Genomic DNA, 108,017 nt, shown 5'->3' on the forward strand with positions numbered 1-108,017 from the left:
TTTCGTTGCACCATTGTGGCGGCATCAAAGACAAAAAATGCGTTCAACAATTATGGGTCATAATGCAAAATTTTTTTTTTGTAAAATTGCGCGACTTTAGCAGTTCACTAAACATATTTTCTTTTCTGCAATGCTGGAAATATTCTGTCCATTTTTTCATGTGGCCTCATTTTAGAAAATGCAGTTACATCAGTTTCATGCCGCCTGTGCACCAATTTGCACAAGCTTTAATTGGTTCTGGTATATTTTTTATTTTTAAATAAATACAACGTCTCGCTTAAAACGCTAAACGTCCCTGCCAAATAGAAATGCTAAACAACTTTTCAAAGCGAAGAAAAACAATTCATTAAAGGATATCAAAAAACAAAACATATTACTCAAATTAAACAGTTATCCGCAATATATTTAGAGCATTTTTCATGTCCAAAAATAGGCCGTCCTCTTTCGAGATTCGTGTACCTGAAATAAAAATAAAATAAGTCAATCCTTTTTTGAGTCATACTTAGAGATCGGTTTGTGGCTTACAAAGTTGATGTTCTAAATGACGATAACAAACCAAACTATGTTTTACAAAAATAATTTATTTTGAAATGACTGAAGTTTAAGTCAAGTCTCAATAAAATAAGTCAAGTCCCAGTTCAAATTGTCAGTTGCCCAAGTCAAGTCCCAGTTAACTCATTATTATAGCAAGTTAACTTAAGTCATGTTGTGAGTTAAACGTTAAACTGTTAAATTATGAGCAATATCACAACTAAAAAACAATAAAATATGGAAAGCAAATTATTTTATTTGCATTTGAAATAAATAACCTAATTTTATTTGAAATGTGCAACAAAAACACTTATTTCCAAGTCAAGCCATTTGCTTAAATGACTTAAGTTAATATTTACTTAAAAACCTGCACCACCCAAAATTCAATAAAGTGGGATTAAAAATATTATCAAATGCGCAGTTGAAATAGCGTTTAAAAATCACTTTATTTTCCTTTATTTCTTTGCTGCCTGCGGCTCCAGCAGAATCGACCATTTCGCTGAAGGTTCCGGTTTTGCTGCTCAGTAAAATGGGCGGCGAGTTCAGTTCGTCTATTTTTCCGTCGCTTAATACCTGAATGAAAAAAAATCATAGAACACTGTCATCACAAACAAAAGACTTAATTTGTATTTATATTTTTTTTAAGTTTGTCGTAAAACGCTAATTTAAAATCACGGAAATAACTTTTAGGTTTCCGCATAAATTTCGTTCGATTTAATTTTTGAATAAACAAGTTTGTAATATACACCGGAAGGCATCACAGAATAATCAAATCTGTCGATCAATTATGTGAGCATACCAGAAAAAAGAAACTGCAAGGCAGGCTAAAAAACAACCTATACAGTGAAGTTGGAAATCACGACCTAGAAGCCCGTGTCGCTCAGTTGGTAGAGCGATGGTCCCGGTATGACCGAGGTCGTGAGTTCGAACCTCACCACATGTTAGTTTTGCAAACAGAATGCGGCTGGCAACGGGACTATGTTTGTTTTTTGACTATCTCCCCTCTGAGCCTGTGTATCTCAGTTGGAGAGTGACGGTCCCGGTATGGCCGGTGGTCGTTACACTTTCCCAATGGGTAAATTTTAGATTGAAGACTTGTATTTTGCTTGAAGAATACTAAACACTGACACCATAACGCGGTCGCAATCGATGATGGTTTCGATCCGATGAGCAACTGTCAACACGGTGCAGTCCCTAAATGTTTCGCGGATCGTTTTGTGGATAAGCGCATCGGTTCTAAAAACGAAATCCCGAAATTTTATAGAAGAGTTCTAGTTATCCAGGTGCTAGCAAAAGCAAAACCTCAAACAAAATTCCGAGGGCGCAAATTAGTGGAAATGTCACGACGATTTCTAGTTCTAATCAGCGAAACCACAACGATGGGAAAGATTTCCAAAACGATATAAAGTTGTAGTTTCGAAAAGTAAAGCTTAACAAGGAATTTGAACAGAAAGGCATATAGAAATTTAGGTATCATTTTGCGAAAGTTTAGAATAAAAATGTAGGGGCCTATGGGCTTTTACTATTTCCACTATTTTGGATATGTTTTAGTAGAAGTTTCGTTGGAGGTTATTACACTTACAGTGCCAATCAACGTTTCTTCTTTCCTTTGAGCCCTAAGGTATAAAATAACCAAGGCGTTATTAAACACGTTTTACCCAAAATCTACGGCACCTTGTTTCTCCTCAGCACAGCTCGGCCGAGGCAGATCAGCTGACGCTGGCCCACGCTCAAGTTTAATCCGGCCTCGGAAAGTTCCATCTCAAGCTTGGACGGAAAACTCTCCGCCACTTGTTTCATTTCAACCTGAAACGGAGGGATTTGGCAAAAAGTCTCTCGGCCATGAAGTGGTTTTATATAAAGGTTTACTTGAAAGGCATAATAAAGGCAAACAAATATCTAAAGCGAAAAAATCTCATAATATGTGCTATCAAGGCCAGCATGATAAATGCGCAGTAGTAAGTACAACGGGATTATATTTAAACTTTTCGAAACCCTGTTTTAGCATAGGACTTTTTGTCGTTGTGTTAGATTAGGAGTTGGTAGGGATTAGAAAACAGTAGGGATTAGAATATGGGTTAGTGTTGGAATTCTTAGGGAAGTTAGTGATGAAGGTATAGGCGTGAAGTTAGGGTTAGATAAAAGGTTGTATAGATATTAATCTGGGGGTTTAGGTTTAACTAAAAATAGTTATTGTTTAGTTGTCGTCCTAAAATTTAGTTGTCGTCCGAATTTGTTTCTAGTCAAATTTGACTTTATTCTGATATTATCATTTTGGTCGCAGGCTATTGCTGGAAAATGGTAAAAATAGGGTATGACAAAATAATTTTAAAGTTTTATTGTTTGTTTGATGCCTACCGTTTGGAGAATGTTGCTATTTAATGGCGTTAGGCTGACTTTTTACCAATCTTTTTTACCACGTTTCGTAGCATTCAACACAAGATAAAGTTGGAAAAAAAAGTTTTATTTGCGCCATTATCGTTTGCCAGAAACCAGCATTTCTTAGATTCATCCTTAGGCTACATAGTTTGTTGAAGCTAAATGCAATATTTATGTAGTTTACCTTTTCGAGAGCATTCCAAATTTCTTCGTCGCGGTGTAAACCAAAAACGGATCCCGGTTTTTTCGAAGGCTTTCCGCAAAAAACTGGATTCTAGGATTAAAACGAATCAAGTTCGTGTTTAATCATAATTCGAAATTATCCTGAAAATGAAGAATAAAAGTTGTTTCAGGTTTTACAAAAAGTAGAATAAAGTCCGTTGAATGATCGTCTCGCGCGGGTTGAAACAAACCACACTGACATTTCAGTTATTTGGTTCGTTGATTGGAAATTTATTTACTTATTATATTTAGACAAACGAATGGCTGTTTCTCAACAGCAAGTCTGCAGCGGGTGCCAGATTGCAACGATCTTTCTGAAAATATGATTGTGTAAAGAAAAAACAGCTTATCAGTCGGTCTGGGGCGACGATGGAGACACTTTACTCCAACCATGCATTGCCGCAATGCAACGGACTGCGTGAATTGCGACAAAGTACCGTGCAACCCAGAAGTTCGTTTCACATCCATCTTTTCACCGTTTATTTTTGTACCTTTCGTTTGAATACTTATCTACGTAGAGGGTGTTAAAATTGCTAACTCAACGCACAAAAAGTCTGAATCTGCTAATACATATTTATGTTTTGCTTATTACCAGTGTCGTAATGACGTGCAAGTTACTGTTTTCATATGACTTTACTTGACTATAGTATTTTGGGCAAAGTTGCTTGACGGACGAAGGAATTGGGTTAAAAGTGTTTTCACAAAGCATTTTTGTTAATTGAGTTATTTCTTTTAATTTTTGCACATAAAACAATTTTTTTATATGTTGTGTTTACATTATTTTTTATTTGAGTTATTGCTCATAATTGTACAAGTTTATCAGTTTTTTAAATGGTTTAAAGTTTATTTTTATGACAAGGACTTGGACCTGACTTGTTATTTATTTTTAAAGAACTTGACATGCAAATCATAATTGTCATGGTATTTTGCTCCAAATTAACGGTATTATGAACCTCTTGCTTGCTCCACATTGATATACAGATGATGTCCCTGACCCTGACTTAAGAAATTAAAAACCTCTTTTTTGTGCAGAAACCATGATGTGGACATTGCAATTAATCAAATGTAAGATCCCTATTATGCTAATGCTGTACTGCTAAACAACAATTAATTTAAATTAAGTGTGTTTTGTTCGATGTTTTTGTAAATAAATACATATTTTCCTCAAATATGTTAGAAATGACTTATTAATATTAGACCTTAAACGAGTGGGGGGAAAACAAATTATTTTAACATGACTCCCTGTAAAGTTTTTTATGAAAGACCAGCCAAGTGCTTTGGAATAATAAATACGTACAAAACTTTTAAAAATGGTTAATAGTTTTCATTGTGATCAATAGTTTGCACAACAAACACAAAAGCGGAAACAAACAGCACATTAACATTTAATAAGTGGCTACCCAATTTAACTATAATGTATCCTCATTCCTCAACTTTAGTCAAGTCGTTTGTGTAAAAATCTTTAGTCAATTAATTTGTCCCAATGACGCAAGTTAGGTCCTTTACCCAAAAGACTGAAGTCAAGAGAAGCCATTGAAAAATAGTGACACAAGTCATTGGCTATGTGATTATAACACTGGAGTGTAAAGTTTTAAACAGACACTTAAAAGTATTTTCGAATTAGTCCTCAATATAGAAAGAAAGCCATTTTTGATAACCATTTGACAATTTCCTCCCCATGAGGCATCAGTTAAAAAAAAACATAAAAAAATGTTTGGGGGATGGTCTCTTTTTTTACATAAAATAAATAATCTTGTTATCAATGAATTATATCTTCAATAACAAAGTAATTTTTCTATAAAATGCTTGATATAAGATATTTGAATATTTTAACCTAATTTTCTCTGATTGTTTTGAAAATCTTTAGTAAGAAATTTTAGATTATCATTTCCAAACTGGAAGTGTGGATAGTGTTTTTGTCCTGTGTATGAAGAATTATAACATTGAACTCTAGGGTTTGTGAATGGGCGTAAAATAATAAATTGTACCACTAACCATCATCCCAGTCCAATAAAATTCAATCATAGATTGAAGTGTAAGAAAGCTTCTTTAGAATCACTTTCTAAAAATCAAACAGTTTTATCAAGATATGAACTTTAATTTAGTTGCAACATGCCAGACCATTTTCGATCTCACCTCAACATTTTAGATGGTGACACTTTCTTTGTTAAGACGGTGACAAAGTTTTGTGTACAGGAGTGTAATGTAATCAGTGCTGATAAGTGCGAAATAATTGGTTGCTTAAAGTTATTAATAAAATACCAAGTCTTTACTTATTAAAATGATTTTCATAAATTGGGGCTAGCAATGTTTCTAAAAATGTGATAATATCTTAAAAAGATCATTAGAATTGAATTATTTCTTCTTAGCATTGCCATTATCAAAGTTATTGGGAATTCATTTGAATAATTTTCTCCACTTGTTTTTTTATCGGATTTTTTATAAATAATATATTTAAAAGTTGTATTGTTTGTATGATGACTGAGTTTCATTAAGTGTTAAAAAAAGTCCAAAAATAATTATTAAAAGTCGCTTTGTAAAGGCGCCGGTTAACGAAAAACATTGACCTCTAGTTTGATAGCACAGCGTTATCAGTTTAACGTCTTGCAGCGCCACGAAGAATCACACACAATAAACCGACACTCCTGCTCGCACTAAGAGGAATTTAAAGCTAGCTAGACACACCCCCGTCTGACGTCACGTAGATCTACAATGTAGTAAAGTGTTCAACCAAGCGGAAAGACCACAGAGTGACTTCTGCAAAACATCGGCTAAGTTACGCTAATCTAAGTCGTCAGTCGTCTTGCAAGCATTTCAATTCCAACCAACAGCCCAACACTACAGCAACATGTCTGAATGCAACGAAAAACAAGAGTTGTCCATCGTCGAAAAAAAGGTACTAATTTTTTATGTTTTTTAATAGCTAATAAACTTCTGACCAAACGTATAAGAGTTTGTTTTTTCTTCGGTGTGTTGTGTTGCGTCACGATGACGTCAGATAGCAACGATAGCGTCATAGTGATTATGATCTGCGACGTTGTGTTGTCGTGGATCGTATGTATATTATACAGTTAACACTAGGGATGGTGGATACTTGACATTTCATTCCGATACCTGATATGCTGGACAAACCGTACCGCGATTCGATTCCAAAATGACGTCATTACTATGCTCAAATAAGTAAAAATAAAAATAGAGCATACAAAGGCAATTTTTATTTGGTTATTGCGCCTTTGGTTATTTTGCTAAAGAGTTAGGAAGCTTAGTTACCTCAAGTTGATAACCTACTTTTTTTTATTTTAGACTGTTAGTTTAGAAGCCTTCGACTAGGTTTTATTTTCCTAAAATTATTTGGGTTAGGGTGTGAGTTTGGGTGGGTCAAGTATTAGTATTAAATTTATTCTTCCATATTAATTTATTTATTGCAACTTCAATTCTGACAACACGTTTCATTGCTTTAAATAAAAAATTGGTAGGATTCTAGATCAGTGCCAAACTTAGTTTTCAATGTGAAAATTTCTGGTTTGGATAGCAAATCACGGTGTAATATTCATTTTTTTCTAGTAAAATTTTAGTCTGTTGAAAAGTGTGCTATGCATTTAATGGCGATGGTGTACAGACAAGATCTTGGCATGACATAAAATTTAGACTTGTATAGTGGTATATTGGCTTGTAGTTAATAAGGGCTAAAAAGGCTTTGCCTAATGTTTCCAACAAAGGTGAAAAAAATGGAAGAAAACTTCCACTTGACAGATGAACAACTTACTTCAATCATGAATCAAATGATTCAGGACATGAAAAATGGCCTTGGAAAAGGCACAAAAGAAATATCAAGCCTGAAAATGATCCCATCATTTGTCAAACACCTTCCTGATGGCACAGGTATTTTTAAGTTAAATTGATTTTAAAAGATGTGTGCATTTGCACATAGATTGAAAGTATTACTGAGAGAAAACACTAAAAAATATACATGCGTACAACAATTATTTTTCGATTTTATAAATGTGAAATGTGTAACTACCCATATGCTTGAAACCAATAAAATATTATTGTAAATATATTGCCATTTTTGTCCTTATTAGTATCACTGTAATTGGTAGGTAACATATCTTTGCCTGTAAATTTTGTACTGGACGCAAAATATCCTGGCCTAAAATGCCATGAAATTTCATTTGTCTAGCCAGAATTAATTTTGCATTGATGTCCTTTTTTATAGAAAGGGGGTCTTTTCTGGCTCTTGATCTTGGAGGTAGCAATTTTCGAGTTTTGCTTGTCACCATCAGAGAAGATGATAAAATGGCAGGACAACACAAAATCGACATGGACAGCCAGGTTTGCAAAATGCCGGAAGACATCATTACTGGAGAGGGGGAAAAGGTTTGCAATTAACTAAAAGTGTGTTGAACTTTTCTAATGTTTATCACTGTACTTTTCTTTTTATTATTTATAGCTGTTTGATCATATCGCTTCCTGTATGGCAGACTTTCTGAAAAGACTTGGGATGCTCGACCAAAGGTTACCAGTCGGTTTTACATTTTCCTTTCCGGTAAAACAAGAAAGCCTAGACAATGTAAGTAGGAGAAAAAATGCTTTAAAACCATGACCAATGATATTGGATTGCAGCCAATACCAAGTGGTAGTATTGGTACTTGTCAGATAGTAGGGTTGTAACAGTGTCAATCGATACAAATTTAATCTATGAATTTCCACCATGATTTATAATCCAATGCTGCAATTTTTTTCTTGAAAAGTCAACTTATCAAAAATAGTCTGGTAACACCTGGAACTATTTAGCTCATCTTTTACGCTGAACCAAATTGTGGTTTATAACCTATAAAAAATACCATAAATCAATTAACTAATTGGCTTGTTTAAGGCTTTAAGTATAGTAATAATGCCATGAGGTATTATATTGTGTTGCTAATTTTTTTAAAAAATTGGTATCGTTTGAAAAAAAAATGTGGATATCAATGACGTACCTGAGGGGGGGGTGTTGTGTTTTGCAAATAACTTACTGGGATTTGGAATTTCAGTCAAAAAAATTGTAAAATGACAAATTTTATTCAGGCGCTGCCATCGCATGTACCGACCTGTGTGTGGGACTAATTTTTATAAAATTGGTATCGCTAATTTGTCAAAATTAGAAGCCAGTGTAAAAAACAAATTTTTGTTGTTCTTTTGCATACAGGGAACTCTAATGGCTTGGGATAAGGGGTTTACTGCATCTGGTGTCATAGGAAAAGATATTGTCACCATGCTAAGAGAAGCCATTGAAAGGCGTGGTGTAAGATTTATTCATATTTTTAATTTTTTTATATGACTTAAAATATCAAAGTCATGCACCAATTCATATATTGATAAAAAAAATAACATTGCTCTAAAAATATTTTGATAATTATTATATCAAGTGTTTTTCAACGTATTTCAAAATAAGTAATTATGAACTTACCTTATATTTCTGTATGTTGTGCAAAGGGTATTCTGCACGATTATATTTTTCATGTTGTTCTACGAATTTGATCCTCGAAGGACTTTAAATGTGACATTTTGTCTGTTGTCAATGACACTGTTGGTACTTTGATGTCGTGTGCACATTCTCACCCCCAATGCAAAATTGGACTAATCGTTGGTAGGAAATTAGAAATGTGACATTGCTGCTATCAATGTTTTTTACACCGGTACTTTGCATGTCAGATTATAGACAATAAAATAATGATTTTTTTTATGCTTTTTGTTTATCAGGTTTGCCACAAAGTCTTTTAATTTATTTGCACATTGCAAAGTCCTGAAAAAGTTTTTTTTTTTTTTCAAAACATTGGTTTTGGGTTAACTATGGGTTTGCATTTAAAGTGAATTATTTTTCATATCATGTTTAAAACAAGTTGAGTGATTTTGAGCAGTGAAAATATATAAAAAATATATAAAGTTTTTTAATTTATTTCATCAAAACACGTGGCAACCCTGAATATAATATATATTTTGTTTCCTTTGTTTTTGTACGCTCCTTGGACATTGCATTTCAGATCCATTGCAAAGGAATGCTTAGAATAGCTTTTATAACCTGCTTTTACTAACAACTTGCTGAAGACTACAGTGAACAATATTTTTGTTATGAACGAACAGTGAATAGATGGATGGCCAGCATACTTTCTGTCAAACTTGAGTTTGAGTAGCTTGTCGGTAAATAGTTTAAAGATTAACTTCTGTAAACATGCAGTTTAGTTTTGAACATTGCATGTTAATCCCTGCATCACACATATGCCTAATCATTTCTGTAGCATTAACATTGCACCCTGCATGTATTAATTTTTGTTTTATTTTGATTGATAGTTTAATCTTGCTTGCTTATTACTTAAAGTCAAAAACAACTGTTTTTTGTAACCTGGTGAAACATTTTTTACAGGACTGACAATTTTTCACAGTCTTAACCCAACCTTTTATTAACAGAATATACATATATACATATTAGCACAGTAATTTACTTGTAGGTACTGGCTGTAATGCATGTTATATGGAAGAACTGTTGAACATTGAATCAGTTCCAGAAGACAAGGGTTCCATGTGCATTAACATGGAGTGGGGTGCGTTCGGTGATAACGGCACCCTGGAAAAGTACAGAAACGAGTATGATGTCTATGTCGATGAGCACTCCTCAAACCAAGGACACCAACTGTAAGTTAAAACATCACCATATGATGGGATACGGAGCCAGTTAAAAATAACCCTAATCCAACTCCTGAGTGCAACTCTAGCCAATAAAATAAACCCGAGTCAGGCTAATTTGCGATTCTAAAATCTCAGCCCGCATTTCACCGATTTACAACTTACTTAAGGTGGATTTTCAACAATCCCCTCATAATATTGTCATATAATTCATCCACTCACAGCACATGTTTGGCAAACATTCACCATTTGGTTTTCCACCTTTAAAATTTGGTACACAGTTTTAAAATTTGGTACTGCACACATCGGACTTGGGACTCTGGTAGTTTTAAAAACTAACCGATTCAGTCGAGTCCCGATTCTGACTTCAACTCCACAGCCCTGCTGATGACAAACGGACACAAATATTACATGGGAATTGTTTCACAAATGTAGTTAGTCTGTTATTAAAAGCTGTACTTTATGGTGCTTTAAACAACTTCCAGATATGCTTTTGCTTCGCACTTTTTTAGACTTGTTTATGTTAATTTCGTTTCAGGATTTTTATTTTTTTTATTTTATTTTTTATTTTGTTTAGTTTGTTGTGTTTTCATATATTGCACATGCTCTAGTTGGGTTTAAACATATTTAGTATTCACCTTTTAAATCTAAACTAACTTTACCAGTTTTTAATTTTGTACTTAACGGTAGTTTAATCGTAATTCCTTGATATACAGGCAAGATCATTTGATTTTACCATTTCCATTCAGGCAGATTCATTTCTTCAGAAGAAAAAATTGTTTTAATGCTTGTAGACGCAATTTGCCACTCTCTCGTAGGTATGAGAAAATGATAGGCGGGATGTACTTGGGGGAGCTTGTTAGACTGGCGCTCTGCCAGCTCACCAAAAATGGGGCGATCTTCAGCGGGACCGATTCGAAAGCCCTCTTTATCCCCGAAAACTTCGAAAGTGCTTACGTTTCGCAGATTGAAAGGTAAGCTCGAATACAAGCATCTTGAATTTTTTTCGTATTTGTTGTGATATTTTTTCGTCTCTAACTATTTTGGTTTTGTACTTCCATGCCCTAAATCTGCTTTTAGTTAGCAATGACTGAAACTTTCTATTATATTTCTCCACTGATATCTGGAATTTTAGGCCAAAAGTATATGGCCGTTGGTCATGCGATGCGATCCACACAACGGTATTACTATGTTGAAATAATCAGTATTGGCAAATAAAAACGCGCAAAGGTAATGTTTTTTCGGGATTATTTGACCGAAATTTGATTCGACGCTGAAAAACCTGTTTGTTGTTAATATGCGATTTTGGAAATCAATACCTTCTATAGCAGGGGTCGGCAACCTTTTAACAATACCACCCTACCTAGCATCACACGACTACCGATATTACCATTTGTTTTGGGGTATGGAGCCCTATCCATAGCGTTGGGATATCTCTACTTTTAATTATTAGGACTTCATAATAAAAAAAACTATTTGGGTACACTATGCACGGATCTGTAATGTAACTTGATAATAAATTGCAAAGCCAAAAAGGTAGATCGACATCATCTTGATTAAGACGTTTCGATACGAGCTTTTCAGTTGATGTGAAAAAAACTGCTTTTCAGTGTTTGACCGATGAACGAAAACACATATATTACATTTTCACTTATTCGTTCTTAATCTATAACCTTTTAAAACCATCGTTTTTTTTGCTACAGCGCCGAATCCGGTGACACGAATGCCATTCAGAACATCCTCAGCTCTCTTGACATCTCTGCTTTAAAAGGCGACTGCGAAGTGGTGATAAAAACGTGCCAGGCTGTTTCCAGGAGAGCTTCTCACCTTTGTGCAGCAGGTTTGCTACTCTTCTATACGTTAAATCGGGGATCACCGAACTTTTTTCGTAAAGGCCCAGATAACTGTTATGCCTGACGATCGAGAGCCGGATAAAATAGTTATGTCGTAGTTTGTTAACTCATCAACAATAAAACTCAAGGTTTAAAGACCAGAGTAAAAGCAGGATCAGACATTTTTTAAAGGAATATATATTTCGCCTATGCTGGCATCGTCAGTTCCCATGAGTAAAGTAAAATACTAGATAGAGCAAAGTAAAAAAATAAAAATTGATATAAAAAGTCAAAAACATATGAAATCACTAGAGATTAAGTAAAAAGTTTAAAAACAAAACATTATACTGTCAGAATAAAACTATCTGATGCAATGCAACACCGCGCGTACAAGGCAACATACGCGATAGGAATATTGCTAACTCATAATTTTCGTTAAATGAAGCAAAACCATCAATAACGACAGTAAGTTTTATAAAATTGTCGTCCAATTTAATTTTCGTTGAAATTTAGTGTTGAGTTGAATCCGACAAATTTCCGGCTGTATTTTATTTTCCTTATTAAAAACCTGTCGCTTTGATAAGCTGGAAATTTTCTTCGAAAAGTCAGTCCACTAAACGCGAGTCATGTAAGGCGCGCATTTGGCCTGAGGTGCAAACAGCAGTGTGAACATGTAAACAATTTCGACTGTGTAAATGCAACTTAACACGTCGTTAAGTGGGATACTCTTCCGCTCGAAACCTCAACCAGTTTTGCACTAACACGTCAAATTGCTGCGCCCACTTCGTTTCTGTAACCAAACTTTTTTGTATTACATCTAATTGGTTAGCACTAATGGTTATCTCCTGAGTGGACTTATATATTGGTATCAGCAGGTATTGGCCCAATATTTTATTATAAACATAGTATATAGCCCTTTTCCAAAACAAGTAAATTTCCTATTTTTTATTTCGGCAATTTGTCACTTTTTCTTTTCCCAAAACAAAGAGTTGTATAATAAAATATGTAGAGAAACTGAATTTTATTTGTATGTTTAATCGATTTAAATTATTACCATATCCCGGATATACAAAAAAACTATATAGTCTTAATGTTGTTAAAGAGCTAAATTTGTCACTTTTCCTTCTTCAGTTTTCGCTTTAAAAACCTACAATGTCCTGCCTTTCTCATAGATAATATTATTTTCTATTGGTATATTTACATAAAACAGAAAATATTCAAAAAAGGGATTTTTTAGAATTTTATCAAATATTAAGGCTTTATTATTTGTATTAAAATTACTAAGAAACCCATTGAATTGTGTTATAAATATTTTTACATAGTTTGGATAAAATCGTTTCGCGGCCCAAAATATCGAGTATCTATAGCGAAATATGAGTGATCGGTTTCTACAAGCTACTTTAAGGCTTCTCATATCAACTACATCTAGAAATATCTACGAAAATCAAAATAAGTACACATATTTGTGAAAAAGTTAAAATTGCTTCGGCTACAAAAGGCGTTGTTAAGTACGGTAAGACTAGGGATAAATTGACACGTTGTCGTTCTATCCCTAATCTAACGGCGAGCCCTTATTTTGACTTATAGTTTGGATAAAATAGGTTCGCGGCCCAAAATGTCGGGTATCTGTACAGCAGCAAATGATCAGTGATCGGACATACAAAATCTAACGACGAGCACCCTTACTTTCTTTCCCTGGCACCAGGTATAGCAGCGGTGGCGCGCAAGATCAAGGCCAACCACCCGGAGCTGGACAACATGCGACTGACCGTCGGGGTGGACGGGACAGTGTACAAGAAGCACCCGACCTTCAGCAAGCTAATGGCCGACAAAGTGCGTGTGCTGTGCGCCGGCGCTGGCGTCGAGGTCGATTTCGCGCTTTCTTATGATGGTAGCGGCAAAGGAGCGGCCCTGATCACTGCGGCTGCCGACAGGGCCCGGGCGACCGATGTGGTGAGTTTTGAGATCGTTTTTTTTAATTTCGTTGGCATATTTTTAATACAGAGGCACAAACTGCATGCGTAACGTCGATTTTTGAGTTTTTAACCTTATATTAACGTTTTTGTTTGAATTCTTCAAGACCAGCGGCCCAATTCAAAAAAATAATATTTTCATATTTTTTTTTTAAATCTCAAGAATACTTTTTAAAGGATTATTTCAGTCGAGCGAGCCAAACACAAATTCGAAAATTTTGACCTTCAGCTTTTCAGTCGAACGTCAAACCAAAAAGATCTTAAATAAATTTTTTGACTTTTCAATTGGGATTGCCCTTTGGACAAAACAAAATATCTTTGTTCTTATACAGTAATATATAACCTTTAAGCAGGTCTGCATGCCAGAAGCACTGATAATTTAAAAAATTTAATTTTACCTAAAGCAGGCCGCTAGTAAAAAAAGGGTCAAAGTTGGCCGCGCGGTAAAAAACGAATTCAGAAGCACTGATTTATAGGAACTTTGTCCGCAAACCGAATTGAACCATCCTTTTTAGCGACTTCAAATAATTTCTCTCAATCTGGTGAATTTTTTCACCGAAGCCTTCTAATTGGACTAATTTGTTTAGATGGTCAACGGCACTTGCTGACGCTCTCTATACAGCAGCCATGACGTCACGTGCCCGCAGAATATGACGTCATGATTTTCAATCCGCCCAAATCACAGCGAAGGTGTTTCTTCTTGCAGTCGATTGGTGGATTCTTGTATATTTTCTTTGTTTTTGTGGCTTACTTTTGTTGGTTTTTAGATGCTCTTTTACACAAAGTTCCGTTTTTCTTTACCATGCTAAAGTTCCCATATTGCCAAATTCAACATTGCATAATGTAGGCGTTTGTAATATTGCTTAGTAGTGTGGCTTTGACTTTTGTCTCAGAAATTAGGGCCTTTTACGTATTTTTGTCTTTTGACTGAGTTATGTTTGACTAAAGTGATATATTATCGTGATGTTTGAGGTATAAATTTTCCTATTTAAGCGTCCATGTTGCTTTACACAACTTGTTTTATGTGCAAAATTTGTGAAAATATTTTGTCAGGGCCAATGACTTGACTTCAACAAATAACTATGAACGATTATGATTTTCGTTTTATAACAAGTATTTTAAGCTTGTTTGCTTCCACTTGAGTTATTTTAAGATGTATTGTTCGCAATAGCCATGGCAGCCTTTTGTTGTTCGACCTTCCATCGCGTATATACTTGGCTTTTGGGCCCTGTTTTATACTTGACAGTAGGGATGTTCGAAAATATTGGAGCGGAACCAATGCCTGATCCTATGTGATAATTTCGATAAAAATGTTGATTTTTTTTTTCAAATATTTAAATATTGAACTGCTTGTTTTTCATTACGTCACGAATCTTAGATTAAATATACACCGATACTGAATTTTAAATAGAAGATAAATAGGCTTCCTAGCGCAAAAGCAAATTTCGACGTATTACCCTGGAGATCATTACCACTGCACTTTGCAATTTATTTTATTTTGCCTATTTGACCACAGTAAAGGCGTTACTCGCAATACTTCATGCTCAAAATGTCGTGTATCCGTGTTGAAATAAAATATCAGGTATCGGGTATCCCTACCTGAATTACTAGTTAACTGCAGTAAATTACTAATTAATTTGTTGCTGCGCCTTTTGTCTTCGACGGTTCTGGCATAAAATAAAAGCCAGCATATATTTCCAAAAGTTACATTGTCAGTTTTTTATTTCAATCGGCATTGGTAAAATGTAAAGATTATTTGCACTCACCCGCAGTCATTATCGTCATTTATTTTTAAATGACCGAGGCGGTATAGCTTAATGAAAGAGTTCACTGCTGTATATTTTCGTTTTTCAAATGTCCGCAACACTGAACAGAGAATACTACTCTTGATGTTTTGCCTGAATTTCTGAGTCAAACCCACCGCGTAGCTTTTGTAAGCCTATAGTTATAAATCCACATGTATCCAGGCTGTAGCGATAAAAAGCGTGGGAAACATTATATAGCACTATGAGTTGAAACATATTAATTATTATAGATGTTTAAGGATCACTAAAGATTTATTAATATAACAGTAGGCGATGTGGTAGGTTGGCACACAAAAATTCCAATTGTAATCAGCAACGTCCGACAGTTTCGGATCAATATCGGTACGTGACGACCCGAAACTAAATTAATTTTCATTTTAACCAGACTATGCAATCAGGTTTTCTAAATTACATTAGAATTAGATCAATTTAGTTTTCTTAAATTAGATTAGAATTAGCGAATTCTCGAAAAACAGAATTTAAGCTAGAATTTCACACATTTATCATTCACAGTAAAGTCTAGTTTTAATCAAAATTTATTAATGGTAAATATTTGTGTTCTATTTTTTATACGTTCTAGCAACATCTTATACTTTTAAGATTGTTAAACTCACCTAAAGTGGTTTTTACCAAAGTGTAGTAATTTAATTTTTTTGTTTCCACTGAGAGATTATGAATGCCATTGTACGAAGCAGGGCTGCCGAGTCGGTTAAAAAGAACCTGAGTCCGACTCCGGTTAAATGTGCGATTTTGTCGAGTCCCGAGTCCGGCCCGGACTCTACAGCTTGTATTTCACCAATTTACGTAACTAAAATATCGTAGATTTTAAGCAATCCACTTATAGGGGTATCGTAGCATTCATTCACTCACAACACATGGTTGAAAAAATTCCGCCATATAAAATTCCACCTTTACAATTTCCATTTGGCGGCCATATCAGTTTTAAAATTGGGTACAGCGCATGCGCATGTCGGACTCGGGACTCGGGTAGTTTTACGTGGTATTACTTGAGTCCCGAGTCCGACTCCGGCCAAAAAAATAAACCCGAGTCCGGCTCAGGCTCTACAGCCTGTATTCCCCCAACTTGCGTAACGAAATAAGGTTGATATTCAGTAATCCACTTCTAGGGGTGTCATATAATTCAGTCCCTCACAATACATGGTTGGAAAATATCCACCATATGCTATTCCGCATTCAAAATTTACAGTTCGCGGCCATATCAGTTTCAAAATTTAAAACTGTGCATGCGCACGTCGGACTCGGGACTCGTTTTTTAGGTGGTCCTACTCAAGTCCCGAGTCCCGATCAAAAACAAACCGACTCCGTCGAGTCCCGAGTCCGACTTCGCAGCCCTGGTACAAAGTGGCATTTTTGGTCAAGTTCGAATAAGATTAGAACTCGAATTAGCTGAATTTTGCTCTAATTCATTAAATAAAAAAAAACAGAATTATCTTGTTGTCCAAGTCTGATTTCAGCCTTAGTTTGTTCAAAGGCCAACAAAGAAAATCTTGAGCCGAATCAGTGTTACAAAAGCTATCCGATTTTGTCTAGAACGCCGTTTGAGAACCTGTATTAACTAGTGGTTTCCTTTTTTTGAAATGAATTGTCACCAGACGTCGCTACAGAGAGGTTTTTTGTCTATACTTTAAAAGTTTTGAAAATGTGACCATTTGCTTTTGTCAATTTCTTATTTTTAATTGCTATTTCAATTGCCGAAACATATGATTTTGCCGTTATATGTTTTTTCATAAGTCAATAACCTTTTATGGAATTTTACGTACGGTATTATATGCTTTTTTCTAAGAACTACAATGTGGTTATATGTTATACCATATTTTCATATGCTGAACTTTGGATCAAAAGGAACACTGTTGCTTCAAATGCACGTACAGCACCTAACCGGAGTACATATATATATATTATAAATTAATTACATTTTTTTTTATAAATTAAATGTATAAAAAGTTATTTTTTTATTTTTTAATGGATGCATGCAAATATGTATTGTTTGTATGTAAGAATATAAATTAGTCACACTGGTTGGCCCAGTAATTTGCGTAAACCTGTGACAAAGACACAAGTCATTTGAAAATGACTAGTTTTCTTTGCAAAATGACTAGTTAACGACGCACCAAATACTCGTTTCATATGCCAAGCATGGCCAATTCACACCGTTTCAATGTTCTCTCAAATCACGAGTGACCAACCTACGGCGCATGCGACAACAGTGACGCACTTTATCCCAGCGATAATATATAAAGAGCACACCTGAACATTAAAGAAGAAATTTCTGATTCATAAAAGTATACAACAGGAATTTAGGTAACCTAAATATAGCAATGAGTTTTATTGTTGTTTTTTCCGTATGCACTATTATTAAAATAATATAAACATTGGCGGAATAGGACAAAAAATAATTGCCCGGTCCTGGCTTAAGTGAATAGTGCTTCACTAGACGGTACAAAGTGTGCATGAAAACAGGGTTGTATTGTACTTACGTTAAATTTTTTAAGGATTTTTTTTTTAATTTTTTTTTTTTTTAAGGCCGTTCTTTTGAATGCGGGGCAAAGTCTAATAGTTGAACTGGGTTCCGTATTAACAGACATTCTGGGTAATTCTCAACCCGTCTGAGAATGCACTTAGCAAACAAAAACGGCCGAGTAAAACAATGGTCCAAAGTCCCGCTGTTTGACAAACAGGTGGCTGTATTTGCCTAGTTAAGGCGTTATTGTTTGAACTGAATAGTAAACGTTATTGTTGTTTTGACGCCCTAAAAGCGCAAAATATTGACAAAAGAGCACGGTAAACACGAACCTCGTTTAATGTGCTCACATTGACTGGTTGTCATAAAACTAGGGTTCAAAGTAGAAAACATTTGCTATCAAAAAGAAAAAAAAAATACATGTTTACAACACTGATTTTCAGATATGACGTCACTAAGTTACGCCATAAAACGACCGAACTAACGAAACCTATTGCGTATCGTTCGAATGCAACACTCTTATATCGGAATGCGGATTCGGACCGTCCCGACTTATTTTACCACTGCATAAAATTTTACCACGTTTATTCAAATGAAACAAATCCTTGCCCGAGTACAAATAAGGCAACAACAAGTTACTATAGCAGTGAAAAACGTGTAGCCTACAATTGTAGTTAGTCGCTGGTTAAATAGTTTTGCGCGTGTCAATTGTCACACATTTCTTTCCACAGTTCAACAATGGGTGTTAACCAGTGGTGGGATTCAATTTTTTTGTCAGCCGGTTCTATCACAAAAGTCATATATTTCAGCCGGTTCTGTTACAAAAAGTCATATTTTTCGAGAAATAAGTATTTGAAAGAACAGGATGCAACCCAAGGTTCCAGCGAAAGGTTGGAATCGGCTGAATCTTATCACTACTAACAGGCAGCCACACTAAAAGCAGCAGTCGTCTCATTACTTGTACTTATGACGCAACAATTAAATTTTCAAATAATCACAAAAGGAAAAGTACTACAAATATAAAAATTAACACAATGTATGATTGTTACGTGCGACCTTGACCAATGTACATTTTGAAAAAACAAACACGTGAGCTACTTGGATCTAAAAAATCAATGTATGGAATAAGATGCAAAAATCCATTGACAGTAACCAGTAATGCTAACCGGTTCGCTGATCTCATAAAATTCCGCGAGACGGTTCCATAGAACCGGTGCGAACCGGCTGAATCCCACCACTGGTGTTATGGACTTCGATACATGACAACACTCTGGTGAAACGAAGCCTGGAAATCGCACGTGCGTCTGGACTATTCTGTCGTTTGACGTCATCAGAATGTTGACGTAACGTGTTACTTAGGTGACGGCCGTTCGCTTGGTCACGAGCCAAGCATCATTGTGTCCTTTCAACCTTAGACAGCTAATGTAAACAACTCGTCGGGTCCAAGTCTCAGTGGAAACTATCTATTTCGGGATCAAAGCGGCCACAAATGCGGGGAAACGACCGCACCCCAAAGGACAAGTGTCTCCATATCAGTAAACGTTGAAGCACGTATACCCTATTTTTCATTGAGTTTTTTTTTTACGTTTGGCTTATAAAAACAAACGTCTTGTAGTTGTAGTAATACGTTTGTAAAGATTGAATTGGCCATTTTTAGTCATTATTATTCGGTTGTTCAAACTACAAATAAGAGGTGAAATGCAGCCAATAAGATCAAGCTTATTAACAACGGTAATTACTACAAGTTTCGAAGTGATTAAAAACAATGATTATAAGGTGTTGGTACGCAAAGAACAATCATCACTATGAAATTGAATATGAATCAAATATTTTCAAGCATTTTAACGACAAATGTTACAAACTTCGCTCGAAACTGAAACAAGATTGTGCAATAAGTCCAACTTTGCTGCGGTTCATCGCTAGTAATCTTGTCCTCAAATGATGCACAGAGAACAGCGCCAATTGAAAATTAAAAAGTATCAAACTTTATATTACCCTTTTTATCACTTTTTCCTAAATAAAGTTTAAACATGCACACAGAAGAGAACCAATAAACCGTATCAAACTTCATTACTAGGTTATTGCGATCAGGTTACTTCTAGTTAAAGTTCGTATACAGGCCACACACAATTGAAAAGTGGCTTGCGTGCCAAACGCATGTCAGATATTTTAAGCTTTAAAATTGTAGGTGTCGCGATTCCGAAAATATCGCCAGTAATCGCTTGCTTCAAAGAGGGGCCTGCATATTTCGCACGGAAAGCAAATCCCGCTTTTTGTTGGAAGTCAGAAGACTGGAAAGTTTTGTCCATCGGGAGAAAATACCCAGCTACTACGTTATTAGCCTTCTTTCACTGAATACGTGCGCCCAAAGACCTGCTGCCAAACGAAAACAGCAGTTCTCAGTGGCGTGACGAAGGCGTTTCCAACGAAGCCCGACCCGTTTGCGTCACAGGAAAAGTAACGGCGACGACCGCATTGCTTAAGCATAGAACATCACCTGTCTTGTGGTGCGAGCTACAAGAAAGCTGCTGGACATTCAAACCTCTGCCCAGCTAGCCACCTTACAACACACTTTCAGTCGTACGCACAAAACATGCTATTTTGAGAAGGCGAAGTGTAAAACTAGAACATTGTCTTACAAGGTAACGTTAGAAGATGGGGTTGTTTGTTTAGGCATATTGAGGCTTAATACTTTTGTTGATTCAGGGTAACAACATTTTTCTCTGTTTTCTTTCTGCTGTGGGGGACGTGACAGGAAACAGCAGTCCTGAAATCTTCTAATGTGTAGGCCCTTTATTATTTTCTTCCGAGTTTTATTTTGTTGAAAAAATTGTCATGCGCTTGTTTAACATTAACAAATTAAATTGTTGTTTTTCTGTTTATGGCGGTTGGAGCTCGGTAATAGGTTCAGGTTGTATAGGTATTAATTCGATTATATTCAGAACTATGTTTTATTCCGACGTTGATGTTGTTCTTATTTCTGTCAAATCAGAGCGAGCAAAACGACACTTTCATTTAGTAATGTTAGCTTAGCGCAAGAAAGGGGACTTTTTAACCCGTAACCGATGGCTTCCGGTCCGGTGTACTATTAAACGTAAGTCGTTATCGTTGGCCAACAAGCGAATGCATAAGGGCTAGATCACTGTTGTGGTACAGTACACATATGTGTAGCCTATAAATCTTTTATTGAACTTCAGCGTTAGCCCTTTTCGCTTTAATCAGTAGTTGCACGCGTACGTAAAAACAACGAGAACCAACGGAATAAAATACTGTGACCAACGTTGACACACCTTCTCTGACGTCACGCGTTAGTATAAATACGATGCGGGGAGGCAAGGTTGTTCATACGCTAAGCTACAGCTACTACTGTATTTACTACTTCAGCAAACAAACTTATTCATCTTATTGAAAACTATGTCTGGATACTGCGAAGAACAAGTCATTCCTGAAAGTGTCGAGAAGAGAGTAAGTTTTTTTAATTAATTATTACTAAGTTTCTTCATCGTACTGTAAGTAAACACAATTTTTAACAAGGCAGCAGTTGATAATAAGTCGTTACTTTAGTAACGATAATTTACGGGCTAGACATAACTTTAAAAATATTACTTTTAGAATTCAAGCTTCAATTTTACAGGTGAAAGAAGTTGAAGAAAAACTCAACTTGTCAGATGCGCAGTTGACTGCAATTATGGACAAGTTGCTGGCAGACATGGAAAAAGGACTCAGAAAAGACACAAACGAAGAAGCCAGAGTCAAAATGATCCCTTCATTTGTCAAAGCCCTCCCCGACGGAACAGGTATTTCAAAGCGTCTTGTATGTACACAAGAAATACTATTTCCTACACTTTGCCATGTTATTTTAACTTGAGTTTAAGTATGTATGCTGTTATTGGCCTGAAGTTTCAGTTTAATTTTCTTTTTACAGAACGCGGGTCATTTCTTGCCCTTGATCTCGGAGGCACCAACTTTCGAGTGTTGCTCGTCAACATCCAAGAAGCGGGAAAAGACGGGGAACCGAAAATCAACATGGACAGCCAGATTTACAAAATGCCAGAGGATGTTATTACGGGAGACGGGGAAAAGGTGCGCAAAGTGTTTGTTTACTAAACATCTAAAGATTTTTTGGGGGAAGGTTGAGTTTAAACTAAAGTTTTTGTGTTTAGCTTTTCGATCACATCGCTTTTTGCATGGCTGACTTCCTCAAAAGACTGGACAAGCTCGATGAAAAACTACCGGTCGGTTTCACATTTTCTTTTCCCTGCAAGCAAAAATCCCTCGACCAGGTATTGCATATTATTCATACATATTTGTCTAAATAAACTTTTAGCTTGAAACGAAAAATATTTATTTTTTCTTTAAAGGGAACTCTCATCACATGGACAAAGGGTTTCACTGCCTCCGGCGTCGTAGGCCAAGACATTGTCACAATGCTGAGAGAAGCGATAGACAGGCGTGGAGTAAGTTTAACATAATGCATTTATCTAACTTACTTGTGTCAACAATGATCCACCTGGTTATTATGCACTGTTTTCACTCAATAAAGTAGTGTTTTACTATGTGTTTAAATATATTTTTATAATAAAAACTATTTTATGAAGAGAAACAGGGCAGATTTTACACCCTTCCTCTCGGTAAAGTTAATGCTATCTTTTAAATGTATTTGCATCAGTGTATCTTGTCCATCTATAAAACTCTTTTCTTGGTCTATCCTTAGGATTTTCAGTGCGACATTGTGGCTGTTGTAAATGATACTGTGGGAACTTTGATGTCGTGTGCACACTCTTACCCAAATTGCAAAGTTGGACTCATTGTCGGTATGAAGCTAGGGACAGTAGTGTCACTAGAAAAGCTTTTAGCTGGCAAATGGTGTGGTGATTTTGAAGCCATTTTTCTTTTACAGTATTTTTACAGCACGCAACAAAGTTCTTCTTTTCTCTTTCTTGTCATCTAGAAGCTTGGGTGTAGAATCTGCCTTGTATTTGTTTTCTTCGCTTATTAACCTATCATGCGATTTAACCACTAACCTAACTTGCAGGACATAAATGTCGACATTATTGCTATCGTCAATGACACGGTTGGCACCATGATGTCTTGCTCGTTCGACCATGACAAGTGCTTGGTTGGGTTGATTGTTGGTAAATTCTTGTTTTTTTTTTGTTTTTTCAAAATCATTACTCAATGCACGCCTAAATTTAAATATTTGCTTGGTGTGATAATATATGCATGCAATAGCTGTAGAAATATTAAAAAAATTGTAAAGACCTGCTGAAAAACCGGTAAAAGCAGAAATCATTTTTTAGGATTAAATCAGTTGAGAAACTGGCAATGTTTCTTTTAAAATAGTAAAATGTCTAAACTTACTTAATTTAAATAAAAAGATGATTTCTGCTGTTTCTGGGTTTTTTAACAAATTTAGAGATTCAAATTTGAAACACAAATTGATCTTTCACACTCATGCTTTAATTAGAATAGTGGTGAAGCTAACATTTAAAAATAAAACAAAATTAAAACTAGTAGTCACATGGATATAATTCTACAAGCTGTTTATGAAAATAACCGAAAAACAAAACAAAAATTTTTTTTTTTCTTAAGGCACTGGCTCCAACGCCTGCTACATGGAAAAGCTCTCCAACATCGAGTTGGTTCCAGAAAACGAAGGCAACATGTGCATCAACATGGAATGGGGTGCTTTCGGTGACGATGGCTCGCTTGACTTGTTCAGAAACGAATACGACACACACGTCGACGTGAACTCTTTAAACCGCGGAAAACAGCTGTAAGTGTAAATGGCACATTTAAAAACTTGTTAAACTAAAAACATATTTTTTTAAATTTTTTTACTGTTTTTAGATATGAGAAAATGATCAGTGGCATGTACATGGGCGAAATAGTTCGACTTGTGCTCTGCCAGCTTACCAAAGACAACGTCATCTTCCACGGCAAAGGATCGGACGCCCTCTTCACAACCGGAAAATTTGAGAGCTCCTACGTTTCGCAAATCGAAAGGTGAGCTGAAAAGCGATCAAGGAACTTAGCCTTAAATCTACCGATGAATGTTGTTGTGTGTAGTTTGTTTCATTTCCACCAAATCACTGTTTACATGGTGCGATGATTCATACTTTTTACATGTTCTAAAATCTAAATGCATGCCAATAAAACTGTCCCTCATTAAGCGTTTGTGTCTTGCCCTTTTTCCAAACTTGCCAGTAATCGTGTCCCTTTTTTTCTTTTTCCGCCTAGTTTTGCCAAAGCTGACGCCAAAAAAGCCCAACAGCAGTAAGTTGAATATTTTTTCACTGGTGCACAAATAGTCTTAAGCATGCCACAAACCATTAACCCTATATCAATGCATGAAACACTAACTGTACGATTTTATATGCCAATATTTTACCAAGCAATCTTGGTTAAATAGTTTACTTTGTTAATCACAGGAGCAACAAACTTCTAGTAAGAAATAAGTTGTGGGCATTTAAGTAAACTTTATCCACTTTTTTCTCAGTGCTGCCCCTGGTGGTATGACTGCTGTGCAAAACATCCTGGCTTCGCTTGACATTGGTGCCATGAAGGCGGACTGTGAAGTTGTCATCCGTGTGTGCGAAGCTGTTTCAAGGAGAGCTTCTCATCTCTGTGCAGCAGGTTTGTGGCTGTTTTCTTTTCTTTTAAATGTATGCTTAAAACAAAGTCAGAAGGGTATTAAACGAGAAATTATATTTCACAATTTTTTTGAAAGCTTCTGGAGCATGCTGGTAGGTTTTGGGTAACGTTTTTAAATGAATAAGGTTTGTGAAACGAACAAATAATATTACCTACTTCTGTACATGGGGCTTAATATTCTTATCATGTTAAAAGCATTTTGTACTAAATTACGTAATTTTAAAGCTAATTTATTTTTGAATTGAGCAAAACTACCCAAATCACTCTAGAACCACTCATTCACTTCTAGAACTAATGTCATTTCCACAAAGAGGTCAGTCATTCTTCTTTGAAATCGCCGATCGTTTTAATTAGTTGGAAAACCAGTAGATCCGGTTTCCAATTGTTTAGGAATGTGGCATGAAAGCGTTTCGCGGTTTAGCATAATGTAAATCAATTTCGCTCTCCGGCATGAATTTTAGATGCGTCTGGTTCAGTCGTGGGCGTGTCCACGTACGTTCTCGCTCGCCATTGGCCGAGAGAAACACACCTACCGACGGAACCAGTCGAACTGGTAACGTGGTGCTTTTAAACAGCTCGTACCACCAGTTTTTCAGCTCCCTTGTAATTAGTCTTTGCCTATACTGGAATTCCGAAGCTTAAAGAGCCGTCACGAAATTCAGCGCGTGCCTTGCCTTAATAAACTGGATACAGTTTGCTGTTTTGAAGTTTGTCCCATGTAAAGCTTTAAAGACGGTCAACATTTTTTTAAACAAGAATTCCAAATGATAGATTTGTAATTTTCATAGCTAAAGAATTTCATCCTGGCTAACTTTTATTTTTTTACAATAGCTAGATATAGCTTCTTCAAAAAGAAACTAAATCTAGCTTTTCATTAGAACGCTGCTTAAATTTAGCGAAGTAAATGCGCAGATTGACTTCGTCCTTTTAAACAAAATCGACAACTTTTATGCGATTTGTCAAAGTCAAAATAACAAAAAGGCTTGTTTCGTGTTTCAAAAATACAAGTTGTTAGTGACCACCAACACTGTGTGTATCATACGTGCTGTCAGGCCGCTCAGGTATGCCTTGTACTAATATCCGGATTAAAACCACACGAATATAACGCGGCCTCACAGCGATGACTCAAGGGATTTCGTAAAACTCTTAGACGTTTCCTCCTTTGGCTGAAACCGGCCCAGCCCCTTTTTGCCGCGTTCCTATTGGTCGGCGTCGCTCTACGCCCCCTTCGCCCTTCCGAAACCACTCGATTGGTTCGCCGGAATTTTCCACTAAAAGCGCTTTTCGTAACGCCCCTTGAATGAATGGATGACGTAACAAAGCAAACATCAAGCGAAAATCAGAAAGGAGGGCAGCTAACCCTAGAACGTATTATTGTAGTTTTGGCCGCCCAATGCTGTTTTAATCACGGTCATTTTTTTAAATTAGTGTTATTTCCAAATGATTGAAAAATGGTTTAACATCGCTTTTGTTATGTTAAAAATATGATCGTGTCAGTTATTGTAATACAGCCATGTCCGTAGCTAATAATACATCCATTTCACCGCTTAAAACGTGGTATTATATAATATAAACGTATTTTTTTAGTCGGCAAAAACAAGTAAAACTAATGCTATTTTACTCGTCGAAAAAACTGGGGTTGTAAACGTTTACTTGTTTGTATATGCGAATGGTGATCGACAAGCAAAAACCTGCTGGTCTCAAAAGTATATATACCCTTCAATATATTTTTCCAAAGTTTGGGCATCATAAATCATAAAAAAGTGTCACTGTGTTAGACATACACTATCGGTCTAACAAATCGCTTTATCGCGTCTTACGTAATGTGGAAACTTCTAGAACCGGCTGCGCACTTTGCTCTCGCAAGCTCTCCTAGAGCCACACCGCGCATTCCTTTCGGCTATAAACTGCGTCGTCGTTACGTCACACCAGACAGCGTCGCGTGACGCGCTCTGACGTCACGTGTTTGCCACGTTCAAGGTCGCGCAAGGCTATGAGGCGGGTTGGCGTGATTGTGGCAGTTTACCTGCCCTCAGGGGAATTCAACGAACGGTCGTCGCGGTGCTTTAGTTTAAACTTGGGCACGTGGCAAGTTTGAAACCAGACACTATAACGTTTTTCCCTTTTGGCGCATTGTTGGGTTTGGTGGCGGAATTTATATTGTCAATGCAAAGTGGGTTAACTGGATGAACGACTGTTAATCTTACTTTGCACACGACGCATACATTTAGTCGAGGCTTTTTTTATCAAATTAAGGCGTTTTCAAATTAAAAGAAAAAATACTAAATAATTTTATTAAAAAACTAAACTCTCTGTTTTCCTCTGGTTTAATTAAGATATAAGTCGTTGACATGTTTGAAAATCACCGCACACCCAAAACTGAATTGGTTTCGATTCGCCTGGAATCAAAGGCATTTCGCAGCAATTAAAAGGCGCCCGTAAAGCCAATATGGCGCCGCCTTCGTTTGCCGTTAAAGGAAACAAAGCAATCCTGTGATACGCCGTAAACCAATGTATGTAAAAACAACAGTCGTCGTTAGCATTTCGAGCCTGGCCAAATGACTTTTATTTCAAAGGCTGAACAAAGAGCAGCAGGTTTTGTTTAAAACTAAACAGAATCCCGTAAGTTTTACACCTTTTTTCTCTCAGACGCACCAAAATGCACGAGCCACCAATTCAAATTTTAAGGCTAAGCAGTCAAACTCGATGTAACCCAATTTAAAAGAGATCTCAAGCTATTCCGCCGAATAACCAACATTTTATTCAATCCTTCCAGGTATCGCAGCGGTGGCGCGCAAGATCAAGGCCAACCACCCAGAGCTGGACAACATGCGACTGACCGTCGGGGTGGACGGGACAGTGTACAAGAAGCACCCGACCTTCAGCAAGCTAATGGCCGACAAAGTGCGTGTGCTGTGCGCCGGCGCTGGCGTCGAGGTCGATTTCGCGCTTTCTTTCGACGGTAGCGGTAAAGGAGCGGCCCTGATCACTGCCGTAGCTCACAGACTCCAAAATGTGGTAAGAATCGTCTGATATTTGTGTTTCGCAGGTTTTTTCACTTCGATTTGGGCCGAGACTCAGAAGGCAGTGTAAACTGCATACGCGTAGAGCGACAAAACGTTACGTGCAAATGTCTTTACCTTGAATTGCAGTGATAGATACATAAGCCTCGAACTATCAAAATAGTGTCTGTACAGTTTACAACTAGATTATTTTAGATTTTTTAATTTAGATTGGAATTTGAAATAGGCCTATTAGCGTTTTCAGAATTCAAACATTTTAGTTTTCTCAAATGAGATCAGAATTACAATTACCGAATTCTCGAAACCAGAATTAAAAAAACTGGAATTATCTAGTTATCCAAGTCTGCTGACACGAACAAACATGTTTATCGATATTCTTCTACCTTTCAGACGTCAAACGGCGTTTGCTGATAGCGGACCGACCCACGCACCAATACCGTCTCCACTTCTGCTGCGCAAAGTTCTCCAAATGAACGCCGCGATTTTCCCGAACCAGAGAAAACGAACTTGTCCGTCGGTGTTTCGCGTCGTTCGCTGTTAGTCATATTTATTCTTTTTGCATTTCCTTTTCTTTTGTCAGTTTATTGCTGTTTATAACCTGTGCTTTTGCCGCGCACTTTGTTTTTGCTTGTTTGTTAGGCATTTCACGAAAAATCGGCACATAAAAATGTTACATTTTTTAATTTTCTGAAGCAAATTGAAAATAAAATGGATTCAATTCATCAGTTGAAATCATCGAGAAACGTTCCATAAACATTCTCGAGTAACATAAATTGTACCCTTGTTTTGTACAATTATATCGAAAGGTCGCAACACGATTTCCACTGTTGGAAAATACTCTCACAGTATATACCTATAGATTCAAATGCGAGCCGTTCTTTTTTCTAGCGCCTTACCTCAACGGAGCAAAGGTATTTTGCTCCTTAAAACTCTTTCGGTACTGTCCGTAGCGTTTCGCCTGTTTAGCATACGTTTTTTCAATAGATGTGATAGCTAGCCACTTCGAACGTACCAATGAACGTCGTACATTGGCTTCGACCGCTTGCTTGTATCTTGATGTTATTTATGCGCGTATTTATACATTTTGTCACAGAGCTCTATATACAAATAAAAGCACTGGGCCACTGCAAAGTTGTGAGATTTCAATTAAAAAGATGATCAATCCAAAGCTAGGCGCTGCTATGATCTGTTTTTTAGCTTGCTTTTTAACTGAGCCTGTATTATTTAGTTAGAATAGGTAAAGACACAGACTTCTAGTGAAACCCCGATTGAATTTTACTGCATACCAGCTTTTAAGGTTTACATCATGTCACGGTTAGTTTTAACGGACCCTGTTAGGGGGAAGGTGAAATGCAAACCCAAGTAAGTCTATTCATTTCTTGCCTTAAGTTTGTTCGCATTTTCGCCGTTATAACATTGGCCGGTAGGATTTCATTTCATGCTTTAGTTCACAATCAGGGAAAGTACTCATAGTGAAAAGGGCGGGTCTTCCTAAACGGGGGCGTACCGCCATTATATAACACGAACAGTTTAAGAATAGGTTTCTCTTACAGCAGAACAATGAACAAATATCTCACCTACATGGCGTAAGAAATATTGTGTACAGTCGCGTATTATTTATAACCCCAAGGCGGCTATTTCAATACACGTCGTTCCAAGACAAACACGGCGTTTTTCGGGTGTGTTTTGAAACCTGATTATTGAGCGGCCAACGCGTTGTATACAGTTTTCCTGCGTTCCTAGTATAGTGACAAAGGGAGTAGCGTGGGTGTAGGCTACAAACCGCACAATTGCAACTAGCCAAGAAAGAAAAAATATACTATATAATTTTTCTTTTGAAACAAGTAGGTTATTGTTAACTAAAATAATTCCCCATAACATATCAGAGAACATAGCCAATAAAAACCTGTTAGCAATTTAAAAAATGTAAAGTCATTGTGGCAACTTACCAAATCAGTTTGACGCAGATTTTCCCTAGCTTGTCTTCATTTAAACTTTGTGAGTTTTTGTTTGCAAGGGTTTTATCAAAATGGATACAAGTCTCAAAAAACATCAGTTTACTAATGTCTGGCTAAAAACAGTAACATACTCAACCACACGGCAACTCTATTAATAGCTTTGGTTTGCAGAAGGTACGGCGTTTTCTAGGCGTGTTTTGAAACTTGATAATCCAGTACGGCCAACGGGCTGAAAGCGTCTGTTCAATGAACTGCCGTAGAAGCACAACAAAAGGCCCAAACGTAGGCGTCCAATATACTGTTAAATCAGACTTGCATTCTTTCTGATAACAACAATAATTACAAGTTTTGAACGGGTTTATGCGCCCTATCATTGCATAAAAGATGCACTTTGATACTGTCCAGAAATAGATGGCTGGACGTACCATTTCAAGTAGGCTACCTTAGTTTTGCAAGTTCAAAAACGGTTTCTTTGTTAAAATTTTTAAAAGAGTTGGTTTAGCACAACATAATCTAAAAATATGATTCGTTTATGATAAGTATATGGCTTCCTATTTGGATCTGGCCAAAATAAAGCAATTCGCACGACTCACTAGATACTATCTTAACAATAGTAAGAAATAGTTATTCTAATAATAGCTTTGTTGAAAGCGAGCTTAGTACGCACGGAGAAGTATTTTTGGCCTAAAACGGCTGATATTTCCGCGGCATTGACTTCAAGACCTACAATATTAATAGAAGAGCTTGGTTGAGGTTTTGACCAATTCAAAATTGCTGATCTGTCTGGCAGCAATTTCACACATAAAATCAAACCAATTGGCTCGCTGTCATTATTGAATGCAAATTTGGAACGCAAGTTAGGCTACCTAGTAAAGAAGCGAAATACGAACACGGAAAGGGGTAAAGTGTAATTTAAAATACGTCTCAAAAGTCCTAGTACCAGTCTAAGTCATCAGTTGCCTAAGTGTCACAGTCAAATCATAATTACAAGTCAACTTCAACTTATTGCCATAAAAATTAAACGTTACACTATTAACATTTTTAAAGTTTAATATGAGCAACTAATTACGACTAACAAAACGCAAAAGCAAAGAAAACTGTTTTAAATGCAAAAATTAGGATGAATAATGCGATTTTTTTAAATGTCCAATTATAACACCTAATTTTAACTCTAATCATTTGTAACTAAAATGGACTTCGAGTCCGCAGTACTGGTTACCAAAAACAACACATCGGCAAATATTATTATACTGTAATGAATACCACTATCGTTTGGACTAAACTGGTGAGAAACACGTTTTTTAATATGTTATTATAATTGCAAGTAAAACAGGCGTGTCTTCACATAACGGGTGGGTCACGAGCAAGCCGAAAAAAATGGGAAAGAAATGGTTCCTCTTACAGCAGGACAATGGGAGTATTTCGCACGCAGCGCAAATATTCTTGGCACAAAGACGCATCTTATTTATATCCTCAAGGCGGCTACTTCCATACATTACGTTTCGAGACAAACATGGCGTTTTCCGGGTGTGTTCAAATACCTGATAATAGAGCGGCCAACGGGTCGTGAAGCTTTTTCCGGTGTTCCTAGTAGGGGACACAGGTGGGTCGGGGCAAGGGGAGCGGCGTTTCCTTACATAACTAAAACAGTGGAGTAATGTGGGCGTGTACAGCAGTGATTCTCAAGTGTATCACGAAATTTTTTACGATGGTGGAAAATAATGGATTGCGTGAAGACATGTAGGAGTTTAAAACAACTGTAAGCGTTCAAGACTTAAATCCACACTATCCATTAGGCCGGAGTTCCCAAATGGGGGTCCCGCAACGCCAATAGGCCTACAACAAATTCACACAAAGTGTTACATCTATGTAAAATCTTTGAAGCATAATGGTTAAAAAAAAGAATAAAGAGTTATTCGAAACGTTAGATTGCATACCTCTTACTACATGGGTTTTGTTAGTCTTACTATGTAATAAATGCCTTCTGACATTCTGTCAGGATCTGTTTTAGATTTAAAGGTCTTGTTTTAAACGCCAATCGTCAAGAATTTAAATCGTGGTTCTTGATAATTTTCGGAAGCGGACAACGTACCACATGGTTCCAAAATATACTATTTTTCCTTAATTTGAAGGTTGGCATTTAAAGCTCCCTACATTATATTAGGTACACGTTATCCACCTATACGATTTGATTGATTTCTTGAAAAATGATCCAAATATTTATCGAAATACCACTTTAAAGAAAGGTAACCTAGTTTAGGAGCCCACAAATCCAGTCAGCTTCAATACTGGTTATAGTAGTTATTAAATAGATAAAAGCAAATTTCGTGGTGTTCAAAGCAGAGGTTCCCAACGTGGGCGGTACCGCCCCCTTGTGGGTGTTGGCGAGTTACAAGGGGGCGTTTTGGGTCTTTTTCTTATTTGGGTACGGGCGAAAAATTTTCGCGCTTCGCGCCATAATCTTTCTACGTCAAGTTTGTTTACGTTTTGATGGTGTTAGTGACTAGATCAGCGCTACTTTACATTTGCGCCATGGAAGGCTGCCAAGTGCGTCGCGGACAAACGAAACACGTATTCAAAAATATTAGGCATCTATTTTTTAACATTTTTTTAATTTTTTTTCGGCAATGTTATAAAAACTAGCAGGAAATTTAAAAGAAATGCTGGTATACCCCCAAAAAATCGCGCTCGCTTCGCACGCCAGGTGCGCTCGGACCTCAAAACATTAACAAACACTGAATTACACTATCTATTAAGGCAGTGGTCGGCAAACTGTGGGCCGCAGAGCCATTTTTAGTGGGCCGCGAGTTACTTTTGAGTAGCTGATTGTTATCATGTAGTTGTGGGCCGCGTGATAGCGGTACATTCATTGCACTTTATTGTAAATGTTGGTGTGGCATAGACTTTTTGATTTGGCTCAGTTTGAAAAGACCCACGTGCCCAATGTGGTCCTAAATGCCTGTCGAAATATATTTTTTGTCAACTTTAACTATGTGTAATTCAAAATTTTTTCGCGCTTCGCGCGTATATTCTCCGTTGTATAGTATGTTTTATAATATGGTATGACACAGTTTTGGGCATAAAGGCGCCGTTTAATATTTCACCTAAAAATCAAATATTCTGAATCCAACACTGCTTCGTAGTGGTTTCAGTAGGCCTACAATAGCGCTGAAAAAATTACTTTAAGCCGCGACAAGAAAAGTTTGCCGACCACTGTATTAAGGTTAACTTATCGCGTTTCCTAAAAGTAGCTTTATTACACTTTTCATTAGTAGCATAGATGAAAAAACTAACACTTAAATAACTCAATTTGTTCTAACATTGTAATAACACAACTCTTAGTTAACATTTTGTGCGGCCCACAGAGACCTTTCTGAGTTTGTTTGGTGCCCGCGACTAGAAAAGGTTGCCGGCCCCTGATTTAAATCTTGGTGCAGAGAGTATGACATAACGTGGTGAAATAATGTATGTAATAATTCCTACAGAGAATGTACGTCAGACAACCTAAAACATGACTGACAGCTTATCGAAACGAAAGTTAAGACAATATGGTGTTAGACAACGATTAATATAATACTTTACTGTAAAGCAAGATGAGGGGCGATATGAAATATTATTGAACCCAAGAGGGCACTAGTGTAAAAAAGGTTGGGAAACACTGGTTTGAAGGGAATGAAATTCGTAAATTTTAACTGGGTCCTTCACAATCTTTAAAGACGATGAACTTGAGATTTTATGGTCAACAACACTTTACTATATTTCATCAGATTTTCCTTTCTTTTTACTTATAGCTCATGATTCGAAGACGGGAAATATGGCAAAATTATGATGCTTTGGGATTTTCCAATTGTGCAAACTCCAACCTATTTTCGACGATTTTAACAAAGAAAAGACTCGAAACGTTGTCAAATTTTTTCACCAATCGTGAACGAACACGACCAAATGTTACCTTTTTGTATTAAAATATTAAAAAATTCTGAGCGAGGCGGGAAACAAAAAAAGGTCAGGTAATATAGATCACGAGCGCCCTCTAGACGTCATCGAATTTTCTGCTGTCCTGCCGCTGGGTGTCGGTGAAAGTAGAGCTTCTTCAGCAATGGTTTCGACACGCGGAGTTCCTGTCGCAAAAAAAACGTACGAATAAAATGTATTTCGCAACAAAATTACAACAGATTTCGAAACAAAATTACAGCGGTATTTATTTCAGGTTATAAATTCCGGCCAACATGCTGTTCAAATTTTGTTAACCCTGAATAGCTATACTTCGCTGTAGAAATAGGTTAGATGTATATTCGAAACAAAGGTATAGTGATAAAGGTAATTAGGGTTCTAAACTAAATTCAACATGCCGTTAAAATTTTCACAACACTGATTATTACTTGTCTGCGTAAATAGGTTACATGTATACTGCAAACAAAGGTATAGTGGAAAAATTAATTAAACTCTTCTCAGCATGCTGTTTGAATTTTCGCAACACTGAATAGCTATACTTGGCTGTATAAATAGGTGATTTATATATTGGAAACAAAGCTATAGTGATAAAGCTAATTAAGGTTGTAAATTCTGGTCAACAAGCTGTTCAAACTTTCTCAACCCTGAATATCTACTTGGCTGTATAAATAGGTTATATGTACATTGGAAATAAAGGTATACTCGTAAAGTTAATTACGGTTCTAAATTCTGGCTAACATAATGTTTAAATTTTCGCAACACTGAATAGTTACTTTTCTGTATAAAAAGGTTATATGTATATTGGAAGCCTAGGTATAGGAGTGAAGTTACTTAAGCTTCTAAATTTCGGTCAACATGCTGTTAAGATTTTCGCAGCACTGAATAGTCTATGTAAATAGGTTATATGTATAATATATTGTATATTGTTTATATTTTCTGTTGTTTTGAGGATCATATTCCCTGTTTTTTACATTGTTTACAATTACATGTTTCATTGCAAAACTGAAATCATATAAATTCGTGAGAGACTGACCTCTAGTGGAAGGTCTTCCGACAATAGGGGTCAAGGTTATACTTGGAGGTCGTTGCTGGGAAGAACGTGGACGACTCTCTGTAAAAATGCATGGAGACTTGGTGTTCAAACAAAATAAATACATAGATTTTGATTTTCTAAAAACACACAGATTTTATTTTTTTAATTACTTGTAAAAAAAAATTAAAACTACGGTTTCATTAAAATTTCTTATTTAATTTAGGTATATCGATACTTGACAGATTGGGTAAGCCGTGATTCAAAATTGCTCACTCTGTTGAATAAATTCACAACTTGGCTCAAACATGAAAATTAGAAAACTGGACACTTTGTACAAAAAAATGGCGAAAGTTTGATTTTTTTAATTTTAGAAGTGCGCTACCAATTTCTTAACAAAATCCATCCTTTGATAACTGTCGAGACCATGATTTCGAACGGACATGTTTGGGTGTAGATCAATGGTTCTTAAACTTTTTTTACCGCGGACCACCAATATTTTTTGCTGCAGGTGGACCATGGTAGGCAAGAAAAGTTCAGAGATGACGTCATAAATTGAACCGTTTTATTTTTCATTAAACTCTTTTCTTTGAAAATTTATTACTTTTCAAATATGTAATATAATTTCAATTAGGCCTTCATAGACCCCCTAAAACCAGTTCACGGACACCCAAGGGGTCCATTGACCTTAGTTTAAGAACACCTGGTGTAGATCTATTCGGCCGATTGCGAGCGTAGCAAGAAGTAATCGGCTTTAATGAGACGCTTTGGGACCGAAAGTCCGTAAACTGTGACCCTCGTACAAATATTGAACCCTGTCGACGGGACAAAGCAGATGGGGCCAGTTCACAGTAAAAAAAAGAAGTGGATAATCGCCGTTCGGGCGCCTTAATGCAGGCCTTTTCAGAGGACTTAAGCTACTGAGCTACAATGTCCAGGCGGGACAATGTTCTATGCATTTAGTTTGTTTTGTCCACCTGGCGTCTTTGACTGTCTCAGCGCGTCCGCGATTTCCGGTTCCACGTCATCGTCGTTGCTTTCGTCATCGGAAGTTACGTCATCGATCAGATCGCCGATGTACTGCGCCTGGTCGACAGCAAAATCAGTAAAGAGGTACGCTCAGTTTAAAACAAAACTTGGAACAAATATATAGTCGCTAAATCTAGCAGTTATTAGGCAAAAATAATTCACCAGCGGGATTTCTCTAAAATTACATACAAATATAACTGAGGGAAGATAAAGGAAAATAGCAATAAGTCTTTCCCTGGTAATTATTGTTACTTGTTTCAGTATTGTGTTTTTATCGATTTTTATCTGCACTTCATATTTACACCAACGAGGGTTGGAGCTATTACCAAAGCTCAAAAACCAGAGAAATATGTCGATTTTATTTAACGTTAAGGTTGGATGACATTTTGAGTACGGTTTTCCGATCCGATAGCAAACGACGCCATTACTATGGTCAATTAAGTAAAGTTCCCCCCAAAACGGCCAAAGTTAAGTTAACTATATGTTTAAAATAGATATATATCGATTTCTTAAAAATTTTCTATAGTTTAACTTCAACTGCTAGAAAAAGACGTATATCGAGCAGTTATCGAAACTGAATAAAAAACGAAGTTTTGTGCATTCCTATATATAACGCCCACAACTGCACAGGAGCCATAGGCTGTAGAGCAGGGGTACCCAACTCAAACAGGCCGGTGTGCCATTTTTTATCTTATAACTTCTTCTCGTGCCAAAGTTTCGCAACTAATTCTTTTCAATCTTAAAAGCGCTTTTTACAAAAAATAAAAACATTTATTAAAAATGCGTATAACTGTCCGTCGGTGAGCTAACTTTTTTTTCTTCACACCAAGCTATATAATATTATGTGAATGCTAGGCTCCACTAGAGTATAATGTTATAATATCAAAAGTAATTGTTGGTTGTCGTGATTGTTTTATATTATTGTGAATAAACAATGGCAATTGGCTGTATAACAAATTTAGCATGTTTTGACAATTGGCTAAATAACAATTTTAGTATTTCGGGGGGACTTGCGTGTCATTTTTTATCGCGTGAAGTGTTTCCTCTAAGAATATTTTCTACAGCGCAAATATTTAGTGTAGTGCGCAAGAATATTTTAAGGCTGCGTTGGCAGGGGCCCGCGGCGGATCAATGTTTTTGTATTGGGGCGAGGCGTGAAAATTTTAAAGATGACTTCACAAAGCGTGACGTAATAAAACAAATATTCTCAACAAACTTGTACTAGCAACTGCAATCCAGTTAAATATGTTCAAGGATATTGCAACGAAGCGGTCGCGAGGAAAAATATTCGAATATTTGGGTTAAATTGACAAAATGTATAATTTGAAAAAATAGAAATTGTGATGCCTTTAGCGCACAATCAAGAATCGCGAACTATTCGCTCATTCGCATTTATCAAGATGATTTTGTCAATTTGTGAGGGCCATTATTGACCTCACAGCTGTATCTGCACAGAAATCACATAAAAATGGCAATTGTGTTAAAAATGTAACTGAATTATTGTCAAACACCCCACTGCTGTGTTCGGCACTGTTCTAAACTTATTTTTTTCTTTAGACATTTAATTCTACAATCGAAAATGCGGATTTGATTTGTTTACTTGCTTTTAGCTACAAACATCAACGAAAAATGGCCAACGCGAAAAGCTCAAACTTTTGTGGCAAAAAATTGAAAATATTTTAGCTTTTACTTTGAGAATGATGAAAGTGCGCAAAAGCAAATTTTACTGCGCAATTTGTCAGGCGTGGCTGCGCAACGCAGTTGCGCACTTTATTAGAGAGAACACCGGTCGCGTGCCACATTTGGCGACACCCCTGCTGTAAAGTTACCTTTTTCTCGAACTTGTCCAGTTCCCGCTCGTACATGATCACCTTGGCAGCCACCACGCTCTTCTTGCAAAGCCTCCGCACCTCCGACTTGATCTGACGGATCATCTCCATGTTGTCCTCCGGCCCGCTCATGCCGAACGCGCTCAGCGTCATGCCCACCTGCCTGCGCGACGTCACAAACGGTCGTGGTGACGCAACAGTTACGTTTGTTGTTGGTGGTTTTAAAAAATACACATTGTGCGTTAGTGGACCTATTAAATCAGGGGTTCTTAAACTTTTTTATCTCGGATCACTAATTTTTTTTGGCTTAGCGTGTACCACGGTAGGCGAGCACTTATTTGGAGATGACATCATAAATTGCCGAAATAATACAAATATACTTCATAAATCTGCTAATTTCAGTCCAAAAAATGTGAAAGTCTATTGGAGTCTACATTCAGTGTAAAACCGTTTTGTTTTTAAGTAAAGATTATACACTAATATTTACATTAGGCCTTCAATCCTTCATGGACCCCCTAAAACTGGTTAACAGACCTCCAAGGGGTACATACATCTCAGTGTAAAAAAACCCTGTATTAAATGGTTAAAGGTCGCTTTGTGTCTCTTGTATATAGGGTTGCGAAAATTCGCAGGAAATTTAATTTGGCTTTAAGCGAAACATGTTATTTTAAACTTATAATTTTACGAAAAAAGTCGGATAATTCGATTGAATTCCCAGTCGACCAGTGCTAGTCATGAGTGTGTTGTGTACTTTTTACATATTTAAAAAAGGAAAAATAGTTTTTTGGGGGGAAATAGAAGTTGCAACCTTATACAGAAGCACTGTTCGGTTTTGTTTACATACCGCTTTCGCAAAAGACTATTATTATTTGCTTTTGATTATTTTGCCATTGGTTGCAACATACGGCTATTATAGGCCTTGAAATTCATTCGCAGTAAAATATTTGCTAAAAATTTAAAGAGAATGTTGAAAGAGGGCGTTAATATGGAAAAAATAGTAAAAGTTAGCTTAAAGGTTAAACAAAACGGTAAAAGTTGGCTTTAAAAAGTTGTTAAAAAGAGTTAAACAGTTAATAAAATTTGGCCTCCTAGGTCAAAAAAAATTGTAAATGTGAGCAAGGTGAAAGACGTTGTTGATGGTTGACTGCAGCAAAGTTAACAAATTGGTAAAAGTGAGCTACAAGGTAAAACAAATTGATAAAAGTTAGTATCACCGTTAAAAAGTTGTTAAAAGTTGGCCTAAATGTTAAAAGGTATAAGGTTAGAAAGCACCGCAACAGACAGAATTTTGTCAATGTTAAGGTTAACAGCAAAAGCGCATTATGCAAGTGCTTTATGACCTATTTATTGTGTAAAAGCATTCTATTACTTAACGTGGAGCCTTGAAATTATAGTTGTCCTTGCGGCAGTTGGTGTGTTTAGCTTGTGGCGGTAGGAGCACATATTGTGAGTTACCTGTAAGTGGTTGGGGATGATGTTTAACTGACACGAATGCTGTTTCTGTCTCAATAATCCACTTGTGTACGCCTTTGTGTTATTAATAAATTCCCGTACACTGATAAAGACTTCAGTATCGGATCGGATCCATTAGTTTTCAGTTACAAAGAAAACTCACTCCTTGACTGTCGCATCCGGCTCAACGAGGACTCGATCTTGGAGGACTCCGACCACCTCCGGCGAGTTGCAGTCCAGCTTCCAAAGAGCGACGCAAGCCTCCAGGCGGACTCCGGCCTCATCTTCGAACCGAAGTGCCCACACGATGGCGCCCTGCACCTTGTCGTCTGTCATTCCGATCTCGCCGAGGGCTGCGCGATAGTGTGGCTTTGGAAGTAAAAGTAGGCGACGAGTTCTGGAGGTTGCGAGTTCGTATCCCACCACAGGTAGATTTAATTTCTTTTTAAATTGCTGCTGGCATTTGAGAGGTTTTAATTGTTTGCTACGATTTTAATGTGAGCATTGGGAGTAAAAGTAGGCGACGACTTCTGGAGATTGCGAGTTCGAATCCCGCCTCGGGTGGATTTATTTTTTAGTTGCCCGCTGGCATTTGGCAGGTTTAATTGTTTGCTAATATATTAATGTACTGCTTAGCAATCAAAGTGGACCCAGTCTGTAATTAACAATGTTATAATGACTTTGGTCGTACGCGAGGACCTTAGTCACTGTTTGTAAATGACTTGGCTTTGTTCAAGTATTTCGGGTAAAGCGGGTACAAAATTCGGGTAAAAACGGAATAGACCACCACATTCTTTTGGACAAATATCTTGCCTTGAGCTCAAGCCATGTGCATATAGGGTTAAAGATATGTGCTTTACTTAACTACATACTTACGTTAATTATTTTTAGTTTTTTTAATACTTAACGTGATATGGCAATTGGCAATGAGTAGCAATTAAACATGATTTCTTCTTAGTTGAAATGACTTGACTCGGACTCAAATGACTTGATTTCAACACATTTGATTGACGTTTGTATAGCGTTTCAATTGAAGTGAATAATGTCCAACAGTTAACGTGTGAATTGAAATAAAAACAAAAAAACACATGTATATTGTAACAGATAAAACGTGTATACTCTAGAATACATCTAGAGCAAAAGTGGCAAATTCAAGCCTTACTGAGGGTCACGTGATATATTTTAAAAGCGTCAAGGGGCCGAGAAAACATGAATAAGAAGATTATACTGACTTATTATATTCAATTATATTTATTGTATCTACGTTATACTTAATTTACAGCTTACTGCAAAATATACCCCTGACAAGAGTTAAACTAAATAGGAACAAACAACCACCCAAAATATCTCAAAGTTGAGTCGAGGTTCGCGCCACTTCGGTTCAAATCTTACCCTTGATTGCGTAGGCTTTGATTTTCCAGGCAGGGTCGAATTGGGTGAGTCGCACGAGCTGCTTTACCACAGTAGGGTCGCCGATTCTCAGCTTGGTCGCGGTCCTACAAGCTTCCAGTCGAACAGAAACGTACTCGGCACTGTAACGATTAAGCCGGAAATCGTTTTTAGCTCTTTGGCGTGTTCAATTGTTCAACATCATACCAGCATAGAATAATTTATGGCTAGCGAAATGTGTCATTTAGCCAGAAAACAAAAAAAAATGCGGAATTCTTTAATTTTTTAACTTTAACGCACGTTACAGAACGATCACCCTCCAAAAATGAAATGTGTTTTAAAAAGTCATTTTGGAGTCACACAATGGAACTAATATGATAGTTATATGAAAGAGAAAAAAACAAATTATTTAGTAAAAGATAACGGAAATGTTTATCTTCAGGTTGTAATTCTTCCAAATGTTTATTCCTTTCAATTCTCGAATCCCTTACCCCTAAAAAGCTTTGTAAAAATCCTAATACAAATCCATCGAACGACCTTATTTGGCACAAAAAGCTCTTAATAAGAGAATGCATTAAAGTCGAGGTATCTCCTGCTTAGTTCAACTAAAGCAGTGCTTCCCAAACAGTGGGTCGCGAAGCATTTTTATATGTTACAGTTTTCTATTAGATCGGGAAATTAGAATTATTATTACGTAACATTTATGCAACAGTATGACAAAGACGAAACAATTAGATGTGTTGTGTCGCATTAACTGTCTCAGTACATACGCCAGTAGTCAACAGGGTTTATGTAACTTTATGTGTTTGGGTCGCGAACTGAAAAAGATTCAGAAGCACTGAACTAAGGCATATGCTTACCTGAAGCACTTGAGGTATTCTGGCAGCAGGGTTGCGGTCATAATGCCAAGGTGCGATATCTTCCGAAGGACGTCGGTTCGAACCCGCGCGTTTCCCCTGGTCAGTTTTTCGCGCAGGTCAAAGTGGACATCCCGCCCGTGACCGGTCCGGCCTAACGCCCTGGACGCCGCCTTACGGACCTAAATAAAAAAAAAACTGCGTGTGATTTAAAAATGTGTGTTATCGTGCTTGAAAATGCGTTTTGTATTGTCGCCTTCATAAGGGTTGTACAGCTTTTACACTATAAGTTTTACGCCTTTAGTCAACTTTAAAGTTTTTTATATATATATATTAAATATTGTCAAGTGCTTTGGCTAACCAAAGTCATGCAACATAGTTTACGTACTAGGCAATGCCCGAAATTGTGTTTATGAGATACGAATTTACGACCTTCTAGACTGGGGCGGTCGCTTAACCAGCGGATTTACGCAGATTTAGTTCAACCACAGGTTAAGAAATCAATCACTCCTGTCACATTATGTCTGGCATCCAACTTTAAGGAAAAACAAAAAATTCTCGTGAAATGCCATTACGAAACACCATCAATAGTTAATGAAAGATGGATCAAACAGCTTGGGTATTCAGTAGGAATATGAAATAAATACATTAATTGCTGCTAATGCCTGTTTTTATCACTTAATGGATTTAGTATTATTCAAAAAAAAAGTTTGCATGCAAATTTAATGCATGTTGTTATCAAAAAAACGACAAAAAATTCATCATACAAAACAAACGAAGATTCTGTACTGCACATACGGCATTGTAAAGGGCAGGGTTGTCCAAGACAACCAGCTTATGGAGTCACAATATCATTGCGTATTGTTTCACAATAAGCTATAAAATTCCAAGGTCAAATGTGTTTTATTTGTTTCGTAACTTTAATTGTATATGTTTTGTTTTGAAAATACGTTGCACGCATTTTACAAAACATCAATATGCAACATGACTAAAAAATGTTTGGGAATTTTTGAAACAAATACAAACTTGCCACAAAAATTAAACTGCGAGCCACATGTGGCGAGTTTGGGCTTGGACCAGGTCTGCGGAGTCGGGGTCGGTTTGTTCTACTGGAGTCAAACTCGGGACTCGGGACTTGAGTAAGACGACCCTACCCAAGTTCCGAGTGCGACGTGCATAGTACCAAACTCGAAAGTAATAAGGACGCATACTGGGAATTCTAAAGGTGGAATAGAATAAAGTGGGATATTTTTCAAACATGTTTTGTGGGGAAATGAAATATATAACATCCGTATGAGTGGATTGCTGAATATCCACCTTTATTAAGTTACGTAAATAGCTAAAATACAGAATGTAGAGCCAGATTTGGCCGGAGTCGAACTTGTGTTATTTTCAACCGACTCCGCAGCACTGGTTTGGACTACCCTGGAACAGGGCAACAAACAACCCCCTCAATCAACTAAAAAGGAGGATTACGCCAGTGGTTCTCAACCGGTGCCGCGGCGCCCAGGTGTGCCATTTCTAATGCTCAAGGGTGCCGATAGGTATTTGAAAATTTTTAAGAATCTTATTTTTGATAAGATTTGGTAAGCTTCTTGACAAAGCTTTTGTGTACGTTTAGAGGCCATTATATCAAATAACACTTTCCTACATGTTTTAAGTTGATTCGAATGTTCCAGACTTTCTATTAATAGTTTTTCTATTAAACATTTCAGGAAAATTCCAGTCGGGGTTCTGAAAATCTTATTAATATTTTTGAGGGGTGCCGTAAGCCATAAAAGGCTGAGAATCACTGGATATACGCAATAAACGTTAACAGATAACAACTTATTGGTGAGTGGTCGTAAATCGCAGGCAAAAAAATCGACCCTACAAAAAGACGCACCTCAGAGTTCCAGTCTTCCCACATGAGGTTGGAGAGTTTGTGAACGAGGTCGCGATTAATGTTGCCCGAGAGAAGCGAAAGCACGTTACAGGTGGCCACCTTGTCCTTCCAGTTGCAGCTGTTGAGCTGCTCGGCCAGAAGAGAATGAACCAAACGCTGCAAATGAAAAAAATGCGGTAAGTTAAAACCAATTATGCGGCAAGTTAAAATAAAAAATTAACTCCGGCCTTTTTTACTTGTATTTTTGCCAGGCTAGTGTTTGTAGTCTTATACCATTTCCAGTCGGTTTATGCTTTTTAATAGTCTAAACTCTAGTTATATAAGCTTGGCGGAAACAAAATAAAAAGTGCACTAAACTTGTTCGAAAATCGCGCTTTATCCATAAGACCTAAAACGAACATCAAAGTCGGAATAAAACACAGATGGAAATAAGCCAAAATAGGACTAATACCTAATAGTCTTAATATCGTCTAAATCAGAATAAGTCCTAAATTCGTCGGAATAAGACCTAAATTCCAAAACGTCGACACGTAAACGGCCGAAGCCAGACCGACGCTCCGCACGGTCGTCCAATTTACCCGAACATTTTCAGGCGTTATTTTGGTCGTTTAGGCCTTATTCTGATGAATTTAGGGCGTGTTCCGACAGGTTTATGTCTTATTTTGACGATTTAGATCTTGTTCTGCCGTGGATATTAATGTGTATTTGGCATTATTATGACGTTGCTGTTAATCTGGTATCATAGATTATTCTGCTGTAGATATTGTTGCCTTGTAGGTCTTATTGTGTGTTCCCGAAAATGCTTTGCGACGTTTACTCTAAAGAAATCGTCTTGTTATGTTTTGTGCATACAACGGTCATATTAAAGCAAAACGAGATTTTCTTAATGGCAAATTCCTTTACGAAAACTTTTTGCCTATCACTATCAACCTACAGGATTGGTCGCAGCCCAAAAACCAAGAAACGCGTTATTCGAAAGTTAATAATTGGAAACTAAAAGAGTTTGGAAAAGGCCAGAAAGTACGACTAAAAAGGGTCGAGGACTGAGTACATTAATAAGTTTTCTGTTCAGTAGACCGAAGGAAAAAAAATATAATCGCAAAATGAACTAGTCCTTAAAGCAAATGCACTTACAACAAAGTGGTTGAAGATAGCAAAAAGTATAACTTTTTTTAGCTGATGAAAGACACACACAAACATATGTGTTTAATAACATCTGTGATCAGCCCCTCGGAAGTTGCTTTATGACCAACGATTACGGCTTCCGTATCAATAGTACACCGAAAAGCCATCGCAGACTCGCCGAATCTGTCGATCTATGATGCAAGCAGAGCAAGCCAGAAAAACAACTGGCCTGCAGTGAGGTTCGAACTCACGACCTCCGGTCAAGCCGGGACCGTCGCTCTACCAACTGAGCTATGCAGGCTCAGAGAGGAGCGAATCGAGAAACAACCATGCGCCAATACTTGCACATTTTGTTAGTACAAGCAACTCCACACTGGGGGATCAGTCCGTATCAATCAATGAAATTTTTTTTAGCCGGTTGGGGTTTTGGGGGTTGTACGTCAAGACAGGTCATGCGACGGGGCCAAGACAAAAAGAGAAATTAAAAAAAGTACATTGTTTATGAATCCTTGCAAACCTCACCGTGTGTTTACTGACGTGAGTCAACAGGGCGGTGGCCTGTACGGTCTGGTCTTTCTCAAGCAGCATCTTGATGAGCAGCTGAATCACTTTGGCGTCGGTGCTGCCGTTCAGTGCCAGGCATTGCGCACAAGCCATTCTGTCAGTCGGTCTGCCTGCAAGTTGCACAACGTGCTGCGTCAGGCGATCAGATAGACTAAAATCGAAGTGGAAAACGCTCAGTTGGTATATGTGTAAGAAGACTGAAATGCCTAAATTAATTTGCTATTGATTCGGCACCGAACTCTGGTATTGGCGAAGGACCACTAATACCACTGGGCTTAAGTATATCCGATCACTACCTCACTTGTAGCTTGGAATGTCCGATAATATCGGATCGGAACGATATCCGGTATATAGGAATTTGAGCAGCCATTTACGGCCAAAGGCAGCGATTTATTCCTTAAATGAAGAAAAATAGCAGGTTAATAATAGCCCAACTGTAACCTTCTTAACTGTAGAGCAAATTTTGGCCTATTAACGGTAAAACTTTTCTTTGAACCTTTTTATCGTATCTATATGACATTTGTGAGCTTAGTTGTGACGTCACTTGGTATCGGATCGAATCGCGATACTTTTTGTCCAGGTATCGGCATCGGAATAAAATGTCAGGTATCGGACATCACTACTTGTAACTATACATACTGTGTATTCTGTAACTGGGATTACACAATTCGGGAATGATAAAAAAAAAACTCCTGACGAAAGGTTAATGTGATTTTTAGGGGAAACATTAGAAGTTAGGGGCAGCGGCGCGATGCTTGTTTCTCAAGCTTTTTGCTAAATATGTACAATAGCTAGCCGAAATGGATAAATCAATATAAGAATTTCTGTCATATGAGTTACGATCCAGCGTGGGAATTTTTTATCTTGAAACGTATTTTTTTTAAATGATAGGTTAAAAACTTAAGTAACTAAACCTCTTAACGCTAAAGCCAATTTTAGTACGAATAACTTAATTTAATCTATTTGGATTGTTGAAGCACAATAATGACGTCATTGGGTATCGGATAGCCGTAATTTTGGCCAACAATATTGGTTGTTGGTATGGGAAAAAATGATCAAATATAGGACATCGCTACTTATTACGTAAAGTTGTATACTTTCACTCACATTTTTTCGCAATAATTGCATTATCGGTCTTAGCTTAAACCTAAAAAACGTTTTTATACTTGTTCGTCTCATTTCAACGAATCGAATAACTCTTTATTACACGTTCAAAATGATACCAACTTCTGTACGGGCTTTGATATTCTTATTACTACTTACTGCCCAACCCGCGGCCCGCCTGATATTTACGTGAGGCCCACCACTTATTCTCACTTTTAGTAGATTTCATTTAGCACAATTGTTTCGACTATCATCAAAACGTGTCGAACGCTCAGTGCTTGATAGAGGCCTAATCTTATATATTTTCTGAGAATATAATCGAGTCTAATGTCGCATTTTCAATATCCATCGAACGCTTGTGCACCCATCTTTGTTAAACAATATGTGTGCTTTTGACCGTTGTTTTGCTAAATGTGCGTTTTTGCGGACAGTTTTGAGGAAATATATCAACCCAAAGGTGTACTGTCGTACCATGGCATGATGCGGCATAAAAAGCTTAGCGCGAAAAGTCCAAAATTTGCTTCCATATCTACGACACTAGTTCACTCTCGAAAAGCGTAATCTTTTTGATTTTATAGATTTTGCGGCCTATCCATTTTTTTAAAGCGGCAATGTGGCCCATTCTGCTAAAAGTTGGCCATCCCTGTAGTACCAATTCCAACCATTATGTTCCAAAGTAATTTTACTGTTAATCCTACTCAGTACTCACCGCTTTCGAGTTTGTCCTCGAGTATTTCCAGCACGTCCGAGTTGCACTCGTTCAGCGAGTAGAGGCACATGGCGGCGGCGAGTCGAACCCGCGAGTTGCGGTCGGCCAGTTTGTCCCGGACCTTGTCCCTTACGGCACCGGGAAGATGGCCCATGTCGGGGCCGCTGGCCAGGGCGGCCGCAGTGTCAATTGTTGGAAGAACGGCTGGCGGGAGGTAATAAAGGTTAGTGCTTTCCACGAGGTTACTGCAGGTCACATTACTTCGCAAACTCTACAGGTGAAGCGAACTTGCTACAAGACACAACTGTTCTGCTTAAGTTTATTTGGTTTGCGTTTACTATGGTCGGCATACATTTTTTCAGCCATGATGTCACAAAACAAGCAGCCTTGAGAAACCTGATATTTTTAGTCGAACTCGTGCGCAAATAAAACAAGCGAAACGAAGTAAAAATACATTTAGGGAGAAGATGCTAAACCTTTTTTATACTACCTCTTCTTTTTTCGAGACAAACAAAATTTCAATTACACTTTCATGTAACCCTCAAAACTAATCCACGGCATCAGTTGGAACGCCTGTTTGACCAGTATTTTGGTGCGCAAAATAATCAGAAGACAGGTTCTCAATACAATCCTTGCCTTTAGGCGTCATATTCCAGGTAAAGCGTGCTAACCTAGCGTGGTAAGATCTGTGATCGGAATGCGGTGAAGTGCCGCCATTGAACAAGCCGCCACCGCCCCGAGTCGCACGTGGTCGTGGATGTTGTCAAGGTCAATCATGATGTCCGCCAAGGTCACTTCCTGCCAACGTCCGGCTATAAAAGGCGCACAAAGCAATCCCTTTACTAAACTTTTTGTGGGCGAACAAAGTTTACACATGAGCATAAATAAGTATGTATTTAATTAATGTTAGCCAACTCATCATACGCTTTCGCAAATTTTACCTAAACAAATCAAACGGCGGCACAATTTTCGTCGCGACCCATAGGATGAAAAAAAAATGATCTAAATCATGGCTTCTTAGCAATAATTTAACTTCAACCAATTTTACAAACTATCTATATCGCTGTCGACTGAGAAGTTTAGAACGAGTCGCCAGCTTGTACCTAAGTTACCACTTTAACCGACCCTTATATACTTACCTAAGACACACTTTTACAAGTTATTCTAAGCTTAGGCCAACGTTCACTCATTTTTAGCTAGCGCTATAGTTTTACAAGCCCTATTGCACTTTCAGGTAAGCTTTTATAACATATTTTGCCAGTTTAGAAACAGAATACACGCAACTGGAAATAGTATGATTTAAAGAAGCTTTGATCAACAATTCAATAAAACTTTGTTTGGTAAAAAAACATCTGCCTAAATGAAAGCCAAGGCAAAAAACAAGAGATTCTGGTTGAACATCAAAGTGGTTGAGATTACCCAAGCGGAAATTTCAAAACTAAAAAACTACTCATATAAACTTATTCTACACCTATAATAGCATCATCATTATCAACAAACACAACAAAATTAAAGCGAGTAATATTGTTTATCAACCACCCGATCCGTCAGAAATTAGTGCAGTTCTAAGCAAAATGGTCAATTTAGTGCATCCAAAGGATCAAAAAGTCCGACTTTTATACTTATAGGTCTTGGACAATGCACTAATTTGACAAAATCTGCATAAAAACATTTAGTTTAATAATACTTAACCAAAGTACCCTAATTAATCCAAATAATGTGCGTTGATTTAATAATGGCATAAACGCGTTAACAATACATCAATTTGCGACGTAACAATCCTATTTACCCTGGACCGAGAAATTATCTCATGCCCACCCGAGTTTGAGATTTTTCCCCAGCGTTCAAATAGTTATTAAATTAACGCACATTATTTGGGTTAGGTTTAGCGTTTGGGTTCAGGTGGGTCAAGTGTTATTAATTCTATCTCACATTTTTTTTTCAATTTATCTAAGCCGGGAGTTTACCTAAAGGTACAATTAGTGCATTGCCACAACCTCAAGATCTAAAAGTCTAGACTTTCTGCCATTGGAGCCCCTAATTGTCGTAGACCTTTTTGCTTAGAACTGCACGAAATTCTGACGGATCGGGAGTTATCAACCCATTAGATTAAATTCCCATATAACAAAAATGATAGAACATACCAAGTTTCCACTTGGAGCGCCACTCCTCAATGATGTGAATCATGGGAGCGTTGTCCAGCATTGTCGAACCCGTTGTGACGTCATACTCCTCCACCTTGACCAACTCGCTTTTTGGGGGGTTCAGGCCCCGTTCCGAGGTGAAGTCGGCAGGTTGGGGAAGTTCCCGCCACCGTTGTAGGCCACGTGTTATTTTACCTTAACAAGAGAGGGTTTGCTATTTACATTTTAAATTCGGCAGATACCAAGGGTTCTTAAATTTTTTTTACCGCGGATCCCCAATTTTTTGTGGCCTCGCGTGGACCACGGTATGCAAAAATTTCAATATGACGTAATAAATTTATGTCACAATACAAACAGACTTCTTCATAAATCTGCTGATTTCGGTCGAAAAATGTGAAAGTGACATGGAGTCTTAATCCATTCAGTGCAAAACCGTTTTATTATTTTTTTCCTTGATAAATATATTACTTCTTAAATGTACACTAATATTTCAATTGGCCTTTCATGAACCCCTATAACTAGTTCACGGAGCCCCACGGACCCCAGTTTATGAAGCCCTGACATATACTGAACTGTTAAAAATGTGCAAAAACTGTTAAAATGTGCAAGAAGATATTTGTCTGTTCCTTTGTTTTTTCATTTAAATAATTTCAGTTATAGATTTTTTCAAAATCTAAACTAAAAGTATTACCAGCCCAGGATAATTTAAACAAAAACTTTTGCTAAAATTTGCTTTAGAATTTAGTTATACCTTCAGCCATGGGGCTACTACTTTTTCAAATAAATATGATTCTTTAGTTTACCTTTTAAAATAAATGTGCTGCATTTTATTGAAAACCAAGGCTCAAAATGCTATATATTAATTAGGTATTGGAACGGCACCGATAGCACCTTAGTATCGGACAAGTATTGATCCTAACGCTTGGCATCGGGTATCTGCTTTTGTCCGATACAATCGGATATTCTTAAATGCCTGCCTAAATGTAAAGTCTTAAATTTTTTTTTCAAATCACCAATCAAATAACAAAAGCAAGCTTGCTGATTTACTGCATCCAATCTGAAGTTTAAACAATATTGTATTTAAATGTGGTTTGGGTTATACCTGGACGGATGTTTGGTTTCTTAATTTTCTTTTTGTGTTCATCTGCCCAATCTCGGTTGGACAGCGGATACACCGTTTGTGTATTGCTTCGATATTCTGAGAAGTCGTCCATTATGATTCGACTCTTGTCACCATTTCTTTGAAATACTGGTTTAGCTTGGTCTGTTAAGAAAAAAATAACCTTCAAGGATAGTGTAATTTTAAATACATATACACCAATGTAATTGGCATCCTTTAAAAAATATATTGTGATGAGTGTTTTAAGTATATAAAATATTATATAAATAAAATATTATGAATTATTCAACTTGAATTTATAAATTTGCTTCGCTTCATAATTGAATGATTTTACAGGCACTTATTTAAACAATTTTGTATGTAAGAACTTTCCCGCAAACTATAAGATGTAAAACAAATAATACTGACACCAATATAAGCAGGGCTAGGAAGCTGAAGGTGGAGCTCCGGAGCCAAGCAGTTTAGCTGGAGCCAGACCTAGAGCTAAAGCCTTTTTAATTAATTTGAGACTTAAGCTATGAAATTTTTATCTGTTTTAACTCAAAAGAAAAATAAATTGCTTGAGTAAAACTATTAAACAGTTTTGTGTGTCAAATTTAACTTCATTTAGCCTCGGCTGAAGCAACTTAAAAAAGATTAGCTACACGGCAAAAGCTAAAGCTGGAGTCTGTGCATATGTATTTACTGACACCGAAGCCATTGGATATGTGCTTGATGGCTCCAGAGCTGGAGCCAGAGCTAATGGTGTTTTATTGTTATTTTCCAGCCCTGATTATAAGTTAACTGGCATTACTTGTGTAAAGTTGCTGTTCGAAAGCATTCTCGGTGGCGTTGATGTATTTTCCTGCGGCAGGGTTGAGAAAGTCCTGCATTGAGGGTGGGGGAGGTGGTTCCATGTGCTTCACCTGAAGGTTCTGTGCTGTTTGATTCACCTTATCTGGAATGTGCAAAGTATTAAAACACCATCTCTTCTTTGATTTGTACATGTTTACAAAGCTTAAGACATAAATTATATATGGCAGTTTTGGCTGGAGAAAAGTCAGCAGTGTTGTAAACAAGTCATTTTGAAATGACTTGAAGTCCCAGTCAAGTTATTTGAAAAATAGTTTAAGTCCACATCAAACTTTTCCAAAATTAACAATTTACAAGTCAAGTTCCAGTCCAAGTTATAATTAGAGCAAGTCAATTTTAAGTTGTGTGTTTGACATTAAAATAAAATCCAAACTAACGAAATTGGCAAACTTCTCCGATTATGACCAATCACTCAAATAAAAATAACAAAATTGCTAAAACAACATGAAAATTGTTGCATGTACAAAATTTGTGATAAATGACCCAATTTTATTTAAACGCAATTAAAACTTATAAGAAAACTGAATATTTATACAACCCTAGAGTTATACTTAACATCTTGTTTACTACTGATTTGAGATAATGCTGGATGTTTGGATAATACTTAATTCAGAAAGTGAATCATGAGACCAGCCAAGACTTTCTCACCTGTGACTGTTGTTACTTGACTTTGCTGCTGTTGTAAAAACCTAGGCAGGCGATAGTACTGTGCCACGGTCTGCCCGAGAAGCTTGTCTTGCCGCAATGTCAACTCTTTTAGTTGACGCTTCTTCTCCTTTTTGGCAAGAACCTGGGCTTTGTGCTCTTGTTCTTTTTTCTTTTCCAAAGCTTCAAGAGTCGTGTCTTCCGCCTAAAATTGTGAACAAGCATTGAATCATAAGACTTTAAAGCAGCCTAAAATTTTAGCAAAATATTCGTTTTGATGGGGATGCATTGGAATCGCACATATTTTTATGTTTTTAATAAGCTGACAAGGTACATTAGACCAAAAAATATTTAAATATAAGTATATGTGTATATAATATATATGCATATATATACTAAAAGTTATGTAAAGGAGCAAAGATTTAACATTTGTTGACAAATTAAAAAATTGTTTAAGATTTGGCTTTTGTAGCCACTAAGATATTTTAGATGGCAACAATCGGCTTACAAAGACTAACTGCCTATTTTTTTTCTGCAATTTCAGAAGCAGGCTATACTTTGAGTGCTCATTGAAAAGATTTATGAGACTATTGTGATCCCTTAAAACACTTATGAAATCATTTTGAATATAAAGGACAAATTAAAGAAGCAAACTTTTATACAAATGCTTAAAATATATGCAACATTTTTTTGTATAATCGAGGCTTCTAAAGGAAATATACGATTTAGCAGGTTAATTTTACAATATTAAAATGCATAAATTAATGACATACAAAACACTTACCTCTTCTCTGACCAGGTTGATGTTGCTTATCTTTTCGCCGAATTTACTCCGCACCAACTTGTCTAATCGTTCATGCTGTGAACCGGATTCGGTGTGATCAAACACAATCCACCTGGCCGTGTCTTTGCTCAGTTTTCCAATCACATACTCGTCCCATTCAGCTGCTTTCTTGTCAACTGGCAAGCGCTGTTTCGGAGCAGATACTGCTACAAGTCGCGGGGAATTGTCGGGCTCTGTTATGAAAATACTTTTAACGGAAACTCCGCTATCAGTTTGTGCCTGGCTTGCTTGCCTGCTGTTTACATTTGTGGGCGAAACATTTCCCTGTCGTTCCGTAACCGTTTTATCTCTCTGATTCATTCTGGCGGCCTGGGGCAAAGCAAGGCGCTTGATATGGCCTGGAACCTTTCGGTTGTAGCCTCGAACGTCAAACCTGCCCCCTGATATTCCAGCAGAGGGCACCAGAGCCACTACATCGCTACCGTCGTAAATTCCTAGTACTTCGTCGCCGTCATAGGGCAAAGTGTGCGGGCAGCGCTCCTTAACAACATCCTTGGCGAACGCAAAATCGTTACTGATCGCCCTGATTAGCTGGCTTCCTACGTTGGTCTGGTGTTTTTGCAAGGGGTTGCATACCGGGCTCAGATCGGGCTTGATCGCTTTCACGTTTCGCGTGTCGTCGCCGACGAAGGGAATTTTCACGCGGGAAGCGCTGGGAAAAAACACTGGCACTTCGAGCGCCTTCCTCGAATCCATGTTGCCTGTTTTTTCTACTGTCTAAGAGCCTGTCATTTTTAACATGTTAGAATGGCATGCTTAATCTGCAGCTAACAAATCGCATCAAATGACATTTTTCAAAACTTTTAAAGCGCTGCTTTGCAGCAAGTTTTATTGCCGAGTAATTTGTTACTCACATTTACTATGGTAACTAAGTCATTCATAACGGTTAAAACAGTGAGTCAGCAAATTGGTCGAAACGTTAAGAAAGCAAATAGTATTTTAGGACTAAGTTTCATATGATAAACAAGGTATAATGAAATGTGTGGTAAAACTACTCGTTGCAGGCCTAACACTAAAGCTTGTTTTAACCGTATAGTTTTGCTCTGTGGACCGAATTTGGCCCGCGGACCTCAGATGGCATACCCCTGAACAAAATTTATGTGAGATTAGAATCTAGACTTTTTTTAGAAAAGCCGTGGCAACATCCCAATAACCTGGTATTCTAATTTTGTCGCAATTTGCACACGTTCGAGAATAACAAATGTAGGTCCTATGTAAGATTTAATGTTTCAAGGCTTTACGTCTTGACCCCTCCCGAAGCAAAATTCTGTCTTGACCCCTCCCGAAGCAAAATTTTCTAAAAATTTTTAATTCCAACTCTTTGGTTGGAACGTAATTTTCACAGTCTGAAAAGCATATGCTATGCTAAAAGGCATCAAAATTAGCACACACATATTTACCATTTACTTTCTTATTAGAATAATTTGCAATTTACTGAAACTTATTGTGAATATTCAAATGTAATTCTAGTTCAAATTCGTTTTTTTTTAAGAATTTGGTAATTCTAATCTAATTTGAGAAAACCCAAAATGATCTAATTCTAATCTAATTGGAAAAAACTGAAATGCTCTAATTTTAATTCTAATCTAATTTTAAAAAGCTAAAATAAATCTAGTTGTCCAAGTCTGTTATAAAGGCGGTAAAGTTGTTAACTAATTTTTAAAACAATTCGATCATAGTGTACCTATGGTAACAATTTTTTTTCCTGGGTGTAGAAATCAAACTTGCAATACTCGGCACTTCTTTCTATTATTGCTTGCGATTTCAATAGCATACAGTTTTTGCACAGTAGAAAGCAAAATCAGTATAGAAATGGTGCAGGTATTGCAAAGCTTGATTTCTACAAAAGTTTTTTTTTTCTGGCGTGTACAGTGTCTTCGTAGTGATGCTGGTGCCGACTGCACCATGCACCAAAATTCAAGAGCTTTAAATAGCAATTAAATGGGCCCGAAGGCTAGCTAGAAGCTTATTGCATTCTTTACGTGGAAAGCGCGCACTACCGCGCCTAATTAAATGATTGTACCTATGCGATGCGCAGCGCCATTATGCGCGCGCAAGAACAAAACATGAAGCTATAGCGAAAGGAAAAAACTTACACTGGGTTTTAACTAATGTTTTCTAATCGAATATGACCAGAAAATTTCAAAAATCAGATTTTTTCTGATGAATGTTTGCTTTTGTGGTTCAGATAATTTCTTAAATTGCGCTGGCTGGTTTAGAAGCTGGGAACATAATTTGTGACACAGTAAATAATCAATTAATAATTTGGATTATGAACGTACGTTCCGCACAACATTTTAAAAATACAATGACCTTGACAATTTCTTAATTTTTAAAACCAACAATTTTTTTTGAATAAACTAGGTTTAAAAACCCTTTTTTATCTGTTATTTTAGGAAACAATTTGTCTTTAATTCGTTTATACCAAATATGGCCATTTAAAACCAAACATGCAGGACAATGTTATTGTGTCCTATGAACAAGGTGGGCCCTAAAATACACAGAAGACCAGGTGGACAAGTAGAAATAAAATGTAACTGTTTTTGCAAGCTTTCAATGTTTACAAACAATCTTATTAAAATTAGGTGGCCGTTATCACTCAGACAAACTTATCACAAAACTAAAAATCAATTCGATAAAAGTTCAAAGATTTATTCACAGAAAATACAGCATGGCAGAAATGACGCATTAGGGGGTCATGTGTATCGACGCAGGACATGCGCCGAATCTCTGTACAGGGGGAATCTTCTTGAAAAACATTTGGCCCCTTTTGGCTTTTAAAAAGAGCAAATGATTATCCTTGGTCATCTCTTTTTAAAGCCGTATTTTTTGCGCTCGTAGAACAGATCTGTTTTAGCACTTCCAAGGTTCACAATCTTTGGGCAACCGTCGCGCTAAAAATTAAAAAAAAAGAGTGAATATAAATATTATAAGGCAGAAAGGTTGGTTGTAACAGAAATCAACAACCAATGAACAGGTATATGGAGAAAATGGTATTAAAATTGAAGTAAACTTCAACAGTAGCTTAACTTTAAAGACATCTAATAAGCTTTTGCAGCTAACAGTGTAGATTTATTATATACTGTTATTAAACTTACATCCTTTTCCTGCATTGTGCATTCTTTGCAATAGTATGCATCTGAAACTCCTGGACCGCCACAGATAACACAGCGACCCTACAAATTAATGTGAAGGTTAAATAAAGAAAAGTAGAACTTGTAAAAAACAAAAAAACATTTACTAGCACTACTATCTGGTAGATAAGTAAGTTACACATTTTAAAACAACAAGTATAAATCAGTAAACTGCATATACAGCCTAAAGACTTATAGGTACACTTAACAATAAGTATACATTTTGATATTATTAAATTAAAACACATAACCTCAATTAAGGGTAACAGGACTGGTAAGTATCTTTGTTGAAAGAAACAGGTTAGTAATCTATGGTAGTTAAGGATGACTGATAGTATCAGATTAGAGCCAATACCATGTAGAAGAAGTACTTGTTGTTGTCTTACGCTAGGCTGGTATCGCAGCTATAATTCAGCTTTTCAGCAATAGTTTGCAAACAAACTGAGGTTTTGAACTTTTTTTCAGCTATTTTTCAGTAAATAGCATATTAGCAACAAATAATATAACTATGTTTTCCAAAAATCAAGCTTTTTTGTATAACAACCAAGAGTTTTTATTTATTTTTACGGACATATGGTAATAATTAGCAAACTTTTCTGTTTACCAATATGGTTAAAATGGCCTCCAATTAAAAAAAATTATAGTTTGATCATAGTAATGACATTGTTTTGAATTAAAAAAATACTTTCAGCTCAAAATGTCAGGTATCTCAATTCTCAATACATATTCAAAAATCATTGGTCACCTATATAAGATCATATAAATACCTGGTATGAGCCATAATTGCATTCATCGCAGATTCGAACAAGTGTACAAGGTCGTACATATGAGTCACATATCACACATTTACCATCACCTGCAAATATGTATTAAAAACTTCATAGTTAGTAGCTGTTTAAATACTCAATAACTGTATATATAACATACGTGCAGATAACTAAAATCTGGTAATTTGTTAAACAAAGCTTACAAGACAAACCTAATTTAGTAAAATAAATTCACTTACATTTCTCACATAGCCTTCCAATTGCTGTAAAAATGATAAAGCAGTTAGTACCGCAATAAAATTTTGATAACTACAAAATCTTTAAACATAGATAACACACATTTACTTTTGTGTAAACTAGATATGGTCTACAAGTAAATTGGCAATGGTAGTAAAACTAATATATTTTTGCAAAATCACACAAAACATATTATGCAGCAACAACTTTAGGACAACAGCACAGTGTGCAATTGACTAATTTAGGCTCACACACAGGTTAATTGAAAACAAATATTGGATGTGTATAGCTTCCACAGAATGCAGACTGGACTCAGACTACAGTTTCACAACTCTGCATGGGTTATAAATCTACAATCGGACAAGATTCTGTAAAGGTTGCAGTTATATTTTGAGGCTAATCACCATGAAATTCGGTAATGTTCTACACCTTGAGTCAGCAAAGGCTAAAAAAATAAGTGAACTAAAAAACATGCGAGTTCAAAAGAAAGTAGTTGAGGTGCAGAACAGTTCTGGCACACTATCTGATCACATTTCACATTAAATAAATTTAAGTGAAAAAGATCTCCAAAGCGATGGATCATTTGCCCTTGGTAGGGATATTCAAAGTAGAATCCCAAGGTATTCTAGAATAATAGGTTTCGAATCTAGAATAACGAATCCAGAAAAGCGAATCCTAGTATATTTTTATTAAATTATCTAACCTTGGTTTTGTTTGGGGAATGGATTAATCTTTTTCTACCCTACAGGACCCACATTCACAGCAATAAATCGACAATTTGCTAACATGTGTACATTATAATAAACAAAATCTCCCATATGTTTAACATTCTTAACAACTGTCATTTGACGCAGTTCTGTAAACTCTATTATGTTAACTGTCCAGGTTGTTGCCAAAACTTATATTTTTGCCAATAGTGAGTACAATGAAACACTGCATATAGAACTCTTTAGCAATTCGGTTTTGTTTTTTAAAGTCATTGTTGTGTCTTAGTGCTTCTTTTTTGACTAACATGATCTGTTATGCAGTCAAATAATGTACTGCAAAGAATCTGAAGTTACTATTAACATAACGAATTCTTGACAATTACGCTGTGCATAACTGCATAACCTCGCTGAATATTGGCCTAAAGTTGACCTTAAGTAACCCTATAGTGCATTTTGTAGACGGCCAGCACGTTTTACAACGTAATATTACTTTTGCAACTTAACACATTTAGGGAAATTGCGAACTCCCAACCTGGCATTATGCGTTAGTCGCTCGCCCAATAACGCCCGAAAAAACGGTGACACTGCACTACCTGGTTACATTTAAAGCAAGCACTATAAATTGGTCGCCGCAGCAACAGGCCAACTTACCACACGCGTTTGTATAATTAGGCGCAACAATTGGCGGTAAAACATTATATCGGTTCCAATTACCCGAAATAAACGACAGAATTGGATTCAAATCCCATCTGGATTCGATTCCAAGGATTCAATATTCTACTTTGAACATCCCTAGCCCTTAGTCAGTTAACAAACTTAGTTCGGGCATGGAAGTTGCCAACCGCAGCCCCATTTGCCACTGTGGAAAGTATGGCAAGTGCACCCATGAGTTTTTTTTACTTTTCAAAAGTAGAACGCGAAAAAAAAATCTTAACCACACCCTAATTATGAAAAACGCAAGAAACGTTTACAATGCAATGTATGCAATACAGGGGCATCGGAAAATCATAAAGTGCACCCCAGGTGCCCTTTTCTTACCTTCGTTGCACCCGGTCCTGCAAGATCTCGTTGAGATCTGCCATACTTTCCAGACTGGTTAATTGGCAGCCGAAAATAAAATTTGCGTAAATCTTTGGCGGCTACAAAAATTATGGAATTTTCCAAACTTAGATTTACTACTTTTGATTTCTGTATAGATTCTAGCCATATTGCTACACAAATAACAATCTTTAAAAATCAATTACAGCAACTCTTTTTTGATATCATCAAAACAAAACAAGCTTTAACAAACTATATTGCAAGTTGCTGAAGCAGGCTGTAATTTTATTGGTCAAAAAGGGTTCATGGATTTAAAATTCACGAACAATTTACCAGTAGAGCATGTCAGAATATATCATATTAGGCTTAAAACGGTCGAGAAGATTGAAAAATCGCTTTGCCCCTGTTGATTAGACTATTTGTATACCATTAAAATTAATTTTCAGTTTACTTACCAACGCCAGGTTGCTTTCGACAAAATATCAAGTCTGGATGATGCTTCGCCATTTAGTAGGTTTGTAACAAAACAACAGACAACAGAACACTTTTCTGATCAAATTTTACAAAACGTACAAACTTCGCAACTAGCGTTAGTCATGCGTGAGACCGTCACGGTTGAAAGCAAATTTAGATTTATAATTTTAGGAGGGGAAATGATAGGTTGTCTGATTCGCTAGTAGCCTAATAGATGCTAAACGATAGCTAGAGCGCAACAAAAAATTGGTTGCAATGTGTTATTGTTTTAATCACCATATATAAAAAACTATTTTTGTTTTTTACACAATGCATTTTATCTGTTCGGTAAAAGAGCAATGAGCATCCACAACTTGTCTTTTTCGTAAAAAAATAACACCAATTAAAAACCATCAATCACCACACACAGTCTTTGTCGACTCTCCACATCAGCAGTTATAAAAAAACTTACAACAATAGCCTACGGCCTAGCAAATCCAGTTTGGTCCTGAAGAACACGCAGGCTTTATGACAGGAAAACACGCCCCTTTATTTTACGGCTTATAGCCTGGTACACAACACTGTCGGTTTGCTTTGGCGTTTGGCGAAAATATTTTTGTCGGTACTCCCAAAAGCTTTTCTATTTTTCAACAGGTAATAATTTACCACCGTACTATCAGACTCCACTAAAACACACTTCTATTATATTTCAAAGTGCATGCGGTGCTGTCCGGTCGCTTATGAATTTGTTACTTTCGAAAAATTTAGCATAGCTCGCTTTCAATAAAATATCTTACATCAAATTCAAAACACGTCTAGCAAGCAAGGCGTTCGTATTGTTATCTGGTTCGCCCTTTTCCAGCAGCCGCGTGAAACCAAAACTTGATTTGCCAGACCGGCCCAGCAAGCAAAAATAAATCCAGCTGAAATATTAAACACTTTACCAGGAGAACACGCTGTAATCGCAAGCCAAAACAGACATGCATCGCTTTTACACTATTAACAACATAAGGGAACATTTTCTGGTTCAAAAAAGTATAATATTGCCTAAGCTGTATCGATGCGGTAAACATTTCCTATAAATTGTAGTGGTAGAAAAATTGTGTAGTAGGCTACATGCAGTGTTAACATACAAATTAAAATAAGTATTGAAACGTTAAAAGTCAAAAACCTATTCTTGCAGGTAAGGTCTCATATTAAATAATATTAAGTAAAATCCATTAATAACCGCGACATGGCAATCAGTTTGTTGCTTTTCAATATTTAAACAATGGAATAAAACGCCCAATGTCAAACATATCACAGAAAAAGCAACAGTAAATTCTTTGAAAATGATACTTGTGTTTAAGCTAACCACAGACACATAAACTATATCTCATAGCTATAAGCTTTAATAAAATTATTTTAACGCCCGTTTCCGGAAGAAGCATGATTGATGTACAAAGGGCAGTGTTGTAGTGAATTAAGTCATTAACTTGACTTAAGTGCACTTAAGTTACTGTTTTCAAATGACTTGACTTGACTTAAGTCCTTTGACCAAAATGAATGAAATGAGACTTTTGGACAAATGACTTGACTTGGCCTTAGGCCCAAGTAATTTTGTCAAATAACTTTGGATTAAATTAAGCGTTTTATTTTAAATTTATCTCATTAAACAATTTTATTGCTGTATATTGCGTTTGTGTTATTTTTTTAGTTAGATTGTTGCTTATAATAATCGAACGAGTTTACCAATTTTAATAGTTTAACAGTTTCTTTTCATGTAAATGACATGGCTTGAAATTGACTTGCTCTCATAATGACTTGACTAGGATTTGACTTGCAACCGATACCTTGAACTGGGACTTGGCTTGTTATGTTTGCAAAAGACTTGACTTGGACTTAAGGTATTTTACAAATGACTTGACTGGGACCTCATTTTAAAACGACTTGTTTACAACAATGACGAAGGGGTATAGGTAAGCCTTCCATTTGACGTTGGAAATGTTTTCCACAAAAGCCAGTTGCTATACAAAATAGTTTATCCTGTCAAATAACGGTTTTCTTAAAAAACTTCATTGGCATGTCTGTTGGACGATTAGTAATTCTTTATACTTGCCTAAAATAAGACCTGGATTTTTAGGGGAATTAATGAACAAATTAGTTTTAGATGATCATTAAGAAAATGTTTTTAAACACGAAAGTTAAGTCGCAGAAAGCGCACAACAATCTATAAAACTTGATGTTTTTTTAAATATTGCAAACAATTTTATTTTAATAAAATAATTCTAAATTAGACAGCCTGCTTTTTGAACAAAACAAGTAAAATAACAGCCCAAGTTATAAGTGTCAAAGTTAACAAATGGAAAAAGGTGAAAGACGTTAACATTTCGATAATAATTTATTAGCGAGCAATATTTCGCAAAGCAAACTTCAAAAAGTAAGGTTAAAAATTCGATTTTTTTTTATTCTCTTCCCTAATTAATTAAAAGATATTGACTTAACTACGCAAAACCTTGCTTTTAGCAGGATAAGCAAATTTTAAGATATGATGCCTTTAAAAGTTATATATAAACAACTTTAAAATCGTGTAAACCATTTTGGATAAAATGTCCTCTATGCAACTTTGGGTACAAGGGCAATATAGTTAAGTATATTGGGAAAAATGGTTTGATTCCCATCGGGTTTTACCCAAAATAACTCAAAGTGAATTCCAGAAATTTAAGTAAGTTTTATTTGCTTAATAATGTTTAAATGTTAAGGCAAACAGACCGTCTGGAGATACAAGAGGAGCATTTGGTGATAGTCAGCAATGCATTTTTGTACTGTTAATGGTATTACTAAAGTCTAATAATTTGTTTACGTTGTATTATGTGCTAACTATAAATACTGTCTACATGAGTGTATTATAAGCCTTCGAACTTTTGCATGTATACCTGTAAACTGTACCAAGTGGAAAATATATTAGTTGAGTTTGTAATTGATTTTTACTGTCTTCTCCTGTTTTTTTGCAGCATATTTGAAAGTAATAAATGTGTTTAAATATAACAAGTTGTGGGATATGCATGATTATTGGTTATGTACCCAAATTAGCAAACAGTAAAAATTAGGTAATTTTGGCATTTACCCAACAATTATTTGGTAAAACAGTAGGGTAAAACAAAATTTAACCCCACCAAATTCCAATAAAAGTAAAAATATGCATGATTATTGGGTTAGTGTACCCAAATTAGTAAACAGTAAAAATTAGGTAAATTGGACATTTACCCAATAATTATTGGGTAAATCAGTATAGGTTAAAACGATATTCAACCCAACGAAATTTGGGTGAAAACAACCTTAAAAAAATCTGGGTAGCCCCACCACGATACCAAAAGTTTTTGTTTTTTAGGCCAATTTGTTTACAGTTTTGCTCATCGTATTGGCAAAATATGATACCGTAGGGCCTACAACATATTTTATACATTATAACTTGCGTTTATTAAATTCGGTTTTAAACAAATTAAAATCAAACACAAATGTATCCTTGAGGTAATAACTAGGCTTTTAAAATGCGACTAAACTATTTAGAAAACGTATTGCCGATATTCTTTGCTTTTATAATTTTATCGAAGAAAATATAGTAGTTGCGTTTTTTAAAGAGAAATCCTCACAGATAGCCATTATCGCAATCATTATCGCAATTTGCAGAAGCCATTTTTGGATTAATTAGACAAAATGGCGTAAACAATGGTGACTGCCGGGGCAAGGTTAATTGGTTTAGAAAATTCTGTTTTAAGAAGAAACTGTTCTGAACTAAAGTTCATTAGTCACCGTTACAGTGTTTACCAAATCAAAAACTCGAGTTTGTAGTCCCACATAAAGACAAATACTTTTGAATCATTTTGTTTAACTTTTACTTATTGAACAATGACAATGATAATATAGCAACTTATTACTTGTGGTTGCTACAAATATTTTGGTTTGCAAAAGGCCTAAGGCTAAGCGGCAAGTTTCTGTGATCTTTAGAGACTTGGGGAAGAAAATTAAACATAGTATACCTAAAACGTTTATTGGTATAGGTAGCCTACAAGAGAAAATACAGATTGTAAACGATCGTTGATTTCCAATTCTTTTTCAAATCTTTTATACAGGCTTGTGCTGAAGTTGCAAGTAATGGTGTTCATTCCGGGTGCGATGGTACATGTTCGATTTTTGTTTAAAACAGATGTACCATCGGCCGGGAGTTAGGCCATTGTGTCAAATGCTAAATCTCAAGCTTTGTCTTACTTTCTATAGTGGAACGACTCCAGGTATAACTAGCTCTGAGAAACACTTTTTAGATTTAAATTACCACGTTTTTAAAAGTTAGAATTTGTTTACCTGGCATCATTCGATTATTATAAAAAAAACGCAAAATCTCGCATTAAACTATAAAATCCGCTGCCCTGAAAATGGCCGACAACCTGAAAGGCTCGTTTTACGTGTCGGCTGAAAGGCGGTGAAAGCGAAAATATTATCTTCTCGTTAGGTTAACTTTCGCAAGCCACAATGGTGTCAAAATTGGACCAATAAACTTTAAATTGCACTATTGAGGGTTATTCGCCAAAGTCTAAGAATCCTGGTCTATAGTGGCGGTTGAAATCACTTTGAAGCTATTCTCGGATTTGCGTCTAGAGTAGATTTTCTTAACGGCTTCGTTTAGCTGCTATGCCTGGTACAAAGTTCAAATGCGACGTTATCGGCGAAGCGTCACACATATAAATCGTTTCCCTACGGCATGACACATTCAAGGTTACGCAAGCGAAAAATCCTTGACAGTCGTTGGGCTGTGAACAAAATGGCCAAACCAAATGGCCGTGTGGTGTGACGCAACATAGATCAGAACTACGGTTGCGTAAGCATCGAACGATTGCGTAACAAAAACAGCGAACCCGCGGGCGAACTTGCGTAACTCAAGTGGTTACTCGTTACATAACGTACAAGTGGTAGCTAAAGAAATGTAGGTCATATACAAATTTAGCGTGGTAGCACTTCAAATCTAAAATCGGTGATGCGTTTGGCCTCCAAGCTTGCAGTATTGTAAACAAGTTATTTGAACTAAAATTCCTAGTCCAAGTCAAGATATTGCCGTAGTACGTCAATTTTAAGTTAAGTTATTGTCATCACAGGTAATTGTAAACCATTGCAGTTAATCAATTGCAAACATTTTTGTAAAATAGCGTACGCCAAAAGTGAACATTTTTTAACATCTCCAAATTGAAGTAAAGTGACACATTGTTTGCAAAAAATGTACCATCGAAAAACTTAAGATTTATATAAACAAATTGCCTGGATGACAGACCTACAAGACGAGTCAATTAACCTTGAGCACCGTAAAGTCATTTTCTCAAAAAGATCAAGTCAAGTAATTTATAACACAGCCAACTTGAAAAAAGTAGTTGGACAATTTACATTTAAAACTTCGATTTACGCTTCAATTCCCCTTCGCTATCTAGGGAAGTCAGATAATATCAGATCGGAATCGATACCGAGGCCAGGTGGCAGTATCGGGAATCGTTAGCTACTGGAATACCTTTGGTAGCGAAGCGATTCCAAATTAATAGAGGAATTTTAGGGACGTTTTGCGTTCCGACGCAGTAATATCGACCCTAAAAATCAAATTTAGTAAAAAAGTAGTATGGCTTATCAACTGGAACCAACTTTTTATCACCACAGCAAATTTGGGCCTAATACCCGAAAAAATTACCTTTGAACATTTCACTTTCTTCTATTTTAATGTTTTGATTTTTTATGATTTCTGCCCTAACTGTCTCTGGTGTAATTTCACGTTATGTCGTTCTCATTTTACTTATTAATATTAATTGTACAGGACATTGTGACAAGGCGTTTAAAAACACTTTTTGAAGTGCAAATACGCCATGTAGTTTTACTTAAACTAAACCTCAGTCAGAGTTGAATGGCGAAATTGCAGTATTTCGATTTGTAACATTGCGGTTTGCTACACAAACTAGTATTTCGTGTTTGAAAATGTTTTGTAATTCACCCTTATATATTTATGTTTAAATTCTTGTTTCAATGGCATTTAACACTAAAATCAAAGTATGCAAAACAGAGAGAAAAACATTTACTATAGTAAAAATGTTGGCCTAAGTAAAGCATGGTTGTAGCTTAAATAATTTGTTCGTTAGACTTGCGTTTGAATTTCTAATAGCATCATATTTCTACGTAAAACCAAAACACGGACTTTTCCAGCGGTTTAAATCAATTACCAGCGACGAACCTCGAAACATTGTTGAACAAATTAGAACGGATGATAACATAAATACAACACATTTATAGACTTGTGTCAATATATTACTTAATCCTATAGAAAACGTCAACCAGTCAAAACATTGTGAATATTAAAAGTAAACACGTTACTTTTCCGCATTCGTAACATGTTGTTGACATGACTTTGGAAAAAAGAAAAGAAAGCGCATTAGCATTGATTTCCCACCAGACAAAATAAATATTCTTTTTCAGGAGACTACGACGACATACACGATTAACGACATACAGGACTGTAATGATCATCCTTACATTCATTTGTTCAAACAACATTTTTAACACAATTCGATTTGAGTTATCGCTAAAAATGACTCAACTCTGCCTATAGGTTTATTTCTTGGGCGCCTATATCATCCGCCTGGGACATGTTCCAATCTAATGCGATTTTAGAAATATTATATTTTAACTTGAATTTGAAAATAACATTATCTTGATTGTGCAAACATGAAGTGTTTATTTGTGTGCGGCGTCAGTGGAAAACTATATTTCGATGTGAAATTTGGAGATCATTGTAAAATTTGTTTACGGTGCTATACCACAGGACATTAGTAGCCTACGCTTATTTTCGTTAGGCCTTAACGCATATCGGTGGGTATTGGAAACATAATTAACTGATTTATTTAAATTTTTAACATTATATTTACAATTGCGCATGGAGCAACTATACATGGAATAACCGGAATAAACCTTCACGATTTAAAGTAATTTATTCTCAATCGTTTTTTGTCCGAATTTAACATTTCTGTGCCGATTCCGCAAATATAAATCAATTCAACTATTATGTTGGTGCTATTGCAAGTGGCCATTTCTATATATCAAATCTAAATGGACTACATCAAGTAAAACAAAGAGCTTATAGTTTTATTACAACTCAAAACACATTTTTTTAGAAAATAAAAGTTGACTTTATATTTAAAATAGGAAAAATCAACCAACCCTTTTTTGTCAGACATGCAGAATTTTCAGCTTTTAGATTTTTCGCCCGACAAAGATTTTTTATTATATGTACCAACGTTTGAATGAAACACACCGAAAAGCCATGATACCTAGCCGTAATCGTCGGTCAGAAAATAGCTTCCGAGGGGCTAGATCACAGTTGTTAGTAAACACATATGTGCGTGTGTGTCTTTTAACGTTTCGGTGACTACTTTTGGGAATTTGTTTGCGAATTGACTTGCTCTCAAACGAAATTTTTCGACAAATATTGATTTTCCCAATTTGTGGGCAAGATGATTCGATCGATTTCCACTTTTTCATGTATTTGTCGTACCTTATTTTTGTACAGGCCGCCTGTTACACCTGTTGACCCTAATACAGAAAATCATTATACCTGCGGAAGATGACCGAACATACACAAGATAATTGAATTTCGCGTACGATCGGCTCATGAAAGTTTAAAACCCGCGTGCCATTTTGAGACTTCTCACTGTGATTGCCTCGCCGACCAATTCCGTTGCCCTCGATCATCTAAACCTCAAGTCAACAGGCCTATTCGATTTTCCCTAAATAACATGTACTACTGAGATTTTAGGGAAATGTTCCACTAAGCATTTGGCCAACTCATCTTAAATATTGTTAGCATTACATCGAGTGTGGTTTTAGTTGTAGTGCTCTTTTATTTTTTTATTTTAGCTGAACCATACACTAAATTGCCGTTCAGAAAAATAACATATAAACAACACATAGAAGTAAATTGTTTATGTAGAACAATTAAGATAGATAACCCCATTTTATATTAAAGTGCTAAGTAAAAACACTGTATTTTACCCTAAGACATTTCGTGTACGTCGGTTTATTGAATACATAAACCAGTGTTGTAAACAAATATTTTCAAAATAACCTAAGTCCCAGTCAAGTCATTTCTAAAATAACTCAAGTATTTTTCAATAAATCACAAGTCAAGTGCCAGTCAAGCCATAGCTATAGCAAGTCAATCTCAAGTCACGTCCTTGTAATCAAAGGAAATATTAAACTATACTAAAATTGGTAAACTAACTGGATTACGAGAAAACAAAGCAACATATAGCAAGCAAATACTTTTATGTAAAAAAAATAAAATATGTAAAATTTTATAAAAGAAAATGCTTAATGCAATTACTTCATTTTAACCTAAGAAATTTATCCGAAAGACTTAAGTCAAGTTAAATAATTTGCCCAAAAGATTTCAGTAAAGTCTAGTCTTTTTTCCCAAATGACTTATAGTCAAGTCATATCATTTAAAAACAGTGACTATAGTGCAGTTAAGTCAAATCACTGACTTAAATCTTTACACTTGATTCAAGTCATTTCAACACTGAAAAAAAATACTATTTATTTCCAGCGCCATACAAACAGGTGTAAAAAGATAACAACTGAGTTGAGCGTCGTCGCTTTTATCGCTTTTTACTTTGATTTTGGTTTCATTTGAACTCTCCTTTTTTTGTCGTTTTATTCTGCGTGCTGTTGGTGGTTTCAAAACAGTATGATATGGTCGACGGAGATCTATCTAAGTTGTACACAGGACTATGGAATCATGGCTCCATGTCACCACATACTGTGTTTTTGTAAACTTTTAAAACAAAACTGTGTTTTTTTTGCGCTTCGCGCGACATGTGTCACAAATTAGGGAAAACACACTTTTCGCGCCATTTTAATGTTATTTGCAGTATGGACATTGTATTGTTTGCATCACACCTTTCAAAACACGTTCAAAGCAATGTTCAATTTTTGCGCTTCGGGCGACATAAATTGTTCGTATGCAGCCTTACAATTACATGGATGCTTTCACAACAGGTTTATCAATATCTCGAGCACAAACACTTTCTGAGTGTGTCAGGCTTCGTAACTTAAATTTTACCCAATTCAACGCGATTAAGAGTAAACTTTTATATCTTCATGTTGTCGCAATGATAGTTACGCACGGCGCGAATTGTGCACTGGGGCCTGGCCCCTGACCCCATACAGTTATCCGGCGGGTCGCAACCGCGTGAGTTCTTGTTGGTTTGCGAAGGTTTCTGGTCAGATATGCTACTTGTCAAAACCACAACTAAAATACCAATCAAAAGTATATTGTTACAATGTGCAGTAAAACGTTATCAAATAGCATTAGTGAACGTATATTTATTTTCAAGTTAATATGAGGCTGACAGCCACCGCCTATTGCAGCGACTATTGGCTAAGACTGCGCAAAAGACTTCTCTACTTATGATAGCCTTTGATTGCTTCGATTTATTGTTATGCTTCTGGACCTTGTCCCTCAAACCTCGTGTTGCTGAGTTGTTATGTTCACAACGTTCGTTGTTATTTTCATACGTATAAAACGCATGTACTGTTTTCACATTTTTATGTTCTCTATTTATATATTTGTAAAAAGTTTTGCCTTATTTTAAGTTAATTTAATTTTACCTTTATCTTTACCGTGCAGCTGACTGGAAGGTCCATTAACCCTTCGCTGCTCCGGCCGTATCGCGCGTGAATTTGTTTTTTGTCATAGCTTACTTGTGTATTTTAATTTAAGCGCTAACGGAAAAATAAACATTACTTACTTACTTACTTACTTACTCTAGAGAAAGCCGCTAAGACACGACATGTATATAGCAAATACATAGGAAGAAAAAGAACACGAAAGTTACGTCATATTTGGCCAATAAGACTGGCCGGCACTCTGAAAACATGGCTAGGCATTACAGCGGCCATTCTAAGGCCAATTTTCCGCAGTAGTCAGACGCCCGCAAGACTGACATAGATTACGAGATTAAGGTTACATGTCAAGTTTGAAACGAGGCGAACTGAAGCAAGAAAACTCAGGAATTTTACACACAACAGTACGGAAACATTAAATCATCAAATATAATATTATGTAACTGAAGAAAATATTTGGCAAACGAAAGCTGAAACGCGTAATCTAAAACCCTATTTATCAATTCGTAAAATAACTTAATGAACTCTAAGATTTGGCTTATTGCAATTATTTTAATTGGTTGTTTAATGTGTTAGCGAACACGTAACAATGATATGCAATCAAAAAATACTGAATTTCTTTTAGTATGATGATTATTATTCAATATCTAAGGGGGGCAATAGACAAAAGGTTGAAAACCACTGTTCTGTAGCGAGTTCTCAACATTTGATTTGGAAATTTACTATGGCCTATACCAGTGGTCGGAAAACTGTGGGCCGCGGCCCAAATGTGGGCGGCAGAGCCATGTTTAGTGGGTCGCGAGTCACTTTTGGATAGTTTAGTGTTATTATGTAGTTGTGGGCCGCGTGATAGCCGTACAATCATTGCACTTTAGTTTAAAAGTTGGTATGACGTAGAATTTTTAAATTGGCTCAGGTTGGAAAGGCCCACGTTCCAAATATGGTCCTGAGAGCCGTTCGAACCATGTTTTTATATGTAATTGAAAAAATTTTTGCGCTTCGCGCATATGTTCTTCCTTTTATACTATGTTTTACATTATGATATTGCAGTGATTTGGCCATTGGAGCGCCGTGTAATATTTCACGCTAAAATCAAATATCATGAATCCGTCACTGTTTTCGTACTGGTTTATGTAGTGGGCCGCGACAACAAAAGTTTGCCGACCACTGGCCTATAAATATCGTCGTTTCCATATTAAATTATTAAACAGAAGGTGGCGCCATGGCACTTAGAATGCATTTTTATCTTGACAACGACTTTTATTAAATACTTAACGCTTAATAATTAAATTTGTCTTTGAATAGGCATCATTTATTCAAAAAAAAAAATAAGGTGTCGTTCGATTTGTTTTACAAAATTTTCTAAAACAATTAGGCGAATTTACTAATTAGTCAATATTCAGAGTTGTGATAATTGTAAACATTTCGCCTATACATTAAGAAGTTGGATAAAATATTTTGCGGGCAAGCTTTCGATGAACATTTCCAAGACACCACGGTTCTGTGTCTGAAATTGTTCAAGGCCTTTTTGCTGACCTAAGGCCCTAATCAACTTCGTTAACTAAGGTCCCAAATCTTTATATATATATATAATTTGGTCTCTCAGAAAATTGGTCTCTCAGGTCCTTGCGTCAAGCCATCTTCCGACAATTCGCCTCTTTGGGCACTTCATAATCATCCTATAGGAACACACTAGTCGGTTGCGCACGGTTACAGTGAAAAGCAATTGTAGCGCTTCGGGATTTGCAAACCACATATTGATCGATATCTGCTTGCGCTTTCTTGACAATTTAACCTTTTCCCTTGACAAAAGTGCGATCAATTGTTCATCCAATAACGACCTCGCGATTTTGACGCTTTCTTTGTCTTGTTATTGGTTATACCTGCGGTCTTTCATTTGTTGACAGTTGACATTAACACATAAATCGCTAGATTGCTACGTATAGATTTCCTGACTGTAGCATTGAAGAAGTCTTGAAATCAGGTGCCACTCTTAACAACAAATTGTTTTAAAATCTTGACAAGGCTTTTACAACTGTCATGTCAAAGTAGAAATCAAAACATCTACAAACTTGGAGTTTTTGACGTCGTTTTAAGAAATATTTGTCCAACACGAAATCTTTAGAAAGAATTATCCTTAATGTGGGACCGTTTCAATTAAATAGACACTCATGCTCTTTAGAAAAACGGTTCTAAAAGTTAAGCGTAAAGTAGTCGGAACAAAAAGACACAACTAAGCCATGTAATCCATACGGATATATACTGTGGTCTATCCAGTCTATAAGTAGTACCATCCGACCATTACGACATACTTACACAGGTACCAGCAGTCAACGTTGCCATGGCCGTTTCTTGACCAGGCCTGTTCAGTTCAGTCTACAAAGCGTCAGTTTCAAAGTTCGAACCTCACTGCAATTAAAAAGTTAAATTGCCTATAGTCTCCTAGTTTGCATTTCAATCCTGAGTGGGTCAAAACTTATTTCGGTAATAGCCTTTTCGAAGGCACCTGTCACACCAAATCCAAATCGGTTTAGTTTTACCATTTTATCAAGTCGACCAGGATATTTTTTGCAGTTTTTTTTGTTGAAGTTAAAGAAAGTTTCTAGGACGAATGAAACCTTCTTCTGTACAACATCCTAATTTGATCGCACATTTAGTAATTTCGATACGTCCAGCAAAACATATGCGAAAATGTAAATCTTTTTTTCGCGTTCCACTGTTGGCAGTTTAGCATGCAGAAGCAAAATTACATTATCGCCTAACCATTGCTACAATTTATCAATTAAACAAAGCCATGCCACTGTTGGTGCTAAAAACTGATTTTATTTTTAAATACCGCGATATTTTATATAAATTAGCATTATTCCTCAACCACCAACGCGTTGATCTAATGTACTATCCTGCTTTTTAGTTTTAAAACGGAAAGGAATGTAAAAGTAATAGCGTTTCCACATGCAATAAAAATAGAAATGCTTTTCAGCTTTAAAAGGGGAGTATAAAAATAATAGCATTTTCATATGCAATAAAATCAATAAATGTATTGCTACATGAACTTTAACTCTGGGTATAACGCAACGCATAGTCTATCACGCGCTATATATGTTTTCCATGTGAATGGACCGAAAACTGTATAAAATTGAAAACTGTATAAAAAACACTCTGCGCATTCGCCTGTTACAAACCGGTTAATATGTGACCGTCCAACAAAAAATCTGTGTTGTTTACACAGCGCGGAGTGGCAACATTTAGATATAAGCTTGAATATCGACGACAGTAAAGACATCGTTTTACGATATACCAGAAATCCGTGATCTGTTGAAACACAATTACTCGACCAATGCTTTACTTAAGCTATAGATACGATAGGAGTACAGAAAGGATTGTCTTTTGCACATCGCTGGGAGTTATAGTGCATAAGAGTCAACCAGTCTTCTTTCTAAGAAAATTTTAAACTGAGCAAATATCTTTTTTAGTGAGCAAGAGTATTTTAAGGCTGAATTAGCAAGGGACAATCGATGTTTTTGTATTAGGGCAAGTCGTAAAAATTTTAAAGACGACGTCACAAATCGTGACATCATGAAACGAATATTCTCAAGAAACTTTCTGTTCACGGTTTAACTCGGAAATGTGCAAAAGCAATCGAGTTTAAATACATTCAAGGATATGGCAACAAAAGGGTCGAGCGAAAAAAATATCCCAATAATTAGGTTAAATTGGCAACAGGTATAGTCATCTAATTTAGAAAGATGGGATATTCAATGCATTTAGCAAGCAATTAGGATTCGTGAACTACTGGCTAATTAGCATTTGCCAAGAGAATTTTGACAACTAGTGAGGGTCATTCACTCAACAGTTGTATATGGTTGCACAGAAATCAGGTAGAAAAAATTCGCGCTAAACCCGAAAAATATAATAGTGCATTATACCAGATAAATTTTAAGATGGAGAGGTGTTCCCTGCAATAAAGGAAAACAAATGCGCTTTAGCTGCCACAAAAGCCTTTGCGGAACCAGTGTTGCCTTTGATTGATAACCACGGCGCTTTCGTGATCAACCGCTTTAAAATCGATCTCTAAAACGGCTTCCTTTCAATTTCAGTGGTAATTAAGGTGTGAAACACCTTTTCCTTTTCAAATTGGGCTTGACAGGACACCAGCTTCTGCTGCGAGACTAACTGCTGTGGAATATTTTTGATGTTCGGTTTAGAAAGGTTTTGAACGGGTCTATGGGCAGAGTTAGCATGCCGTGCTTATTTTTGGGTGCAGTAACTTAAAAAATACTAATGTGGTTATTTCAAAGAAAGGTGTCAGTTTGTTTGTGCTGGTTTGTCCTATTACATTGTAAATTTAGGCATACGTATGTCAGTCAGGCAAAATATTATTGGGAAATTGTGTCAGCGTAAGCACTTTGTTTGTAATAAATCTATTAAAAATGAATTTCCTAATCAAACGAATCCGAAAGGAAACAAAGAGCTATACGCTCATTGCTGGTATTGTGATTGTGAAATCAACCTAGAGCAGGGGTCGCCAACCTTTTTCTCTTGCGGACCAAAACCAAGTTAGCAAGTTCTTAGCGGGCCGTAATAAATTTCCACGAACAATTTTGTTCTAAAAACGTATGGCTTTTAAGCATTTTATTATAATAATGCTTCGGTGGCTGACCATAATGTTTTAACGCATTGAAAGTTAGTCTAATTAACTAAGAAAGAAGTTAGACACACACCTAGTGCGAAAAAATGCGTTTGTGATTTTTAAATTAGCAAAACATTCAAATTTACAAAGATACGTGACGCATTTGGCGCACGCAAAATAAAAGATGAACAAACCTCTTATACTCTTGTTGTTATATGTTGGCCATGAAGTACGGAATACATCAGCAAAAAGTGTACGGACTAAGTAGGAAAAACTTTCATTATAGAGAGTGCCATTCACTTTAGGCGCATTTTTTTTTTGTTTTTTGAATAGTTAAATTTTAGATAAAATATGGGGTATAACTTTGTGTGTAGTTTGAAAAAGAGGCCGCGGTACGAATGATTTTTACTGGGAGACCGAACCCTGTCCTATAGAGGTTATGGGATAAAACGCAATCAGCGTCCACAACTTTATGATAAAACACAAAAATTTTGCTGGAAGCGCTGCAGCAAATTATTTAATAAATAATCTTACTACAAGCAAACTTCACCAGGTAAACGTGACTATACCGAACACCGGCAACTAAGACTGCGTGGGCATTTCATGCTGCCAAACTCTAGTCCAAGGGTCGGAAACCTATGGCTCGCGAGCCATATACGGCTCTTTTTATGACGTCATATGGCTCTTTTGATAAAGAATCTTGCTTACAGATTGGCTAAATCTAAGCTATCATTTCTTAGCATGATTTGAATAAAACTTCACGGGGCAACGGCCACTTTGCTAACTGAATTTTTCCTTTTTAACACACATAGTAGAGCATTTTTTCGGCAATTCGCGCGAACCCTATTTGTATTTTTGGACTGTTATACTGTTTGACGGAATCTCTTTATATCCAAAAGGCCCTTGCTTTTCCGGCAAGTGGGTTTCCGTAATGAAAGTTGTGGAAACTTAGCTAATTGATTTTTTCTTGCTTAGTATGTACTGTCTTTTAAATGAGAACAAAATAAAGGGCCCTGTTTAAATGGCCACTTTTTCCAACCTATAACTAGATGTTAAAAAGTATTATTTGGCTCTCATGAAAATACAACTAAGAATATTTGGCTTTTATGGCTCCCTTAGCTGAAAAGGTTCCCGACTCCTGCACTCGTCAATCGTTTCTTTCCAACAATCGTGCCACGCACCTTATCCAAACGATTTAGCCGCATTCTGATATTGCGAAAACCGCCCCAGTACTACGTTTTAAAAGGTTTACAGGTGTACTCTGACTTAAAAAAAGTTGACAAAGCGCGCATCAAATCAAGGTGGTAAAATACTACGTCATTAAAAAACAGCGTGTTTACTTTTTGGTCGTGGCAGATGGTGACCCTGTCTGTAAGTATCAGTAAAACCCCCAAAAAATATATTGTCTAATTTTACAAAAAAATTCGCGACACACTTACAAAAAGACCACCAGCAGGTAGACAAAAGAAATATGTAAGCAAAATAAAGGGGAGATATTAGGCTCAGATTGCACTGTTTTCCGATTCGCTATTTTGTTGCATGTCCGATGGCAGGATAGTCTGTCCTCGTAGATTAATCGACGTTGCACCGATCGATTGATAGCCCTCCTAATTGCCAACAAAGTAGACTTACCGGTAACGCAGTCTAGCATCGCAGCACAGAAATGTCAACGCAGAAAGTTATAAACCAGGGGTCGGCAACATTTTTCTAGTCGCGGGCCAAAACCAAACTCAGAAAGATCTCTGCGGGCCGCACAAAATGATAACTAAGAATTGTGTTATTTTCATGTTAAAACAACTGTGAATCAGCCGGACCTCGGATCGTATTAACATTTAAGAAGGCTGTAAAGTGTTGGCGCAAAGAGCGAAAAAAAGCGTTTGTAGGTTTAAAATTCAAGTTCAGACGTCGCCATCCATACTACCAACGAAAAGTAATAAAACTACTTTGAAGGAACGCGCTAACATTTAAAGTTAATCTAGGTTAGTGTTGGTACACCTGAAGAGCGAAGCGAGCACGATTTTTTTGGTATACCGGCATTTCTTTTAAATTTATTGCAAGTTCTTATTGCATTGCCGAAAAAAAATGTTAAAAAATATACGTCCAACATTTCGAATACGTTTTCCGCGACGCACTTGGTTGCCTTCCACGGATGAATTACATCGGCGGGCCGGATGCGGCCCGCGGGCCGTAGGTTGCCGCCCCTGTCATAAACAGATGCTGGCAATTTAAACTATAGTGCGCCTAAAACCTAATGGAAGTTTTGAGGTCGTGGTTTGCCAAACCATCAGACAGAAACCCGCTGGCATTAGCTGTTTTTTAATTAGGCCAGAGCAGTGTTCCCTCTAAGAAAATTTTCTACTGCGCAAATATTTTTTGTAGTGCGCAAGAATATTTTCAGGCTGCGCTGGCTGGGATCCGCGCCAAATCGTTGTTTTTTGTATAGAGGCCAGGCGTAAAAAATTTAAAGATGACGTCACAAAGCCTAACTTCATGAAACAAACATTTTCAATAAACTTAAATATGTTCAAAGATATGGCAACAAAGCGGTAGCGCGAAAAAATACCCGAATATTTGGGTTAATTTGACAAAGTTTCTCATTTTCAAAAATAGGATGCGTGCTGCTGCTGCCTTTAGCGCACAATCAAGTATTACGAACAATTGGCTCATTTTTATTGTCAACTTGTGAGGGCCATTATTGACCTCGCAGCTTTACCTGCACAGAAATCGTTTTAAAACTGCAATTGTGTTAAATATTTTCGTCCTAAAAGATGCACTTCGGTTTCATGATCCCGAATTATTGTGAAACACTCTACTGCTGTGTTCGGCACTGTTCTAAACCTATTTTGTCTTTAATTTGCTGAGCAGACATTTAATTCTACTTGAGATAAAAAATATACACAGCCGATTAGACAAAGTAATTTATTACGTCAAAATTGTCAATGAGGATTTGATTTGCTTTCGCTACAAACATCAATGAAAAATGACCAACGCGAAAAGCTCAAACTGTTGTGGCAAAAAGTGAAGATATTTTAGTTTTAATTTGAGAATGATGTAAGTGCGCAAAAGCAATTTTTTTTACTGATTTTACTGCGCTATTTGCTTGGTGTGGCTGCGCAATTGCGCAGTTGCGCACCTTAGAGGGAACACTGGGCCAGAGGTCACCAAACCGCTAGTTTGGTGAATCCGTCCGCGGTAAATTGACCTAGTAAAGCTAAAATACGGTTAATAATAGTTTACTAACGACATTTTTTGTCGAATCTGTAAGCTTAATTGTAACGAACTTTCAAACTAAACGACAATTTTATCAAGCTCAGTATAACTTTTATTACCTCTTTTTATGTTTTCCTTCATTTAATTATGTCAATAAATACGAGAAAAAAAAGTAGGCCTATTCGCTATGCGATTGCCAGTCCATTATTCGGCCCTGTATAGAAAAAGTTTGGTTCTTAACTAAACCAGTGCTTGCTAAACGTGTTAGCACGGATTGCTAAATTGCATTCACTCAAATGCAAAACCGATGTGACTGTAGTGCATATATCCTAACTTATATAGTCTTTAATCACTATAGAGTAGGGCCACCAAAAATTACTTTTTTACCGTACGTTATAGCATAGTTTGACAGTTGTTATTACAATCATATTTTTAGGTCTTTTATTATTTCTCTGCTACATAATGTAATAAATCCTTGATAGAAAACTCGCCTTGAAGCTACTTGCTCTAAAAGGCTGATCTCAGCACTAAAGTTCAACAACAGACAATGCAGTATTGCGTAACAAAAAGTAAGAGCATCGTGCCTCGTTGGTAACAGGCATTAGGCAAGACTTTTAATTTAGTTGGTGCTGGTATTTGAGTTAGTCAACATTTGTTGGTAAGGATTAGTGTAGATTGGTTGTTGTAGATTTAACCGAGAATCCTACAACAACGAACATTATTACTTAGGATAGGGTGCGGGTTAGCTTTTGGGTCTGGGTACGGAGCTGTCATTGGGGGACCACGAGCATAAGTCTGTAGCAATGTCCTGGTATTGCAAAACCCTTGCTACTATATTTTTAATTTTTTTAGTAAAACTCAAACTGTTAGTGGTAAACCTTCTTTGACCTATTGTAACACATTTTTCTCGCATGTTACTACCTGCTATTCGTGAGGAGTTTTGCCACAGTCGATCCCAAGCTTGCAAATTGCAATTTTTTATCTGTCGCTTAATTGCCAAACATTGTTACGTCACTTACAACTAGGGATGCTCAAAGTAGAATATCGAATCCTTGGATTCGAATCCAATTCTGCCATTTATTTCGGGTAATTGGAACCGATATAATTTAATGTTTTACCGCGGATTGTTGCGCCTAATTGCACAAACGCGTGTGGTAAGCTGGCCTGTTGCCGCGGCGACCAATTTATAGTGCTTGCTTTAAATGTAACCTCGTAGTGCAGTGTCAGCGTTTTTTCGGGCGACCAATTACCGCGTCTCGCGATATCGTTCGTCTAATAATTAAGTGTCAATCAAGCGTTATTGGGCGAGCGGCTAACGTGTAATGTCAGGTGTGGAGTTCGCAATTTCCCTAAATGCGTTAAGTTGCAAAAGTAACATAGCGTTGCAAAACGTGCAGGCCGTCCACAAAATGCGCTATGGGGTTACTTCAGGTCAACTTTAGGCCAATATTCAGGGAAGTTATGCAGTTATGCACAACGTAATTGTCAAGAATTCGTTATGTCAATAATAACTTTGTATTCTTTGCAGTACATCATTTGACTGCATAACAGATCATGTTAGTCAAAAAAGAAGCAATAAGACTTAACAATGCTTTCAAAATCAGGACCGAATTGCTTAAGACTTCTGTGTGGAGTGGTGCATTTTCTCACTATTGGCCAAAATATAAGTTTTGGACACAACCTGGACAGTTGACATATTACAGTTTACAGAACGGCTTCAGATGACAGTTGTTAAGAATGTTAAACATATGAGAGAGTTTTTTAATTATAATGTACACATGTTAGAAAATTGTTTGGGCGATTTATTGCTGTGATTGTGGGCCCTGTAGGGTAGATTAAGATTAATCCCTTCCCCAAACAAAATCGAGGTTAAATAATTTAATAAAAATATACTAGGATTAGCTATTCTGGATTCGTTATTCTAGATTCGAAACCTATTATTCTAGAATACCTTGGGATTCTACTTTAAACATCCCTACTTACAACCAACATTTGTGTTTTTCTATAGTTTACTCAGTTTTTCTTTGGAACGTTTAACCAGCATTTTAATTAGTTTGTAAACCGCAAGCTATAGAATGATAGCATAACTAATACAAGCAAGTTGAACATTTCTTTCACAAAACGTGAAACAACGATATTACCATTTAGGCTCGGAGAGATAGATTTGGTGTTGTTCCATTGATTCAATTTTGTGGTAAAATTAATTCTGTTAATTGGTTAAAGCAAGCTTAACAGAACGAAGAATAGTTAAATTGCACATACTTTCAGAGGTTTACTATTGAAAATGCGTTTTTACACAAAGCTTAAATAAGGTTTTGTGTTATTAAATGTCGAAAATTGGCAAATGGTGCGAGAGTTACGTCTCTTTTGGCTTCACAAAAGTTAGACGAGACGGCCATAATTGTGCGCAGTGTCTGCACTGCTTGGTGGTGATGTCAAGCCGGTTTACCGAATATGGTCGTCGTTCGTACTTTTTCATGTTATTGACATGGTTTCATTTTTTTCTGTGACGTACTATATGTGCAAAATAAGCTTATTGTTTTTATTAATTTCAAGTTGTAAAGTACTTCCATTACTGACATTCAATGTTTTTTAAAGGCCGGTCCGTGATAAAATTTCGGTTTTAAAACTTGTCTGGAGTGCAAAAAAGGTTGCCGACCCGTCGGTTATGCAAGAGGTACTACTGGTATGTGCGGTTATCTTAGGTCAGTAAAACTTGGGATTTAAAGCACGTCAGCAGAAATCACCCAGACGTCAAAACAGAGTTTGAGCGAATTTACACTAGAAGTCAAGACGTTTGTTGCCAATATTGCATTTTTTTGTTGTCAATATTGCATTAAATCCTGTTTAGGCACGCCATTGGCTATAAAAAAAAAACTATTTTCTCGATTTGTGCGACTTGCGTCATTTTGGGTCTGGTTCGTCTCTCTTTGACTGTCACTCGATAATGTGACAGCTAATGAAAGCGTGTGGTCAGACTAATACAGTTCGTGATGCGTAATGTTTAGGCATTTTATGAGTAGGCCTATACCCAAACAACTTCCCACCGTTTCAAAGGCTCACTTGTGCGTGTACTCAGCGGGCGGCAAACTTGAACTTGAATGACTCCTAGCAACAACGGGACTATTGCTCTAGCAAAAGGCTCGGTAATGGCTCTTATCCCTTGAACCTTCTTTGTTGTGTCTTGGTGTTCTTAAAGCTGCACATTGTTGTAATTCCGGAAAAGTGTGTAATGCCAGGCTTATTAAACAGATGTAAATAACTATAGGATGAAATAATAGGGCGTTTAACACTAATTTGGGAAAAGACGAGCTACTGTAATTGAACTCTTTTCTATTAAATCTAGCTTTTTTATAGGCGATTGTAATGGGATAGTAGATAACCTTGCTACGAGTTTTTTAATCATTCGTATACGTGAAGCCCCCAGTGATACGCCAAAAAATAAAAGTGTTACGCCAGAATTTTTTCTCATTCTCTTTGGTTTGGTTTGCATGGTTTTGCTGTTGTAAGGAATTTACCATTAGCGTTGCTTTTACGCAGAATGGTAAGTGGTGTTCGGACACATAACCATGGTAAACTCAATGTCCATGTATTCAGCTATAAGGGCTACTCATAGCTAGAAAGGGGATTAATATTCGCGTCTTTCTAGCAAAAACTATATCAAGTTACTTTGTCTATGTTCATCTATCAAGTTTCTTATTAGGCCACTGAAGAATAGAGAGCAGTGTAGTTTAAGTGGCTAGATGTATTGAGATTAGTTCTGGACAGTATTTCTCAAAAATTGAGAAAAAAATTAGAATTTAAAAAAAAAATTGCAATTGTACCACATTAAATTAAAGTTACTCATGAAACAACATGATCAGTGTTATACGAAACGACACGCGTTTTTCTTTTGCGCAAATGCACGCGTTATCTCTTCGGTATATACCGCCACCTCATTATAATGTAATCTTTCCGGCGTCTGTCCGGACTAACTCGGAAGCAAAAACAAAACAAGAAAAGCAGCTGTTTAAAATCGAAATGAGTCACCGCCTTCTGCCGTGTGAAGAGCGACGGAAAAAAGTGTCGCCCACGAGAAGGCGTTGGCTGATCATCGCCGTTAAAAATCGAGCGAATTGAGCCAAAAGTCCCATTACGCGAAGGTGATTGCTGCATGAGGCATCTGCGGGGCCCGAGCCAAGAGCCATGTTATACACAAATGACGGACGATTGGTCGCGTTTAGCTCTTGTCAAGCCTTCCAAACTGACTATAGGCCCTTTTTTGTGTTGTCTGTAGAAGGCAGCGGTGCTCATCCTGTTTCAGACGTATCTCTCTATTAGCAAGGCTTCCATCCAGGTAGTACGCGAGCAGCGCTTGGAGTCTTTGTTCGGGACAATTAATGCAAGTTTAACACTACGACTATTGCCGTGGAGCTTTTTCTCTATTTGCCACAAAAAATCGAAAAAATCTAAATACCAGGATTTTTAAAGTCATTTTAACCTTAGTGAAATTGAAATTTGGGCAGAAAAGTCTTCTGACACCGCGTATTACGCCGCCACAGCGAAATCACGTATGATGAGAAAAGACAAAGAAAGTGTTCAGAATCCCAAGTGTAACGCTATTTTGAGTGTAAGCCTCCGAATAAGCATTAATAAATTGATAAAATAAGCCTTTAGTACAATAATTTAATTTAATAAAATAAGCATTAATAAATTGCAAGCTAGGTTTGGCTAAATATTGCTTCTCGCAGTGATGTCCGATAATATCGGATCAGAGCCAATACCCGACAACAAGTAGTAGTATCACTACTGTTTCCATACTATAGGGTACAGTCGAAAGCGAATGTGCTTTTAAACTACAAAGAAACCCTTTTCCATGAAACCACCTAAAATCATTTAATTTTCTTCAATTTCATTTTATTATTGGATTATTTTGTCACTACAATGGCGTATTTGGTGTCAGAGAGGACAGTCGTAATTTTTGCTAAAAATATCGGGTATCGGAATTAAATGCGTAAGATTAAACATCTTTTGTACTGACGTTCTAGATGTGAATGCTGTAAACGCGTTTCGCCTGCAGATTCTTCGTTTTGTTTTTATTTATAATACGATCAATTTTGATAAACACTGTCTTATGACCTATAAAATGTCTAAAACCTTATCCTTATTTCTTTTGAGCCATATTTCCCGTCGAAAGTTAAATAGCCTTTGTGAGATTGTGGCAAATGACTAGATTACAGACTATAGATGAGATGACACAATATTAAATTTGAACCGAATTTGTCGCAAAGCGTATATACAGTATGCGAAAAAAGTTGCATTGGGCTCCAGCATTTCTTAAGACTCTGAAAAAACTTGTTACCTCCAAAAGGTTTGGTTTATAGCGTAATAGATCACAGGCATATCTGTTTATGAGGCTAAATGATTTTTGATCAGTCGCTGTAATGCAATATTTCTCGTGGGCCGTTACTCTCATGGCGCGCGTGGGCCGCTACCCAAAATTAGGTCACACACACAAACACACACACACTCACTCACACAAACACACACACACACACACCGTTGTCAAGCCTACTGTTCAATACATTTAACAAAGAACGATTATTATTAGTTTCCGCTTGCATTTTTAATTGACCTGGAACACTGACTTCATTACCTATTAATAGGTGGTAATATTCGTGAACCATAAATTATATTAGTTGTTTCCCAAATAAATACATTGGAAATGCAAATTGAATAACGTATATTGTCAGCGTAGTTATGCATTATAGAGCAATCCGCATCTTAAGTGTTCTATGTGGGAGCCAAGCGGTTAATACCTTATGAGGGACATTATTTATTTATTACCAATTTTGTTCGTGATATGGCGGGCATCAGTAATATGCGACAGAGTGGGATTCGCCAATTCATTCATGTGCCTTTTCAAGGGCTGTGTGCAACAATGCACGCTTGCAAATTCGCACACCGATGTGCATTCTGCAAGTGGACAGTTACACTTACCTGATCGTGACTTTAAAAAACTTAAAATTCAAATTCTCGGTTGGGCTTGTAGATATTTTCGTTTAAGCGAATTGCAAAGAAATTTTCGTTAATAATGTATACCAATCATTGTATTGAAAGACAAACTTGCAGCACTGTTTATAGATAAGAGTCATTTCGCCAGAAACGTCGATCTCCAATTTTTATGACTTCGATATTCCTTTTTATGAGAGGAAATTATGGGTTTTTACGTTTGAAAAGAAGGGACAGAACAATCCTGATTTTCGTTGGTATATCATTAAAAACCCGACCTTAGTGATGTTTGCTTGTTTTTTGCTTGAAAAACACGTTATATTGCATATGAAGTCTCCCGTAAATCGCTGTGTTTTAGAACCGACGTTTGGGAAAAATAAGGGGTTAACTTTGCCAGAGAAAAAAGTCATAAAAATGATAAAATGCTATTTTAATTGGTGTTAAAATATCGATGACTCAATGTTTCTTTATATATCCATATGTGGAATTTCATGTACCCTTTAATGGCCTACATGCTGGTTAACTAAAACGTTGTTGACGATTAAGGGAAAGAGGAATTGTTTTTAATATTTGGACTTGGGTAAAAAAGATTAACATTAAGAACCACATTTAAAAAAGTTTATGGCGATTTGATAAATTAACTCTATGCATGGGCAACCGTCCTCCATTTTGGCGCTTTCAGGATAGCTTTTTATCTGGAATCTTTATATGGAAAACTGTTTATAGCACGACATTCAACCTTAAACAGCTTTCATGTATGTTTTGTTGGGCTTTTGCAAACTTATTAAAAAAACATAACACTATTTATCTTTAGTGAAGACAAAACATCATCATATTACTGTATCATCTTATCAAAAACTATAAATTTAGGCACTAAAATGAATTTCGTTTTTGTGACTCTTCTAATCAACTGGTGCTTGTTGTCTAGCTGACAGGATGCCCGGCGTTGGTGTTAAGGGAGTTTCATTTCCCATAGGTTAACTGATATTCGGCGACCAAAATCTTACTGTCGTGCATTAATAGCGAAACGACCAAAAACCATAGCGCTAGCGTTAAAAGGTACATCGCAATAGTTGTTTGCGGTGTCTTATACGGAAAGAGTCTTTGGGGCTGTCAGCCCAAAAGATGTTTATTATAATAATAAGGTTATATTTAGTCAAATTGGCTCACTCACTACTGTTCGGAAACATTTTAGCGAGGAATTGTTTGTTTGTGTTCAGTCACCTGTACATTGCACCGGTCTATTTTCAACCTTTTTTTGCGACCTAATTAATTTTCTGTAAGTTTACAGCGAAGCTTTGGCGACCCAATTTTATTAACTGAACATTTTGTGAACGTAAGCAAGTACAAATAAGACAAAGCACTAACAAAGCCAAATGTAATTAATATAAGCTATGCATTCATATTGCTATCATGAATTCGAATTAAGCGGTGCCCAAATTTTGGGTCGCGACCCATGGATTGAGAAACGCTATATTACGTCATTGATGGTTTATCGTTACAAAAGTACTCGGCTTATAGAACAGTTTAAGTTATGAAGGGCATTTCGTTAAAGCGCGATAAGCGGTTTGGATAGCAAAAACGCTCAAAGCAAATGTATAATCCTAAATGTGTGATCACTACATGTTGTGATTTGCTTTTAGTTTAAGTTGTATTCTTGAGTTCAACCTTTTAAAGTTCAATATGAGATTGATGTATTAAAGCAGTGGTTCTCAAATATGGGTCGCGACCCAAACATGGGTCGCGCAGGGTCAAAAAATGGGTCGCTTTATGGTGATTCAATCCTGCGCAAACGAAATTTTTTTATTTCATTTTTCAAGTATTTTTGATTCAATCATAACTGAGTTATTGTATGATAAGCTTTTCACGTGGCTTCAAATGTGTAACCTGGATTATTGCATCATAATACGTTTTATGAACGTTTTGGTGGCAGCCAGCTACAGTATAGCCATAGCCAACTCCAGTTTCATCAATCACACTAAAATAAATCAATCATTTGTTTGTAATCAATCTTGTTTCATAGAACTGTGTAGGCTACTATATCTGGTTGTCGTGTCTTTTTTTATTTCATGCATATCAGAAAATGTACATTTTTGATGTTTGAGGCTTGGGTGGTGAGATGCTCATAAAATTCAGATTTGGGTCGCACTCAAAAAAGTTGCGGAACCACTGTATTAAAGGGACGTAAAACCTAACCTTGTTAATAAATTACCCGATCAAAGCCAGTATTAAGCAAGGACCGCGCTTGCATATAGTTAGACGTACAGGGTCTAGAAATAGCTGCAGACAAATGCACTGCCGTCGCTGACGGTTAACCGACTTGTCTTGTATCAAGATCACCACCAAGCTTAAAAATGTAGGTGTGACGCGTATCTATTCTCGTCGCTACACGGTCGTGACACGTCCGACAAATGATTGAAGGCATCCGCCGGGCGGTCTTCTGAACCAGTGATTTTCAAATATGTGTCGTATTACATAACGCGTTCTGACAGACGCCAGCCAAAATTTGCTAAGAGTGCGCATTGAAATTTTTCTTGTAATCAATTCAAAATCTGTGTTCGTCTAAAGCAGGGGTTCTTAAACTTTTTTAACGAGGACCTCCAGAGTAGTTTTGGTTCGCGTGGTCCAGGGTCGGCATAAAATGTTATACTTGACGCCGTAAAACAAGCATAGAATTAAGAAACCTGCTGTTTTCGGTTGAAAATAATTATGTAAATTTATACCAAAGAGTCTGAATACATTCAAGAAGAAGACGCCAAAGCATTTTTTAATTAAATTATTTTCTTTCAAAAATCTAATTTCCTTTTTTTGAATAATTCAGTAAAATTTTAATTAGGCCGCTAAGAAGCCCCTTTTAGTCATTTTTGCTATGGAAGTGTCTTAAAACGTAGCAACGTAAAAGCTTGCCAGCGGAAAAGTACTTGACAATAGCGCTTTTGGATTTTAAAGTAATGTGTACTAACGTTTTAAAGCAACAAACGCCAACCATTAATGACGGACATACCAAAAACAACATTGCTTTTCAATTTAAAAGAGGCAAGCAAGTAGGTTACCCGTTACATTTTAGACTTTTCAGTGAAACGGACAGACGGCCACTTTTCAATTACCGGAAATAGGTCTTTTTAGCCTGAATTGGCGACACGCCTAAATCACGATAGTCGTGTTGCTTTTTGACTCGTATCGTTGTATATTGGTTATAAATGTGAGCTATTAGTGCACACAAAGTGTGCAAAATATAGGATGAATCTATTTTTGTTCGCTTTAACGGGCGGCCGGCTCAGTATACTCAACTATACGCAGTTTAGTTAAAGTTCTATTGCGGTTTTGAGAAGATGATTAGGACCAAAAGTCATAATCGTCGATTAAGCTAAAAATCGGACCAGTTTTTGTCAAAAGTTGCGTTTGATCACATTCTATGATAGACTGAGCTTTACAGGTTATGCTCAACCGAGAACACGGGTGGTTTCTGCTGAGGTGCTGAATCTAACACTGTTTGGATTACCGGCACAATCTTTGCATCCGCACATTAACGAGGCGCCCTATTGACAAAAAACCACTGCATTATGCATTGGCCTATTTATAGAGGTCTATCGGTTTTTAGGGCACTGTTTTCCATTTCGTTGATATTCCAGTTAAATGTTGTGCGCTTAAACGCCCGATGATCCTAAGATTCAACCGACAGACTAGACAGATCGATACACGCGGTGTGGTCTTTGCTGAAGGCTCTAATGTGTGTCCATTAGCTGGCGCATTTTTGTCGGACACAATTCGTTTTTAAGCAATCACTTGTCGTTCATGCGGGAACACACAACAAGATCTATATAAAGCAACACCTAAGAAAAAATGTCTAGAAAGTCATAATATTATGACGACATAAATGCAGTAATAACTACGACGGCATAAGGCGAATTAGTCATAAAGTTGTAGGTGACGTTTGAGGAAAAGTAAACTGAATTTTAGGCATTATTCTTATTCCAAAGAATACCTTGTTCCGACTATTAGGTATTCGGCCTGTTGGTTGTATTTCGAACTGTGTTTAGCTGGAGCACGTGCAGATTGCAGCTGTATGAGCAGGACCGCGGATCATCCCTTTTAGAGGTCCTAATTAAGCACTTAAGATTTTAATGCCCGATATGTGTCACTCAAAACATAATTGAGGGTTAAGTATGATTCATTTACATGATTTTTGTTTCGGAAATACTTATCACAACTGTAAAAACATTCATAGAGAGGTTTAAGTCTTTAAGATGATACTTAAATTAAATCATCTTTTATTTAAAGAGGGTTATATGTGTCAACCGGGCTACAATTGAGGTCTCAGTCGTTTGACCAACTCTAAATATTTTATTAAACACTGAGGCCCCTTTGCGAATTCGGTTATGAAAATTTCCTGTGGTGTATTTTTGTGGTTTTCTGTGCTGAGGGGCTACGAAAAAAAAACTATGTTCAAATAGTAATACTCAAAGTTTAAAAATCAGATTGAATCAATGAATTTGTGAAAACGAATTAAAGTAACGGATTGAATAAATTTATTCGAATTAAGGAACTGACGATGCCAGTATAGGCGAAATATATCTCCTTTGAAAAATGTCTGATCCTGGTTTTACTCGGGTTTTTAAACAGTTTGTTTTAGTGTTAATATACGCGTCAGCGGAACAGTGATCATGCAAGCAGAAACTCACTGACATAAAGATACGCCCTTTATATATAAGTATAGATATTTCTTAAATGAGGTCCACTCTGGCATATGATGTCACACCAACGTCATTTTATGGGGTTTCGCCCAAAGACACATTTTAATCGTTATCTAACCCAACAAAGAATCAAAAACAAAACGACTGTGTTTTGAAAAGGTACCATTTTTCAAGACGTCCATCGGTCATTAGCATTAAAATGAAGGTGGACACATTTTCGAGAATGTTCCGTGGTCGCGATACATTATTTATGCCCATGTCGTTGCCGCCTGAACCTAGATTTCGATGTTCACAAGGTTTCAATCGCTGATCGCCCGTGTGCGATGGGTCCTTTGGGAGCGGTGGCCGTGTCATTATATGGTGTTACATAAGGATAAGCTGGAAAGAAATCGACAGGCGCGACATAACATCTCATAAGCACCAGGGCGACAAGAGATTGTTGTCGGAACTCCTGGGGGCTTTGATCTGGTTGCTCGATCGTAGAACTGTAATTTGAACCCTTTACAGGGACGCTAAGTATTTCGCTTTCAACCATGATTAACCTGAAGGAAACGTCAACGAGATAGCGGGCCACCGGGTTAAATGAAGGACACCATTTCAAAAAAACAAAAACAATACGTTTTTTGAAAACATTTGAGGAAATTAAACCGGGCAGCAAATATTCCAATTTGGCGACCAACTAACGTTTTTTTTTGGGGAGGGGAAAGTTTACAATCTGGATTTGCAATTTTCCATTGTTACTAAAGCGTCATTAACGAAATGAATCATGCACCCTCATTTTAGCCACTTTACCGCCAATTACCCTTTTTCGGCAAACTGTTTGCTATACTTAATGATTCGGTCAAACAAAACATGATCGTTAAACTTTAGATTCATCCCTTTTAATTTTTGGACCTAAAGTTGCCCTTTTTAATTGATAGTTATTATCATCACAAAAAATAGTTAAGTTTCCCAATTTAGAAAATTTGCTTGTGGTTTATGGGTATTTCGCTATCATTAGAGCAGCTCAATTTTTCGCACTCGATTTCGATGCATGAAACTATTAAGACTTGATCATTAAAACAGTATAGACTTTCTTGTCTCAGTCAAAATCAGTCAGTTTATAAAAGAGAAATATATTTCGCCAATCACGGCATCATCAGTCTCTAAAAAACGAATACAAAATAATGTTAACACGTAAACCAGGTGGTAGAATTTAAAAATAATGGGAAAATAATCATAAAACCTAGAGCAACAAACTACGCGACCAGGTTAAAAATATAAAAATATAGAAGATAAAAGTTATAGGTATAGGGCTATAGAAGACTTGATCATTATAAACTTTTTCTAGGCTATGTTTGGCGTGAAAAGTGCTTGGAAATCGTTACTTCGGTTCGGTTAGAAATGCTGGGTTGTCGTCTACAAATAAACAATGGGAGCACTTTTTGATGTTTTTGTTATCTAATCTGAAAGTTTTTGCAATATATAGCTATAGTAACACTGGCGGCTGGTGCGCTTTGAATCATGTTGGATGCAACTTTTTGTTCAGTGTTGGTGAATCGAAATTTGGACAGGTCGATTTGTCACTTTATTGCATTTGTTTTCTAACTTAGAAACTAATGATGTCTGACATGCAGATATATATGCGACTATCGTAAGAAATTGAAGAAAATGGAAAAAATATTTTCTGGCTATACTCCTAGTTTTATTCAAGTAGTTTATGACTTTTTGTTTTCAACAAATAAATTAGCATTGTGTGTTTCGTGAGGTTTCAAACGGCATTTTGAGTTTTAATCGATCAAGCATTTCAACTTGACCACAACTATAACTATTGGGACTTGTTTCGAATTGTCGAATTTTAAATAGCTTGAAACATTAAGTACGTTATGCACGGATCTGTAATGTAGCTTAATAAGGAATTTAAATCCTAAAATGTCGATTATATTGACATCATCTTGATTAAGACGTTTCCATACCTGCTTGCATCATCATCAGTAAATGTGACCGGAACACATCCAAACCTGACTACTTTAAAGTGGAAGACTTCTTAATTAAGATGACATCGATTTACTCGACTTTTTTGGATTTGAAATTCATTATAAAATTAAAGCATTAAGGTTGACCAGTCAGTGTAATTTACGAATACTTCTTGTAAATTTTGGACTAATTAATCAAATCCACCCTCAGATTAAGGATTTGTAATACAGTTTATTACATTTTACATAGTTGTTCAAGTTTGTGACTGACAACTAAGCATTAATCTGCTTCAAAACTGCACGGTTGCTCGATAGGGCATAAAGCTTATAAAGCTGGAAATGGTTCGGAATGGAAAGCCGTGAAGCCAATAGAGATGATGTCCTTGGATGAATTGGCAAGTGCGGACTATGACTTTACGCACAGCAACAGCAGCACTAGTGAAATCGGCGGTCTTTCGGTCGTCAAAGCCAACCGGGTCGTTCTCGAACTTTCCGCCGCACTCGTCACGCTCGCAGCGCTTTACCTCCTCTGCTGTCTGTCGCTCTACATTCGCGACAAGCGAAGCCGAAGCGGCAAGAAGCCAGGTATGCTGAAACTTCGCAACGAGGTACTTTGCCTTGTTTCAGCCACCTTTCTCTTGGCGCGCTGTCTCTGCGAGCAGATAGGCTTTCTAGCCAGCACCACGCCCGTCTGTGTGCTGTACAAGTACATTTACACGATCACCTACCATTCCAGCATGATCCCGCTCTACCTTCTGCTCTGGCTGCGACAGCGAAAGCTCTGCCAGGACAAGAACCTCAAGCGCCTGCTCTCGCCCTGCCTACGCAAGTTCAGTAAGGTGGTCTTCTTTGCCTACGTCACTTTCTCTGTGGCGTCGGCCTACTTCTACCTTTACATGTTTGAGGTACGCACTGGGACCAAGTTGTTGTTGTTTTTTTTATCTGAAACCCGAATTTGTGCATTTAACTGGGCCAGGTATATCATAATTTTAAACCGAGGCTGCATCCTGGAGGGCACGAGACAATGCTCCCCATCCCTTAAAAATGTTTTTTTCCATTTTTACCGCGAGTCAAACCGAACCAGAACTGGAATTTTATGAACCGGTTTTGTGCCAGATTTTCTTAAACCGTTACCGAACCTGAATCGTTTTTAAAAGATTTTAAAGTGCCGAACCGCAACTGAACCGCATGTTTAGAAACAACCCGAACGTTCACTGTCAACAAACTCCAGCAAGACGTCACAACTTGTATATTATATCTAGTTATGCCACGTTCGAAATCGTAAAAAAAACATATTAATTAAACAGGGCTATTTTAAATTTCAATAATCAGTTGCTTGTTTTTTAATACCTTACGAAACCTATTCAATAATTATTTTCTACATTCAATAAACAACAATTTTAGGTTTAACGCAATTCATATTGTATACGAACTGGAACATTATTAACCGGCTTTGAAATTGAATTAAGTCAAACTGGAGCTGAACCGGAATTTTTGAATTTCTCAGAAACCGAAAGTGAACCGGATTTCGAAAAACCTTAAACCCGAGACCAAACCTGAACTAGAAAAGTCCAAATTCTCGAAACCGCGATTTTAAATATACGTAAACACAAAAATGTTCCCGCTGAGTGCAAACCCGAATTACCTTTCAAGTATGTCTATTTTTAGAAATTCTTTTAAGCCCAAAGGTGCCGTGCGTCTTCTCCGCAAACTTTAAATGGCACAAGGTTTACGAAAGACTTTAACGGGATAGAAAGCCTAGGTCACATTGTCACGTCTATTAGACCGGTTGTTGTCAATTCTTGTTAGCCGATGGACTATTTCCCAGGCTATAAGCTTTAGTGTATGAGGACTCAAATGGGAATAGTAAACAGGCTGATACGGCACTGTAACAACAGTTTAGAAATTAAAAGCGATTCATTTAAGGGTTATACACTTTGCATTTTTATTCTATCTTTAAATGTATTTGTTCCTGCTTTGTTGTACCATTTTAGTAACATGTCGAGCAGTTCATTTACATCGCATAGCTGAAAAAGACAGCCTAAAACAATTTAACAATAGATAGGTATCTCGTGGAAAATCAACGAACATTAACCATTTTTTATTAATGCGATGAAGGCTATTTATCCTTTGTTTGTTACCGTAAAAAATGTTGAAATGTTTTTAAAACGAATCTCTTTGAATTCGTTTAATGCCATATTAAACTTATTCGAACCTCAAAACATTATGCTCACGAAAGTTGAATGCACATTGTAAAATAATACCATGGTTTGATGTTCGATCCAGAATTTAGCTGATTATTGCAACTTTGAAATATTCATATATGGTCAATTGCTCGCCAGGAATTTACATCCAAACCTCTTCAGTCTATAAAGTTTATTTTACTTTTAAAAAAATGCCATTGTTACGTAAAAATAGCAACAAAAAGAAAGAAATCTATGCGCTTGGTTCGCACGTATACATTCGTGCTGAGTTTGATTTTACCAAAGAGCAAAACAAAAATGACGTCATATCTAATATACGATGACGTTGAATTCGCAGGTGGGAATCTCGGACTCGGGCTGCGTCCACGACCCGAAGATGTTCGACGAGCGAAACGTGAAGATCGTCAGTTCCGTGGCTCCTCCGTCCAAGGTCATAGCCGCCGTGGCGCTTTTCTTCTCAGTCGGTCTTCCCAGTTTCCAAGTCCTATTCCTCCTGCTTTTTCTCTACCCTTTGGCGCGGCACTATAACCCGTGCCGGACGCGTGGGGCAGGATCACAAGAAGAGAACGAAGAAGATAGGGCCGGGGAGACTTACCAGCGGGCCGCTCCGATCCGCGCGGTCATGAAGCGCTGCACCAAGTGCACCTCGGTTTGCGTGATTTTAGACTTGCTGCTTTTCGGCTGCTACTCGCTGGTCTACCACGGCCTCATCTCGATCAGTAGCTGGTCGCTGCTGGTCAACTTGAGCGGCGCCACGCACAACGCTGTCATCATCTACTCGCTCAAGGACTGGAAAGGCATCCTGCTGGTTTGGAAGCGCAGCCGCCGGTTGGTGAGGCGCCGTTCACGGCACACCGGCGTCGAGTTTGTGACCGCGGGCCAGAGCGGCGACAAATTGCACATCCCCACCACCGCCGCCATTAGACCGAAGATGTCGTCCACCACCATTTTGTAGACGGCGTGGTGTCGGGCTCGCGATTATAGAGAGGAGCGATAAATTCGGACCGGAGTCGATAATCGATGACAAGTGATTGGGCTTGCGCGATGCCGCAGGGCCGTATCGGCGCCGATCCGATACCGAATCGGTTGGTGTGTTCCAGCCATTGTTAGTAATCCCCTGTAGAGTTTCCACCTTGAAATATTAACCGCCTGCTAGGAAACAACCACAAAATGGAGCATTATTAACCGAAGCAAATACGCCTAACAGTAAGAAAAAACATATCTTTGCACTTTTAATTTTTGAATATTTTTTATTTGTTTAATTTAATCGTAGTAATGCATTGACACATTCGGTGTTGTTTCATACAACCATATGTTTTGCCCGAAATATCGAGTAACGTATCGGAATAAATTAAGTATCGGACCACCCTAGCTCTATTACTTTCCAAGTGGCGCTTAGAGTACACGTTTGGTGACCAATCGGTTGCTTTGTTTTACTTGTGCACCTGAAATGTATATTTAGTTCTTAATTCGCTTTATTTATTGCTGCAAGTGATTTTACCACACTACAGAATGACTGTGACCGGTTATTTATGAAACGTTGCGATTGTATTTAGAGCTATAACTAAACATCGAGTTTGCCCCGAAATCGGATTTTCTACAGTTATACCTTTTACATCAACCACCAAAACCGAACAGTGATACTTAACTCGTTTAAAAAAACTTTTTTGACTGTATTACTTCTTTTGTTAACAGCTCTCATGAACTGTGTGTTATGTTTGAGAGCAGTAGTGTAAGACGCAAATTAACACGCGATAAATATTGTTGAATTATTTCATCAGCGGTACTTTGTTGAGAAAACGCACTTGCCACATCTTCTTTCTTACCGTTTTGTCGTACTTTATCCTTTACCATTTTTTCTTTAGCATACAAGAAGTGTTAAACGTAATTTACGCTCAATACCTACCGCTTGTAATGGTTTAGAGCGGTCTTACGACAGTTGCTCTATGCAGTTCAATTTAAACAGAGTTTGGTTATGTATAACCCAATCGATCTAATGGTTCAGCCAAGTCTGTATAATCCATAACTACAAACTCGTTCATAGGGGTTATTCGAAATCCATCGGTCCGTCAGGAATTTCCCTTCAATCAAGGCTGCAATCAAATTTGGTCTCCGTGGAATTTTTTTAAGACGAGACCTCCGTTTTATCAACCACTTTATCGACCAGGTTTTAAAAGTGTGGAAACAGTGGATCACTTGTATCTTTGTTATAAAGTTATATAAAAGTGAAATATAGGATTGGAAGTGTGCATGCATTTTGCTCATATTTTTGTTTATGCTTTGTTTACAACACCATTAAGCACGAAACTTTAGCGCGCGACTAAAATTTTATAATGAAAAGTAGATGTTGGACGGTTTTTTTTGTAAGTACACATGTGCAATCTATATGTTGTGCATTACATTGTTTGATGCTTTCTGTACTGCCGTGCATCTATACTGACTGTTTATAGGCGCGTTAAAATCATCAGAAAACATATTTGGATGTCGCAGGCGACTCACTGTATGTTTTTTTACCTATCCCATGCTAACACGTTGGTGACACTTTTTTGTTATATTGCTTCTTTTTTCTTTGTTTTTCTGCGGTTGCCATACTTTCCTATGAGCTACATTTGACCTAAAGGTCGCCTCATATTCCTTATTCGGTCTGAACTATTTCGCTGCTATGTTTATCACGATTTCTTCAAGATGCGCTTCGTTCTGTGGTTTACTTAATTTCCACAGAAAATATAGCGCTTTCTCAAGTCCAGATAGTTAAATTCAATATCGGTCCTCTTTGTTACTGACAAAAGGTCTATTTTCAGCACAGTTTGGGAGGAGGGTTGTATTTGGAATGTTTTGGGGGTATTATGAAAGTCGAAGAATATTTGGGGGTTATTACTTTTAAAATGGAAAAAAAATTAATAAACAAACGCTTTACGCCTCTTTTGGGAATTAGACTCGATTTCAGTTTCTTATTTACAGATCAGTTAGGTTTCTTAAGTCTACTTATTTTATAGCGTCATCTATGAAAAATGTCATGTCTTCCCTGGTCTACACGAACCAAAACATTTATTATGCGCCAGCGTTAAAAAAATTTGAAACTCCTTAACTATACTAAATTTCTCGACCGTATAGCAAAGCTTGCAAAGCTTAATAACCGACCGAGGGTGTTATGTACATCAAACGTTTGGTGGAAGCTTTTCGCATAGTTTAAAACTTCGATGTCTGCCTAGTGCAGCACGTGTCATTAATATTAACATTGGTATAGATCAGTGGTTTTTAACCTGGGGGTCGCGACCCCCGGGTGGGTCGTTTGCCTTTTCTCTGGGTGTCGCGAAGACGACAATCAAAAATACAAACCACTATTGCTAGAATGCGAGATAATTTGCTTAAAAAATTAACTTGTAATGATAGTGAATGTTCACACAGTGAGCTACCAGGGAGAAAGTTGCGAGATCGAATATTATTATAATAATGTAGGCTTGCTATTGAGTTCCCGGTATCAATCATAGGTAGCCTACGGCAGTGCTTGTCAACCTTTTTTGGAACAGTACACACTTAAGTTTACTAAAGAACTTTAAGCGAAAACTTATACCTATAATTCAAGCTGCAATTGTTTATATTGCACGATTTTTATCTTCAGACTCATTAAAGACAGAAATCACAAGCAAAAAACTATTAACCGTTGTGACAAGAACCATATTTTTTATATCACAATAACGATTGTTACATCACATTAACGCAGTGTTTCTCAACCTTTTTCACCCCGGGGCGCACTCGTAAACCTTTTAAAACGTGGCGGCGCACCTGACGAGCGAGTCGACTGCTAACTTTGTTTGGATACTTTGTTTTTTGCTGGCAGTTTTTATTACATCAGGCTCCCAATTCTATTATCTATTAAGCAGCTTTTAAAAATAACCCGATTCCAACTCCCAAATTCGACTCCGGCCAAATGTGTGATTTCATCAAATTCCGAGTCCGTCTGCAACCCTACAGCATTTAATTTTCCCATTTATGTAACTAAATTAAGGTGGATTTTCAACAATCCCCTCATAGGGGTGTCATATATCTCATCCAACCACAATACATTGCTGGAAAATATCCACCATATGCTATTTCGCCTTTTTTAACATTTGTTGGCATTATTAGTTTTAAAATTGGTACTGCGCATGTCGGACTCGGGACTCGGGACTCCATCAGTCCGATTTCAGCAAAATAAATCGATCACGGTACGCCGAGTCTCAAATATGACTCCCGACTCCACAGACCTGCTATAAAATGCGACGTGCTCAATAAGACATGCCTAAAGAGAAAGAAAATAAATGAAATAGGCCTTTCATGTTGTAAATTATGAAAACACGCGGTATGTTAGTTAAAGTTCGATGGAAACACAGAATAAGCCCCAAGAGCAACAACATCTAACTCGGAATAAATCCAAAATGTAACGGAAAAAACCTAAATGGACAAAATAACGCCCAAAACTGTAAAAAAAAACAGGGTATGGGACGATTAAAGGACATATTCTTGGCATCGGCCGTTTTGGTGTCAACGTTTGGGTGCCATTGTGTTTTGGCACAGGATTGTTTGCCTCTGTTTGGGGTTAGGCGCGAGTAATGGGTAGATTTAGAATTTGGGGGGAGTTTGTGTTGAAGTTATGGGTGCGGTTTGGGGTTAAGTAAAAGGTAGCAAAGGCCTTATTCTTGCCATTTAGGCCTTATTCGGACGAATTTAGGTCTTATTTTGATTTAAACGCTATTACGAGTGTTAGGTATTAGTCCTATTTTGGTCTTACTCCGAACTGTTTTTTATGCCGAAGTTGCTGTTGTTTTAATTGTGGTCTGTTGGCAGAAGCCCCGCTAGATTGCAATAGTTCCTCTTTCTTTGTTAGCTAAGAGCCAACATCAACCATTGGGACTTCAATAAGGGCTACGAATCCAGTCATATTGCTCAGTGTTTATTCACAGAAAATAGTGACAAGAGTTTATTCTAAAATTATTCGCAAATTCTACAAATAATACAGAATTTTTGTAACATTTTTTCCTCATTTTCTCGCGGCGCACCTGGCCACCTTCCACGGCGCACCAATGCGCCGCGGCGCACCGGTTGAGAAACGCTGCATTAACGATTAAAGTAAAGTTTAGTCAAATGGTGTTATCGAATGAAAATCGTAATGCGGCGATTAGGGGTTTAAACCGTAACTTTATAAGCTAGTATACTTACACTTTTTTCGTTAATCCGTATAGTTAAACCAAAAAAACAAATTTACAACAATCGGTCGAGAAATGTGATCGTTTTACCAATTTAAATGTGACTCTAATTTACTTAGGTCAATGTATCATTAATTCAAAATTGAGGGGTCGCGTAAGTTTCGAAAACTGGAAAAGGGGTCGCGACAACAAAATGTTTGGAACCGCTGGTTTAGATGATATCACTTTCGCTACAGCGAATACATTCAACCAAGCAATTAAATGTGAAAATTATATTGTAGCCAACGAAGGCCGTAGTTGCCCAAGTTATTAGTTAACTTTCGCGGAAAACGTATAAATTACCCGGATTGGGCATTTGTATAAAATGCGCGGCACAAATATTTTACCCCAAATGTATTGGAAAGGTCTAGCTGTAATTACAATCATTCCCCAAGTTTGCCCTTTTGTAAATCTTGTTTCGAGATGAATTTCGTTTTAATTTGCGATTACCAGTGACGACCAGCGTTGTAGTTTGTTAAAATATTCATTTTGAAAATAAGTCCAAGTCAAGTTATACGTAAAATAACTCAAGTCCAAGTATTTTTGAATCATTGACTTGAGTCATTACAACACTCTATTGACAGTAGATACCTATATAATGCACAGGTTGGCCGCTATACGAGTCGATTGCGGTTTGTTGCGCTCTGTCAAATGAGCTACAAGATGGCATGAAAACAGGCCGGAAAAATTAACATGACATACAGGTATCGCAGGGCGTTTATCGATTCCTGACAAGGCAGCCTAATGCATTTGGTTGAATTTGAAAAATCACCCTCCCCCTTCCAACGGTTATTTTGTCCTGAAAGCGATCTTCGATATCTTTGCAGGGGTAAAATACGTTACACTTAAACTTCCAAACATGGAATAAATCTAGGAGTGTTTGGCAATAGGTTTAATAAGTTAAGTGTTTCTTTCAGATTAGCATGGATGGAAAATTACAATCGCCACACAATGGTTCAAAAAGACATTTAAAACGTTTATGTTCTCGTTTGGTCAAATACAAGCTTTAACGTGTTTATACAATTGATTTAGTTTTATTATTATTATTATTTTGGGGTTTAGGAACTCATTTTTTTATTTAGTATGAATCCATTTTTTTTGTACTTAATTAGAATTTGATTTTTATTTTTATTTTTTATTTTAGTATAACTCACATTTCAGTCAATTCGTTTATTCCATAAAGTCACTGTTAGTTGTAAAGATGCACCGCTTTATTAATAAAGTTTACGTTGCACAATTGCACTTTGTGGAAATTGTATACCCGCCCAAACCTAAAATTGTGGACCCGAAAATAAATTCCCGGTAAAAGTTGACTGCTAATTGAAAATGGTTGATAAAGCTTTATGAAATGTATATAAGTTAGACAAAAATGGTAATACATCGTACAATTAGGTATAGAAAACACATTTTTCAATTCGAAAATCAGAAAAAACTTTTATTTTTTATTATTTTTTTTTTATTTTTTTTTTAAATAAATGGAACGTTTTAATATGATTGAAGAAACCATGAAATACAATAAAAGCATCAATAAAAAACGATAATTTCATCAGGAAGGGTATTTTCGTTGTTAAAAAATTTAAAATTCAGTGTATACGGATAATTCAGGATGACATTCCAACGGTCAGATAAAGAAACATACATTTTTCCCGTTCTGGGGCGGAACGGAAGATATCGTTGTAAAAAAGATCATAAACACGAAACGAGGTTATGTAAGCCGGTCTATAGAGACCCCATAAGGCAAAACACGGCCGACCGATTAATTATTAAACAGATTGGCATACAGTTGCGCGCCTAAATCGGTATTTTGCTCATACGCGTTAATACATTTTCTTTCATTGCTGCACCAGTGGTCGGTTTGCTGAACTCATGTTGGCTTCTAACAACCCAGTGTCCAACATAGCGTTAACGCAGTCGTATACTACTGCAAGAAGCTTCTAAAAGTGACATACGGTATTCTGTATGAAATCGTCCTGGAGCGTTTGCCATATGACAGATTTACAGACTTAAATACCCTCATGTCATGGAGTTATGCGCAGTTGATTATGGCAAAGCTTTCGCAACAAGTTGGACTTCTGAAACGTTCCAATACACAATGCGTGTGCTATGAACAAGGTCTCTGGAGTCGTAGTGGCCATAGATAACGGCACATTATGTTACATATAGGCCTAGTAAACCGGAAAGGCTTTTTTCTAGCCTGGCCATGCTAACACTATAATCCTGACAAGGCTGACTGATTTTGATGAGCCTTCCCGAAAGCATTCGATGTAGGCTTGTTGTCAAATTCAAGTCTCTTGGAAAAATAACAGGCCAAGTCCCAGTTCAAGTTATTATAGTTTCCCAAGTTAAGCCCCCCTTAATCAGTATTTGAGTACATGTCCAAAGTCAAGTCATCGACATGAAAACATGTGTATGATTTACGCAGTTTTGCTCCTGTTATTTAGCTCCAGCATTATTATAAAAATATTTTTTTGATTCCTATCTAAAAACACAGTTGGGTCGCAATGTAAATTCTGATTTAATTGTATTTAAATTGGGATCGCTTACCAAAAAGGTTGGAGACCACTGCATTAAGATATTAAAACTGATAAAACTCAAGATAAATTAACCAAGTGTTTAAAAAAAATTAATGAGAACACTTATTCTCAACGTATTGGCCACAGTGAATTCCAAGTCAAATAATTTGCACAAAATACTTAAATCAAGACAAGTCAACAATGTGTTACAACACTTCCATGCAAAAATGATCAATGGAGTGAACAAATTAAAAAATGGTTCCCTTTTGAAAATGTTTTAAGACTTTCGATGACGTTTATAACAGGCTGATGCAAGAATGTAAACATTTAATTTTTTCAGCAACATCTCTCAGCGAAAAGAAGACACAATTCCCCAGACAAAAAAAATCGTTTACCTTCGTATTTCATTGCACAAAACGAAATATAATATAGCGACATTGTGCTTTAAAAAGAGGAAATATGACAATACACGAAAGTAAATGGTCATTAGGTAAATGAGAGTTTTCCTGTTATAATTTGTTTTGTTTGTGTTTTTTCACTATTTTATTATAAATAAACCAAAAACTTGGTAAAACTGAACCATAATGCCCATACTCGTTTCAAAGTGTAAATATATCGGCATTAAATTACCTATATAGGCCTACAGATACTCGACATGTCAAATAAGGAGTACTGCGCAATAAGCAGTTATACACGTCAATGATTTCTAAAATATATCAAGTTTAACAACTTAATTTTAAGGTGTTGACTAATGATGAGAAATAACACTAAATTTTCGATTTGTCGATTTCGAAGTGACCTCGCAGCTGTGTGATTAATGAAAAACAAAATTTGATACACATTACACAACTTTATACAAAGAAGTGAAAGATCCAGTTACATACTTATATCGTTTTGCCCTATATAATGTTTAGTAATATAAAACGTCAAAGGGGTCGTTTTTCAAGCCTGCTTTTCATTGAAGGTCTGAACTAAACTAACAGGACCTTTCGTGGCTATTTTGGGCTCTGCCCGGTCGATAATAGGCGAAATGGCAATAGTTGAACTTCATTTGACGTCATCAGGGAAAATATTTTCGTTTGCTTCGAACTCTAAAAGGTTTGGCAGGTTGAGAAAAAAAAAAGTTTGACAGGTTGAGAAACGCCTTGATTCAAATTTTAATTCGTCATCTCAGACAAAATTTTGTACCGCCACGAGGCTTTTATGGTTAATAGAGTCATCCTAATGGCAACTTGCAAAGAGCAAACTGTCTTTCAAACTAAAATGCCAATATTAGGTTAAATTTTATTAAAAACTGGTCACCGCTGGCCTAGTGCCCTTAATGTGCATCCTTTTGAACAAGAGCAAATAAAGTTTTTACGCTAATGATGCTGTGAAATCACAGGTTGACTTTTTACCAGAGCACGAGTTGCCAGAATACGACAAAAATTCAGGGAAGGTATTGTTTGCCGAATATACCATGATGCCAAAAGAATTGGCTGAACGTTAAACCAATCTAGTACGCTACATCACTCCTAAAGCTTTCGGTTTATTACTCACATGTGTACCGGGAGAGTTTTTTTTTTAAGTTCATAAAGGACACTGTCTTTTAGGAATATTTAAGCTTTGAAAATCTATAGAATCCGTTACAAAGGTATAAGTAGAATAGTTTTCTCAACGAAAACCATGGACATTGTTTCACAGAGTTACGTCAAAACGAAACGTCCATAAGAAGTGACCTTAGAAAACCTGAAGTTATCGCTTGATAAAAAAGAATATTTACATAAAAAAGGCAGACTGGCCTAGTGAAAAAAGGTCTTGGCCTATACCAGTGCTCTACAACCTTTTTTTGGTTTGGTGAACTCTTAAAGTTTTTGTGACAAACTCATACACCCTGTTCACTTAAAAGGTAAACTGAGATAAAAAATCATTATGCTTAACTATATCACCATGTTAATTAAACCGAGCGGAGCTGCCGAAGTTTTAAACATTGTCGGTGAGAGTTCGATTTTATAGCTGCAGGCTGCTGCGAGTACTATTGCATGTCAGAAAAAACATTCAGTGTTAAATAATAATATTTCGTTAAAATATAAAATAATAAAAGTTCATGATGACCCCTTGTATACCTTTTCGTACTGGTGCACCCCATGCATATTTTGATACACACTAGGGTGCACCGTGCACACCGGTTGAAGAGCACTGGCCTATACTACGTTGCAACCCACAGACCCTGGAAAAATACGGCACGCGGCTATAGGGTCCAATAATACCAACCCAATTAAGCCGGCGCTTTTCAATAAAACGTGATTATATTCTTTTGGTATTTCTTAAACTCTATTTTACATGCTAGTTAGCGCACGAGTTTAAACGAGAACAAGATGCTCCAGGCTAGTTATTTTAGGACGTAAATAAGAGACATAAATAAAAAAAAGCTTCTCTGGTAATTGTGATTATCTACCAACGTTTCGGTAACCTATGCAAGTCGCCTTCGTCGGGGTGAATGAGGCCGAACGCTCGTACAATGCATGGAAAATACACAGGAAAAAATTCAAGAAAAATGCGAGCAAAGAAACGATAAGAAAATAATAAGCGATAACGTTTTGCCTCTAGTCCTTCAGCAAGTGCTTGTAGCATGCCTGTTTTGATGTTCATGGCGTTGCCCTTCTTATGAGTGTTCCAAGATTCCAAAAATAATCTTTTTCTGTGTAGTCTGACTCTCGTACTACTATCAAAGCGGCTCCAAAATCAATTTGGTGGCCTTGGGAAAGTAAATAAGTAACGCCATCTCTAAAAATGAACATGCCAAACAAAATTTCTAAATTCAAGACTGATTTTGGACCAGGCCCGCCACAGCAATTTCGATTTATTATGAGATAGTAAGCAACCCTCTGGTAATATTGGATCGAAGCGACTAGACGGTGACAAGCGGTAGGATCGGTAAAAGAAAATCCTATGTGTACGACATATATATATACATATATTGTCCTTATCGAGTGTCACGTCATGTTTTGTCTGTGCGGTGCTGCTTTGCATTAGATAGTTTTCTTCTGACAACCTGATGTTTTAACTTTTTATTTAACCTATACTGACTCCGTATGCTTTTGACCTTTTCATTAATTTTATTATTATTTTTTTTGCTTTGTATACTATGCATTTTAATTTACTTATAGGAACTGACGATGCCAGTATAGGCGAAATACATATTCCTTAAAAAAATGTCTGATCCTGATTTTACTTAGGTTTTTAAACTTTGGATTTTATTGTTTATATACGCGTCAGCGGAACAGTGACCGACAAGCAGAAACCTGCTGCCAGTGGTTTTGGATTCCATAAAGATACGCCCTTCTATATATGTATATATATATATATATATATATATTAACCTTCGATTCCTGATTAAATCTTTTCTGAGCACTTTATCGCTGTGTTGGGTTCGCAAATCATGGTTGCAATGCACAAATTAATTTTGTTTTAGATTCCCTAACAGCCTGCGCTAAGGGACCACTTGGCCGACTATCTAATAAATCTAAATAAGGTTGAAGGTCACGCTAGAAAGTGACACAGATTGCCACAACGGCTTGCACACTTTGTTGTTTTAACGATATGCGCCCTGACAGGGCATTATTTCGTTGTAGGACGTGAGTAGATATAATCGGTCTTTAGTCTTTTATAAGATGCAAAATTATCGCAACTCTTTGGCTAGTTATGAACATTTTGGTTAAGACCTTTTCACCTGTTTTGTTCAACCTATTTAAGCCGATGAATGAAAGCACGTATTGTTTACAGACACTCGCTTTGCATTTCGCGCTTTCTTCACTGCCCAAAATATACGCATAACTTCCGCTAAGCATATGCGCGTGAACCAGATATTCCCCGGTAACAATCAAGCATTTCTGTACGTCAAGTGACCAACCGTTGCGGCTTTAAGGTCTTTCATAAAACCAAAACAACGCATATTGCTACAACTAAATTTCCTCGCGCCGACCGATCAGATGTCGGCATCGAAATTCCAGGTTCAAATCAGATGTCCGCATCAAAATTCAAGGTTCAAAAGTTAATAGCAGCCCAGACCAGTTGTTAGCAAGACTATAGTTGCAAAGCATATAGGACCAAGTATGGGAGATTGTAAGAGTTTCTCCAAGAAACAGAAAAAAGTATTCGGAATGTTTTTCCGAAAGTTGTCTATGTAGAACGGGTTGCATATTCTGTGTCAATATAAACCTAAAAACTTGTTTGTTTGTATAGACGCTCAATTTGCTTTACAGTGCATTTTTTGTTTTTTTAAATGTAAATCAATAAATTAATCAAAATGATTTAGTTTGAAGGCGTAGTCTTAGTGTTTTAAAATCTTCTTTTGAAATGTTATGGATTACGACAGGGAACGCAAAGGTGAAAAATTGTTTTAAACTGAAAAGCGTCTGCCCTTAATATTAGATGTATGGCTGATTTATGCTTGATCCACTGTTAATAATTTTTGTCGTTACCACTTGTGGCGACTCTATGCACTCAGTCTCCCTCCAGCATAGTTGCTGGCGTGTAACAGCCCGTGGGTGACCTAATTAATGTCACACTCGAGTTAGCACACTGTAGTTGACGAAGCGCACAATTGCCTTTTTCTTGCGTACATTTTCATCGTGGTTACGCGGTACATGTTCCACCACTTCTTTGAGCGCCTCATACAAGAATCATCGCTACATCTGGTGACCCCTGCAAGTCCAGAAACGACATTTCTGGACAACAAAAGAATATGACGGAGGAAAGTCAAGCAATAACGCAACACGCCGTTGCCCTCAAACTGCCTTCGTTCTGGTCTGCGCAGCCACGTGTCTGGTTCCAACAAGCTGAAGCGCAATTCGCATTGCGCAATGTAGCGATTGACACTACGAAATATTACCATGTTGTTGCAGCCCTAGATCAAGACACCGCAAAACGTCTTATCGATCTATTAGAGAATCCACCGCAAGATGGAAAATACAACGCCATTAAGCAAAGGCTCTTGAGCACTTTCGGTCTTTCAACCCAGGAACGAGCTTCTCAGCTGCTTAACATGCCCGATTTAGGAGACCGTAAGCCTTCTGAGTTAATGGATGACATGCTTGCGCTTCTGGGCTCACACGAGGCGTGTTTTCTTTTTCAACATTTGTTCCTACAGCGCCTGCCCGAGGATGTCCGCGTTATTTTAGCAAGCGAGGAAATGACCAATCCACGCCATTTAGCCCAGCGGGCAGACACGCTTTGGCAAGCAAGCAGCAGTCGGACAAGAATGACTGTTTCAAAGGTTAGTTCGTCAACGCCTTCACGCAACCACGAAACCCATTCAGCTAATATCAACGACCAGGGTCTTTGTTTCTTCCACCGCCGTTTTCGAGAGAAGGCGCGCAAATGTGTTCCTCCATGCAACTATCGGGGAAACGACCGAGCCGGTCGTTGATACTTTCAACGGCCGGCATTAAAACCTGTCTTTTCTTTACTTGGGACCGCACATCCGGTATCAATTATTTAGTCGACTCTGGTGCCGAAGTAAGCGTTATTCCGCCAACCGGACGTGACCGCACAATACCCATCCCCGGCAAGAAACTCTTGGCTGCCAACGGAAGCAATATACGCACCTACGGAACTAAGGTACTTCGCCTCAACTTGTCCGCAGGCCAATTCACATGGAAGTTTTATATTGCTGAGGTTTCCCGTCCCCTACTTGGCGCAGATTTTCTACGGGCTCATTCGCTTATGGTCGACTTTAAACACTATCGTCTGGTAGATGCGAAGTCAGTCTACGGTACTCCACGCAGCAAAACAGCGCAGGAAGCATCCCATGTCATTGCTTCGACTGTTGAAACTCCGTACTCTAAGTTATTAGCCGCATATCCGCAACTCACTACTCCCCAGTTTACACACGCGATGCCAAAACACGGTGTGCACCACTACATTTCTACCAGCGGCCCTCCAGTCCATTCGCGCGCACGTAGGCTTCCGCCGGAAAAGCTCGCAATAGCGAAAGCTGAATTTCGTGAAATGCTTGACATGGGGATCATTCAACGGTCGTCCAGTCCATGGTCATCGCCACTCCACATGGTACCGAAATCGTCAGGCGGATGGAGACCATGTGGAGACTACCGACGCCTAAACGCCTGCACCACCGCAGACCGTTACAACATTCCGCACTTACAAGATTTCACGGCACGCCTAGCAGGAGCTCAATTGTTTTCTAAAATTGATTTGATTCGTGGCTACCATCAAGTTCCTGTGGCTCCAGAAGATGTTCCCAAAACAGCTGTAATTACTCCCTTTGGGCTTTACGAGTTTCTTCGCATGCCATTTGGCCTAAAAAATGCAGCTCAGGCATTTCAGAGGCTAATGGACACAGTTTGTCAAACCCTTGACTTTGTGTTTGTTTATCTGGACGACATCCTGGTTGCCAGTCACTCAGTAGAAGAGCATCGCGATCATTTGAACAAGCTTTTTCAACGGTTGTCGAATCACGGCCTTGTCATCAATCAATCGAAATGTCAATTCGGAAAATCGCGCATCGATTTTCTCGGTCATCGCGTGGATAAAAACGGTGCCATTCCTCTGCCCGACAAGGTTTCAGCAATTACACGGTTTCCACAACCTATAACAATAAAAGGTCTACAGGAATTTACAGGTTTGATTAATTTTTATAACCGCTTTATTCCCGCTGCAGCCCGCATTATGAGGCCGATTTATCAAGCGCTTGCTGGCAAACCAAAAACGCTGGTATGGACAAACAGTTTGGATATGGCTTTTAAAGCAGCTAAATTAGCGTTGGCTAATGCTACCTTACTTACTCATCCTCAACAGCATGCGAAAACGGCTATAACGGTCGACGCTTCGGAAACTTCAATCGGTGGGGTGCTGGAGCAGTTCATTGGGGGCATATGGCGACCGTTAGCATTTTTTAGTAAACAATTAAGACCACCCGAAATTAAATATAGCGCTTTCGACCGTGAACTGTTAGCTTTACACTTAGCTATCAGACACTTTCGTTACTTCCTTGAAGGCCGTATCTTCACCGCATTCACGGACCACAAACCTTTAACTTTTGCATTTGCAAAGATTTCAGATCCATGGTCCAGTCGCCAACAACGTCATCTTACCGCTATATCAGAGTTTACGACGGACGTGCAGCACATCAAAGGAAAGTTCAATCATGTTGCAGATGCACTTTCTCGCGCTACAATCAGCAATGTACACAGCGCCACTGTCGACCTGGACTACAGCGAGCTTGCGAAGGCGCAACAGGTACAAGAGGTTCAGGTTTATCGAACCGCAGTTTCTAACCTAAAACTAGAGGATGTCGCCATCGGGCCAAATGGCCTTACGCTTCTTTGCGACACCTCAATGGGCAACCCACGACCAATAGTACCACAATCTTGGCGCCGAAAGGTTTTTGACGCCATCCACGGTTTGTCTCACCCTTCAATCCGGACAACCCGACGACTCGTGGCTTCCAAATTTGTATGGCACGGTCTCAATAAAGATGTTGGCTTGTGGACCAAACAATGCACATCTTGCCAAAAAGCGAAGGTCCACCAACACGTGCGCGCACCCTTACAGCATTACCCATTGTCGAACGTCCGGTTTGCCGATGTGAATATCGACATAGTCGGCCCGCTTCCACCTTCTCAAGGTAATGTTTATCTTTTAACTATGGTTGACAGATACACGAGGTGGCCTGAAGCAATTCCGATGAAAGATGCAACAACCATCACCTGCGCGAGGGCATTTGTTTTCAACTGGGTGGCACGATTTGGCATCCCGATAAATGTTGCATCCGATCGCGGCCCGCAGTTTACATCGGAGCTATGGTCATCGGTAAACAAACTGCTCGGCATCAACCTGCACCGCACCACTGCTTTTCACCCACAAGCCAACGGCCTCGTAGAAAGGTTTCATCGCCATTTAAAAAGCTCCTTAATGTCGCGTTTAACAGGTCCCAACTGGGTTGACGAGCTACCGTGGGTTCTTTTAGGAATTCGAACAGCTCCAAAAGAAGACTTGCAAACATCTTCATCAGAGTTGGTTTATGGCTCGCAAATCACAGTCCCAGGAGATGTTCCAGTTCGGCAGGCTGCACCCCCTCCTCTAGATTTCCTGAAACACCTTCAGGAGGCTATTCGAGCGTTTACCCCGGTTCCAATGTCACGCCATTCCACCCACAGGCCATCAATACCTCGCGGTTTCGAGGACTCGCTCTATGTTTTTGTACGCAGAGGCTCGCACCGTCCTCCACTAACGCCTCCCTACGATGGGCCATTCAGGGTAATCGAACACGGCCCAAAGACATACAAGCTGGATATCGGCGGAAAGGAGCAGCTAGTGTCGGTCGATCGCCTTAAACCGGCGCACTTGGACACGACACATCCGGTTCAAGTGGCGCAACCGCCCCGACGAGGACGACCTCCAAACAAAGCAACAACAGTCCGGTCTCAAACAACGCAAACACAGCATGCGTTTACGCAAACACCGGCTGGACTGCAGGTCCAGCTACCGGCAACTTCAGCCCAATCGGCTTACGCACGCAACAGGCCCCATCGACAAGTTCGGACGCCGGCGCGATACTGTTATGGTTGTCATTTTTCGCTTCTGGGGGGGAGCTGTGTGGCGACTCTATGCACTCAGTCTCCCTCCAGCATAGTTGCTGGCGTGTAACAGCCCGTGGGTGACCTAATTAATGTCACACTCGAGTTAGCACACTGTAGTTGACGAAGCGCACAATTGCCTTTTTCTTGGTACATTTTCATCGTGGTTACGCGGTACATGTTCCACCACTTCTTTGAGCGCCTCATACAAGAATCATCGCTACACACTGAAGAATACCCCATTGACCCCCAATATATTTTGGTTAAAAATCCAAGCGTAAATCAATCTGACAAGTGGTGAAATAACAGCAAACGAAACAATCCACTTGTTTGCGTTGTCGACCAGCAAATTGATCGTGGGCTTGGTGCAAAAAGGTTTACGATAGAATGTCTGATTATATCGGTGCTGATCCGACTCGAAATTTATTTGTGCACTTTAGCCATGGTTTGGCCTTTACTTGAAACGGAAGTAACTTTTAGAAAACTGATATAGTAATTGGCGGACGGAAGTAACTTTTAACGCTTAAGAAAGTTTTGGCTTGACAACCTGAAAACATTGTATTTACACGGGTATGATGATATTGATTTAGTTGTTTTGTTACGCATATAGAATCATTCTGTCAAAGCTATGATGTAACTGAATTTCAGATCTCACAAACGCACTTAGCTGCATATAAATTATTGTCGCAGAATCGTAATATGTTCTCGTCAAATTGTACTACTCTAAATGACGAAATTTAGTGATCTCAGGCGGTAAATTAATAAGATTTTATGGGTATATTTTTTATATGTAAAAAAATGTATAGGTATTTACATCGATATATTATTATATATTTTAAAGAAAATGCATAAGAACTACACTACATTATATATGTGCAACTTGAAAAAAAAACTATTCAATTACTATATAGCGAAACGACAATAAACCCACTACTTTGCAAA

General features: G+C 37.3%; 4 protein-coding genes across 4 annotated transcripts; 2 read left to right on the plus strand and 2 right to left on the minus strand.

Moving 5' to 3' along the window:
* Positions 1–5,965: 5,965 nt before the first annotated feature.
* On the plus strand, positions 5,966–28,695 carry LOC146135998 (hexokinase-2-like). The gene is made up of 22 exons (XM_083396122.1): positions 5,966–6,028; positions 6,852–7,014; positions 7,349–7,509; positions 7,583–7,702; positions 8,321–8,416; positions 8,662–8,761; positions 9,621–9,804; positions 10,614–10,769; positions 11,499–11,635; positions 13,333–13,580; positions 21,200–21,352; positions 21,522–21,684; positions 21,813–21,970; positions 22,051–22,170; positions 22,249–22,344; positions 22,923–23,022; positions 23,480–23,663; positions 23,738–23,893; positions 24,128–24,163; positions 24,387–24,523; positions 27,318–27,559; positions 27,955–28,695. The coding sequence occupies exons 1-22, from the start codon at positions 5,981–5,983 to the stop codon at positions 27,973–27,975; spliced, it is 2,979 nt and encodes a 992-aa protein (XP_083252248.1). The 5' UTR covers positions 5,966–5,980; the 3' UTR covers positions 27,976–28,695.
* Positions 28,696–33,476: 4,781 nt separating this feature from the next.
* On the minus strand, positions 33,477–52,841 carry LOC146135999 (HEAT repeat-containing protein 4-like). The gene is made up of 16 exons (XM_083395530.1): positions 51,992–52,841; positions 51,211–51,412; positions 50,504–50,647; positions 49,693–49,854; positions 48,591–48,785; positions 47,118–47,258; positions 46,447–46,650; positions 44,592–44,743; positions 42,945–43,100; positions 41,063–41,241; positions 40,206–40,345; positions 38,977–39,166; positions 37,362–37,524; positions 35,481–35,589; positions 34,507–34,584; positions 33,477–33,640 (listed from the first exon to the last, which is right to left on the minus strand). The coding sequence occupies exons 1-16, from the start codon at positions 52,745–52,747 to the stop codon at positions 33,540–33,542; spliced, it is 3,072 nt and encodes a 1,023-aa protein (XP_083251656.1). The 5' UTR covers positions 52,748–52,841; the 3' UTR covers positions 33,477–33,539.
* A 1,778-nt stretch (positions 52,842–54,619) lies between these two features.
* LOC146136000 (PHD finger-like domain-containing protein 5A) lies at positions 54,620–58,803 on the minus strand. Its single transcript, XM_083395218.1, has 5 exons — positions 58,390–58,803; positions 56,192–56,215; positions 55,953–56,041; positions 55,150–55,227; positions 54,620–54,945 (listed from the first exon to the last, which is right to left on the minus strand). The coding sequence occupies exons 1-5, from the start codon at positions 58,439–58,441 to the stop codon at positions 54,856–54,858; spliced, it is 333 nt and encodes a 110-aa protein (XP_083251344.1). The 5' UTR covers positions 58,442–58,803; the 3' UTR covers positions 54,620–54,855.
* Positions 58,804–103,222: 44,419 nt separating this feature from the next.
* LOC146136001 (uncharacterized) lies at positions 103,223–104,033 on the plus strand. Its single transcript, XM_083395403.1, has one exon. It carries the CDS (start codon positions 103,223–103,225, stop codon positions 103,904–103,906), a length of 684 nt encoding a protein of 227 aa, XP_083251529.1. The 3' UTR covers positions 103,907–104,033.
* Positions 104,034–108,017: the final 3,984 nt, after the last annotated feature.

The sequence above is a fragment of the Ascidiella aspersa genome, chromosome 8 (genome assembly GCF_963924565.1).
Source record: "Ascidiella aspersa chromosome 8, kaAscAspe10.2, whole genome shotgun sequence".
Classification (NCBI taxonomy): Eukaryota; Metazoa; Chordata; class Ascidiacea; order Phlebobranchia; family Ascidiidae; genus Ascidiella; species Ascidiella aspersa.

What these genes read in the sequence shown, in the direction of transcription:
- LOC146135998 (XM_083396122.1), top strand. Translation starts at nt 5,981, where the DNA reads ATGTCTGAATGCAACGAAAAACAAGAGTTGTCCATCGTCGAAAAAAAG. An exon ending in TCAAACCAAGGACACCAACT is followed by an intron (nt 9,805 to 10,613) that starts GTAAGTTAAAAC and finishes ACTCTCTCGTAG; the next exon opens with GTATGAGAAAATGATAGGCG. An exon ending in AAGCGATAGACAGGCGTGGA is followed by an intron (nt 22,345 to 22,922) that starts GTAAGTTTAACA and finishes CCTAACTTGCAG; the next exon opens with GACATAAATGTCGACATTAT.
- LOC146135999 (XM_083395530.1), bottom strand. Translation starts at nt 52,747, where the DNA reads ATGGATTCGAGGAAGGCGCTCGAAGTGCCAGTGTTTTTTCCCAGCGCT. An exon ending in GAGACAGTCAAAGACGCCAG is followed by an intron (nt 34,585 to 35,480) that starts GTGGACAAAACA and finishes GCATTTTTACAG; the next exon opens with AGAGTCGTCCACGTTCTTCC. An exon ending in CGGAAGACCTTCCACTAGAG is followed by an intron (nt 33,641 to 34,506) that starts GTCAGTCTCTCA and finishes TTTTTGCGACAG; the next exon opens with GAACTCCGCGTGTCGAAACC.
- LOC146136000 (XM_083395218.1), bottom strand. Translation starts at nt 58,441, where the DNA reads ATGGCGAAGCATCATCCAGACTTGATATTTTGTCGAAAGCAACCTGGC. An exon ending in TCGAAAGCAACCTGGCGTTG is followed by an intron (nt 56,216 to 58,389) that starts GTAAGTAAACTG and finishes TCATTTTTACAG; the next exon opens with CAATTGGAAGGCTATGTGAG. An exon ending in GCAATTATGGCTCATACCAG is followed by an intron (nt 55,228 to 55,952) that starts GTATTTATATGA and finishes ATTAATTTGTAG; the next exon opens with GGTCGCTGTGTTATCTGTGG.
- LOC146136001 (XM_083395403.1), top strand. Translation starts at nt 103,223, where the DNA reads ATGACGGAGGAAAGTCAAGCAATAACGCAACACGCCGTTGCCCTCAAA.